At 36.0% G+C, this 144,179-nt stretch overlaps 2 protein-coding genes and 2 long non-coding RNA genes across 13 annotated transcripts; 1 reads left to right on the forward strand and 3 right to left on the reverse strand.

Annotated features, from left to right (window-relative positions):
• Positions 1-6,556: 6,556 nt before the first annotated feature.
• Positions 6,557-8,254, reverse strand: LOC114916785 (uncharacterized). The gene is made up of 2 exons (XR_003805382.2): positions 7,424-8,254; positions 6,557-6,899 (listed from the first exon to the last, which is right to left on the reverse strand). It is a non-coding gene; the product is annotated as an uncharacterized LOC114916785 (long non-coding RNA).
• A 33,475-nt stretch (positions 8,255-41,729) lies between these two features.
• On the reverse strand, positions 41,730-95,827 carry LOC109812492 (uncharacterized). 3 transcript variants are annotated; one of them, XM_020376469.3, is made up of 7 exons: positions 95,181-95,827; positions 93,859-94,008; positions 93,149-93,259; positions 93,018-93,062; positions 80,399-80,750; positions 79,900-80,089; positions 41,730-42,553 (listed from the first exon to the last, which is right to left on the reverse strand). In XM_020376469.3, the coding sequence occupies exons 1-7, from the start codon at positions 95,776-95,778 to the stop codon at positions 41,918-41,920; spliced, it is 2,082 nt and encodes a 693-aa protein (XP_020232058.2). In that variant the 5' UTR covers positions 95,779-95,827; the 3' UTR covers positions 41,730-41,917. The 3 variants fall into 3 exon arrangements, with proteins under 3 accessions (XP_020232058.2, XP_082927024.1, XP_029130049.1); XM_083070898.1 differs by having other exon boundaries at positions 42,328-42,504; positions 95,181-95,826; XM_029274216.2 differs by lacking the exon at positions 41,730-42,553 and adding an exon at positions 43,321-44,949 and having other exon boundaries at positions 95,181-95,826.
• On the forward strand, positions 84,619-98,100 carry LOC145955757 (putative vacuolar protein sorting-associated protein 24 homolog 2). 7 transcript variants are annotated; one of them, XM_083070900.1, is made up of 9 exons: positions 84,619-84,754; positions 84,854-84,963; positions 86,090-86,192; positions 86,433-86,848; positions 86,955-87,146; positions 87,238-87,424; positions 88,638-88,736; positions 89,970-90,059; positions 97,871-98,100. In XM_083070900.1, exons 4-6 carry the CDS (start codon positions 86,771-86,773, stop codon positions 87,316-87,318), a joined length of 351 nt encoding a protein of 116 aa, XP_082927026.1. In that variant the 5' UTR covers positions 84,619-84,754; positions 84,854-84,963; positions 86,090-86,192; positions 86,433-86,770; the 3' UTR covers positions 87,319-87,424; positions 88,638-88,736; positions 89,970-90,059; positions 97,871-98,100. The 7 variants fall into 7 exon arrangements, with proteins under 7 accessions (XP_082927026.1, XP_082927025.1, XP_082927031.1 ...); XM_083070899.1 differs by lacking the exon at positions 97,871-98,100 and adding an exon at positions 92,515-92,706; XM_083070905.1 differs by lacking the exon at positions 97,871-98,100 and adding an exon at positions 92,515-92,706 and having other exon boundaries at positions 88,638-88,721.
• A 398-nt stretch (positions 98,101-98,498) lies between these two features.
• Positions 98,499-99,831, reverse strand: LOC145955758 (uncharacterized). Of its 2 annotated transcripts, none has more exons than XR_014432450.1 (6): positions 99,681-99,831; positions 99,431-99,598; positions 99,249-99,340; positions 99,087-99,162; positions 98,898-98,993; positions 98,499-98,810 (listed from the first exon to the last, which is right to left on the reverse strand). It is a non-coding gene; the product is annotated as an uncharacterized LOC145955758 (long non-coding RNA). The 2 variants fall into 2 exon arrangements; XR_014432449.1 differs by having other exon boundaries at positions 99,249-99,353.
• Positions 99,832-144,179: the final 44,348 nt, after the last annotated feature.

Consider the following 144,179-nt stretch of genomic DNA (forward strand, 5'->3'; position numbering starts at 1 on the left):
AGATGGAGGGTCAATATGACTCTTCTAAAAACTTTAGTAAAGGTCAAGATAAAGAGAAAGAAAAAGAAAAAGATAAAAATATAAATGTTATCACTTCTAGTAGTAAAACTAGTGACATCAAATGTTTTAAATGTCTTGGGAGAGGCCATATAGCTTCTCAATGTCCAACTAAAAAGGTCATGATTTTGAGAGGACAAGACATTTATAGTAGTCTTGAAGAATCTAGTTCCACCACTTCAAGTGATAGTGAAACTAGTGAGGAAGACCATCCAATTGAAAGAGCATATCCTTATGATGGTCAACTTTTAATGATAAGAAGGCTTCTAGGAAGCCAACCTAATGAGTCTCACATTTCACAAAGAGAGAATATTTTTCACACAAGGTGTCAAATTTCTGATAAAGCTTGTTCTCTCATTGTGGATAGTGGGTCTTGTTGCAATTGTTGTTGTAGCACAAGGTTGGTGGAGAAGCTAGATCTTACTCCAATTCCCCATCCAAAATCATATCAACTTCATTGACTAAATGAAGATGGGGATATCATTGTTGATAAGCAAGTTGATAAGAAAACCATGCATAATGGCCTTACCAATGAAATTATTTTCACTCACAAAGAAAAGAAATTTGTACTTCATCCTTTGTTTCCTTCACAAGTGATAGAGGATCAAGTACAAATGAAATTAAAAAGAGAAGAAGAAAAAAAGTTGTTAAAAAAAAGGAGAAGAAGCATAAATCTTCAAAGAAGAAAAAGGAAGAGCAACCTCTTCCTATAGAAGGAATTCAACAAGAAGAAATTCTAAAACAAACTTTACTTGTTGAAAAACCTTCTTACATTCTTCTTTGTAGAGGTATGCTTAGTTGTCATAATTTAAGTCTTGAACCTAGTTCTTTACCCCTTGGTGTTACTCAATTATTAAAAGAATTTGATGATGTATTCCCTAGTGAGGGTCCAAAGGGCCTTGCACCTTTTAGGGGTATAGAACATCAAATTGATTTTGTGCCTGGGGAAAGTCTACCCAATAGACCAGCCTATAGGACAAATCCACAAGAAACCAAGGAGATAGAGAACCAAGTTCAAGAATTGTTGGACAAGGGGTGGGTGCAAAAAAGTTTGAGTCCCTGTGTTGTGCCTGTATTGTTAGTGCCCAAAAAAGATGGAAAATGGAGAATGTGTAGTGATTGTAGGGCCATTAACAATATCATAATCAAGTACAGGCACCCAATCCCTAGACTTGATGATATGCTTGATGAATTACATGGTGCTACTATTTTTTCTAAAATTGATCTTAAAAGTGGTTATCACCAAATAAGAATCAAAGAGGGTGATGAGTGAAAAACTGCTTTTAAGACCAAACTTGGATTGTATGAGTGGCTAGTTATGCCTTTTGGATTAACCAATGCACCAAGTACATTCATGAGGCTTATGAATCATGTCTTGAGAGAGTGTATAGGAAAATTTGTTGTTGTTTATTTTGATGATATTCTAATCTATAGTAGGTCTCAAGATGATCACATAGGACATCTTAGAGAAGTTTTGATGATCCTTAGGCAAAACCACTTGTTTGCAAATGTTGGAAAAATGTACTTTTTGTGTGGATCATGTGGTTTTCCTAGGGTTCATTGTGAGTATAAAAAGGGTTCGTGTGGACCCCGAGAAAATCAAAGCTATTCAAGAGTGGCCCAAACCAAAGAATGTTAGTGAAGTTAGGAGTTTTCATGGACTTGCAAGTTTTTATAGAAGATTTGTTCCTAACTTCTCTAGCATTACATCACCCTTGAATGAGCTTGTCAAAAAAGATGTTGCCTTTGAATGGACTTCAAAGCATGATCATGCATTTCAACTTCTCAAAGATCAACTTACAAATGCACCCATACTAGCTTTACCAAATTTTGAAAAGACTTTTGAGCTAGAATGTGATGCATCTGGAGTTGGAACAAGAGCTGTGTTATTGCAAGGAGGACACCCCATTGCATATTTTAGTGAAAAACTAAAAGGTGCCTCCCTCAATTACCCTACCTATGACAATGAGTTGTATGCATTGGTTAGGGCTTTACAAACTTGGGAACACTATCTAGTGTCCAAAGAGTTTGCCATCCATAGTGACCATGAGTCACTCAAATATTTAAGAGGTCAAGGTAAGTTAAATAAGAGGCATGCCAAATGGCTAGAATTCCTTGAACAATTTCCATATATTATTAAATTCAAGAAAGGAAAAGCAAACATTGTAGCTGATGCTTTATCTAGAAGGCATACATTGCTTATGTCTCTAGGTACTCAAATTCTTGGATTTGATAATATTAGGGAATTGTATGAGAAAGATCTTGACTTTGGTATTAATTATCAAAAATGCCAACAAAAAGCTTTTGATGGTTTCTATATGGCTGAGGGGTATTTGTACAAAGAAGGAAGATTATGTATACCCCAAGGATCCATTAGGAAATTATTAATTAAAGAGAGTCATGAAGGTGGGCTTATGGGGCACTTTGGTGTTGATAAAACCCTTAGTTTGCTTAAAGAAAAGTTTTATTGGCCCCATATGCGAAAGGATGTCCAAAAGCATTGCTTTAGATGTTTGGCTTGTTTACAAGCCAAGTCCAAAGTGATGCCTCATGGTACATACACACCTTTACCTGTTCCCCTTGGATAGATATTAGCATGGACTTTGTGCTAGGTTTACCTAGAACCCAAAGGGAAATGGATTCTATCTTTATGGTTGTGGACTGTTTTAGTAAAATGGCTCATTTCATTCCATGCCACAAAGTAGATGATGCAAGAAATATTGCAAAACTCTTCTTTAGAGATGTGGTTAAACTCCATGGACTTCCTAAGTCTATAGTTTCAGATAGAGATACCAAGTTTCTAAGCCATTTTTGGCGTGTCTTATGGTCAAGACTAGGAACTAAACTCCTCTTTTCAACTACTTGTCATCTTCAAACAAATGGACAAACTGAGGTAGTTAATAGATCTTTGTCTACTATGCTTAGGGCAGTTCTAAAGGGCAATCACAAATCTTGGGATGAGTATTTGCCACACATTGAATTTGCCTATAATAAGGTAGTTCACAAAACTACCAACATTTCTCCTTTTGAAGCTGTGTATGGGTTTAATCCTTTAACTCCTTTGGATTTGATACTCCTTCCTAATGTTGAGCATTTCATTCATAAGGAAGGTGCATCAAGAGCTGAATTTGTTAAGAAAATACATGAAAGGATTAAAACTCATATCCAACTCCAAAATGAGAAGTATGCTAAACAAAACAATAAAGGTACCATGGTTAGCCTTCTTCCACTCAAGCTAACAGGTCTAGTTAGTTTAGGAGGCTTGTGGAGCAAGCTTCTAACTTAGAAGCTTGGGAAGCAAGCTAAGTTAGAAGCTTGTAGCACAAGCTTCCCAAGTGTGTAGAAGAAGCTAGGGTAATTCAACCATGAAGGGAGCTAGGCAGCCAAGGATGTTTTCCCACATTTAGTCTAATCCAAAATTCTTAGAGTTGGTTTAGTTAGGTGATGGAAGAGCATGGACCAAGGATCCAACCACTAGAGCTATGGCTAGTAGATTACTAGAAGACATGACTGCTTCAAAGCTTAGTGGGCCCAATGGGCTTGGTGGGCCTAGGGTGCTCCTCACTTGGGCTTTACTTGATTGACACCATGTTTTTATTGCATATTCATAGAATAGGAATTTACTTTGCTTTTGGTCTTGTATTTGTGAACTTTGGGCTTGTATTTGGGCTTCATGGGCTTTTGGGCTTTTGATACCCAATATTGGGCTCATTCTCTTTCTTGTAATTTTTCCTATTCATTGTATTTCTTTGACCATTGTATTTAGGTCATTAGTTTAGGACTTAAGGAGGATTTCTAGTTTAAGTGAATTAGGCAAAACTAGGTTTAATTTAGTATGCATTTAAGTTGCATTTTGAGTCACATGGATGGCGCCACCTTGGCTGAACATGTGTGACTCAAATTCAACCCTAAATGCACACTAAATCAAATCTAAATGCACCTAGCACTCATGGGTCCGGTCGTACACATGTGTGATGAGATTTGAATTCAAATTCAAAATTTGAATTCAAATCTTGGTGCCAATGTGGAGGCTTCACATGTGGCGCCAAGTGTAACCTAATTCTGGAAACATAAAAGGGTCCCTCCTCACACTTTGTACTCACTTTTGAACTTATGAAATTTCAGAGCATTTTTTGCCAAATTTCCCTCAAGAGTCACCGAGAGAGAGCCATCACTTTTTAGGAACCCTAGTTAGGTTTTTCCTACCTTTTGAAGTGAGCTTTCTTTTGTTCCTTAAACTTGGATCTTCCCTCCATAGTTTAGGTCACCTTTGTCCGAAAACTTTCCTCCATTCAAGTGTTCATACATTCAGATTTCAAGCTCCATTGAAGAGGTCCAAGCCTAGGCGAATCCAAGGAGAAGAACACCTACCACTTCTTCTAGTTTTGCCATCATTAGGTTCACCAAATGATGGTGAAACCTAGCCAAATAAATTCCTTGGAAAAAAAGCCCAATATGTAAAATTTATTCTAGGTCCACTTCTGTCCCAATTACTGTAGACACCCAATTTCGTCCGGGGACACACAAACAAGGAAATGGACCTCCGTTAAGAAGGAAAGGAGCTCCCGAAGCAGGAAAACAACAAGACAGGACATCAGAAGGCCTAAAGGCCAAATAAGGTGGTTTTAGAAGTCCGGAATGGGCTGTTCCAAAATTGGAACGGGCCGTTCCGAAGCCGGAAACAGGCAGTTCTAATATCAGAACAGATCGTTCCAACGTGACTAAAACACCTAAAGAGTCCTAGGCTAGAACAGGTCGTTCCAATACCAGAATGGGTCGTTCCAAACAAGTCAAATTTGGAACGGGCCGTTATGGAAAGGACAACTTTGTGTTAATTTCCACTCTGGAATGGGCCGTTCTGTTTTCAGAATGGGTCATTCCAGGGTGCGTAATTAACACATAACAACTGGCCTAGAACGGACCGTTCCGAATCCGAAACGAGCCGTTCTGGCCCCCTTCTGATTCCTATAAATAGAAGTCTCGGGCACAGTTCTCAGGGCGGCTAGAGAAATTTCGAATAAGACTCTTTTGAGCACGAAAATTCTCTATCTCTCTCCCTTCTATTGTATTTCTTGAGATTTGTGTCGCATCTCTATCTTCTCTCTCCCTCCTATTGTATTTCTTGAGATCTGTGAGGCATACTATAGTGTGAAAGGTCGCCACAAAGCACCTTCTCCATATTTGAAGATTCAATAAAGCTCGTTCAAGAGGTATTTCAGTCAATCTTCTTCTCTTCCTTTTATTTCTCATCTTTATCTTTTTTTTTGTTATAATAAACGTCATAATGTAGATATTTTAGGGTTAATTGCTTAATTTATATTTTAAGCATGTAAATAAAACTCTCAGGAATGTAGTGATGGTGATGATCTTTTCAAAACATTTCACAGAATGTTTTTCTTCTTGATTTCACAAAGAAAACTCCCCGACAAGGTCACAAAGACTCCACAATATCAGTTTTTCTCTTTTGCTTTCAGTTTATCTCATTTTTTCATAAAGTTTCAAAATGTGAAAGCTATTTATAAAATTTCAGATCCAGATAATCAATTATTTTAAAGGATGATCGATTATTTTGTTCTTCATGATTTCTGGAAACCACTCAAGAATAGAATAATCGATTATTTTGCAGGATAATCAATTATTCCAGAGAGTGCTTCCTGGAATAATCTATTATTTCACAAATAATCGATTATTACAGCAAGGCTCTTTTCACCTGTTGCTGGAATAATCGATTACTCTTAATGATAGTCGATTATTTTGAGTTAGCTTTCAGAAACTCAATTTTATACTTCACAAATATTTTTAAGTATTTTAAATCATCATCATACTCACTTTCAGTCAATTTAGATCAAGATTGACTTATGGACAAAGCACACACATTCAAAATAAACTAATCAAAACAATACAACATATAAGAACTTATAAGCTACTTCTATTACACATCATACTTTTCATATTTTTCTTTCTTGGCTAGTTTGTGTCCTTGATCAGCTTCAACTCCTTTGTTATCATCAAAACTCTCATGCTCTCTCATGCTCTAGAGCTGAGTTGATTCACTACTCCATAAATCTCAACACTAATTATAATTAAGACATCTAGATTATCAAGATACAAAAAAAGAACAAAGAGTTTAGATCTTCCCTATGGACATGCAAAAGGGCGATCCTATTGTGTTTGAATTCGATAGTAAATTAAAAAGGCCCAATTGTAAATTGTAGAAAAGAGATCCGCAGAAAGATTTTAGATCAATTTGTAGCTTTAAGAATCTGTTAATAATTTAACCCACCTTTTTACTGCACTAATTTCCTTTAATTATTAGATCTTGAACTTGAACCTCTTTTATCTCTATAGTCCAAATATTTGATGGTAAGAATCCAAATATTTTCTTCGACAACCTTTCTTAGCATTAAATGATACATGCACGAATTCAACAAACAATATATATAGATAATCAATGGTTATGGTTACATGATGGCACTGCTCAAAGCAAAAGGATAATAAATAAAAGAAGCAATATACTTTTTCTATAACATGACACTGTGACATTTGTATAGTACTCTCACAATATTGGAATATAGCTAAATAAATGGAAGGTTTGAAGTCTTTATTGTGTAAATTAATTGATATAAAAATGGACCCTAAGGGAAATCTGGTCTTACAAAAATAGAAAGATAAGTAATTAGAAACAGAAATTATAAGAAACATACTAATATCTCATGTTAAATGAAGGTACGAAGAGCTTCTCCATTCATAGTCGCTCTTTGAGGCCAAAAGTACTTGATAGAACCAACATATGAAATATGTACACAACACTTAATTGGATTGCCTCATTCTGATCCAAACTCCTGGACATACATTACAAAAAAGCATACATTTACTCCTTGAAATTGTTAAAATAGATGGGACTGCTATCAGTTTTGAATATAATGCCAGCGATTTACTCCTCAAGTAATTAAAAAATATATATCTATTCATTGGTTAACCTCTAGGCATACTTTTGATGTGTAAGAAAACCCGGCTAGGTAATTTTCCTCAACAAATATGTCCAAAAATTGTTTCTTCACTTTCAATTACTTCTCGACAAATAGCATTACTTTAAAAGACTTTCTGCTAATACTTATTATGACTCTGTTTATACATTTTTTAGCCATTTCAACCCACACCAGCTGCTCTTCCAACATCACTTCCTAGGTGAGTGGCTAACCCATCTCCTGTTCCACAACTTTTCGACTTGTGATGGACCAAGAAATACGAAAATCCAACATGACAATGTAAAAAGACCTCAACAGCTATAATAACACATTGAAATCAAAGATCCTACTTGTACTAAAAATTAAATAACAAGCACTTGTGAAAGAAAAAAGCTAACCTGAGATGAGAGGTGAAGCACAAACACAGTCTCCGTCACCACAAATTGGTCCAAGGTCAACGATTTCCCCTTCTTTTTCCTCTCCCCATGCACGAGCGACGATAACAGTGTTGTGGCCTCCGAAAAAACCTTTATCCTATCCAACAACAGTGACTCCCCCTTCCTCTCTCCCTCCACAACCTACCACACGAGAATCACACAATCCTTGCCAACACGATAACCATATGGTTGTGGGTTTCGTCGAGGCTGTCGATTTCGTTGCGGTTGTCAATTTCGTTGAAGAGTATCAATTTCATCCAGGCTTCAAGAGTGAGACATGATTTTGAGAGCATGAATTTGATTTAGGGTTGGAGTGATGAGAGGGGAAATGGAATTGGTAGTACCGTTATTATTTTCAAAACAAACAGAAAGTCATTCTCATTTTAAAAAAATAACATTCTTTTATAGATTATATGCATAATAAGGCTTATCACTTTATTATTATAGATTATTAGTGTATAAAATATATTTTATACTTTTGTGAATTATTTTTAAAAATAATAATAAATAATAAAAGTTAGACAATTATAAATAATTATTAAAAATACAAACAGTTACTTATAAAATAGATAATTATTTATGATGTGGAAGAAGTTTGAAAAACAAAATCTATCCGGAAGAGTTATAACTAAGTGATTATAAAAGGATGTAATAGTTCAATATATGTGTAATCGGAAAAAGCATCATATTTGTTATAGTTATAGGTTATAGATAAATTATAAATTATTTTCCTTTAAAATTATTTTTAACCACATGGTTATTTAAAAAAATACATTACACTTAAAAGATTGATCTATTTGAATAAAAATGAATAATAATAATAATAATAATTATTATTATTATTATTATTATTATATTAAATTTAATATAATATATTGAAATTATATATAGTTTTATTTATCTTTTTAAATATTAAACTTGTTGATTTATATAACAAAGTGAATTTTATAAGTTTGTTGAAAGATAAATTCATATTCTATATATTTACATATTCTATTACAATTTTTTTTAAAAAAATAAATTATTACTAATATTAAACTTTAAAATATTAAAAGAAAAAAAATGTATGTATTTCGTTTCTACACTGTATTAAAAGAAATATAATAAAAAATGTGAGAAAACAAAATCTTAAATATTACTTACGGCAAAAATTTCGTAGGTAATATTCTATAGATAACTAAACATTACCTACGAAAAAAATTATGTTAGTAATATTCCGTAAATAACTAAAAATTACCTACGAAAAAAATTCTATAGGTAATATTCCGTAGATAACTAAACATTACCTACGAAAAAAATTTCGTAGATAATATTCCGTAGATAACTAGACATTACCTATGAAAAAAATTATGTAGATAATATTTCATAGATAATAACAGTTTTTCTTGTAGTGAGTCTTTCTACATTAATTTTAGTATCAATTGAAAGTTAAATTTATACTCAATTGATTGAGTTTTACTTTAATCAAATTGGTAAAAGTTAAAATGACCACAAAATGTGCTATTTATTCCTATGTTGTCTTTCAGTGTTAGTTTCCTAATATTTGTATTCCATGTGTATGATAAATTTCCTTAGTGGCCTTGTTTTTATCAATACTGGTATTTACCGAGTACTAACACTACTAAACCTATATCTTTTTTTTGCTCGAGAAGATATAAAGTCTTCGGTAAGTGTAAAATATAATAAATAATAGTACCTTTGCCAAAAAAAATTGATCTAACTTACACAATGAATTTAAAGGAAAAATATATTGTTTATTAACACGTTGGCATTAGCAAAAGCCAATAGTTGGATGGCTTGTAACCAAGCTATGTCTCTTTCTCTTTGGGAAATTTAGGTTGTCAAGTGTTGCTTTATTATGCACTTTGTTGAAAACTCAGTTTTATGGTGTGAATGAATGACTCTATCATGGCAGAACAACACCTTTTTATATATGATTCTAAGGCATTGAGATTTTAAGCATTCTCATTCATTAAACCCTTTAGTCTAAGTTTTTATTTGGAAAAATATTGGTAAAATTAATTTTGATTGAAACTATATAAAGATGCTTTAGCTTTAAAATCAACAAACACACTAAATAGGTGCAGCCTCCGAGAAATGCATGTATTCAATTTTTCAAAGTTGACTTTAAGTCAACAAATGCGGTGACTCTGTGAGTCAATGGGGCAAAGCCTATTTATGCATGTTATAGTCAATCTTGGATTTGAGGATAAACGAGTGATCAACTAAAATGTTAGTCTTAGACATAAATAAAGTTTAGTTTCTCAAACATTTGATAAGCAAAATCTTTCTCTATAAGATACCATTAACTATGGGATGCAACAATTTGTTTTTCACAAAATATTTTGATTTGCAAAGGATGCAAAATTTTTGTGACTGTCTTCATTGTTATTTATGGTATGGTTATTATGCAGATAGTATTGGAGTTAAAAGCCACATCTACAACATCGAAGCTTCGATCAGAGGCAATTGCAATAAGCAATAGTGGATCATGGCAATTATCATGTCATTATATTTTGCTGAGATATTGATTTTAATGTTATGATAGGTTATGGTTGGCATGCAGATACAAAGAAGTTGTGGTTCATAATTCTATAGTTGATACTTTATCAATTTGTCACACTTGATATTTTCAACACAATGTCATCCCTTTTCTTGCACCTACCTTTTTTTTGGAGGTATATTTTATTCACTACCTCTATTTCTAACTAAATGATTTCTTGTATAGTCTTGGATTGTAGCAGATTTATTTCAAAGATAATATTTGTCATGACTAGTTCAAATATGTTGAGTTGTAGAGAAATATTGGCCTCCTAGGTTTCAAATAGCTTACTTTGCTCGGCCAAATAGAACTAGTAGATTATCACAAGTTTTCTTCAATTTGAGTGTTGGACCATAACCACTTACTTTTTCTTACACGCGTGGAACATTATTTGAGGTAGAGATTCTATTACATTACAGGAGTTAGAACCTATATGCAAATTGCACGCTTACTATTTTTTTTTTACTATAACTTGAATATGTCTTGTATCTAGATGTATGGTTTTTTACCATGGTAAGATGAATCACGTTGATGGATACACGTTGAATAACAGAGTTTATATTGGACAATATATTATTAATCAATAATTATCCTTTTCTAGTGAGTTTCCTAATCACAATAGATTATGAGAATATACAATTGATTTCTTGAAACATGAATTTTGGAAGTATTTTTAAAAGCCAATCAATTGCTATGAATCCAAATATTCTGGACTCTAGAAACTAATTGGAAACAAAAAACAGAACATTTAGTGAGCTATCTTTTATGAATGCATTAGAAAACAAACCTACATGAATGGATTTAGCAAATGAGCAAGTGATAAAGAGCTGGTTTGAGTGCTCAAGATAGGCATCATATAACTTAGTACATGGTTCTTCTGCATTAATTACATGTTTACAAGATTAACATAGTTCATGGTTTTTTTTGCATTGATTACATGTTTATAAGATTCCCATTATTCTAAAATAAAAGAATAAAACATCTAAATACTCATACTTGTCCTTTCAACATCTCTTGATTTTATATCTGTTTTACAAAACAAAGTGTAATGGGGAACCCTTTTTGTAATTCACTCAAACCTTCTACCATAACGATAAACAAGAAATGAACTAAAGGGTCTTCCTCTTAACCCTTTTTGTACCTAAAATTATTTTGTTGGGTTACCATTCACAATTATAGATACATAACTTGTTTGTAAGAATTTTGAAATCCAATTTACTCACTTATTGCAAAAACCCAATTGTTGAAGCATATAACTAAGAAATTCCTAACAAACAAAATTGTAGGGCTTTTTATAATCCACCTTGAACATAATGCATTTCTTTTTCTTTCTTTTTGCCTCATCAATTATTTCATTTTTTTTATCAAGACTTCGTGCAATAAATTCGTAGTGCCTAGAAAACATGATTGAGACCAGTCAATTGCATATTGTAGACACTCAATTTGGTCCAGACCCATAAACAAAGAAATGGGCTTCTCTTAGGAAGAAAAAAAGTGTCCCAAAACCTGAGAATGACCTCAGAACCGAAGGGACATGACACCAAAGGGCCCAAGGCCCAGTAAAGGCTAGTCAAGGGTCTAGAACGGGTCATTTCCAATCTGGAACGAGTCATTTCGACAAGGTTTTGATGGCAAACCTAGGTGAGGAGGATGGATGATCTTCACCTTAAGCTTGCTCTGACCACTTGATCTTCTCCTTGAAGGTTGCTGGACGGAATTTCTAGCTAGGAAGAACCTTGATGACGGAAAGAAAAAGGAAGAATGAAGAAGGGAGCACCAAAGCAAGGTGAGTAATGGATTGCTCACAAAGGTGCTAAACCTAGAGAAAGTTCAAAGGAACCTAAGCTAGGTGAGAGTGACTTTGAGGAGAGACTTGGCTGAAATGATTTCAGAAAACTAATTAATACTCAAATTTCTGAATTGTGAAGAGAAAAGTCCAATTTCTAGGCTAAGGAAGCAAGCATAATGGTGCTAACTCATGGAGCAAAATTGGCGCCAAAAAATTTGAATTTCAAATGGGATTTGAAATTCAAATTTCTTGACAGCCCCATGTGCACGTCCAAGACCTGATTCCATGTGCATTAAGGTTGCATTTAGAGTTAATTTGATGTTTATTTGGGTGGTCCATGTGCAGCACCATGTGGGTTAGCCCATGTGCACCAAATGCAACTCAAATTACTCTTAAATGTGACCTTAATTTTAGCTAACTTTGCCTAATTAAACTTTCCCTTCATAATCATATTCTAATGGCCTAAATACAATGGCCAACCAAGTACAGTCAAAAGTAAAAATTACAAGAATCAAAATGAGCCCAATATTGGGTACCAAAAGCCCAAAAGCCCATGAAGCCCTAAACTAGGCCCAACAAGCCTATGGCCCAAAAATGCTACTCTATGTGGTCCAAAATACAAGACCAAATTATATGAAACCTATGCTAATATAATATATACAAAATAGAAGAGAATGGTTATATCAAGGTGTGGCCCATGTGAGGATCAACTTGGGCTTTCCAAGCCCGTCGGGGCCCCATTAGGCTTTGACTGGCCCAAATCTTCATGCCTATCCCATTTCTCTTGGTTCCTTCAAGGTATCTGATGGAACCAACTTCTTCATGAGGGCTAGTGGTTGATTCTTTCTCTTCTCCAAGGTTGAGATGACATGAAGGGTGATCTTTTCAAGGGTGTGGAAGTGGTGGAGATGGTGTTTAGGTAGGTGCAGGTTGACGCACAAAATGGAGGGGAGGAAGGGAAGTTGTTTGGTGGTGTAACTCCTTTAGGCTAGCTCACTTCACTTAGGATGATGAAGGCCAACCAAGGAAGACCCAAGCTCACTCAAGGAAGAGAGGAGAGGATAGGGGGCCATGGAGTTCCTAGGGGACTAAGGAAGGAATAAAGAGGCACAAGGCTCACTCAATATCATTAATTTCCAAAGTGGCTATAAGGTGGGTGACCTAGAGTACTTATAGAGAGAGAAAAGGCATCTAGGGTTTCTTGAGAGCATTTGGCCGAAATTTTGAGGTCCAAATACACCCTAAATGAACCCTAAATTCAACCCAAATGAAATTGCTCTCATCTCTCCTGAATGACCAAAGTGCCCTTAGGTCTAGAAAAAGAAAGAAATGGACTTTGACCTTCTAGATTAAAGTTTAAGTCCTAAAATAAATCCTAAGACTAATTTTTTCCCGTAATACAAAGGCTAAATAGAAATAAAAAATAAAATCCTAATATCTAATGTACCCCACAATACCAAGGAAAAATAGGAAAAGAAAGCAACAAACTAAGGAAGGGGCTCAAAATCTACACACATGATGATCATGGCTCTTGGTGTGGTGTGTTCTTCATCTTCCTCTATTATCCTAGCCATGGACCTTGTGATAGGCCCTATATGATGCTTCAAGGATGATCCTCCATCATCCTCTCCTTCTTGAGAAGGATTTGACCTCAAATTGTCATCCTCATCCATGTCATTAGTCCCTACAAAACGTGTAAGATCGCAAACATTAAAAAAAGAACTAACTCCATAATCTGAGGGAAGGTCTAAAATGTATGAATTTTCATTAATCCTTCTAAGAACTTGGAAAGGGCCATCTCCCCTAGGGCTTAGTTTGGACTTCCTTTAAGTAGGGAATCTATCCTTTCTCAAGTGAAGCCAAACCCAATCCCCAACTTCAAAGGTTACCTTTTTCCTCCCTTTGTTTTTGTACTTAGTATATTTTTCAGTTTGTTTTTCAATTTGGCTCTTGACTTTCTCATGGTATTTTCTTATAAATTCAGCCCTAGATACTCCTTTTTTGTGGTACAAGGAAGTAGTATTAGGAAGTGGGAGCAAGTCAAGAGGGGTAAAGGGATTAAACCCATATACAACCTCAAAAGGTGATAGGTTAGTAGTCTTGTGGACTACTCTATTATAGGCAAACTCTATGTGTGGGAGGTATTCATCCCAAGTTTTCTTGTTCCCTTTTAAAATGACCCTTAATAATGTGGATAAAGACCTCTTCACTACTTCGATTTGCCCATCGGTTTGTGGGTGGAAAGTAGTGGAATAAACAAGCTTTGTTCCTAGTTTTTCCCAAAGAATTTTCCAAAAGTGACTAAGGAACTTAACATCCCTATCGACACAATAGTCTTGGGTAACCCATGCAAACGGACCACCTCTTTGAAGAAAAGTTTAGCAACATAACTAGCATCATCTACTTTGTGGCATGGTATAAAATGATCCATTTTGCTAAAACGATCCACAACCACAAAGATAAAATCAAACCCCCTTTGGGTCCTTGGGAGACCAAGAACAAAATCCATATTAATGTCAACCCAAGGGGAGCTAGCTATAGGAAGAGGGGTGTAGAGTCCATGAGGCATTACTCTTGATTTTGCTTGAAGGCAAGTGATACACTTGGAGCAATGCCTTTGAACGTTCACTCTCATGTGTGGTCAATAAAATTTAGATTTCAAAAGACTTAGGGTTTTATCAACCTGAAAATGGCCCATGAGACCTCCCTCATGACTTTCCTTAACCAAAAGCTTTCTAATGGATCCTTGGGGTATACAAAGTCTTCCTATTTTAAAAAGGTACCCCTCAAGAAGATATAACCCATCAAAAGGCTTTTGGAGGCATTTGGTGAAGGGGGATTGGAAATCTTGATCATCCTCATACAATTCCTTTATATTATCAAAACCAAGAATTTTAGATCCCAAGGAAAAGAGTAATGAGTGCCTTCTAGATAAAGCATCTGCCACTACATTATTCTTTCCTTTCTTATATTTGATAATATAAGGGAATTGCTCAAGATATTCAACCCACTTGGCATGTCTCTTGTTTAACTTCCCTTGCCCTCTAATGTACTTAAGTGACTCATGATCGGTGTGTATGATGAACTCCCTAGTCACTAAGTAATGCTCCCAAACTTGGAGGGTTCTAATAAGGGCATAAAGCTCCTTGTCATAAGTGGGATAATTCAAGGTGGCCCCATGAAGTTTTTCACTAAAGTAAGCAATGAGATGGCCTCCTTAAAGTAACACGACACCTATGCCAAGACCGGATGCATCACATTCTAGCTCAAAGGATTGAACAAAGTTTGGGAGGGCTAAAATGGGTGCATTGGTGAACTTTTCCTTAAGATCATTGAAAGCTTTTTCTTGGGCTTCACCCCAAATGAAAGGAACATCCTTCTTAACAAGCTCATTAAGAGGGGATTCAAGTGTGGAGAAGTTATTGACAAATCTTTTATAGAAGCTTGCTAAACTATGGAAGCTACTCACATCTCCCACACTTTTTGGGGTAAGCCAATCTTGGATGGATTTCATTTTCTCGGGATCAACTTGCACTCCCTCTTTGCCAACTATAAAGCCCAAAAATTTCACATTCTCTTTAGAAAAGGTGCATTTCTCCAAGTTGGCATAGCGGTGGTTGTCCCTAAGAATTATTAAGACTCCTCTTAGATGTCTAAGGTGTTCATCTAAGGATTTGCTAAAAACTAGAATGCCATCAAAATAAACAACTACAAATTTCCTTATGCAATCCCTAAGTACATGATTCATTAGACGCATGAAGGTGCTAGGGGCATTGGTGAGACCAAAAGGCATCACTAACCATTCATACAAACCAAACTTGGTTTTAAAAGCGGTTTTCCATTCATCACCCTCTTTGATTCTAATTTTGTGATAACTACTCTTAAGATCAATTTTGGAGAATATGATGGCCCCATGTAGTTCATCCAACATATCATCTAGCTTAGGGATTGGGTGCCTATATTTTATTATAATGTTATTGATGGCTCTACAATCCGTGCGCATCCTCCATCTGCCATCTTTCTTAGGCACCAAAAGAACGGGGATGGCACAAGGGCTAAGGATCTTTTGAACCCATCCCTTCTTCAACAAGTCCTCAACTTGAGTTTCTATCTCTTTGGTTTCTTGGGGATTAGTTGTAACACCACGGAAATATCAAGCTATTTAGAATATATATATATATATATATATATATATATATATATATATATGTGTGTGTGTGTGTGTGTGTGTGTGTGTGTGTGTTTGTGTGTGTGTCTGCGTGTGTGTGTGTGTGTTTGTATGTCTACATGTATGTATGTATATGTTGCTTATATGGATTTGGATTGGATTCTGGAGGTGTGGATTTGAAATGTACTTACCTTTGTGCATATTGTATATTTAGGTGGTTTTGATTTGTTGTTTGGACATAGAAGGGACTTTGAAGTATGAATGAGATATAGTTGTTTTGAGATGTTTATATAGGCATGTGTATCATGAGGTGGTGAATGATGCATTGTACACCATTATACTGAATTGGTACTAAAAAGGAAGAAGACTGATCACCTTCCTTCTCATCTTAGTTAAGTGAAGTATTGTGGCATGCAACTCATTATTCTAAGAGTATGTATGAGAATGTGATGTTTGTCTATATGTTGATACATGTTGCATTTCATATGGTGGTGAGTTGTGAGTATTGCATAGAAAGGAGTAGGAACGGTAGGATATTGGAGGATAGCAACATAAGGTAAATCTGGCCTTTCTGAGTGAAATTGAGGTTGTTTTAGAGATTAGGGAGTTGAAATACTTCAAGGAATAGGATATTTGAGGTGAGTAGGTGCTAAGGGTGAAATTTGGAAATTTTAGAAAATGACTATATAGAGGGACTTAGGACCGGAGGATTTCATTTGTCAGAAAAAAATAGTTTCTAGAGAGAGAAAGTAGAGAGAGAAGCTCTAGTCTAGAGGAAAGTTGAGGACACATTTGGGAAGCTTATCAAGCCGGGAGCAATCTTCACAACTGGAGTTTCAAAAGATTTGGTCTCTAAAGACTTGAAAAGTGAGATTGAAGTTTGAGTAGAGATTTGAGGATTTTATTCGAATCTTGCATTTTGAGGTTTCTAAGGTAAGGGTAGTACTTATAAGACTTAATCTAATATGTATGGGTTCAAAATGTCACATTGATTCCATGTTTTTCGCATTGATTGAGGATGGATTGAGTGGAGAGGGTTTGGTTGGGTTTCTTCATGATTTTCATGGATTAATGGTTAATACTTGATTTTATCACTTAATATGTTGTTTTTGGATGGTGTTTATACTCTATAATGGTTCAAAATCGTGTAAATTGGTTTGGGATTCATGTTGGGATGGATTTGAGAGTGGAAATCAGAGTTTTCGAACTTTCGACGAACTGTCTAATGCATGCGCACTGAGCGCATGCAACGACGCGTTGAGCGCACTAAAGAACAGAGCTTTCTATCCAGAGTGCGCTAAGTGCATTTAACCATGGGCTAAGTGCATTTCGAAATGGGCTGAGCGCACGGGTCTACGTGCTGAGCGGGCAACTTCTAGTGGCTCTCTATCTAGAGCGCGCTGAGGGCATGAGCCTATGCGCTGAGCTGGAAGCTTCTGGTGGCTCTCTATCTCAAGCGTGTTGAGCGCATTAGTCTATGCGTTAAGCGCATATAACAGTGGGCTGAGTTCACTAGGTGACGCGCTGAGCGGGCAAAGCTTGATGGGCTCCCAATTTTGGCTGCGTTGAGCGCAAATACCACTGCACTAGGCGCGTGGTTTCTTTGAGGAAAACCTTTTATTGAGTTTTATAAAACTTTTAAATGTTGAATTATACCATCTTTTGATGTTATATATATTTGGTATGGAATGTGACATGATTATGGAAAAGATTGCATGTAATTATGGAATATGCTTATGTGTGTTTTGTTTGGAAAGATAATAGGACTTAGAGGAGTAAGGTTATGATATGGATTGAGAGATCTCTTGGTGAGATCAGGATATAGTCTTTGGAAAAATATGGAATTTAGGGGTCCCATGGTGAGGATCCCAATATGGAACTTTTCCAAAGATTATATAATAAACCACTTTAGATGTTAGGTGAATTCTGAAGTACTCCTCTAAGCATTCTATTTGCTACCGGTATGAGGGCAAGGTTGAGTCATACCGATGGATGAAGTGGTCAGGATCACCAGGGTTACATGACGATGTAATCCAACTGTATATTTTCCATAAGAGGTTAGATGTGTGACATGGGCAGGTGACATGTTCACAAATTCAACACTTGGTTTGGATGTGTTGAAGCCAACATTTGGTTTGGATGTGTTGGCTACTTCATGGAATTATACAGTGGTGTGACGTTGGTTTGGATATGGAATATGTATGCATTTGGTATGGATTGTATACATTGGTTATGGATTCTTTATTATTATAAATTATGTATGCATTGGTATGGATGTGTATACATTGGATTTTGGATTTGGTTTATATTGGCATGGAGATAGACATGTAATAATGTTGTCATTCCCTTGGTATGGGTAAATGTTGTTGATGAATATCTACTTTGATGATATTTCATTATATTGTATTATGGTTGGTTTTATATGTGCTAACCCTTATATTTCCATGATGTGGACTGTGATGATCTCACTATGTAGGGGAGTAGATCAGGTGTGAGGCTTTGGGATAGCAAGTAGTTTTTGGTAGTTTCTTTGAGGAGTGGCTAGACTTAGAGCTTGACCATCACCTAGGGTGTCTTATTTTGATGTTTTCATGATGTAGTAATATATTATCTTTTTGGATGACTGTATAACCTTACTGGTGATGACTCTCTTATAAAGTTGTTTTATATGATGAAAACAATTTACACGTTTTTGAATATTTTCACTCTAGTGTAGCTGGCATTTGCTCTCTTTTCTTTATTTTATATTATCTCATTTTAGTTGTCCTATTGGTTGTTAACGTGATGACCTAAGTCGGGTCATTACACTTGTTGGTATCAGAACTGATCAAGTCTCTTTAGGGTTTGTGGGAAATGGTCTTGTTGTGTTTCTGTTGTGAGGAAATTAATTTTGAAAAGGAAATTCTTATGTGTTTTAGTGTAAACTCATGGATTCCTTGATCTTTTATCTTAATTAGGATGGTTGGTAGGGGAAACCATTCTAATCCTTCTTCAGGCATGGATGAGCGACAGATTGCTCAAACTTCAAGAGAACCATGGCTCTTGATACCACATGATGGAACCAACTTCTCCATGAGGGCTAGTGGTTGATTCTTTATCTTTTCCAAGGTTGAGATGACATGAAGGGTGATCTCTTCAAGGGTATGGAAGTGGTGGAGATGGTTTTTAGGTAGGTGAAGGTTGATGCACAAAATGGAGGGGAGGAAGGGAAGGTGTTTGGTGGTGTAACTCCTTTAGGCTAGCTCACTTCACTTAGGATGATGAAGGCCAACCAAGGAAGACCCAAGATCACTCAAGGAAGAGAGGAGAGGATAGGGGGCCATGGAGTTCCTAGGGGGCTAAGGAAGGAATAAAAAGGCACAAGGCTCACTCAATATCATTAATTTCCAAAGTGGCTACAAGGTGGGTGGCCTAGAGTACTTATAGAGAGAGAAAAGGCATCTACGGTTTCTTGGGAACATTTGGCCAAAATTTTGAGGTCCAAATACAACCTAAATGAACCCTAAATTAAGCCCAAATGAAATGGCTCTCATCTCTCCTAAAAGACCAAAGTGCCCTTAGGTCTAGAAAAAGAAAGAAATGAACTTTGACCTTCTAAATTAAAGTTTAAGTCCTAAAATAAATCCTAAGACTAATTTTGCCCCATAGTACAAAGGCTAAAAAGAAATACAAAATAAAATCCTAATTTCTAATGTTTCCCAAAATACAAGGGCAAAATTAGAAAAGAAAGCAACAAACTAAGGAGAGGGCTCAAAAACTACACACATGATGATCATGGCTCTTGGTGTGGTGTGTTCCTCATCTTCCTCTACTCTCCTAGCCATGGACCTTGTGATAGGCCCTATATGATGCTTCAAGGATGGTCCTCCATGAGTATCACCTCTTGCTCTCCTAGGCATGATTCTATCAGGTTTATTAGGCGCAAAATTCAAATCTAGAACGAGTCATTTCAATTTCAGAATGGGCCATTCCAAATTCAAAGTTTGGCCTTAATGAACTAGTCTAGAATGGGCCGTTCCGAAACCAAAACAGGTCATTCTGGTCAGATCTGATGTTTATAAATAGTAGAGTCAAGCACTACTCCCAGGGAGAAAAATTCACTATGAGAGTCCTAGATAATTCCAATACTCTCTCTTTCCCTCTTCTTGTATTTCTTGAGAGTTGTGAGCCGCATTGTAGTGTTAAAAGGTAGCCAAAAAGCGTCTAAATATCTCCACACTTGAAGATTCAATAAAGCTCGATTAAGAGGTATTTCAATCAGTTTTCTTCTCCCTTCCTTACTTCCTTTATTTTAATAAATATTGTTCTAAATAAAAAATAGTCATGTAGATGCCTTAGGGTAAATTGTGTAATTTAAGTTTCACGCATGTAAATAACTATCAATAAAGGGGATCTAATATTTAAACCATTAATTTCTATTGCACTAGATTCATCATAGAGTACCGATTTCAAGCATTGTAGGGGTGGCTGATACCTTCCCTATGCATAATTGACCCCTGAACCCAATTTTGGTTATTAAGACCATTATTTAGTTTTCAAAAATATTTTCTTTTTTCAATGTTTTGAATAAAATATTGATGGAGACACCATGAACCTGCCTTTTTTTTAAAACCATTATTTGAGGATTAGTCTCGCGTCCGGGAATTCCTTAATTAATGTGATTTTTCAAAATGATAGTCTAAATCATTAGTCGTAAGATAAAAATTTTATGGATTATGATACATATGACAACAATCTCTTTATTCTTTTTGACAGAGGTTTTGCAGGAGTTTTTTATAGGCACCCAACTAAATAGATTTTCCATAAATTCCTTAAATTTTGTGCATTGTGTGTTTTCAGAATTAGTGCAATAAATGAAGAGTTGCTACTGTTGGGAGCCTCCCGTTGGCATGAAATTCCTCTAAAATTCATAGTACATCATATTTTAGAATATTTCATAATTCTTTCATGAATTTGAAATTCAAACCGTTAGGTCTTGGGCTCTTCATACCATCACACTTGATGGAGGACCATCCATAGGAAGCTCACACTTGAAGGCCATTGGACCTTTAACTAGGTGCATGGTTAAAAGGCTTGATGAGGTTTCTAAAGAGGAGGTGCTTCTTAGATCTATGCTCTATATTAACATTTAGTATGTTTCCTCTACTTAGTGTCATAGTCTCTATGACATATACTTTGTATAGTTTGAGTTATTTCCTTGTACATAGTAGATATATGTATATGCTTATTTTGCCTTTGTATCTCAGGCATTTTTATCTTTCTTTATAAGTCATACCCTTAGGATTTTAGGGTATGTTGCTTAGGAACTTTTACTCCATTTGACCTTATATTAAGGGTTATAGATTTTCATATTTTTGGTTTTAGTAGTAGGGGTGCAAGTAGTAATTGTGTAGGTGAAGCTAATCAATTGGGCCTTTAGTGGATCTAGGCCAAATTTTACATATCAGGCTTGTTTTCCTCCATTTAATCCAAGGAATTGAATTTAGCTAGGTCTCACCATCATTTGGTGAACTTAACTAAACCAATTACCTTATTTTTGGATTGGATTATGTGAAGAAATACAAGCTAGGCCACCTACCTATCTTTCGAAAATTGCTCTAGCTTCTCCGACACATTTTGCCACTTGGCTTCCCAAGGGGATAAGGTGGCACTGGGCACTCTAGGAGTAGCTCTTATAGATCTAAATGTGTACTCCTTGTCTCCTAGAAAACAAGGTGACACTTGGCACTCTATCATTGACTCTTGTAGATCAAAGTGTCTCTTGTCTAGCTTGCACTACAAGTTTCTCCACCACTATATATTTGTTTCTCCACATGTTAAACTCACTTTTGAATCATTAGCGAAGATTTCCAATCTTTTTCTCTCATTTTCTCTCTTTCAAAAGCTTAAAATCTTTCTTTGATTTGCTTCCAATTCTTTCATCGTCTTCCATAGAGTGTGATGAGTTTTGAAGTGATTTATCTTCTCCAAGAAGTGGCATCACTTGAAGAGAGTTCTACACTATTGAAGGTGAATCAAAAGTTCTTCAACTATATTGGAGAACTCATTGAAGCTTAAGAAGTTCCATGAAGCCAAAGGTCTAGGAAGAAGCTTGAAAGAGAAGTTACATCAATCAAGTCTCTCCTTAAGGTTTCCATCAACATTCCCACTCTACTTCTTTTATCTCTGCATTTTCAAACTTTAAGATTAACCCTACATTATGATATGTTTTTAGCTGGTTGAACAACACCTCATCTAATTTAGGTCTTTTCCATTTCACCTCACTTAATCTATTTTGAAAATAAAGATTTACCTCTTGTTTAACCTGACAAGGCCCCTCGACCCAAACTCCAACAATCATTAAACCTTTGAAGGTACCTAATAGGGCCCCTCGACCCCTCTTGTGTTATTGTCCCCTTCTTACAATCACCTTACCCTTGATTTTTGTCTAAGAATTGACTAATTAAAAATCACTACTTTCCCAAATCTTTCTTGTATTTCATTTTCCCCTAAAACCACCAACTCCTCCTTCTTTTCGAGCCCATTCAAACTGATCTACACTCTTTTAACCATATTTTGTAAATTACTAAAGTGTTTGTTGTTCCATATCTTCAACTCCTTCTTTAAGACCTTAAATTTTTCTTTAGCCATGTATGGCCCCTACCCTTGAATATTAGTCTCACTCTATATTTTCTTGAAAATCCCTTGAATTCTTTATCTCTAAACCAATGGTCAAGAGTCTTAAAAGGATTTGGTCCCTAATCTTAAAGGCCATTTTTTTTAATAGTATTAGAAAATGATTTGATATATTTTGATCTAGAATGAATTGATAACTATCAAGCCATTGTAGTGCTCAATTCTTTCATAAAAAAAACCTAACAATGTTGCTTTTTGCTGAACCATTACCTCTATACCATGTGAATTTTCTATCTACTACCAGGACATTATCCAACTCAATATCTTGAATGAATTTATTGAATTTATTATTGTCCCTTACTCTATAATCCCTTATGCTTTCCCCTTGCCTCTCACACCACTTCTTAACATTATTAAAATTTCCCGCAACACACCATAAACTACTAAGGTTATTTAATTTTTTGAGTCTCATATCTTCCTAGAGAGCCTTTTTCTATGATTTGTCACATGGAGCATACACATTCACTATAGTGATGTGCACTCCCTCCATCTTCTAACCCTTCCAACCCTAAGTACCCCATACCAAAAAAGTATAATTTTTCATTCACAAAATTATTAAAAATTCTAATATTAGAATCTAACAAGGAATTGTTGAAAAAGTGCATTGCAAATCTTACCTCTTTGCTTCTCATGGATGCTCCTAGTCTTTGTATCACTTGAGTTGTTGAGCCATGGAAATCTTCAAGAAGCTTTGTAGGATTCTTCCTCAAAACCACCATGTGAGCCACCAAAGCCCTATTTGTTAGGGATTTGTTTTTTCTATCTTTATGCTCCATTCCACTTTTTTGGCTTGTATGAATAACCCCTTGTAGACACCAATTTTCATTTGGGCCATCCCTACTAAGGCCGAAAGACCTCTAGAACAAAAAGATCGGCCCTTGAGGGCTTAGTAAAGCATGGAAACAGACCAAGACAAAGCGCAAAAGGTCTAGGAGACATTACAACATGAAAAACCCTAATTTGTGGCGTAGAATGGCCGTTCCCAACAAGAAATTTGAACTTAACCCTAGTTTGGGAACGACCATTCCCAATAGGTGTTTTATGTGCTATTATGAGGCATAGAACAATTGTTCTAGTGTTGGGAACAATCGTTCCCCTTCCCTGGGTACCTATATAAAGCATGCCCAAGGTTAATTCTTCAACACTTCTCACACATAAAGCAAATACTTGTCACACTTAACTCTCTCTCTCTTCTTCCCTTTTCTTTTTTACTTGTTTTTACAACCCTATTCTCATGCAATGAGCTAAAAATCATGTAGATAACAAGTGTTTAAATGACTAAGGTTTAGGATTTATCCACAACCCTATTTGCATGCAATGAACAATTACTATGTAGATCACGTTCTATAAACTAATGTAAATTATTGTATGATTAATAAAATAAAAGGGGTAAAGATTTTATTGTAATTGTTATTATGCTAAATTTATCATAGGATATCGAGTTAGAGTGTCATGAGGTGCCTAATACCTTTCCTACATGTAATCGACACCCAAACTTGATTTTGGCTATGAAGGATATAATTATTTTTGAAAAAACGTTTTTTTTTCTTTTTTTCGATGTTTTGAGTGTAGGCACCCAATTTTGTCTGAGGTACCCAAACCAAGGATAAAGGTCTACTAGAGCGAGACAAACAACCCTCGAGGGAACCAACGCGTTGGGCAACAATTTTGTTATCATAACATCTCTCGTTATAGAACTAATTTTGACGATCCAACCATTGTGATTAAAGATCAATGTATTGAAAAGATATTATCAAAATTATAGAATGATCCAATGGTTAATGCATTCTCTAGAAGCCTCGAACTACAACTGGAAAAAAGTAGTACATATGGCCCCTAAGGGCCCAATAGAGCACCAAAATAAGCCAAGATGGCTCCGAAAGGCCCAGAAAAACTCAAGAAAAATGATATAGGGTGTGGAACGGCCATTCCCAAATTGGAATAAGCCATTCCTAATGTTGGAACAACCCGTTCCAAAATCGGAATGACCGGTTATGCTTTCCAGAAAATCTTGCGTCGGGAAGCATTTTTGTTTTGATAATATCTCCCTCTAAAGACCTAATGTTCACGATCCGACCGTTGAAGTTAAAGATAAATGTCTTAAGAATATATCATCATCTTATTAGCATGATCCAACGGTTAATGATTTTTCTAGAGGCCTCCCTTTGCAACTAGAAAATATGAATGTTGCACTAGACAACATTTTTGTTATGATAGTATCTCTCACTACAAACCTAATTTAAACGATCCAACTGTTGAAATTGAAGATCCATATATAGTGAAGATACCATAAAAGAACCAGCACGATTTGACAGTTAACGGGTTCTCTAGGAGTCCTACATGGTGCCTAGGAAAAGATTGTATTATTATAAAATTTAGTCCCACATCGGATATCTCTCTTATGCTTTTGTCTCCTAGTAGGCTATGTAAGAAACCCTTTGGCCAAGGGATGGGGGAAAAAGGGAGCTGCATAGCTTCCCCCTTCTTTATGTAAACTTTTGAGTGATAGTGAGGTTTTTGTAGAACAAAGGGTTGCCAAAATGCGTCCCGCACGCATTTGGGAAGATTCCTTTATAAAAAGCTTGCTTCATATGTTCTAAATTCTTCTCTTTTATTCATTCTATTTATTATTTTTATTTTATTTATTATTTCTTATTTTATTTGTTTTTATTTATTTTATTTATAATTCTTATATACAATAAATAATCATGTAGATAATAGGTATTTTTTGTCATGTAAATAATATTAAATAATAAAAGGGGATAAAATATTTAAAATGTTATTTATTATTATGTTAATTTCATCATAAGGGTATCAATTTAGGGCGTTGTAGGGGTGCTAATACCTTCCCTACATGTAACCGACCCCCGAACCTAATTTTGGTTGTTAAGGTCATTATTGGATTTGTTTTGAAAACCTTTTCTTTTTCCAATGTTTTGAGTAAAACATTGGTGGCGACTCCATTAACTCAATTTTTAAAACCATTAATTAAGGATTAGTCTGGTCTTCAGTCATTCCCTAATTGATGAGATTTTTTAAAAAGGTAGTCTAAACCATTGGTCGTGAGATTGGAATTTTTTGGGTTACGACAATGAGTAAAATATCAGTGGCCACTCCTTCGAACCTTTTCAAAAACCATCGGTGAATAGTTAGTCCAGTTTTCGGGCATTCTAAAGTCGATGAGATTTTCAAAATGAAGTCTAAACCATCTATAGATAAGATCAAAATTTTTCAGGTTCCAACACCCCTAAAGCATTCTAAGTCAAAACTCCATTAGACCTTTCGAGATTTTCCCCTAAATTGAGTAATAGGAGCCACTTTAGGTTGTCATCTTGAACCTGATCTATGACTTTATATGTATTTGATGGGCCGTTCTCACTACAAAAGACCACTACTTTTCTTTCTTACCAGAATATGTTATCAAACTTTCCATTTGCTATTAATAAATCATCATTCCTCTTTTGAAAAAAATCATAATTTTGTTGTGTTGTTGGTTCACCATTGGGTTTCTCATGGCCTATATCTACGACTATTGTACTCTCTATATTCTCCTTTTTCCTCTTTTCCTTTTCCAACTAGTGAAAATTTCTCGTACATATTATCATAGTCCAATGTGAAATGATTTAAATCTTCTTTAGTTAACCTCTCCTAAAAGTACGTGTAATGAGCCAAAAGTTGGGTCAATTCTTGTAACTTCGCATTTGCCTCCACCTTTGTGTCACCTGAATAGTCTAAGTTAGATAAGAGCAAATCCCTCCCTATACCACTCTCCATTGACAGTTCCCCACTTGAAGATACTTAACACTTCCACATCCAACGATTACAATGTGTTATCTTTGCCATAGATTCCTTAACCACCCTAACTTGATGAATTAGCCCATTGGTTATGATGTTATTATAATATCAAATTAGTTGTATGGAAACAATTTTAATAAGTAAATGATGGCATCCTTACTTGCATGAACTTGAGATGATGAGCAAGGAGGAGGACGCCTTCTCCAAGGATCAAGTTCTTCAAAGGTGGACCAAGGTTTTAGGGTGGATGATGATGGAATGGACGAAAATGAAGGTTGGGTAGAAGGTGTTTGAGGAAATGCTTGAGAATGGTACTCTAGGGTTGGCTCACTTCATGATGATGAAGGCCACTTCTAGGGTTGTTTATCTCAAGGTGGAGATGGTAGGGTTTGGCCGAAAATAGCCAAGGGTGACTAAGGAAAGATATAAAGGCACTAAAGGCTCTCTTTATATTCAATATCCAAAGTATTTACAAGGTGTGGGGTGTTGGGTATTTATAGGAGGGGAGACATCTAGGGTTGCATTTGGAGTAGGCAAATGCATTCCAAATGAAATGCAAATGAACCCTAGATGCAACTTGGTGGCCAAGGATGGAATCTTTGGGTTTAGATTGGCTATATCTAGGTGCATGATAAGACCATGCAACCTTTGCCCTCCACTTGGGCCTAAGCCTTTCTAACACCAAAAATAGATCCAATGAATACCAAAAAATGTGTCACCCTTCTAGTTAACACCCTAGCCCAAAATTAAAAACCCTAATCATCTAGAGCACCCCATAATACAAGGGTAAAAAGGGAAATACAAGGGAAAATAAATTCTAAGTCCTAAACACCCCAAAATACAAGGGTAAAATTGGAAATACAAGTAAAATAAATTCTATGATTAAAAAGAACTTAGGAGCTAAGGTCCAAAAGTGGTCTCACTAACCCATTCCTCTTGCTTCCTTTAATATATCACCTCTTGGTCTTCTCGGCCTTAGTGTTATTCCATCAGTAAATATCCTCATTCCACTTTATTAAAATCAGAAGTTTCTTTGTCTATAAATACTAGTGTATCCTAAGAGGAGTTCTACTAAAAATGCTAAAAAGATTGTCTAAATTAAAAGGACTAGACTTTCTAATGTTAAGGATAGGATCCTCCCCACGGTGAAGTCTAGGTGTATAACTAAAACCTAAAAAGGTAAAAAGACTAAAACTATAGCACACTAATGTATTAGTCCTAAAAACTAAAATATCTTGTTGGAAGTGCCCAATGTAATGACCTAGGTATGTATTGGAAAATAAAGAAAACTTAACTAAAAAATTACCTAAACAACTTTGTATTGCATAATTTGTTAGATACATATGAGAAAAAGGTGCTAAGAGGAGTCTAGGAAACTCATATAATCTAAGTTTGTCTTGTAGGAAAGTATTCAAGTTAAGTTCAAATAAGTTTGAACTTCCTTCAAGATCAAAAATAGAAGATACAACACCATGAGATGTATCCAACAAACCATACAAACCAAAAGTTGGGTGCTTTATGAAGAAAACTAAAGTAGAAAGAGTCTTAAAGAAAGAAGGCTTATCTTCCTTGGGCACCACCAAGGAAGTAGCACAAGAAGTGGGACTAAGTGAAGTCCACTTCTTCTTCACTAAATCTTGAAGTTGAGATTCTTTTTCTTTAAAAAGGATTTGTTTTTGAATCTCCACTTCATGACTAGTGGCAACGTGAGAGAAAGAGTTAAGGTCTTGATGAATGAAGAAAGTCTTTTTAAAATCATTTTCAATGGGAAAGTGACTCTCTTCAAGCATAAGCCCTTTGGAAGAAACATTATCCTCCTTACTCTTCTCTAAGAGTGTTGGTTGTTGTTTTTCATTTTCTAGCCACTCTTTAACCTTCTCTATACTTTTCTTTATTTTTTCTTTCTTTTCTATTTTCTTTTCTTTTTCTTTCCTTCTAAGTTCCTCCTCTCTTGTTGTATTTTCTTGCTCATGCAAACTCCTAGGAACTCTAACTTCTTTGCCTTTTTGAGATCTAGTTGGAACAATCCTAGGTTGGGATCCACTAGTTTCTCTCCTCTCAACTAATTTTGCAAGTAGTTGTTTTATTTCCTCATTATTTTTTTCAAACTCTTTTTCTTTTCTTCTCAATTCTTCCTCTCTTTTTATATTTTCCGCTTCTTTTTTTCTTAGGTACTCTTTGAGTTGCCTAATTTCTTCCCTAACACTAGACCTAGTACTACAAGAGTTATGACCATGGACACTAGAATGATCACTCATCTTTGATCCAAAAAGGTTTTCACAAAGTGTTTTCAAAAAGGTTTGAAAAAGTTTTCACAAAGAGTGAGTGATAAAAGGGTTTTCACAAAAAAGGATTTTCAAGGTGCAAGATAGGTATGAAAAGGCCTAAGTGTACAAAGTGAACTATCAAGGGAGGTGGACTACTAAGAATCACTTAAAAACCAAGCCTTTTCAAGTAAAAATCACTAAGCCTTTTCACACTTTTCTCACAAAAACAATTTTTACAATACTAAGGTGTGTGATGTGCACGCCCCCCTAGTAGGCAAATGAAGCCTTCTAAACGAAACAAATAAACAATGTAAAGTCCTAGGCAAATATACTACCAAAGCTTTAAAGCATGCAAAGGAAAGCACTTAAAGCATATGCTAGTCGGTTTCCTAGGTGAAGGTTTTCAAATCACCTTCAAACTACACGAAATTACTACCCAAAAAAAAATGAAGAGGTTTAAAATGGCCAATTACAACCCAAAATGGAAGAAAGCAAAGGCCAAATACAAGAAGGCCAAAAATAAAACAAGAACGAAACAAGTAAGAAAAAGAAATTGTTGAATCTCCAAGTCTTCAAATCTCCACCCCTTCACAATGAACACCCAAGGTTAGCCTTTCAATGGTGTTTGCACTCTTTGATTTGGTGTGATCCTCCAAAGTTCCTTGAACTTAAATCGGACAGCCCCTCCACTCAATCCACCAAGAAAGTGTGTGGTGTTTAAAAGCTTTCCTCACCTAGGTCAAGAAGAAAACACAACCCAAGAGTACAAGAGGCCAAGGAAGAAAACTAAAAAGGCACAATTAAAAAGGCTAAACTCAAGTGGATTTGTTGAGACAAACTTAAGAGTAGAGAGAAAGACTCAAAAACTAAAATTAAGGCACATTAACAAAAGGCAAGCACACAAAAGAGTAAGTCCTAGAATGGCACTAGAATAGAATTTATCAAATAGGCTTAAAAGAAAGTAATGCACTTAATGTGTTTGATTAAATGTCTCATAAAGTCAATAAGCATTGTCCAAAAGTCCAAGAATAACTCCAAGTGCCAAGGTATGAAAATTTGGTCCAAAACTCCACAAGTCTAGCAAAGGTTCCCTTTTTCTTTTGTCTTTGATTCTTTTGATTTTGTTTCTTTTGTTTCTTTTGACACTTGACTAGGTCACGGTTTTGAGGTCCAAAAGTCCAGCCAATACTCTTTTTTTTTTTGAATTTTATAGTTCTCCTTTGCTTGGGTTTTACACTTGTGTTTGTTAGTTTGATGAGTAAGTCCTTGGAGTATCCTTTTAGCAACTTACAATGGCTTAAAGAGACAAGTTTTGAGTGTCTTCTTAAGGTTTTTAATGTGCAATGTCCAGCAACAAGAACTTGCACATAAAAGGAATTTTCATACTCAAAACATCAAACAATACATAGGCATGTTAAGTGCACCAAGGAATATACAAAGTGGCCGAAAATTTTAAAGCAAGTATGTGCAAAGAAATTAATCACACATGATATTTTATGAATGTAGAACATGCTAGAACTAATTAGCATGCATGATTGACTCTCTAAAGCACATTAAGGACTCACGGCCATTTTATCAAACAAGTGGCGTGCATGTCATTTTTTGTTCATTTCAAAGGCTAAACATAAAAACTTGGAATTTCTTTCAAGGTAGTTCAAAGGAAACAAGCTTATGACAAATCCATATGGATTATAAAATGAAAAACATCATTATATCATGCAGCCCAAAAATTTCCAGCAACTCAATTTTAAAGAAAAAAATGGTAGGAACCCTAGCAAGGAAGCCTAAAGCACCAAGATGATTCACAAGAATGATGAGGCATGAATCAATACATGAAAAGGAGGAATAAGAATCATGACATATGACAAGATGATGACTCAATCATGCACAACAATTTAGACATTCAAGGAGACACAAATGACATGACCGAAAATACCAAAGATGGAAAAGTTACCCTTGAAGAACCAAGGCTCTAGATACCACATGATGGCATCCTTACTTGCATGAACTTGAGATGATGAGCAAGGAGGAGGACGCCTTCTCCAAGGATCAAGTTCTTCAAAGGTGGACCAAGGTTTTAGGGTGGATGATGATGGAATGGACGAAAATGAAGGTTGGGTAGAAGGTGTTTGAGGAAATGCTTGAGAATGGTACTCTAGGGTTGGCTCACTTCATGATGATGAAGGCCACTTCTAGGGTTGTTTATCTCAAGGTGGAGATGGTAGGGTTTGGCCGAAAATAGCCAAGGGTGACTAAGGAAAGATATAAAGGCACTAAAGGCTCTCTTTATATTCAATATCCAAAGTATTTACAAGGTGTGGGGTGTTGGGTATTTATAGGAGGGGAGACATCTAGGGTTGCATTTGGAGTAGGCAAATGCATTCCAAATGAAATGCAAATGAACCCTAGATGCAACTTGGTGGCCAAGGATGGAATCTTTGGGTTTAGATTGGCTATATCTAGGTGCATGATAAGACCATGCAACCTTTGCCCTCCACTTGGGCCTAAGCCTTTCTAACACCAAAAATAGATCCAATGAATACCAAAAAATGTGTCACCCTTCTAGTTAACACCCTAGCCCAAAATTAAAAACCCTAATCATCTAGAGCACCCCATAATACAAGGGTAAAAAGGGAAATACAAGGGAAAATAAATTCTAAGTCCTAAACACCCCAAAATACAAGGGTAAAATTGGAAATACAAGTAAAATAAATTCTATGATTAAAAAGAACTTAGGAGCTAAGGTCCAAAAGTGGTCTCACTAACCCATTCCTCTTGCTTCCTTTAATATATCACCTCTTGGTCTTCTCGGCCTTAGTGTTATTCCATCAGTAAATATCCTCATTCCACTTTATTAAAATCAGAAGTTTCTTTGTCTATAAATACTAGTGTCCGAAATATACTAACAACCTTGAGAAACAATCTTGGCCCCAAGCTTAGAGCGAAATTCCATAATAGCCAACCCATACTAATTTGTTTCCTATTGTGATGTATGGGCTCCACTTTTGTATAAATTGGAACAATGACCAATCTTTATCCTCATGAACAACTAACTTCTCTTTAATCATTTCCTCATGAACTCCTATTATTAACACTTTATCCTCCCCGACATATCTTACCTTTGTTAGAAAAGAATGGCTCAATCCAAGAGGGGGGGGGGGGGTAAATTGGATTTATCAACACTTAAAAATTTATCATAGTTAACGATCTTAATTTCTAAAAATTTTCTAAAAAATAATTTCCAGTGAAGTATATTGAAATTGTATATGGGATAGACTTTTATATTCTTGTCTCACTAATCTTTAATTACTGAGTTTATAACCATGTTATCATGTAGTACTTATATTTCAATTTAAACCATTTTAATCATACAAGAATATTATTCCTAAGTAGCCATTTTAACATTCAATTAAAGATTGTTTCATGTAAAAGATATGAATGAGAGAAGAATGCAAAGTTATTTATCCTAGTTTAGCCACTCCACTTGTGACCTACATCTAGTCCTCAATCATAACCTAATCAAGATTTATCTCAATATCTCAATGAAGAAGTTTTACAAACATACCACACATGCAAACACTCACTAGTGCAGATAGGGTCTTTCACGTCAGACTTTTTAAGCCTTTTACGTCGAAAAAGTCATCGACGTTAATACGGGAGACGTAAATTTACGTTGCCTTTAAGAGACGACGTAAATTTACGTCGGTTCTCTTTACCTGACGACGTAAAAAGGGCTTCAAAAGGGCAAAAAATAGCCATTAATTTACCCAAAATTAACCTGCATATATATATAGTCCACAGTATAAATTCTAAACCAGGCAGTCCATAATAGAAATTCAAAATTATATTTCAAAATTAAATGATAAAGAAAATAATATATAAATGTTAAAAAGCACAAATTATGACAATGTAAATCCTATTATCCAAAAAAAGCTATAAAACAGATGTTAGCCAATATATATAATTACAGTTTTAAAACATAATGAAAAAATTTAGTTACCCTTGTAATTGGCATTTAATTTCGTGGCTTGGTTTTCGATGTAGTGAACAAAACCACACCACGGTGTATTCCTTAGGAATGATTACCATTAACTGCCAATGGGACCTACATTGTATGAAAAATAAATTAGGTATAAAATTACCATAATTAAAAAACCAATTAAAAAATTAACCCGTCAATGTATGGAGCCATGTATATATCTCTTTGTGAGTCACTCATCCATGTTTGCATATATTGCTGGATCTGGACCTGAGTGTTTCCTGATTTTTGGATGGGTTGAGACTCAATAAATCCATATACTTGTGCTTGATCCACACTCAATTTGTCCATGTACCTAACACAAATAATTATTATAAGTTAAATGTAATTATTGTAAATTTAGACTCATAAAAGAAAATATGACTTAAATGGCCCACAGCTATATGATAAAAATATTTAACATGGAGTTTCCCCCAACAATCTCTAATGCATGAGGCAAAGATATGTATAGTGGAACATCAAAGCTATCAACTCCAAAAACTCTAATGTCCCACTGCAATTGAATTGGCTTCTTCTTTAATCGTGGTAATATGATTAGAAGCTTAGATATGGGATCATCCTCAGCTTCTGCGATATTAGCATCATCAACATGAGGTTCTCTCATGACCTCCTTACCACGATTGATAAAATCCTAAAGAAATAATCAAAATTAGTTAAACAATAATAGAATTATAACAATATAAAAGAGCAATAATATAATTACTTTTGCCCGTGCTGAAAGCTGCATGACCAAACATTTTGGCCAAGCTAAGAATGTGCCGGTTGCCTGCCCCACTAGTTGAATTTCTGAATTGGGCAAAGGCACTGGAGCAGCAGCATCTTGAACTTGGTCAACCACATCCCTTGTCCAGTCTGGCTGTAGAGGGACACCATGGATGGTTGACCCACCCCCAAATACTCGGCCAATAGCCACTAACCGTGGGGGTCATCCTCAACATATAACTCACACTGCTTTGGTACACCAGTGTGAGTCTGTTCCGGTGATGGATCTGGAACAGCACAACTCCCTTTAATGCTGACTCAAACACCATCATGAGCAACTACAGTCTGTTACTGAGAACGAGCCAAAAGTTCAAACTTTTGTTCAAACTCTTCTCGAATATTCTTCAATTTCTCTTCAAACTGCATCTCCATTCTCTACATAGCCTCTTGACTGCAAGAGTCAACAGTGCTCCTCAATGATCGTGCACCAAAGAAATCCTAGTGGCTCCAAGAACCACCAACACCACGCACACGGCCTGCGTGCTCTGGCCTTCCTATGGCCGTTGTGAGGATATCATCCCGACCATGGGAAACAAATGAGCCCTGGGTGCTCTGTTCAACTAAACCCTCCTACAACATATTAACAATAAGTATACCCTAAACTACACTTATGAATTAAATGAGTTGAAATGAAGAGTCTTAGTTTCTATATTTTTACTTACTATTTTATCAGCAACGACCCTTGCAAACTCAGAAGTTATTTGCCCATCTGATTTTGTCCGGGCTGCTATCCACATCTCATGGCGGGGAGGTGACTCCACACGGTCAGCAGACTTAACCCCTGCTGCCTCTACCCTAGCCTTCTTCATTTCCTTTTTTTCTCTTTCATATCCCCCTCTTGACAATAGATGGGGTGCATCGTTCTTGGCCTGTCGTTCTTGGGCAGCTATTCTTTTAGCCTACAATAATACAAAAAAGAAAATGAGATTAATTAAAATATACCTTAAGTATTTGTGTCAATGTAAGAGTTATCAATAACTAACCTGCCACGAAGGGTTCAATCGAGTGGCACAAAATTGCATCCACTCCTCATCAGTGATCTAGTACTTTAGACAGGGAGTCTCATTTTGTCGGTCTCCAAATACATACTCCCGTGTCAAGAGAGTCTTGAAGTCTCTCCACCTAGTGGCAAGGGCAGATAACATCTTCCTCCTCATGACCTCAGTGTTGGGGATGTCAAAATTTTTCTATGAAAATAACAACAAATAATAAATAATGTATTTAAGTTATATAATATTGAAGGGATGTGAAAGTATATACCTGAATATCCTGCCACATGAGGTTCTTGTCAACCTCCTGAACGTCATCCCATGATGGAATGATAATAGAAACATGTCGTCGAGCTAGGACTCCCAAATAGCTCTTAAACTTGGCAGCATTTGGGCCTGATGCCTTGCTAGAACGAGGATCCACCTCAACTGGTGTCCTCTCCTTCGCAATGCCTCCAGCTATCAACCCAAACAATCAGGTGACAGATCTGCCTTCCCTCCTTCCACTACCAGACCCAGAATCCTCCATAATCCTGAAAAAATTAAATTCTCATTATTAAAATAATGAATTAACTGAATAGACAAATAAAGTAAACTAAAGGTCAATGCCTAAAAAAGTCAATCTTTAATGCATCTGGAACAGCCCGTACTGAAATCAGAACGGGCCGTTCCAGATCAACAATTTACAAAACCAAACATTTAAGCAGAACGGCCCGTACTTCTTGCAGAACGGCCCGTACTTCTTGCAGAACGGCCCGTTCTCCTTGCAGAACGGGCCGTTCCAGATGAACAAATAGTAGAAAATAACAAAACAATTTGCATAGAGAAGAAACTAACCTCAAACGTGTAATGTGCAGACTATTAGACACTTAGAAACGTCCAATGTGGAAACAAAGCTATTTCGAGACTTAGAGAATAAGAGAGAAGAAGTAATATTTTCGTAAGTGGGACGCGCGGGAATGAAAAACAGAGACGTTGTGGCATTTTGGTGGAACATTTACGTTGGTGGTGGTGGTCCGACGTAAATTTACGTCGTAGCATGGGTGGTCTGACATAAATTTACGTCGGACAGTGTGGCATGCGATGTAGATGGACTAATTTACGTCGGACTCCCCTATGTCTGACGTAAATTAGTCTCCCAATATTTACAAAACTGCCACCGCGTTTTTACAACATCGGGGTTACTGGTTTTCGACGTAAATTGGGTGACGTAGAAGCCCTATTTTGCACTAGTGACTTCAATAAACAAGATAAACCCTTTCTTGCACCCAATAAAGTTCTCCTTGTAGAAACCCACTACAAGAACACTTACCACTTGAGAAACTTACTCAAGATTCTTATGACATAACACAAAAAAAATGAAGGAACGAATTCACCTAAAAGTTGAACATCTGAGATTGTGAATTCTTGAAAATCTTAGTCATTCTCTCCAAGAATGTAGTGATGATGATGAATTTTATCAAAATATTTCACAAAATGTTTTTACTTCTTGGTTTTACAAAGAAAACGCTCCAAGAAGATCATAAAGATAAAAGAAATTTCACAAAGTTTGCATAATATCACTTTCTTACTTTTTTTTCCTGAAAGAGAAAACCATTTTATAAAGTTTTCAGACCTAGATAATCGATTATTTTTAAGGATAATCAATTATTTTGTTCTTCATGATTCTGGAAATCACTTAAGAACAAAATAATCGATTATTTTGCAGGATAATTGATTATTCCAGAGAGTACATTTTGGGATAATTGATTTTTTCACAGATAATCAATTATTATAGCAATTTAGAGTAGAAATTATTGATTATACTTAGTATAATAATTGATTATTTTGAGTTAGTTCTCAAAATTCGATTTCACACATCTAGAAACTTTTCAAGTTGTTCTCAATTATCATCATACTCACTCTTAGACAATTAGGATTAAGATTTGACTCATGCACAAAGCATAACCAAACATAAACATGCATTGGATTACATAATTGAATAACTAAGCAACAAAACACATAAACTACTTCTATTATCATCAAAACACTTTAGAAACTTGATTCAGCATCCATGAATCTAAACAACCTTTGTCTTTTTGGCCTTATATGGGATGAGAGCCTCTTGCAAATTTTAAAAATTACTTCTATTTCTTAATATTTCTATCCGACTCTCTTTTAACCATTTTATGTTTTCTTCTTTAATATCAATGCCTTTCCACTCTTCAATGCATTAATTTGGGATGATTTGACATTTAATACTATTTATAATTGATATATTATAATATATGATCTAATGGAGAACCATCCACAAAGAGCTTACACTTGAAGACCATTAGACCTTTAACTAGGTCCATGGTTAGTAGGGTAGAGGAGGCTTCTACATAGGGGGTGCTTCTTAGACCTACACTCTATATGAGCATTCAGTATGATTCCTCTTTTTAGTCTCATAGTCTTTATTGTACATACCTTATATAGTTTGAGTTCTTTTACCACATATATAGTTGATACCTGTATAGGCTTATTTTTGTCTTCGTATTTGTAAGACACCTTTATCTTTCTTTAAAGGTCAACCCTTAAGATTTTATGGCATGTTGCTTGGAGACTTTTATTTCATTTGACCTTGTATTAAGGGTCATATATTTTCATAATTTTAGTTTTAGTAGTGGGGTAGCAAGTAGCAAATGTGTAGGTGAAGGTAGAAATTGAGCCTTTAGTGAGCTTAGGCCAAATTTTACATATTAGGCTTATTTTTCTCCATTTAATCCAAGGAATTGATTTATCTAGGTCTCACCATCATTTAGTGAACCTAACTAAATCGATTCCAATTTCTTGGATTGGATTAAATGAAGGAAAACCAAGCATTGCCACCTATCCCTTTTCTTGGATTTTTTATTAGCTTCTCCAACACACCTTGTCATTTGGCTTGCCAAGGGGACAAGGTGACACTTGACACTCTATGATTGAATCTTCTGGATCTAAGTTCCCTTCCTTGTCTCTTAAGAGACAAGGTGACACTTGGCACTCTATGATTAGCTAATTTAGATCTAAGTGTCCCTACCTTGTCTATACCTTGTCTAGCTTGCACTACAAGCTTCTCCACCACTATATATAGGTTCCTTCAATTATAAAACTCACTTTTGATCATATATGATATTTGACCGAGTTTGTCTACTTTGAATTCTTTCTTTCAAAAGGTCTAAATTTTCTCCTTGATTTGCTTCCAATTCTCTTATCCTCTTCCTAAGAGTATGCTAAGAGTTGAAGTAGTTTATCTTCTACCTTGAAGTGGCACCACTTGAAGAGAGTTCCTCACCTTTTTTAAAGGTGAAACTAAAGGTCTCTTCCTCTATTAGAGATCTTGAAGAATCTTGAGGAGTGTTAAGAAACAAAAAATATAGGAAGAAACTTGATGGATAAGCAACATCAATATGGTTCCTCCATAAGGTTTCCATCATGATTTGTATTAGTGTGTTTAGTTGGTAATGATTATAAATTCTTATTATTTTTTTAAATTTCACCTATTTTTACACTTTTTTCTTGCATAAGCCATAACTAGAGCTCTTGACATCGAATTTAGACGTTATTGATGTTCCTATAAAGATAAGAGAGAATGCTACAACTTCTCTATTGGGAGCAAAGGCTAGTCCAAACATTAAGTGACTCAAAAATGGATTACAATTTTTAGACTAATCCATTCATTTGATTCGAGTTTTCATGATTTATGGTAAACTTTGAGTTCTCGATCTACTTTTATCATACAAATTCTCTTTGCCTTCTTCTTTATTCTAGATCTATTTTCCATTCATCATTATTATGAATTTTTCCTTAATAGATCTAAATCATATTTGAAGATTAATATTGGATCTAGATTTAGATATAGACCTAAAATAATCTAACTCACCTAAATCAACCATTCGCGGTTCTTGAATTTCACAAAAAATATGAGATTGCTATTGTGTTTTACGTTTTTATGAAATTCAATAGATCTAGATTTTTAGATCTACTTTTAGATTATGTTCATTTTTATTTAGGTGAATTGAATTATGATTATAATTTGAACCATGAAGATTTTACCATGGTGATTGAAATATTGAATAAATGTAATCTCTGATTGAAATTTCCATTTAATTTTTTGTTTGCATTTTAATTGTTGATTACTATTCACTATCCAGAAAATCCCCTTGATAATCCCATGATAATTTTGGATCATATTAGATTGTATCTTCGAGAAGAATGACCTAGGTTGTTCCCTATATTATCAATATATGGGGAAAATCTAGTAATTTTTTTATAGTGATTCGACAATGCTATCACACTTTGTTTCCCTCTATAGACACCCAATTTCGTGCAGACTCGTATGAAATGGATTTCTACTATGAAAAGAAGGATCTCCTTAAGCTTGGAGACAACACCATATGACAAAAAGGGGGGACTTGAAGCCCAACAAACTTGGTTTAGTAGCCTAGAATGGGTTGTTCCAAAATCAGAATGGGTCATTTTCAAGCTAGAACGGGCTGTTCTAAATTACTAAAAAGTCCAAAAATCCTTATTGAGAACGGGCCAAAACGGGTCATTTCAGTGCAGTTTGTTATGAGACACGTTCAAATTTGGAATAGGCAATTCTATCATCAGAATGAGCCATTCCAGGTTCAAATTTAACTCATAACTGATTGACCCAAAACAGGTCGTTCCGAACCTAGAACGGGCCGTTTTGGTCAGGTCTGACGTCTATAAATAGTAAACTCAGGCACTGCTCCTAGGGTTGGAAAAATTGGTCTAAAACTCTAGATAGCTCGAAATCTCTTCTTTTCTCTCTTATTTTGTATTTCTTGAGATCTTGTGAGGCGAATTATACTGTGATAGGTAGTCAAAAAGCACCTATGAAGTCTCAAGTTTGAAGATCAAATAAGAGCTCAATTACGAGGTATTTCAATTAATATTCTTCTCTCCTTTATACATCTCACTTTGATAAATATCACCCTAAACCAACAATCATCATGTAGACGCTTCAAAAATGACTGTGTAAATTTAAATTTTGCGCATGTAAGTAACTTTTAGCAAAGGGAATCTAATATTTAATCAATAAATTCTTATCATGTTAATTTCATCATAAGGGTACCGATTTAGGGCATTGTGGGGGTGCTTAATACCTTCTCTACATGTAATCGATCCCCGAACCTGATTTTGGTTGTCAAGGCCATTATTGGATTTTTGAAAACCTTTTCTTTTTCCAATGTTTTGAGTAAAACATTGGTGGCGACTCCATAAACTCATTTTCAAACCATTAATTAGGGATTAGTCTAGTCTCCGGGCATTCCCAAATTGATGAGATTTTTAAAAGGTAATCTAAACCATTGGTCGTGAGATCGAAAATTTTCAGGTTACGACACCCTCATTCCCATTTTTCTTTAATTGTATTTGTATTAGATTTCTTCTTTCTTTTATCTAATGGATCCTCACGATTCACATTTTGATAATGAGCTCAAATGGAAATTTATTGAATATGAATCAAGTGTCATTCGAGCACAACATAAGAACATTCAAAAATTAATTGATCAACAAGTGGAAAAAGAAGGTAGCAACTCCAACCAATGTGTTCGTAAAAGAACTTGTATTTCAAGAAATCGTGAAGATGGTCATCTTCACTTATTTAATGATTACTTCTACACAAGTCTAGTATATAGCAATAATCAATTTTGATGAAGGTTTCAAATACGAAGGAATGTATTTCTAATTGCGAAATGATGCAACTAGCTAGAAGAATAAGTCTTTCACCATTGCAAAAATGCACTACTACAATTCATATTGTGGCTTTATGGATCACTGACAAATAACGTGGATGAGTATGTGCACATTGGTGAAACCACTATAGTGGAATGCTTACAAAAGTTTGTCTAACAAGTGAATGCAATATTTGGGACTAAGTACCTGGGAAGATCCAATAATAATGACATTGACTGTCTATTAAAAATTGGAGATGCACGTAACTTTCCTAGTATCTTAGGTAGCATTGATTGTATGCAATGGGAATAAAAAATTGTCCTACACTGCATGACAAAGGTCAATATCAAAAAGAAGATCATGGCAAACCAACTATTATGTTAGAAGTAGTGACGTCACATGACTTGTGGATTTGGCATGCATACTTTGGTGTTGTTGGTTCTAATAATGACATTAATGTCCTTAGCCAATTTGACGTCTTTAATGAAGTTTTGCAGGGGAAACCTCCTAAGGTAAAATTTACAATAAATGGAACCTATATAGCATGGGCTATTATTTAGAAGATGGTATTTAGTTAGAATAAGCTACATTTGTAAAAAAAACCATCCCAAAGCCACTAGGAGAAAGAAAATTGTTTACCAATGTCAAGAAGCAACTAATAAAAAGGATATGTCGAAAGACCTTTTGGAGTTTCAATCACGTTTTGCAATTATACATTGGCCGACTCGATTTTGAAGCATGGATACATTAAAATTGATAATGGATGCATACATAATGTTGCATAATATGATTTTGGAAGATGAATAAGAAGAATATTATGTCTATTTTTGATTGTTCATACAATGGTCGAAGTAATGTCTCAACACTTGAAGCTTTTAATGAACATCATGAAGCTTTTAGAAGATATTTAGAAAGAAGAGCACATATGCATCAAAAGGAGATACACATCTCCTTGAAGCAGACTTGGTGGAGCATATTAGAAAATATTTTAGACACAAAAAATAACAAAAATTGAACTTTATTTTATGTATTTTAATAGATTACTTGTGTTTTTTTTTTTTTTACGTATTTTAAAAATTATTATTATTAATTTTAATTTGCATTATATTTTATATATTTTAATTTTGCAAAGTTAAATTTTATTTAATTAAAATGTATGTATATGTATTTGTTATTTAACAAATGTTATTTAAATACATACTTAAAATTAACATGAATAAGCAAATATAAAAAAATAGATAAAAACCTTAGCAAGTTTCTTGATTGGAGTAAAAGGTTGATTAAATTGTTTAAAATAAAGACTATGATGTGATATTATATAAAAGTATAAAATATTATTAAAAAAAATAAAAGACAAACTTAGTAGAATTGGAACGTTGCTATGTTCTCTATCTCTCTCGTACATTTTGTCCATGAGTTTTTTTGAGAGTGTATCTCTCAACCTCGAACAACACGTGAGTGTGATAGGATATTATTTCATTCCCCATTATTGTCACCACCCTAAAATGATGTTTAATAATAAATTGTTTATAAACTCATTTATTCGTCATGTACTTTTTTTGTTACATTTATTCCTCATGTATAATTCATCATAACTTTTAAAACATTATATAACATCAAATATTATATAAAAATTACATAATCCAAATCCATCATAAGTCAACGTACGTACAATCTTAGAATAAAATTTTCTTCACCTGTTTTTTCGTACTCAATAATAAGAGCATCAATTGATATTTTTGAAACATTTAACTAATCTTATTGGAAGGACCTTCTTAAGTTTCTTCCAAAGTTGTTTGACAATGAGTCTTGCCATCACATAAACAGGAAATTGAATCATTGCAAATATAGTGACAGGGAAGAATGCAGCACTGTATATCAAGCTTGAAGTCCAATTCTTCCATTCCAATCGAATAGTCAGCAACATGGTTGCACTAAATGCTAGCATTGTTGTCAATAATGATATGAGTAACAATGCAAATCCCAAATTTAGTTTTCGTGGGAGAGACTTGTGAAAATCCCACAACTCACATGGGGAAGTGAGGATGGAAAGAAACACTACCACTGAAGCTAGTGAGGTAGCAAGAGCCACAACATCCATGATGGTGAAAAAGAGAAAAACTTGAGAATGGAGAAATACAGGAGTACCATTTTCAGTTCCACCAGGAACAGTGTAGGCTGCAGCAAATACAACTGTAGCAACTAGAACAGAAACAGTGGAGCATGATTGAGCTGTTTCCTTTAACCATTTTTGTGCCTCTCTAAGCATTTCAACATGCTCATTTTCTAAAATATCTTCTGCTGTTCTTCCATCTATGTCACAATGCATGTTATAGTGTTCAGGCACCATTTTTCTCACTTTCTGGACATGCAATACAATAGTTATTTCATTTTCATTGCAATATATATGCATAATAAATCAATTTATTTTTAAGGTTTTAGGATTGTGCTAGTGTTGAAGTAATGAAATATCTATGTTTCAATCTTATTCTCATCATTTGTACAAATAAAACAATTTATTTTACACGTATATTATATGTGTATGGATTGTTGTATTTATATTCATTGACTCGCCTTCAACAAAAGAGAAAAATATATAAATAATCATAATACAAACTTTTTATATATTTATACTCTATATTATATATAAAGAAAATTCCTCTTTTTGTAACTGCTTTTTGATTTTCATTTTTATATAGATTTTTTGGTCCTAATTTATATATTCGTTTCATTTTTCTTTAAAACTGAAAAGTATACTACTCACAAAATAATAATTTTTATTTTTTAATGGATGAAATAATACGATAATATAATAACTATTTATTTATTTTATTTTTTATTAGTTATATATAAAAGATGTACTTTGAGAGTATATTTTGTGTTTAGTCTCTCAGTACGTGAGAAGGAGCATTATTAAATTTGAAAAGATCTAAATTTATTTGTTATACACGTAATTATGAAAAGCAGAGTCAAAAGTAGTGACAAAAAATATCATTTACACGTTATTTTACTTATATCACTTTTTATAATAAAAAAAGAATAAATAACTATCTTGTTTCTAACAAGGAAAATTGTAAACTATAGTAAGATTATTTTATCTTTATTTTTCCAATAAAAATGTGTTAAGAGATGTAGAATATTGGTTTACGAACAAGAATCACCCAATAAAAATATAATATGTTTCTAATTTATATTATTTTGAACATTTTAACTTATCTTTTATTATTATGTCCCATGTGATAATTTTAGAATTTCTCTAATTATTATTAAATAACAGCGAGACATATTCTACACTATCAAAATTATTTAGAGAAATATATTGATAATATTTTTCAAACAGAGAAATTACGAAGAAAAAATTGAGGGCAAGCAATGAGATATATTTTCATGGTATTGAATAAAAATGGTCTTATTGTTTTGAGACACATCTTTAATTTTCATTGAGATATTCTTTAGAGGCACAATGCAAGCCTAACTTAGCTACACTCGTATGGAGTAAAAGTCATAAAGTAAAAGTATTATTTAAAGCATCTTTAATAGTGTAATTATGGCGGAGTTGTTTAAGCAAATTTTTATGGGTCTTGTAATATATTTCACGTCTTACATTTTTTAAAAAATGTTCATAGAAGTTGCTTATAGAATAATTGCTACATCAATTTCTATAGTTACAAAATTAGTTCCCGAGTTTAAAATTTTCATAAACAACTTCCATATTCACTACAAAAATCAAAGAATTAGTGACTAAATGCACTGATCAAAGACAATAAGAGACTAAAATGGAAGAAGAGTTAAGCTTTGTCTTATGAGCAATCCTTTTGGAAGGAGAAGGCTAAGCTGAACTAGTTTGCTGGGGGATTGTAATACAACTTTTCAAAAGCTGGTCATAGACATACTATGAAGCAAATGAGCTATTTAAAGGACATCAAAACTCATATGTTGCAATTTTATTCATTGTTATATACGACAGACAATAGTTGCAGGCACAATGATCTGATTGAGGCGAGGGAGGTGATAATTTCAATGACCAGATGGTTTTGGTGTGAATTTTTATCATTGCTTTTGGGATATTATTGATGAAGATGTTTCCAAGTTTGCATTGCAGTTCTTACGACAAAATTGAATTTTGTCTAGTCTCAATTCAATTTAGTGGCTCTTATTCCCAATGTAGCCGTTCTTTTTTCCTTTAAAGAAGTGCTTGCATGTTCAGCCATGGAGGCAACAACTTGCATGGATGAAACTAATCTAGTGTAAATTTATCCCTCCATCAAGCTCTTTTCTTTTTTGGCATCTTTTGCATAACAAGCTTCCTAATCTCATAAATGGGATTTGGACCTAACTCAACAATATAAAAAGTGAGTTTAGGTCTAACTCAACATTATAAAATCGATTTGTAAAGTGAAAATTATCTTTTACTTATATTTTTTTTTAATTATCTTATCTCTAATTTATGTTGGACTTAGGTTTCCAACACACCTCCTTACATCAAACACTATTGCATTTAGTACATAAATAAATGGTAGATTTTCCTTTTTAATAATATAAGATAGGTGAGACTTAGGTTTTTCCTAATATCTACTATAGATAAGAATCTATGTGCTTGTGGAGTAATTAATAGTTGTTTCCTTTTGTAGTTTGTGTGGACAAGTGGAAGAATCAACTCATCATCTTTTCCTCCAATGCTCGGTTGCCATGGAGTTGTGGTCCTAGATGAAGCACATTATTCATTAGCCAATTAATTTGTCTTCACCACTTTCCTTGCTGCAAATATTGGAGAAAAATTGGAGCATTCAAGTAAAAAAACTCTAATGTTTCTACAATAGTGCATATAATTTGGGTAGTGTGGTTCAATAAAACAATATGCATGCGTTTTAGGAATTGCTCCATCTCTATTCCGAGAGTTGTTGCTTTGGTCATGCATCTCAGCTACATCTTTGTCGAGTAGTTTATCTTCGGGGCATGTACTTCACTCTTTGAAAGAAGTGAGAATCCTTAAAAGATTGCATGCCACTATTCACCTTCCCAAAAATATGCTTATTAACTAGTGGGTTTGCACCCAGGACATCCTGATTTGTTAAGTGTGACACATGGACGGTGGGGTTAGAGGTTCTTTTGATCACGCAACATGTGAGGCATTTTCAGAGATTCTAGCTAGTGGCTTCTTTCTTGGTAGATTTACTTCATAGATTTGTGTTAACTTTATCTTGTATGTTGAACTAGTAGTTGTGATGTTGGCAATAAAAGATTTTGGGGGTGGTTAGGTGGTAAAAGGACAAGTGGTTTTGGGTTTGGAGTCATTAAACATGGATTCAAATAGTTTAGCCAGATCAATGGCTTGAGAAATTGAATAAGGGTGTAGGATTAGCAACTTGTGACGAAGTTTAGCCTTTTAGCCCTAGATAATAGATTGTCACTGGTCAAAGCATAAACTCTATTAAAAGTTTTTCAAATTGAGTCTAGTAATCAAAAATTGACCTATATTGGCAAAGTTTGTATAGTTCTTGTTGATGCTTCTCGTAGGACAACAAACCAAAACGAAGCTCAAGTGCAGGAGCAAAGGAATTCCAATTTGTTAACTATTGGTTGTGGTAATCCACTTGTACCAACAAAGGGTTTCCCCTTTCCTATAAAAAGCAGCAACATGGAGTCCATATTCCTAAGGGATTTGATATATTATGAAAAATATTCTACTTGAAACAACCAATCTAAAGGATTTGATCCCTCAAAAGTGGTGAGTTGGAGTTTAGGAGAGTGAATGAGAGGTATGTTTGGTTGTATAGGGTTTGGAAATAGGGTTCCACTAGCTGAAACCACAAGGAGTTGTGAAAAAGGTAAATTCATGATTGGGAAGGTAGTGATGTGGTGGTTAAGAGGAATGGATGAGCCAAGGGTAGGAGGGTTTGTTGGAAAACAAAAGTGGAGGTAGGGATGAGAACAATATTTTGTGAAAATGAAAAGGGCATACAATAAGGGAAGCTAGGTTGAAGGGAAAAAGGTATTGAAACTTTGAGTGGTGGAGGTGGTGGGGGTAAGCACATATGGGTGGAGAAAGGTGGGGTACCTTGGGAAATAGACAAAGTAAAAGGGGAGGTTGAGATGGAAGGGGAAAAACAAGGGGGAATAGGTGGATTTAGTGCAACTCTAGGACTTAGAAGCGAAGATGTGTGGGGTTTGGTCACCAAGGTTGTTAATTTCACCATTATAACATCCAAGGAGGGAAATAATGTGGGTTGGCTTAGATTACTTAGTGTTGCACGCCTAGAAGGGAGCACACTTTGGGACGCAAAAGAGCAAAGCAACTCGAACGAATAAATGTGAAAGGAGCAAAAATAGCCCAACTCATTAAACTAATGTGGCACCAAGTTCAAACCATAGGGAACCATAGCATGGGAGGATGTCTAATCATTTTGCAGCCCCGAGGATGGTTAATTATATGCAACTAGCTTGAATATCGTTTGTTTTGAAAGGCACATGAGTTTGAACACAATGTTAAATGTGCAATTGACACTATAGTACATAGGTACTTGCATAGTCACTTGGCGAGTACCGTGCAATTTCTATTGAGTTTCAAAATAATGTTGCATGGTCTTGTTTAATACCTTTGAAATGAATATTTTGAGTTATAGTGATACTAGAACAATCTAAAGACTTTCTAGCCATTTTAAAAATTGATAAAGAAGAGACAAGAGTTCTAAAAGACATAAATCTTCTTAATGTAATAAATTCTACTTCCACTATCCCATATTTATATTCAATTATGTCGTTTATTACGACAGGTTCAAAGGGTTCATAGTTTAAAAGATCTTCAAGTTTCCATTTTAAATCACTAATTATTTTATTATGTCTTAAAATTTTAGGAACCACAATTTACCTTTTTTTGGATTTTCCAGAAGTAAAGTGGTTTCATCTTTTGAAGACATTAACAATGTTCCAAGGGCTAATTGAGTTTTCATCACCTAATAATATATTATATAGACTATAGTAATGGGAAATGAATTTTGATTCATTGAGCTTTTATTAGGATAGAGGCTAATGTCGTTGTGCTATGGGCATTTCTTGTGGATGATGGGTTCTTTGCACCTAGGGGGTTGGGGTAGATGTTTTGATAAAAACCATTTTCTCAAGCTCTTCATAATTCTCGTGATATTCTTATAAGTCAATTACCTATGCCTTGCATGTAGGAGGATGTCGGAATCTAAAAAATTCCAATCTTGCCCATAGATGGTTGAGACTTTTATTTAAAAAACCTCATTGGTTAGGGAATGCCCGGAGACCTAACTAATCCCTAACCAACAATTTTTAAAAAATGTTCGAAGAAGTCGCCACCAATATTTTACTGAAAATATCAAAAAAAAGAAAAGATTTTGAAATTATAATAAAGGCTTTCATAGCTAGAATTAACTTAGAGAGTTGGTTACGTGTAGAAAAGGTGCTAGGCACCCTACAATGTCCTAAATCCTATGATGATATTAGCATATTAATAAATAATATTTTAAATATCTTATCTCCTTTTATTATTTAATATTATTTAAATGACAGAAAATACTTATTATCTACATGATTATTTATTGGCATATAAAAATTATAAATAAAATGATAAATAAAGAAATAAAATAATAAATAAAACCATAAAAATAATAATAAATAAAATAAATAAAAACAATAAATAAAAGAGACAAATTTAGAACCTCTAAAGCAAACCTTTTATAAGGGAATCTTCCCAAATGTGTGCAGGACACGTTTTGGCAGTCCTTCACTCTACAAAAACCTCACTATCACTTAGATATTTATATAGAGAGGGGGGAAGCTAAGCAACGTTTTTGGTCCCCTAATACCTTGGCCAAAGGGTTTCTTATATAGCCAACTAGGAGGCAGAAACATAAAAGTGTTATCTGACGTGGAACTATATTTTATAAAAATACAATCTTTTTCTAAGTACTATGCAGGACCTGTAGAGAACTCATTAACCGTTAGATACTTCTGGTTATTTTATGGCATCCTCACAATATACTGATCTTCAATTTCAATGATTAGATCTTTAAAATCAGGTATGTAGTGAGAGATACTATCATAACAAAAACTCCATTTGGTATAAGACTTTTTTTTTTCAACTGCAATGAAAGGCCTCTAAAGAATTCATTAACCGTTTGATCATGCTGAAAACTTGATGATATCTTCTTAATACATTGATATTTAACTTCAATTGTCAGGTCATCAAAACTAGGTCTTTAGCGAGAGATATTATCAGAACAAAAATGTTGCCCAACGCAAAATTTTCTAGAAAGGGGAACGGGCCATTCTGATTTTAAAACAGGTCATTCCAACATTGAGAACGACCATTCCACACCCTAAATCAAAATTTTTGAGTTTTATGTGCCTTTCGGAGCCATCTTGGCCTGCTTAGGTGCTTTATTGGGCCCTTAGGGGACATGCGTGCTACTCTTTCCTGTTGTAGTGTGAGGCCTCAGAGAATTCGTTAACCATTGGATCATGCTAAAATTTTGATGATATCTTCTCAATACATTGATCTTTAACTTCAATGGTTGGATCGTCAAAATTAGGTCTATAACAAGAGATGTTATCATAACAAAAATTCTACCCAATGCATTGGGACCTCAAGGCTCGTTGTCTCGCTCTAGTAGACCTTTATCCTAGGTTTGGGTACCCCGAACAAAATTGGGTATCTACAACTACCCCTCTTTACTTGTCCTTTGGATGGATAGATGATGCTTTTCCAAAGGAAAGTAAGGATGTAGACGTTTCGTCTAGGTTTTCTCTTTGCTTCTTTGTGTATGTGCTTCCACATTACTTCCTTCAAATAGATGGGTTTTCCCATATCCTTGCTCTTTGGAGTAGTTGAATGTTGGGTTGCATATTCCATTGGGTAACAAGGATGGAAAATTGTACTACCTAATATTTTGTCTTCATGTAGATGCTCCACACCATTTCCTGTAGTTGCTTCTCTATGGTAATGAGGTGAAGATCTTTTTGCGCTCACTACGGAGTGAGTATTATCTAAGCTCAACCAATCCAGGTTAGACTGATATTAAAGACTTCAACTAATCTCTAGTGGATACTCAATTGTGATCCTTGTTTTGACTTTAAGAACTCTGTGGTGTCCTCAATGCTGTTCACTAATTTAAGGAACTCGACGGTGTCTTCAAATTGAAATGAATAGATGTTAACGCCCTTGGCGAAGGTGGGCGTAAGGACCTTTGGCGGATACTTGGTGATGATCCTAGTTTTGACTTGAGGAACTCGACGGTGCCCTCAATGTCGTTCACTAATTTAAGTAACTCAACGATGTCTTCAAATCGAGATGAATAGATGTTAACACCCTTTGTGAAGGTGGGAATAGGAACCTTGGGTGAATACTCGACGGTGATCCTGGTTTTGACTTGAGAAACCCAGCGGTGCCCTCAATGTCATTCACTAATTTGAGGAACTCGACAAGGTCTTCGAAATAAGATGAATAGATGTTGATGCCCTTTGTGAAGGTGGATGTAAAAACCTTTGGTGGATACTGAGCGGTGATCCTAGTTTTGACTTGAGGAGCTTGGTGGTATCCTCGATGTCACTTTCTGATTTGAGGAACTCGGTGGTGTCTTCTAATCGAGATGAGGGGTGAGTGTTCCTTGATCCAACCTCTCCAAGCTGGATTGGTATTAGGCTCCAACTGACCTTTTGAGTATTTCTATGCGGCCTCTCCAAGCCTACAAAGTTTGGTATTTCTATGTGACTTCTCCAGGCCTATAGGGTTAAATATTTCTACGTAGTCTCTCCAGGCCTACAAAGTTTGAATGAGATGTGTGGCATAGATTTTGGTGTTGTTTCTACCGTGTAAGTATTGTGATGCCTCTCCAGGTGTCTCCGTTGGGGAATAACATGTATGGTAGGGACTTTGGTGTTGTTCTTATCGTGTGAGAATTGTGATGCCTTTTCAGGTGTCTTGTATTAGGGTGAATTAAGTTTACTAAATTTCCTCTTATAAAAACTTTTCCAATTACTTCTTAATCAATTTATTTCCTTAGACAAATTTGTATGTAAAAAATGAATGATGATGCAAACTACACAATTATAATTAATAACAAGAAATTAAATGTGTAAGGAAAGAAGAATTGCAAACTTGATTTTATACTGGTTCGGCCAATCCTGCCTACATCCAGTCCTCAAGTCTCCCACTTGAGATTTCCACTACTCTTGTAAACCTTACAAGAAAATGAATCCTCCAACACCTCGGAACTCCCTTTCCTTGTGTTGAGATTCAAACACCAACAAGGAGAAAAACTCTTTCTCCTTTACAGATCCAATGATCTATTAAGTTTTACAGAATAACTCTCTTGAAGAGTGGATATTACACTTTCATGATCTTTGACGAACTCTTTAGAGATTTTGCAAATGATTTTGGCCAAGTGATTTGTAAAGATTATTTTCACAAATAGAGTTCGTCACTTTTCTCTGAAAAATTATAGGTATTTATAGACAATTATTTCTTAGGTTATGTCTTTTCATGAAGAGTTGTAACTCTCTATAATTTTTCAGAAAATAGGCTCTGGTAATCGATTACAAGACTTGGTAATCGATTACAACGGTTAAAGTTCAAAATGATTGAAACGTTGTATAATTCAAATTGAAGTTTTGAAATTTTCTCTTCTGGTAATCGATTACAATGACTGGTAATCGATTACCAGAGACCATTTAACATTTCAATTTTGAACATAGAAGTTTCCATCCTCTGGTAATCGATTACATGCCCTGGTAATCGATTACCAGACTGATAATACTAAAATTAGCTTTATGAAAACTTAAGATATAAAAAGCTTTTATTTTCCAGTTAAGAATATTTTTGTTTAATCTTTTGAATACTCTTTTGCTTTCTTTTCAAACCACTTATTCTTATATTCAAAAAGATTAAGTTTAGGTTTTCTTGAAATCCTTATTTTAATGGCCAAGTGAAATTTGCAAATTCTAAAAGTTCATTTTACATACTAAGCGAAGCAGTCAAGACTTATCTAGTTATTACTTGAGATCTTGCTTCTTGATCAGCTTGCTTTAACTTGACCTTTGTTTTCTTCAATGCTTTGGCATCATCAAAACTTTGTGCATATTTTCTTCCACACCATCTTAGCTTAGGGAATCATCTTCTTATTAACCTCAAGTTCTTCTTCAATTCAGAATCCATGATCAAGGAGGAAGATCTGTGTGCTTGGGGTAGGAAAAGGAAGAAACACCTTTCACTTCACTTGCCAACTCCATCATTTTTGGTATCAAGAGCAAGCAGTTATCTTCCTTGAGTTAAGTGTCTCTTTTCTACCGATTGGATTCTGGATTTTTGTGTTTACATTTGTAACATTTTGAGTTTCCTTTGTGGATCTAAATTTTTTTGAAAACAATTCGTGATAGATCCAAAGGTTTGATTGCTTTTCATTTCAATTCGCAATCACCTTGAGTATAGGAATCAACTTGTGCTAAATTTTGTTTGATTTGAGTCTCTTCAATTTGTGTTGTTTGATTCGGTCATATTAATTCAAATTTATGTGTTTCTTTTGAGTTTTTGAATCCAAATTTTGTCTGAGGTCATGTGTAGTTCTTATTTTGTCATAAATTCAAGATGTGCTTGTGATCTTGTGCTGAAAATTTTGAGTCACTTTTAGTTTGGCTGAGACTTGTTTACCATATGTGCCTTTGTTTGTGTGCTTTTCTTTTGCTAATTTCATTATTTATTTGGGCCTGACCTTCTCTAAGCTTCCCCAATGGAGTCGCCATCTGTTGGAACCCGAAAAATTTCGATCTTTCTTATAGATGGTTTAGATTTCCTTTTTGAAAATCCCATCGATTAGGGAATGCCCAAAGACCAAACTAATTCCTAACCAATGGTTTTTGAAAAAAGTTCGAAAGAGTCGCCAAAATTTTTTAATCAAAATATCAAAAAAAGAAAAGATTTTAAAATAACAATAAAGGCCTTCAAACTCAGAACTGGGTTCAGGAGATGGTTACGTATAGGGAAGGTGTTAGACACCCTACAACACCCTAAATCGGTATCCTATGATGATATTAGTATAATAATAAATAATATTTTAAATATCTTATCCTTTTTTATTATTTAATATTATTTATATCACAAAAAATATTTATTATCTACAGGATTATTTATTGGTATATAAGAATTATAAATAAAATAAAGAAAATAATAAATAAAGAAATAAAATAATAAATGAAATAATAAATAAAACAATAAACAAAATAATAAATAAAATAAATAAAAACAATAAATAAAAGAGAGGAATTTAGAACCTCTGAAGCAAGCCTTTTATAAAGGAATCTTTTCAAATGCGTGCGGGGCATGTTTTGGCAGCCCTTCGCTCTACAAAAACCCCACTATCACTCAAAGATTTATATAGAGAGGGGGAAGCTATGCAGATTTTTCGATCCCCTAATCCCTTGGCCAGAAGGTTTCTTATATAGTCAACTAGGAGACAGTAACATAAGAGAGCTATCTGATATGAGACTAAATTTTATAAAAATACAATCTTTTTTTAGGCACCATGCAAGACCTCTAGAGAATTCGTTAACCGTCGAATCGTACTGGTTTTTTTATGGTATCCTTAAAATATACTGATATTTAATTTCAACGCTTGGATCATTGAAATCGGCTCTGTAGTGAAAGATACTATCATAAAAAAACTCTATCTGGTATAAGACTCCTGTTTTCCAGTTGCAATGTGAGGCCTTTAGAGAATTCATTAACAGTTGGATCATGCAGAAAATTTGATGACATCTTACTAATACATTGGTCTTTAACTTCAATGGTCGGATTTTCAAAATTAGGTCTTTAGAGAGAGATATGATCATAACAAAAATACTACCCAACGCAAAATTTTAAGGAAAGGGGAACGAGTTATTCTAGTTTCACAACAGGTCGTTCCAACATTGGGAACGACTTGTTCCAATTTGGAAATTTCCATTCCATGCTGCAAATCAGTGTTTTTGAGTTTTATGGGCCTTCCGGAGCCATCTTGTCCCGTTTAGGTGCTCTATTGGGCCCTTAGGGGCCATTTGTGCTGCTCTTTCCAATTGTAGTGTGAGGCCTCTATAGAATTTGTTAATCGTTGGATCATGCTGAAATTTGATGATATCTTCTCAATACATTGATTTTTAACTTAATGGATGGATTGTCAAAATTAGGTCTATAATGAGAGATATTATCATAATAAAAATGTTGCCCCATGCATTGGGACCTCAAGGGTTTTTGTCTCGCTTTAGTAGACCTTTGTCCTTGGTTTAGGTACCTTAGACGAAATTAGGTGTCTACAGAGGACACCCTTGCTCTATCTATTCTGGAGGATGAGGATCGGGCTGGGTTAGAAGGTTGTAAAAATAAGTTGCATGGGCGATTGGTTTTACCTAAAGGTTCCACTCTGCCAAAATTTCAAAAATTGCACTCAAGATTATGTAGTTTGTGGAAACCATTGTCACAATGAAGGATGATCTCTATTGGGAAAGGGTATTTTGAGTTTTCCTTCTCGTTGATGGAATATTTGAGAAAGGTTTTTGTTGGGGGGACTTGGGATTTGAAGCTAGGGATATTGTAGCTTTTTTCTTGGTCTCCGGATTTTAATCCAAATAATGTGTGTAATTCGAATACCCAATGTTGGGTTCAAATTTATGGTCTTCCTCAAGATTACTAGCAACCTCAAATTTTGTTTGCCATTGCTAGAGGAATAGGTTCTCCATTATCTTTTGATGATGCCATAGTTAATAGATCCTATGGTCACTTTGCTCGAGTGTTGGTGGATGTGGATTTAAAAATGGAACTTAGGGAACAAATATTAGTAGAAAGGATTGGATTCACATTCTTTGTGAACATTGTATATGAGAATTTACCTATTTTTTTGTAGGACCTGTCAAATTGGCCCATTCATTGGTGAATTGTAGACATCTTATCTATGGAGGACAAAACTGGGATGCAACATCTAAAATTAGGGCCAAAGGTTGTGCCCCTGTATTGGCTTGGGTGTGGGTGGTGCAACTGATCATGACATAGGGATGGACAATGAAGATGTTTTTCTTGGTTTAGGTTTAGGGTTTAGCAAAACTAACATAACTAATTCGTATTTGATTCTAAACAACTCATTAACCAACTAATAGATTTTGATCAACCAAGCTTCTAACATATGGTAGCCTAATATTTCCTAACAAATCCTTTTCCTTAAAAGAATCCTTGTCCTTAAGGATGGAAAGATGGATACTTTTTTCTCAAGTCATAGTAGTATTCCTAAGTTGCATCCTCTGGAAGATGGTGTTTCCATTTCACAAACACTTTAGTAACTAGCATCCCTTTTCTTCTTACTACCATACGATCTAGAATAGCTTCAAGGTCTTTTTCAACAAAAACATCTTCCTGTTGGTAAGGAAGATCAATAACAGTGATCAAGTTTCCCACATGTTTCTTAAGTTGAGACACATGGAATACATTGTGAACCTTATTGTGAGCTGGGAGGTCAAGCTTATAAGATTTAGTGCCAATGCAGTCCATGACCCAAAAAGGACCAAAATACTTAAGACTTAGCTTAGCATTGCCGCTAAATGCCACAGACAATTGTCTATATGGGTGAAACTTCACATAGACAAAGTCTTCTATCTTGAATTGTCTATCACTCATATGCTTGTCAGTAACCTATTTCATCCTTTCTTTGGCTATTTTTAAGTGGAATTTGATTAACTTCATCATCTATTATCTTTTTGATCAAACTCCTATCCACCAAATCCACTTTTGATTCTCCTGTAAGGTAAGGAAGATTGATGGAAACTGGCTATCAATACATTATTTCATAAGGAGTAGCTTTAGTAGAAGTGTGGTAAGAGGTATTGTACCACCATTTAGCTAAGGTTAGCTACTTTGACCAATTGTGAGGAACATCCGTACACATACACCTCAAGATAAGTTTCTAAACATTTATTTGTCGTCTCTGTTTGACCATCAATCTGAGGATGGTAATTGGATGAAAGTTGAACCTGGAGCCCTTATAAGGACATGAAATCTTGCCAGAACTGACTAACAAAAATGGAGTTTCTATCAATAGTGATGGTACTAGGAAAGCCATGTAATTTAAACACATTATCCATATCAAACTGGGCCACATCACTAGCTGTATAAGGATGAGACAACCCCATAAAATGTGCAGCTTTGCTCAACCCATGTACCACTACAAATATCACTTGCCTTCCAAATGAACTAGGAAAACCCTCAATGAAATCCATATGCTGCCAAATTCGTTCAGGAATAGGAAGAGGTTAAAGTAATCTAGAAGATGTTGCAGTGTCATATTTACATTGCTGACAAATTGAACATTGCTGGATGAACTTCTTGAAATCATTGATCAACCCTTCCTAATACAAAAACCCTGTTCATGGTAGCATTGATTCCTAATTTTCCTCCTCCAACAAAAGCATGCAGCCACTATAATATATCATCCCTTAATACTGAATCGTTACCAATTAATAATTTTCCCTTTGTCCTCGATTCGCCATGCTTCCATTTACAATGTTTGTGAGCAACCAATCCCTCTTATACTTCCTTGATCAACTTTTAAGTTAATATCATTCACCCATGACAGGTAAATTTTATCTATCAATTCAGATTGTAACTAATGAGTAAATAGACTATTGCACTCATCCATATCTCTTATTGAAAGAGCATCAACAACTACATTTTCTTTCCCCTTTCTATATTTAATTGAGAAGTCTAACTCCATGAGTTTAACTAGCCACTTATGTTGGAAATCAATTGATAACCTTTGACCAAATATGTATTTAAGGTTGTAATTATCAGTTCTAACAATAAAATGTCTATTAAAAAGGTAATGTCTCAATCTCTGAACAGCAAAGTCAATAGTTAACAACTTCTTCACATATGTAAATAGTGATTGTTGTTATAGATTAAGGGTTCTATTGATATAAGCTACAGGGTACTACTCTTGCATAAGAATTGCCCCTATCCCACAACCCGATGCATAAACTTCCACCACAAATACTTTAGAAAAATCAGGAGGAGCCAAAACTAGGGTACGATTGAGCAATTCTTTCAGTCTCTGAAATGCCAATTTAGCATCTTGAGTCCAACTAAATCCATATTTTTTCAACATGTTAGTCAAGGGTTTCGCAACTACTCTATACCCTTTCACAAACCTCCTATAATAGCCAACAAGACCAAGAAACCCTCTTAGTTGCTTAATAGTCTGTGGGAGAGGCCAATTGAGCATAGCTTCTAGTTTATTCAGATCCATAGATACACCTGAACTAGAGATCAAATGACCAAGGTATTCTACTTTGTGGATAGCAAAATAATATTTACTCCTCCTAGCAAACAAGTAATTGCTTCTAAGAGTAATTAACACTTGCTTAAGATGATCTAAGTGCTCTTCCAAGCTCTTTTTATACACCAAAATATCATTAAAGAAGACCAATAAGAACTGCCTTAAGAACTTTTGAAATACAGCATTCATTAACCCTTGAATGGTTGTTAGGGCATTAGTGAGGCCAAATGGCATTACTACATACTCATAGTGACCTCCATGAGTTCTAAAAGTTTTCTTGTGCACATCAAGTGGATCCATCCTCGCTTGATTATAACTGGATCTAAAGTTAATTTTGGAGAAGATTGAAGATCCATGAAGCTCATCTAAAAAATCATCCACAAAAGGAACCATCTATGCACCATAGTCTATTCACAATCTCCATAAACCATCTTTTATCCTTACCAACACCACAGGACTGGCAAATAGACTGCTACTATATTGAATGACCCAGATTTAAAAAATTCCTGTACCAGTTTATCAATGGTATCTTTTTGGGTTTTAGCATACTTATAAGGTCTTTTATTAACCGGATTAGCTTTTAGAATAAGTGATATTTTTTATCATGACCTTCCCTAAATGGTGGCAATTAAGTTGGCTCTTGAAAAATGTCCTCAAACTGTTGGAGAAGCTGCTCAATTACAAGTGGTACTACTAACTAATCTGCATGAGTGGTGAGTGACTATAACAGACCTCCCTCTTCCTCACAAAGATTTAGTACTAAAATGTATACTCTTGTAGCTAAAGCTTGGTCTAATTGTTTACTCTAGGAAAACTTGATACCACTAGTAAATGCTCCTCTCAAAACATGTCATTTTCCTTTGATTCTGAATTCCATAGTCAACTTGTCAAAATTCCAAACTATGTCACCTAGTGTAATCAACCACTCTATCCCTAATACCATATCACAATAGCCAAGTGGAATAAAAAACATATATGAAGTAAATGTTTTCTGCTGGATAGTCCATGTAAATCTTTTAACCATTGAGGAAATTGTCAGCTTAGAACCATCAAGTACCACCACGTGTATTAGTGTTTGTTCCTCTATTCTAGACACCAATTTCTGAGCCATGTCAACATCCAAAAAATTGTTTGTAGATCCACTGTCAATCAGAATGTGTAAAGGTTTCTTTTACTGGTACCCTATAACTCTCATGGTCCTAAAATGTGCTACATCAGTCAAGTTATTAACTAATATCTGAGGTGACCCCTAATCAAAATCAATAATAGAGCTAATAACAGGATCTACAAGTTCAACTAATTTCTCTTCCTCCTTAACCTCCAAAACATGCACTTAAAGCTTTTTATGTGTTAAACTATGCTATTGAGAATATGGCTCATCACAAAAATAACATAACCCCTTAGCCCTTCTTTCACCCATATATGTAGGTGTCAAACTCATATTAGGTTTGACTTTAGTACCACTTCTAGCATTAGAACCTGAACTAGAACTCACAGTGGATGCCATAGGTTTAATAGCGAATGCAGGTTTGGATCCTAAACTTCCTTTCTGAGGCTTAGCCACCAAAGCAGTTTGAGTAGAAGGGGAATTGGCAGCATCATATATTCTCGCCAAAGTAAAGGCTCTTCTAACAATGGAAGGCTGAAACATACGCACTAACATTTGGATTTCATTCTTTAAGCCCCCTAAGAAACAACACAACATATATTCTTAACTAGGATTCAGTCTATTAATAATGGAATCAAACTCCTCATGATATTCACAAACAAATTTCTTTTTCCTCAACCTTATCAATTCGACAATTGGATCATCACACACCTCCCTAAACCGCTCAATCAAGAACTTAGTATATTCTTTCCATGAAATCAAGGGAGAATAAGTTGCAGATCTAGGTAAAGTCGTGTGCCATTGCAATGCCCAACCCTCCAAGCGAACAATTGCCACTCTTACTCTAACATCATAATGTGTATTATCAATTAAAAAATAATTTTCACATCCACTGATTGATAGCCTCACTGAAAAAATGAGGAAAGTTTATTCTTGCTAATCTTGTTCTGCAAGAATAAGATAAAATAGAAGGAGAAGCACCATCAGAGATAATAACTGCGGAAGGGCCATGAACATCTTCGGAATTTTGTTTTAACAATTCCTGAATTTGATCTTTGAGGGAATCACCAAGGGTTTTCTGCATCACCCCAACAAGCTCCATTAAACAAGACTCTAATCTTGAACACATGTGTTCTTCCAAATCCTTGATTGTTGCCGCATTACGAGTGGCTTCCGCCATTGTTGAGAACTTTGAATGGATCGTGAAGGTTGATACCAATTGTTATAAATTTTTTCTATTTCTAGGAATACAACTAACTCGAAGAACTCGAGGAAGAATAGGGAACCATACAAGAAAGGTTTTGAAATGATTGTATTAAGATGAGAGTAGATTACAAGAATTTCATGAATGAATTACAATACAATCCAAGCTAAGATCAGATTTGCCATATATAGCAAAATTGACACAACTAACACATAACAAATTCTGAACAGCATGTTAACCAACTAATAGATTTTGATCAACCAAGCTTCTGACACGTGGTAGCCTAATATTTCTTAACAGTAATTCAAATAACTGATCATGTTGGTGTGGCTGCTCTTGATAATAATGATGGTTGTACAGATAAGGTAGTTGATAATTATAGGGGCATTATGAATCAGGTTGTTGTTGTGGATAATACTCAACCAAGTATTTCCTTAGTGGATACGGTTGGTGCGGATGTGGATAACACTTGACCAGGTGTCTCCCTAGTGGTTGCAGTTGGTGCTGATGTGGATAATGTAGTTGTAGATAATGTTGATGGTGCAGAAGGAAGATGTGATACGAGCACCGAGTAGTTTCATATGGAAAATATTGTTGAGGGTGCCTATGATTTAGACTCAAGATAAAAGAGTTTTACTCCAACACATGTGTCTAATTCGGTCTCTCAGATTGGTTCATCCTTGGCTAATTCGGCAGCTGATAGAAACATGGTGATAAATGATCTTGTAGTAATATCTCCTCTTTGGAGTGATAAGGAGGAGAAGGATTTTCCAACATTTTAACCAATGTTGTCTAAGTCTCATAAGAGAAAGCTTTTCCATAAGAATAAGTGTTTCATGATTTAGCTCCTAACATCTCGGGGTGTGTAGACACCCAATTTTGTCTGGGGGCACACAAACAAGGAAATGGACCTCCGTTATGAAGGAAAGGAGCTTCCGAAGCAGGAAAACAAGAAAGGACATCAGAAGGCCTAAAGGCCAAATAGGGTGGTTTTAGTAGCCCGGAATGGGCTGTTCCAAAATCAGAATGGGTCGTTCCAATATCAGAACAGGCCGTTCCAACGTGACTAAAACACCTAAAGAGTGCTAGGCTGGAACGGGTCGTTCCAATACCAGAACGGGCCATTCCAAACAAGTCAAATTTGGAACGGGCCGTTCTGGAAAGGGTAACTTTGTGTTAATTTCCACTCTGGAACGGGCCGTTCCATTTTTAGAATGGGCCGTTCTAGGGTGCGTAATTTGCACATAATGATTGACCTAGAACGGGTCATTTCGAATCTAGAACGGGCCGTTTTGGCCCCCTTTCTGATTCTTATAAAGAGAAGCCTCGGCCACAGTTCTCTGGGAGAACAGAGAAATTTTGAATAAGACTCCTTTGAGCACGAAAATTCTCTATCTCTCCCTTCTATTGTATTTCTTGAGATTTGTGTCGCATCTCTATCTTCTCTCTCCCTCCTATTGTATTTCTTGAGATCTGTGAGACATACTGTAGTGTGAAAGGTTGCCACAAAGCACTTTCTCCATATTTGAAGATTCAATAAAGCTCGTTCAAGAGGTATTTCAGTCAATCTTCTTCTCTTCCTTTTATTTCTTATCTTTATCTCTTTTTTTGTTATAATAAACGTCATAATGTAGATATTTTAGGGTTAATCGCTTAATTTATATTTTAAGCATGTAAATAAACATTGATAAAGGGGATTCAATATTTAATTTATTAATTCTTATCGTGTTAATTTCATCATAGGGTACCGATTTAGGGCGTTGTAGGGGTGCTTAATACCTTCTCTATATGTAATCGACCCGCGAATGAAATTCTAGTTATCAAGACCATTACTGGACCTTAAAAAAAACCTTTTCTTTTTCCAATGTTTTGAGTAAAACATTGGTGGCGACCATTGATTAAAGATTAGTTTGGTGTCCATGCATTCTTTAATTGATGAGATCTTTAAAAGGATGTCTAAACCATAAGCGAGATCAAAAATTTTCGGGTTGCGACAGATGGCGACTCCGTTGTGGACATTTTAAGAGGGTCAGACCCAAATAAATGATGAAGTTAATAAAATAAGAATAATAATTTAAATATCTTTTCCCTTTACCTTGTTTGTTTTCTTTGTTTGGCTTTGATATCTGTTTGTTTATTTAAATTCCACACATGTTTGGAATAAAAAATTATACACAAACCTTTGCACATAATAGTTCCCCCTACACCCGGGGGCATGAGGGTATTAAACATAGGGAGTGATTGACGTACGACCGGCCCAAGTTTGGCCTTGGAGCCTGCGAGCCTTGTCGGAAATCACACTCAAGGTGATAACCGGTTACTCTAGCCCGAAATACTGCGACAGACCTTAGAGTTTGCCAGGTGACGGCGATAGAGATACTGGGTCCCTATAATGGGGGCACCTTGGGGACCTAAAGACCAAAGTGAGGATAATTAGAACCGTCTTATACAATGCACTTTTCTCGACAGGGACCACATACTAAGGATTTGAACATGATCGTTCGTGGGTGTACGTTGATTGAGCATGTGTGTATGCATTTCTTTGCATTATTTGTTCTAATAAGAGTAGATTGAAATTTTAAAACAAGCAAACTGATAATAAAAATATAAAAAAACTAGAGAAATTTATACCCCTTTTATACATTCTTAGGCCATCATATCATAGCATCATATAAGTAGTTTCCTTTCAAAAAAAAAAATGTATAATAGCTTTAAAAAATATATATATTCGTATCATGCATCATATCCCATAGTTAATCAAAACATGATAAATTTTAGGCAAAAGAAAATGGCATGCATTCTAGGTTAAGATTAGGTAGTAGCAACATGTAGAGAAAGTTAAGAAAAGTGGATGCTCTAATATACGAAAATATTTTCACTCTAAAGGAAAAAACCAAATAAATTTTTAAAAAAGAAGCCCTTGCTTTGATATGTTTATTGAAGTAAGTCTTCTTAGAATCCAATATAGATTCTCGCTTAATATTGTCAAAATCTATTTGTAATCATAGATAAACAAATCAATGAGACTGATATTTATCAATTCTCAACTTTCTTTACATTCTGCATTACATTCATTTAGAGCGTATCCTTCCTTGTAAAAGAATAAATGAGAATAAAAAGGGAAATTAACCTATGTGTGTTAGTCGGAAGTAACGGAAACTAAGTCGCTGGTAGCCAAGTCCACACGATGGAACGAGGCACGCGCAATGGTGAAACTAGTTATTATCCAAGGGGCAAAGGGAAAGGAATGCCAAAATTAACTATCAAGACGTCTGGCCTTTTCCCATACAACAAGGATGAAGCTGTGTTGGGGGTCCGTGAGAATCCAAGCATCATCATCAAAGGACCCATCCAGCATTACTAAGGAGGAGGACAAATCTCAAACGTGTAGGGCAAGTGGATAGAATTTTCTTATCAAGATAATTACAATATGGAAAAGGAGTATCATGTTTGAAGACATTGTTTGTCAAAAGCCCGCTATGACGAAAACCCGCAAAGGGCGTCCTAGGCAAAAAATTAGGGTTCAAAAAAAAATAAAGAAAGAAAGAAAGTCAAAAGTCCTGATAGGATACGTCCTATGAAAAAGTTAGGGATAAAAAAAAGTAATGTCTTCTAGAGTTGAAAGTCGAAAGGCAGCTCAAGTATGCTTTTCAAAAAAAAAAAAAAAAAAGAAACAAGACTCCATGAAAATTCTATGCCAAAACTCTATTGTCGCTCCTACCTACAATCACCTCCTATGAAAGGCTATAGATACATCAAGAAGTGGAGGACTAGCTCTATAGTCAAATCACCCAGGCCTCTCTAAGGGGAAACCTCCTTCTACTTCTTTGTGTATGAATCACGCACTCAGGGCATGCCCGGGCCTTTGAGCTACATTAAAAGGGCACGTGTAAATCAAAAATATTATCTTTAATGCCATACATCTTTCTACTTCAATTCTTTTCCTCCTTCAACATTCTAAGCCTTGTCAACAAACCTTAAATGAACACGCATATTTGAAATAGGGACGTCATTAAAAAAAATGGCTTAATACGCGATAAGGAACACATAAAGATCAATCAAATTTGACATGACTTGTGGATAGAAGTTCAAACAAAATGAGTGTAAAGGGCATCCCCCTTTAATGAAGGAATGAAGAATGATCACAAATGTTACAAAAAAAAAAATAAAAGCCCGGTAGGAAACCTACTAAGGGGGCTGCGCAAAAGTTAGGGCAAGGTCCGCTAGGAGACTCACAAACAAAAAGGGTAACCTAGGCAAAAGAAAGGATCGAAAAGGAAATGTCTGCTAGGAAACACATCTCAAGTTACCTAGGCAAAAGTTAGGACAAATCAGCATCCCGAACTGAAAGCCGAGGGGCAGTTCAGGGAGATCATTTAATCAATAAGCAACCTCAAGTCATCATTTAACTTTGAAAGGAATACTAAGCTAATGCGAAAAATGGTTTCCTTACTTTGAATGTGCTTGTTCATTAGCCTAAACACTAGCCAACCTCGGCCAGCCGTTCTTCTAAAATCAACAAAAAAAAATCCTTTTAAAACAAATCTTTTGAAAAATAAAAAATATCCTTTTCTTTCTCTTTTCTTGACCGATATGGAATAGTATTGAGAGATACACAGAATATGCATAGTGAACACTCACATGGAAAAGTTGGAGGTGTCCTAGAACAGAGTCTAGGTACACCTGATCTAAGAGCTAACATATCTTATCCAGTACAGACGAGAGGGCTGAACTACACATACCTCAAATTCAAGAAGCAACACTTGGAATGAATTCGGCAGGACTAAAGGTTGACAATCCACACCATCGATTAATGCACATAGATCAATTTCTTGAAAGCCAAAAAAACAAATTTTCATTTTAAACATTAGCGTAGAGACATCATTGCATAGCATGCATATGGCACAAGGATGCACAAAAAGGGTATATATATAATAAAAAATCAAAAAATTTAATCCATTCCTGCCTTGCATTTTCATGTGCATCCATGCATCCATGCTTTATAGTTGCCATGGGGCATCCACAACCATCCATCAACAATCAAACAATCGGTCATCAACAAATCGAAAAGACTCTACATCACGCCTGGAGAGGCATCACAATACTCACACGACAAGGGCAGCCCCATAATTCCTATCACCCATCTACTTCTTTGCCCACCAACACAGAGGCACATCAAACATCTCCTGCCCATCCACCTAGGGGCAGTCTTTCATCCCACAACACAAACAAGAAAACCCAAAAAGGAAACACAAATTCCAATTGACAACATTTGAACAAAAGACAAAAGCAGCCCAAATTAGAGGCATCATGACACATCTCCTGCCCAACATCCTTGGGGCAATATCTACCACAAGTCAAGCAAACCAATGAGGGCACCGATAGCTTCCTCAAAATACAACAAAGGTCTGGAGAGACTGTACTCACCTCCCAATCCAGTATACAACAAAGCCGTGAGGGAAAGGTCTGGAGAGACTGTACTCACATCCCAATCCGGTATACGACAAAGCCGTGAGGAAAAGGTCTAGAGAGACTATACTCACCTCCCAATCCGGTATACGAAAAAGCTGTGAGGGAAAAGGTCTGGAGAGACTGTACTCACCTCCTAATCCGGTATACGACAAAGCCGTGAGGGAAAGGTCTGGAAAGACTGTACTCACCTCCTAATTCGGTATACGACAAAGCCGTGAATGAAAGGTCTGGAGAGACTGTACTCACCTCCCAATCTGGTATACAACAAAGATGTGAGGGAAATCCCAATCTGGTATACGACAAAGCCATGAGGGAAAGGTCTGGAGAGACTGTACTCACCTCCCAATCCGGTATACGACAAAGCCATAACGAAAAGGTCTGAAGAGCCTATACTCATATCCCAATCTGGTATACGACAAAGCCGTGAGGGAAAGGTCTGGAGAGACTGTACTCACATCCCAATCCGGTATACGACAAAGCCATGAGGGAAAGGTCTGGAGAGACTGTACTCACCTCCCAATCCAGTATACTACAAAGCCGTGAGGGAAAGGTTTGGAGAGACTATAGTCATCTCCCAATCTGGTATACGACAAAGTAGTGAGGGAAGTTGAGCTACGAAAATACTCCATCTTCAACAAGCAACAAATAAAAGAACGCATTATCACAAGAGAAACAATGGAGCATTTACTTGACGATCGAAGATCAGGTGTACAGTTCGTCAGCCTTGTTACCCAATAGAGTATGCAACCAACACTCAACTGCTCTAAAGGGCAAGGACACGAGCAAATACACCTATCCAAGAGAAGGAACGTAGAAGCGCCAACACCAAAGAGACGAGGAGGAGACCCGGATGAAATGTCTACGCCTTTACTTTCCTTTGGAAAAGCAGCACATAGCTACTCCAAAGGACAAGTAAAGAGGGGCAGCTGTAGACACCCAATTTCGTCCGGGGGCACACAAACATGGAAATAGACCTCCATTATGAAGGGAAGGAGCTTCCGAAGCAGGCAAACAATAAGACAGGACATCAGAAAGCCTAAAGGCTAAATAAGGTGGTTTTAGTAGCCTGGAACGGGTTGTTCCAAAATTGGAACAGGTCGTTCCGAACCCCGGAACGGGCCGTTCCGAACCCCAGAACGGGCCATTCCGAACGGGCCGTTCCAACGTGACTAAAACACCTAAAGAGTGATAGGCTGGAACGGGTCGTTCCAATACCAGAATGGGCCGTTCCAAACAAGTCAAATTTGGGGCCGTTCTAGAAAGGGCAACTTTGTGTTAATTTCCACTCTGGAACGGGCCGTTCTGTTTTTAGAACGGGTCATTCTAGGGTGCATAATTTGCACATAACGATTGGCCCAGAACGGGCCGTTCTTGCCCCTTTCTGATTCTTATAAATAGAAGTCTCAGGCATAGTTCTCAGGGCGGCCAAAGAAAATTTGAATAAGACTTCTTTGAGCACAAAAGTTCTCTATCTCTCTCCTTTCTATTATATTTCTTGAGATTTGTGTCACATCTCTATCTTCGTTCTCCCTCTTATTGTATTTCTCGAGATCTGTGAGGCATACTGTAGTGTGAAAGGTCACCACAAAGCACCTTCTCCATATTTGAAGTTTCAATAAAGCTCGCTCAAGAGGTATTTCAATCAATCTTCTTCTCTTCCTTTTATTTATCATCTTTATCTCTTTTTTTGTTATAATAAACGTCATAATGTAGATATTTTAGGGTTAATCGCTTAATTTATATTTAAAGCATGTAAATACACATTAATAAGGGTGATTCAATATTTAATTTATTAATTCTTATCGTGTTAATTTCATCATAGGGTACCGGTTTAGGGCGTTATAGGGGTGCTTAATACCTTCTCTACATGTAATCGACCCCCGAATCCAATTCTGGTTATCAAGACCATTAAAAAAAAACCTTTTTTTTTTCCAATGTTTTGAGTAAAACATTGGTGGTGACTCCATGAACCTATTTTCAAAACCATTGATTAAGGATTAGTCTGGTGTCCGGGCATTCTTTAATTGATGAGATCTTTAAAAGGATGTCTAAACCATAGGTCGCGAGATCAGAAATTTTCAGGTTGTGACAAGGTGGCCTTCATAACCTAGCATAATGAAGGAATTTTTTTGGAATGCTAGCGGCCTAGCTAATGTAGAGATTACATGCATTTTGAGGCACTTGTGTTTTACTCATAAACCAAATTTGGTTTTTATTGTTGAACCTTGGACCACTTAGGAGCAATTTCCTAATTCCTTCTTGAAGGATATGGGCCTTAAGTTATTTTTGGTTAATTCTAGGGACCAACTTTCTTTAAACTTATGGGTCTTCTATTCGTTAAATTTGGATTCTTCTCTATTGTTTTCATCTATCTTTCTTTATTAATATTAATAATATGCCCTATTTTTTTTGCTGCAATATATAGAGTGACTTCATATGTTAAAAGACGCCAACTTTGGGCTGATTTATCTATGCTACAATCTTCTCATGCAGGACTGTGGTTGTTAATGGGAGATTTTAATGTTGTTTTAGGAGCTCAAGAGAAAAAGGGTGGGAATGTGCCAGGTTCTTTATCCTGTGTGGACTTTTTAGATTGGACTAATAGTCATCAACTTATTCGATCATATCCCTACAAAAGGTGTTGAGTTTACTTGGTCGAATGGGAGGATTGGTTCTAGTCGTATTGACATCAGGTTGGATAGATCAATTTGCAACTCTACTTACGTGGATCCTTGGATCATTTTCCTTTACTAGTGTCTCTAAATAAACAAGTTAGTCATTTTAGATCACATTTTAAGTTCTTGGATATGTGGTTGCTACATTTAGATTGTTTTCATCTTATTGTAAAATCTTGGGATGTTTAAGTGGTTGGCTGCCCTATGATGGTTCTAAAGCAAAAATTCAAGTTGTTAAAACAAGAGCTTAGAAGATCGAATAAAGGAGTATTTGGCAATGTTCATTTGCGAGTGCAAGCAACTAGTGCTGCTTTGGAAGCTAGTCAAGGATGTGAGAGTGCTTCTATTGATGTTGAATCCTGAGCGTAAATTGAATTACAACAGGCACTTTCTTTTGAAGAAGCTTTCTGGAAGGATAAAGCTCATCTTGTAACACCCCAATTTTCATACTTTTTATTGAGGGTGATTTAGTAATTTTCATAAAATTTATTTAGGGTGTTTTAGTATCCTAGAACGAGTCATTTCCAAATTGGAACAGGCCGTTCCAAGGTATTAAAAGTTTGATATTTAGTAGTCTAGAATGGACCGTTCCCAAACTGGAACAGGCCGTTCCAAACTACTAAAATGGCCTATAACCCTAGTTGGGAACGGGTCATTTCAAATATGGTCGTTGTGTGTTAAATTGGAAACTCAGAACAGGTCGTTCTAGTTTTAGAACAGGCCGTTCCAGATGCCAAGTTTACACATGCTGCAAGGATCCAGAATGAGCCGTTCTGGCCACTCTTAAAATCTATAAATAGAGCACTCTGGCACTATTTCTGGTCACGCTCTCTAGAGACCAAAGAAAACCAAGAGAAAGAGATTTTCCAGATTCTGCTCTAGCTTCATCTTTTGCTTATTCAGGTAAGGGGGAGTGAGAAACATCTCTTGGGGGTGTGGGAATAATTGTTAGGTGGTAGGATTGGCCCCAAATCCCTTACCTGATGCATGCTTCTAGGAACAGGCAAAATATGAATGTTTTCTGTTTTTCTTTCTGATTTTTTTGTTGTGCTCCTTGTTGGATGTGATGTATGAATATGTGACTGATTTTGAAAATGAATATGTTTTGATATGAAGAGAACCCTATGAGAAACAGGCAAAATATGAATTTTTTATATTTTTCTTTCTGAATGTTCTATTGCGTTCCTTGTGTGATGTAGAGTGTGAATATGTATTTGATTTCAAAATTAGATAAGTTTTGATATGAGTTAGAGTGCTCTATGTGTTCCTGTGTGAAACCCTATGAGAACAATTATGAGTATGACTATGTGAAATATGAACAAATGACATGAGGCATGATGTGAATGAGAATGTGCTAATGTGAACATTATGACTATGAGAATGTGAAATGTGATGAAATGATTTATTCCAGGTGTGCCGCTTAGGCCGCATACTAGTGATGTAACAAGCTATGTAATGAAATGATTTATTCCAAGTGTTCCGCTTAGGCCGCATACCAGTGATGTAACAAGTTACGTGATTAAATAACTTATTCCAAGTGTGCTGCTTAGGCCACATACCAGTGATGTAACAAGCTATGTGATGAAATGACTTATTTCAGGTGTGCTGCTTAGGCCACATACCAGTGATGTAACAAGCTATGTGATGAAATGATTTATTCCAAGTGTGCCGCTTAGGCCGCATACTAGTGCTGTAACAAGCTATTCTAGGTGTACCTTGGGTCACTAGTGATGAAATTATGAGAAATGTGAAACTTCCATATGGCGCAACATGCATCCATTTCTGAGTTGAGTCCATGACATCATTACATGATAAATGAGTGTGCAAGTGATATTGATTGTGTATGTGTATTGTGTACATGTGATTTGTGCTTGTGACTTATGTTTGCTTTGTGTATGTGCTATCTAACCTTTATTTCTGCACTTGAACCTGAATGAGATGTTTCTCGCTCCCTTGTTATTCTTTGTATGTGTTTAAATTGTGTTGTAGGTGATCATCAGCATGAGGATGTTGGTGATGAGGCTTAAGCTTCAGTTGGTCATGCTCTAATAGGATATGTGACATCCGGGCATAACTAGGCTTAGTTTAGGATGTTATTTCCATTAAACTATTTGAAAACTTAGTTTTATTTCTTTGTAATTTTACTGACATGTTATTTGGATTAAGTTTATGAATGTGAACTCTTTACCTTATGTGGTTGGAGATTTGGTTTTTAATGATGAATAATTTTATTTTTATAATTACTGTATATGTATGTTGGGGTAGAGGGTGCCACATTTAGTGGTATCAGAGCCTAGTTGGTCCAATCGGCTATGAGTTATGTACTTATCATGATTCTGTTCTGTAGTCTGACAATGTTTTTTTGTTGTGTACTTTGATGATGTTTTTCTTTGATAATGATGATGATGATGTTCTCCTTGTGTTGATATTATTGAGTTTTATACTGTTAGATTATATTGTAATTAGAGGAATGATAGATAGTGTTAGCTAATATCATTATGATTGCTCTTCTTCATTCTTATGAGTGCTTAGTTGTTTGATAATTCTTGCTTACGTAAGAATTAGTGGATGAGTGATACCGCTTGTGTTGCAAACATATGTGCGAGTAGTAGTAGACAAGATATTGTCCTAATCAACTAGAAACTATTGAAACCTTAGATTTGGGTGAGACATTGATTTGTCGAGTGTATTGAGATTTAATGGTTGATGGATTTTCTGGAATCTATAGTTGTAGTGATTGAATCCAACGAGGTTGTATCTTGAGAATTGGAGTTTTGGTATTCTTGATGAGAGATTGAAATGTTGGTATTTTCCTTGAGTGTTGGTGCTTACATGTTAACCTTTTATGGTTTAGGTAGCATGTGAGTTTTATTTTCTAAGTCTGTTGTGCTAAATATGTGAGTTGTTTTGGTTTAGGATTGTAGTGGGAAGCTTGAATATGAATTTGAGGTGTGAGTTTGGAAGGATTGAGGTATTTTCATGACCTTAGATGTTGATACACTATTGCTCTCTGGTGTAGGGGATATTTTGAACTATATTTTTGTTCTGCCAGTACAAGTGCTATATTGACAGAATTAGATTTTGCGATCTTCATAAAAGTTGTAGCCTTAGATGTTATCTTTTCAATGGAACTGAAATCAGGTAAATTGGAGGTCTACAACTCTAGTTATAGCTGCTTTGGTTATCAGAGGTCTAGCTATAAGCGCTGAATATATCTGTTGTGATTTTTGAATTTTTAGCTAAGAAGATGATCTTTTTAGAATCTCATGTCTTCATAAGAGTTGTAGCTTATTATCTTAGCTTTTGTTGGAGATAGAATTGAGATCAGTTGGATGAGTATAACTCTCTAGGTATCATTTTCTTTGATAGTTGTTGAATGGATATGTACGATGTCATGATGTTTTGAGTTGTTAGGCATGCAAGGATAAAAACTGATTTGGTTATGATGTTCTAAGACGTTGTCATTGAAAGGTAGTTTAAGGTTGTATGATGCTATGTGGTAAATTTGGTTCATGTACATGCTATATGGAGTAAATGGTGATTGATTCATACATTCTTAGGGATGGTATATATCAAATGTTTAAAGTAGGTATTCTAATATGTTTTGATATGTGTGTATGTTGATATAAGGATAGATAACCTTATGGATTAATTAGTGGATGTTTGTGTGTTTAGTAAGGTTGACCTTTAAGATGTGATATCATCATATTAGAGTTGAGGATGAGGATATATTCAAGACAACTTTAGACTAAGTTTTCTAAGTATGATTTTTGATTGTATGAGACGAGTTTCCTAGGTTCTATAATTTTAGTGGAGGTATAATGTAGATCTATCTATGGTAGAAGTTGTACTTAAGTGGGAGATACCAAAGTCAGCTAGTGAGGTTAAGAGTTTTCTTAGATTAACTTATTATTATAGGAGAGTTATTGAGAAAATTTCTAGGATAACATTACCTTTGATTAGATTGACTAGGAAGGAGTTGCCTTTGTGTGGGATGGCAAGTATGGGAGTAGTTTCCAAACTCTTAAGGAAATGTTGGCTAGTGCTAATATTACCATATTTTAGTAAGCCTTTTATGGTAATAGTAGTGCTTCTAAGATAGGTTTGGGCGGAGTGTTGATGCAAGAAGGAACGATAGTAGCTTATGCTTCTAGGAAATTGAGAATTCATGAGAGGAATTACCTTACCCATGACTTTAAGTTAGCGGTTGTAATATTTATACTAATATTTGGTGACACTACCCGTATGATTCTAAGCTTGATATATTTAGTGATCATAAGAACCTTAAATATCTATTTGACCTGAAATAGTTGAAATTTCTTAAGGACTAGGATTTTAATCTTAGTTGTTATTTAGGTAAAGCCAATGTAGTGGTCGATGCTTTGAGTAGGAAACCTCTACATTTATCTTCCTTTATGATTAGAGAGTTGTATCTTCTGGCTCAAATTTGAGATTTAAGTTTGACTTGTGAGATTACCCCTAGTAGTGTGAAACTAGGTATGACTCGAGTAACAAGTGGTTTGTTAAAACAAATTAGAGCAGCATAATTAGTTGATTCGTTTTGGTGACAAGACTTGGAGACCAAGTATGTGTACCTAGTGAACTTACGCTTAGGTGTTTGATCTTTTGAGAAGGCCATAGAAGTAAAGATGATATTGTAGCACATGCCTTGAGTAGAATGATCATTCATCTATCACTTTTGATGATTTAAGGGTTAGATTTGATTGAAGAGTTTAGAGACTTAAGCTTGGTGTGTGAGGTTACCCTTAAGAGCATCGGATTGAGTATGTTGGAAAGGACTAATAGATTAATGGAGCTCTTCTAGCTTCTCCTGCACACTTGGTTAGCATGTTACAAGCTTCTAGCTTGGCTTGCTCCACAAGCTTCAAAGATAAAGCTTGTTCCACAAGCTTCCAAGTTACTAGACCGATTATCTTGAGTGAAAGAAGGCTAACCATGGTTCTCCTTGAACCATAGTTAGCCTAGCTAGCACCACAAGCCACTTCCCCACTATATAAGTCTTTTCCTTCACTTTGTAAACACTTTTGATGCATTATATGAGAGAATTCTGAATTTTCATGAATTTTCTCTCTTCCAAAAGTCTCAACCTCTTTGATTTCAATCTATTTCTCTTATCCTTTTCATACAAGAGTGTGGTGAGATTTGAAGTGGTTAATCTTCCTCCAAGGAGTGGCGCCACTTGAGAGTGTTTCTCACCATTGATGGTGAATTCTAAAGCTTCATCCACCATTGGAGGCTTTGGAGAAGCTTAAGGAGAACCAAGGAGCCAAAGGTCTAGGGAGAAGCTTGAAGAGGAATCAACTCTAATCTGGTTCTAAGTCAAGTTTCAATCAGGTACAAGAAAAACCACTTCAAGTCTCACCACACTCATAGGAAGAGGATAAAGAAATTGGAAGCAAATCAAAGAAAGAATTTAGGACTTTTGAGAGAAAGAAATCAGAGAGAATTCTTGGCTAACTCATAAAATGCATCAAAAGTAATACAAAATAGGTCAAAACTACAATATGTAGAGTTTAATTGGCTTATGGTGCAAGCTAGACTAGCCATGATTAAGTGTAACCATGATTATTTATCTTGTACTTTAGCTAAATAACTCTAGTTAAATGTCTACAAGTCTAATTAGTTGTCTAGAAGCTTATGGAGTAAGCTAAGCTAATACTAGTTTAAGAATAACCTAGGTTAGTTTAAGTTAACTCCAACTACCTAACATAATCATTACCACTTACTAGACTAATGATTACTTTTAACAAGTTTGTTTAGATGTCACGATTAAAGCATGTGACTTAATTTATAGCTTAGATGACAAGCTTCACATGGTTTAGACGTCTAAACCACTTGTATAAGCAACTAGATGCCTAAATTTGTGGGCCATAAAATGATTTGGTTCATCCAAGCCTAAATAAGTTTAACAAGACTTTGTTAGTGACGTTTCCCCTAATCTACTAATTATACTCTCAAGTAATACAAGAACAAAATTACCTATACTACTTGACCCAAAATACAAGGCCAAAAATATCCTAATATAATCACTACTAAAATGAATGACAAGTAAAAAAATGTATAACAATAATAGGAGTCCTTTAAGGTAGGACAGCCCTCCAAATGTAGGGTACCTTACAAAATAAGGGTAAATACCCTACAATTCTTCAAATCAACTTTATCAACCTTCACCCTTCTTGGACTTATCTCTTCCAAAGGGATTCTTAGGAAATAGGTTTCCATCACTTCTTCCACCATATGGTGAAAAATAGAAGATTTATGAATTCTGTGTTATTTAAAGGATAAGGATATCATTATTGACTCTTTTGCAGGTATTGAGGCTCACGTTTTGAATTATTACACCTCTTTATACTCATCAGACAATAGGAGTCAGCCAAATGATTTAATTGCTCGTTTTATTCCCAAGTTAGTTATGGAGGCAGACATCATTACATTGACAAATATTCCATCTATAGAGGAAGTGAATAGAGTTATGTTTTCTTTGACTAAATCAAGTGCACCGAATCTGGACGACTTTGGAGGTAATTTTTATCATGCATTTTGGGACATAATCCAATATGATGTTTTTGCCTTCATGCTACAATTCTTCAAACAAAATTAGATACTCCCTAGTTTAAATTGTAATTTCGTGGCCCTTATACCAAAATTTAAATGTATTGGACAATTATCATATTATGGGCTTATTGCTTTAGCAAACTTCTAGTTAAAGTTATTACCAAAATAATAGCGAATAGGTTGGCAATTTTGGCCCCAAGAATTTTTTCATGCTAATAAAGGGGATTTATGAAAGGTCGTCATATTTCTTATAACATTTGCATAACATCTAAGGATTTTAACATGTTGAATAATAAAGTCTTTGGTGGAAAATTGGCAACCAAATTGGATATTGAAGGCCTTTTATTTTAATGATGTTTTTTTGTGGATGGATTAAAACTATTTTGTAATTATGATTCATAAAATGGTGCATGTTTTCATAAGATAAATGTAATAAAATTGAAACTAAATTAGCCTTAGAAATGGTTGATAAAATAACAAATGAAAAAGAAAAATTAGAATATTTAACTAAATTAAAAATATACTTTTAGAAGAAAAAGAAATAGAAAATTACACAAATAATGAGGATAAACTTAAAGGATATGATTTCTCTAATATACCAAAGAAAGCTATAGTACAAGATGTTAAATCAAAAATCCTATTTTAAGACAATAGACAATTCTTTAAGTTTTAATGATGACAATCAAAAGATTTTCTTTAAGCAAGAGTTAGCATTCTTCAAAGATAAAACATATTAGACAAAATGTGAAGAAAATACATGTCATCTGTAAAATGAAAAAATTCAGATGAAGCATACAATCTGTCTGACAATATTAAATGAACACTCTTATATAAGACCAACGTTGAACTTCACTTAATGTGTTGTTCCTTAGTAGATTGAACAAAAAAGGAACTTCAAAACTCTCAAAGCGCATTAAAGGGGAAAAATAACAAATATCTGTGTAAAACCAAAAAGCAAAATCCTAGATATCACAAAAAAAAAGTAATGAAAAAGATTACTCTACACTAGCCCTAATTGCTCTTTGTTGACACTACTTTACTATACTCAAAATAGAAGGAAATAATGATAAGTAGCTACTTGGATCAGATAAGAGATACACGCTTTAGTGATAAGCATTTAATGCTCGCATTTAATATATCAATTGATGGAGGACCATTCTTGGAGCTTCATATGGGACCCATCACTAGGCATGGCAATCTAAATCGCCCCATGAGTACCCGCTCAAACTCACCTCGATTTGGACAGGGAAAATCTATGTTTATCAGGTTCAGGTTTTCCCTGATTGATAAAATCAAGGGCGGGGCAGGGACGGGGATGTTAATACCCGCCCCGCCCTCGCCCCTCTACATGCCCTCGTCCCGCTTAATAATATAATTAAAAAATTATTTATATATATATAAATCAAAATTAGAAATATTTATATGTAAAAATTTGTATTATTTTACTTTTCTTGTATTTTTAAATTTTTTCCTATTTATTAAAAAGAAAAAAGAAAAAAAGAAGAAAAATAAGGTAGGAATGGGGGGGGCAGGGCGGGGAAACCCAAACCCCGTTGGGGACGGGGATGGGTACCCTGATTTTACCCCCAGCAGGTATCGGGAGTGGGGGCAGGGGCGGTTTAACTTAGGATTGAATACCTTAGTGAGTGTAGAAATTATCCTATCCTCTTTGTGAGAGTTATACGCACTCAAAAACATTCATCTATTGTAAAGCCTAAAGTGGCTATTTGAAAGAATACTTGGTGAACCAGAAGTGGTTTAAGAATACTAGCGTCGATGAGTGAATGTTGACGAACCAGAAGTGGTTAAGAATACTTGGTGAACCAGAAATGGTTTAAGAATACTAGCGTCGACGAGTGAAGTTGACGAGTTAGAAGTGGTTGAGAATACTTGTAATCTATTGTGATTAGTGGAACCCTTCATTTGAAGGAGACTAGACGTAGCTCAAGTTGAGCAAACCAGTATAAAAACTCTTTGCACTCCTTATCTTTTCTTAGATGCAGTTTTACTTATCTATTATACCATACTTAAGTTTTCATTCACTAAATCATTTTTACCATATCTATCTTCAGATGAAAAATATTTTTTCTTGACTTATTACCTTAAAGAAAATTTTCCTTTAAAGAAATGTTTTTAGGTGCAGACGATAAATTCTTTAGACGAAAAATCTTTTACCGAGCCAACCTAACACAATTTTTGAATATCCAAGATAATACTACTTTTAGCCAAAGAAAAAGGAGGATTTATTTGTGACAAAGATTTTAAATTTCCTTCATTCTCACACACACACATTCAACCCCTCCTTCTGTGTGTTTTCCGCTAACTTGAGCTTCAACAGTTGACATAACTTGAGGGGCTACCTCAAGTATCATTTGCGTTAATGGGCCTTATTATGGGTCTAGGACAAGTACGATTTGTATAAATAATGATGATTAGAGACAGAAAAAGGTACTTTTGCATTATTACTAGAATTAACTACCATTGATTTTTCTAATCCTAAAGATTGACTTAAGCGTTGAAGTGTCTTTTGCAAGTACCCCTTTATCCCACTCGGGCAGGTATAACAAAAAACTATCAAGTGTATTGCAAATGACAGGTTAATACTACTAGGATGAGGATAAAGAATAAGAAAGATAAGAGTTACAAAATTATCGATGTATCATCATGCAGGTACACATTCTAAATCTTTGTAATAAGTTTCTCTAAATTTAGCAAGTTCTTCTTGGGAAAATGTTTTAAAAAACCGACTATGCTTTGCTTTATTCTTTTCACCAAGAAATTTTTTCCTTGGAGTCTTTATCAATTTTGAAATTTTTATCATATTCAATTAAATAAGGTATGAAAAGGTTGAAGAGTTCTGATTTTCAAAAATTTTTTATTTCATATTTAGGTGTGTTGAGCTTAGGAGAGCTTGAATCTTAAAGGAGTTTTGATGATCACAACAAGTATACAACAACAACTTGGAGCACAAAAACAAAGTCAAAGAAGAGTCAAGAAAATGCTATGAAATGGAGCTATGTAATAGAGCTTAGGAAATAAATTGTTTTGAATGTGTTTTTATATTTTGTGTGCTTAGTATGCTTTGTGCATAATCAAATCTTATCTAAACTAAGTAGAGAGTATATGATGATGAGTTAAAAACATTGGAAAGTTATTTTGAGTCTTAAAATGAAGTTTTAAGAACTAACTCAAAATAATCGATTATTGTTAAATATAATCGATTATTCCAGCTAATAGGCTAAGTGGAATGCCTTGCTGTAATAATCGATTATTTGCCAAAATAATCGATTATCCCAGGAACAACTCTCTGGAATAATCGATTATCCAGCTAAATAATCGATTATATTGTTCTTGGTTGGTTTCCAGAAAACCTGAAGAACAAAATAATCGATTATTCTTTAAAATAATCGATTATCTGTGTCTGAAACTTTTATAAATAGTTTGAACTTTGAGAAACTTCAGACAAGAGTTAGAACTGATAATCAATTTGTGAAAAACGTTTTTGTGAGTCTTTGTGACATCTTGGAGAGTTTTCTTTGTGAAATCCAAGAGTGAAAACGTTTGTGAAAAGCTTTGTTAGAAGATCATCATCATCATATTCTTGAAAGGGGAAGATAAAGATTTGTTCAAGAATTCCAGGTGAATTCGTTCCTTTTATTCTTTGTGAATCTTTGTGAAAAATCTTGAGAAGGGTTTCTCAAGTGGTAAGGTTTCTTGTAGTGGGTTCTACAAGGGGTGCTTTCTTGGGGTCAAGAAAGTGGTTATCTTTTAGTGTTGAAGTATATGCATGTGTGTGTGCTTGTAAACCTTCTTGCTTAAAGATAGTGGAACAAATCTTAATCAGGTGTTGATTAAGGACTGGATGTAGGTCACATGTGGAGTGGCTGAACCAGTATAAAAGACTTGTGCAATCTTCTTCTACCTTATCTTTTACTTTGTGTAATTTCTTGGTTAAAATTTAAAGAAGATAAAACTTGATTAACAAGTGTATGTGAATCTTGATGGTTTAAATTTGTAATTGAACATTATTGTTGAACCTCATTATGTTGTAATCAAGTGAGCATATTGCATTCATATTTTTGTAACAAGTCTTTAGAAGAGCTTCATTTGGAAATTCTGTCATAGAAAAGTTTTGATTGAAATTAAGATCCAAAATACTCTGATAAATTTTTAAAAGGGTCATTGAATCCAATTCACCCCCCCTCTTGGATTGTGCCATTCTTTTCTAACAAGGTGTTGGTATTATTGGGTCTGGGTTCATACCTTTCAAGGATAAACCTCTACTAATAGAAACACTAGATCTAGGTCTTTTTAAAGAGGATCTAGCACTATGGAAATTAGAAAGTCTAATAGAGTTAGTTTTTCTAAGGGGTGTAAAAAAAAACTTCTACTACTCCTTTAATATCCAAGCAACTAATAGCCGAGTATATTAAAAATATATAAATATGCACACATAGGATCTATCCAAATTGTAATAAGAACCCCTTTTTAGAATAGGAATAGACTCCCCTGTCTTTGTCTCTTTACAAGATAACATACCTAAGAATTTACAAGATCGAATTTTAGCCTTGTTTAAAACCAACCTTTATCAAGGCCCTTTTTACATTAATAATTACGAAAATTAATTTATAGCTTTGTTAAGTTTCCACAAATACTAATTACAATATTCTTATAGATGTTAAAATGATAGATGAATACTAGAACCCTAGAGCAATTCCAATTACTATAATTACCATTTTTACTATACAGTTATGAAAACCCATTTGTCCCTATTCTGAAAAATACTCTATTTCAAAATATTATGAATAATATTCTAAATCCTTATTCTGAAATACATATATTTATATACACACATACATATACATATACATGTGTATGTGTGTACATTTATACATATTCACACATATACATATATACACACACACACACACACACACATATATATATATATGTGTGTGTGTGTGTGTGTGTGTGTGTGTGTCTATATATATATATATATATATATATATATATACACACACACACGCACACATATAAATAAATTTAAAAACTTCTATAACACTTCTAATAATATTATGTTAGACATGAAAATGATGGAAGATGAATGAAATCAAAATTAATTTCTAATTCCTATAGTCTATAGAATAAATTATAAGGTAATGAAAACTCAATTAGCCCTTGGAGCATTGTTAATGTCTCCAAAAGATGAAACCACTTTACTTCTAGTAAATCTAGAAAAGGTAAATGTAGTTGCTCCTAAAAATTTTAAGACATAATGAAATACTAGTAGTTTAAAATGAAAATTTTAAAATGATTATGTGTATAAGAGATGGCATTGATCAATGAAGAAATATCAGGATGCATGATATGATAATCATTATGAAGGATTATTGTGATGTTGAGGATAAGTCCAGGGCTACAATTTGGCAAGTTACATTTAATAGTTGTGATATGTGTGTGATGTTATAGTTTTAGAGTCCATGCATACATGTTTTCTTGTAGGATAGTGAGTCTATGCAAGTAGGTCTCAAAATTCATCTATCTAAACCTTGAGTGGTATTATAGTTGGGAGCCTCTAACAAGAATGGGTGGTAACCATGACCGGCTGTAACACTATGACATGACCTTGATAGGAATCCCTTGGTTGAGGATGGAGCAGGGGGGATCACCATAGATGAGGTGGTCCCAACACCATAGATAGGTCACGTTCCATGGCTTCTAGACTATCTTGAGTTGAGGATGAGGAGATTGTTATCAGATACATGTAGAATTAGGTTCATGCATTTACGCAAGTATATATTGTAACTGCAATTGATTGAGTGGCCTGAATTGATATAATTGAGATGAGTATTGTCTTTGATGATTGAGGATGAATACCAATGAATGTATGAAGTTTAAATGTGATATTTGTTTGCTTAGTGCTTTTCTTATGCTTCATATGTACTATACATGGATGATATGTATTCCTATTTATTATTTTGTGTGTTTGGGTTGATTGTCAATTGCAAGCTTAGATCATATACTAGAGGGGGAATTTGATAGAGGCAAAACTTGATGCTTCATTGGTTGTTCCAAGATCTTACTCTTATAACGTGACATTAGGGTTAGAGAGTTCGTGTTTCCTTTAGTTTAATAGAGATTACCAATTTTATGTTTCTTTTTTGTATTGTTGGAATTTTATGCAGCTAGGCATTATGTGACCAAAAATTATTTCTATTAAATTTTTTTCAATAAAAATTACTTATTTAAGATTTGAGGTAGAAAAGTATCACATATGGTATTTAACAAATTTATGATTTTTATCTAACCCAAATAAGATTTCAAATAAAGTGAACCATAAAGATATAATTAGCTACTCACATCATACCAACGCAACTCGTCTTGTAATTGAAATGCCACACCAGCTAAGCGTCCAGGTTTGTAATAGTCCATCCTTGCAACTTCGTGCAAGATTGTGCGACCTTTGTCTGTGATTTGAGGAAACAAGGATTCAAGTGCACCTTTTTTTCTAATGATTCGAATAACCTTTTTCTGACGATATTGGATAGCCCTAGCCCATTGACAATAAAAAAACAAAAAGATAAGCATGAAAGTAAAAAAAAAAGAAAAAATTAATTAATTTAATACACACTATCAAAAGTTTCAATTAATTACTAAGAAAAATAAAAAATTAAAAACTAGACATTGAATTTACCTTTATTGATACAATATTTGTCTAGTAAAATTAGAGGAGTTTTACTAACAAACTATTTACTATTAGTTAAAATTTATTAGAAATTACAAAAACATGAAAAAAAAATTTATGAATAAAAAGTAAGACTTCCATAATTTATTATTTCTCTATATGGGTTAAACTTACATGTTCAATATGTTCTGCCCATGTTTAGTAACATGAAAGATAGCTGAAGGATTCGCTTCAAGGATTTTTTCAACAATTTCTATGATTCCCGTTTTAGCTGCCATGAGTAATGGTATTCGCTCATGAAGAGATTCTTTATCAACCTTATGTCTCTCTTGCCTCTTACTTTCACTTAACCTTCTCCTTTTGGCCACATTGAAAGGAAGATGTGGCATTGTAATCAATGTTATCCATTTATGGTCATTATGAGATATTTGCCAGGATAAATCATATTGCACTAAAATATTTGCTAGACTTTCAGCTAACTTATGTTTTTTCTTTTGCTTCCACATATGATCAAGCCCTTCAAACTCTGCAATATCAATCAATCATAAAGAAAAAAATAGGACATATGTTTAAAACTTCAATAAACAATTGTGGTTTAGAAATAAAGCATACATTTAGAAAACTTTTATAACTTATCCTTTAGATGAAGGTTTCAAAATCCAATTGACAAAATATTTGTATGAGACTAATGGTTATCATTATGAATCTCCTAATTAGTGGCACAAGCTGACTTATCTCAAAAACTCGAAGGATTATATCCTCTTAATTAGGTAACCCTTAGCTTATCAATTTCTAGCTCATCAATTCAAGATGTTGACATCACACAAATATAAAAAGAACCAAACAAGGAAGGTCTATTACTATAGCAACTATTGTATACACACAAATGTAACATGTAACCTTTGCACACAAACAATTAAAAAATAACACTCATTAAAATAAAATAAAAAATAAATAAAAAAGACACAACAATAAAATTTGATTTGAGTCACTTGAACTCTTCCCATTTCACTCCACTATTACCAAACCCTTTAACCCATACATCTTTCATGAAAATTTCCACCTTGTTAACATACTCCTCCGTCTTAATCAAATATTTTACTTCCTCGGTCTTCCATCTTTTTTACATTGCATATTGTAATATCTATGCATGCATGTCACAAAAATACACAAAATAATATTAGACAAAACCTCAAGGATAAACTAATTGCTATAGTTAGTAAGATCACAAAATCTAAGGGTATGTCCAACAGGCAAGGTGAAAAAATCAAAATGAAAATGATGTTAGTTGGAAGACTTGAGGCCATTTGATTTTAGAAAATGGTTTTTCGTCATATTATTTGTTTTCACACATGTTTTTTGTCATCTTGTATTCTTGTTTGTTTTAGGAGAAAACAACTTTTCATTAATTTTTGTTTTCATTTTCTATTCTCACTACTTCTTACTTAAACTTCTAAAATTAAGAAACAAAGTAAAGACAAAGTGACATTTTTTAATTTAAAGTGAAAACAAATATTCACTAGTTATTGTTGGATAGAGGGAGGAAATAGGTGAACAATTGAAAATCTACTTCAAGCTCAATTTCTTTTCACAAAGGAGGGCAAAAAATAGTGAGGGAGACGAAAACATGTGTTGCACTCCAATTTTTACTATGCAATAATTTGACTTTAACCAACATTGTGTAATTTTTTTCCTTCAAACTTTTCACTAACCTAGCTAAACTAAGCATGCCCATCCAACCTATTCTAGGAACAAAGTTTCATTTGGGACACCAATTTATTTGGGTCCATGTTGACTTAGTTTGTTAAAAACAAAAGTTATGTTTTGGTGAATGGGCCAAAAGCCCATTATTTTCAATATGCTAAGTTTTATTAGCATTAAATGTGGTGACTCTTGTAGATGAACCCTAGAGAAAGAAAAAAAATCAAATAGTAGTACGTGGATTTTTGTGCATTGTGCAACAAAGAGAAAAAGAAGAATTTTCTGAGAAAGAGTTGCAAGTAGCTTGGAGAAAAGTGGTTGGTACCATTTTTGTGTGTTTTGGTTTTCCCTATTGTCTTTTTAAATACCCATTTGAGGGTTTTCTTGTATGGTTATCCACCCTAATGGTCAGGAGTGTTTTTATAATGATCCAAGATGGTTCCAAGAGGATTTGTGGTTTATCCATTACTTATTATTAGTGAAGTTTTTAAAAGACTAGGTCTTGTGGGCTTTTACCTCACATTAAGGGTTTTTCTACATTAACATTTGGTGTTTATTAATTTCTTTTTTTTTGTACGTCCTATTATAAGTCTTAAATTATCAGATTGCTTCTAAAGCTTATTATTATTTTCACGAGAGAAAAGAAGATCCAATTTTGTTTCCACTTAATTGTCATTATTTGTTATCTTTCCCCAAACAACTAGTATCAGAGCTTCAATTGGTGGCTCAAGTTTATTTTTTGAAGATTGGTGAAGGTGATGTCCCTAGTATAGTGATTAAATTTGATTCCACTAGTTACTCTATTTAGAAGTCTCAAATGGAAGATTTTTTATTCTCTAGAGACTTGCATGATCCCATTGAGGCTAATGGCACCAAACCAGTTGATAAATCTAAAGAAAAATGGAAGAAAACCATTAGAAAGACCATTGGTATGATCCGACAATGGATACATTAGAGCATCTATCACCATGTGTTAAGTGAGACTATTGCTTTTAACATGGGGAAGAAATTGAGTGAGTTGTTTGAGTCCAAAAATGCAAAGAATATGGTGTTTTTGATTAGAAATATGGTAAACTTGAAATATAAAGTTGGTTCCTCGATGAAGCATCACTTACGAAATTTTCAAAATTTGATGAATGATTTGAATACTATGAATATTGTATTAGATGATTACTTGTTGGCATCATTGTTACTTAGCTCATCACCAAAAAATTAGGAGACATTGGTGGTGTCTCTGAGTAACTATTCTCTTAATGGAAAGCTAACCTTTGATATGGTCAAAGATAGTCTCCTGAATAAAGAAACTCAAAGTAAGGGACAAGGCATAGCTAGATCTTTGACTTATAATGAAGCTTTGGTTGTGGAGTCAATTAAAGATTACTCTACAAATTTATGGCATAAATGTCTTGGTTACTTGAGTGAGAAGAGTCTTGATACTCTTGGAAGACAAGGGTTGTTTCCCATTGAAGGTACATCTCTTGAAACTTGTTATGATTACCTTGTTGGTAAGCAACATTGGATTTTTTTTCGCACTTATTCTCCCTGTAGAATGCCACATATCTTGAATTTAGTTGACATTGATGTTTGTACCATGGATGCTAAAACCCTTAGTGTTTACTCTTGTTTGTCACTTTTATATGTTGATGACCATTCTACAAATGTGTGGGCTTTTCTTTTGAAATCCAAAGATCAAGTACTTAATATGTTCAAACACTTTCATGCATGTGTTGAAAGAGAAATAGAGAAATTATTGAAGTGTGTTAGAGCAGATAATGGTGGTGAAACAAGGGTTCATTTGAGCACTATTGCAAGGCCCATGACACTAAGCTTGAGAAGATAGTTCCAAAGACTCCTCAACATAATGGGGTTAAAAAGGGAATGAACCACACTATTGATGATAGAATCGTATGCATGCTCTCTCATGCTGAATTACCTAAAGCCTTTTGAGGTGAAGCGTTGAGAATTATAGTACACTTGATCAATTGTTTTCCCTCTATTCCTCTTGATAGTGATGTTCTAGAGAGGGTGTGGAAAGGGAAAAATGTCTCCTATATAGAGTCACTTGACAGTGTTTGGCTACAAGGTATTTGTCCATATCCCTAGAGATGAGATATATAAGCTTGATGGTAAGTCTAAATAGTGTATTTTCTTGGGTTATGGTTTAGATAATTTTGGTTAAAGTTTTTGGATTTAGTTGCTAAGAAGATTGTCAAAAGCAAAGATGTTATTTTTCTTGAAGACCAAACCATTGAAGATATTGACAAAAAGGGGAAGCTAAAATAGGTTATTTGTCGGGACGTTGAGTTGATCCATAACCTCCTACAAGGGTCACTAATAATAGGGGAGTACGTGAATGCAGATGTGGAGAATATAGTTGATGTGCCTTAGTTGAGAAGATTTGCTAAAGAGTCTTATTTTTCACAAAAATATTCCCTTGATGAGAATATCACTACTACAAAAAGGATAATCTAAGTCGCTCAATCTAAGTCGGTTTATTAAAAACCGATGTAAAATAAGACGCGGTGACATTTTTATAAATAAAAGGAATGTAATCTAAGACGGTTTAGACAATACCCGTTGTAGAATAGCCTACACAAATATATCTACGACGGTTTATAGTAAAACCGACTTAGATGTTAAGTGATCTACGTCACTATTTATATCAAAATGACTTAGATGGAGAGCCAAAAATAACCTGGCGCGTTCTCTCTCAATTCATGCGCGCCCTTCGGTCTCCCATCCACGTTCTCTCTGGCCTCCACCTCCTCCGTCCTCCGCTCCTGCGCCCGCCACATACTCTCCTTCCCCCCTCTTTCCACATTCTCTCACGTAACTATAACTGCCCCTTCCGCTCACTAAACCCTAAACCCTCTATTCTCTATTTCCCTAACTCATTGACTAACTCTCCTCCGCTCACTTCCTCCGCAGGACGTTGCCCCTTCCGCTCGATTGCGGTTGCCTCGATGATTCCGCCATCGTCTCTGTGCAGTCGTCGGAGAAACAACTGCAAAGAGAACCTTGCGTTTCGTCTTGTGGAGGTGTTCCCATGACTTTGCTTTGTTATGTTCTTTGTTTGAGACTGTTCTGGCCTTTCTTCTTCTTTGTTCTCTGTTCTCTTTTGAATTATGAACAATTTTTTATTTTCAGTTTGGATTTTTAGCATATATACATGAACAATATTAAATAGGTTAACCAGGGAATGGAAACATATACTTGCTTTTATCACATGGCCAACTCTTTGTAGACTCGAGGATCCCTTCCACCAAATTCCATGCTCAAACTCCAATTAAAACATATTCCACATTCAATTTATATTTCCTAACATTTCCATATGTTAATAATATAATACATAGACAAAACATTGTTAGATCATGTGCCCTTGCCTAGCTGCACCTCTTAATTCTTAATATTTATCTTGATTTTCTTTGGTACTCAAATATTCTCTAATGTCTCCTTGAAAGAAATAAATATATTCTCTGTATGTTATCTTAATCCTATAGATTCTCTCTGTTTTTTACCCTCCTCCGCAAGATAGAATTTCTTATTATTTTTAGTACAGTAGCACTTTTTTTCCTTCAAGTAAAACAAGTAAATAAAGACAACCTTTCTTCTGATCTGTCATATATTTATTCAGCAAATTTGAACCTTTTAAAACTACATTATATTTCATGGGGGGGGGGGGGGTAAATTGGTTCATTTTTTTCACCCCTCGTTTTCATTGTCTTGAAATTTTCTGACAGTGGTCCTAATAGTGCAGCAAAAGTTACCATCCTTCATATTTGTCTTTTTTAAAATTTGAATGAGGTGGCGTCAAATAGTGTATTCTTAAGAATGGATGCAGGAGAGTGAATGGGAGAAAAATTTGGAATATGGACTGTTAATGCATTGTATATTATTTGTGCTGAATCCAAGGAAAATTGTTGGATTGACATGCCAAACATTTATTTTTTGTGCTAAAAGTTTATGGGGACTATGTTGGTTGGTGGGATTGTTAGGACTAGTCCCAATATTCAATAAACTAAGAATGAAACTATTTTTGGTTTGTGCTTGTGTATGGCCTTTTTGGCAGTGGTTTGTTCATCTATTGACATTTCAAGGTTCAAAGGATAAGGTCAGTATTTTGAGAAACATTTATCCTTATTATGATATTTTTGCAATTTGCAGGCACTTGCCATGGAACTTGTGAGATCTAGGAAAACAGTGAACCGTCTTTATGAAAATAAAGCACAAATGAATTCAATATCGATGCACCTTGGAGAGAGTGTTGGTAGGTTTTTCCATGTTTTATTAGCCTTAACTTTATGTTGCCATATAACAAATTAGGACCATCTAAGTTAGTTACTTGTGCTTGATACCAGGTTTAACTGAAGAGATTTAATCTTCTTTAATCCCTCTTATTAACTGAATAGTATGGGTAAATTTGTTTAACGTAAGTGAATTTGTTGATTGATTTGTTGTGAGGAAAATAATCACCTGACTATCGGTTGCTTCTGTCTTTACGTTTTAGTTTTTTAGGTAGAGAGGAGAAGATGGCTGGGATATTATTCTGGTGTGCAACATGTATATCAGTTTGAACATTGAAGATTTGTTGTGTGAGTCACTTAGAACAACCTGCTGGCGGTCAAAATTACAATTTGATTGTGGGAGCACAATCTTAATAGTAAGATTGTGTGGTTTTTCAATTTTTTCTGGCTCAAGTGATCCTAATCCAAGTCGGACACAATTTTGTGTGATCAGTGAGTGACTTGTGAAATCTTTTTTGAAGTTGACTGACTGATCTTACCAAGTTTGCTGAAACTGACCCATTATTGTTGAAGACCTGACTGATCAAAGAGCGCCGAGGTTATGAAGATTGTCAATAACCTCATGAAGGCCCCTGAGATGGCTGTTACAATGCAAGAATTTAGCAAAGAAATGACAAAGGTATGCCTGCAACCCTTTTTAATGCAGAAGAATACCACTGTTTCAATTCCATCTGGGTTAGAAAACATAGTTGCATTGGTAGTTACAAGGAATGTTGTTCTTTCAGGCAGGAGTTATTGAAGAGATAGTAAATGATGCCGTGGACACTGCACTAGATTCCGAGGACATAGAAGATGAGATAGAAGAAGAAGTTGAGAAAGTGTTGACCGCAATAGCTGGTGAGACAGCTGCGCAACTTCCTGAAGCCGTGAGGAAAGAAAGGGTTAAACAACCCGCTCAAAGTGTTGGAGCCGCCGAGGTATGTGCAGTTAGTTCATTTTTCTCATAAACAAGGCTCTGTTTCTTGCCTCACACGTAACACCAATCATGGAATACATTATTATTTGTAGGAAGATGCTATAGCTGAGGGTGTTGATGATGAGGAAGAAATGGAAGAAATTAGGGCCAGACTTGCTAAAGTTAGGTCATAAACAAGTTTATTGTCTCGCAGCCTCTACCGTTAACCCTTATATCTTGTTATAAGAGAGAGATGTTTGACAACAAAAGTGATGAATGCAATTACCGTGTCTTGAAAAGGTATGTTGAAGTGGTTCTGGATACTCAACTGTTAATAACAATTCACTAAGTGAATCAACCTCCCAAGTGCTGAATGCAATTACCGTGTGTTAATTATGACTGTACTGGATTGTTTGAACTAGATGTATGTTGACCTTTCTTTCTAGATGCCTCTTAATGAAGTAGTGCTTCTGATTGGCAGGTTGAGTGTATACCTTGTCTTTGACCTGGAGAGCCTTAAAATTAGATGGAACTTGCATTGTCTTTATGGACTTGCTGTTCAAAAATTAGGCTGTGATGACTCTAAAATCTCTTCTGACATTCAAAATCATCACCAGAGCCACTCAAACTGTTCTTGGTGCATGGTTGCATCTTATTTGGAGTTTTGAATTTTTCATTGGAATCTAATGCCTCTCATATTTAATGATTTGTTTTTTGTTGCTTGTATTCTTGGTAGGGGTGGGTATACAGACCGGTCCGGCCCGTTTAAGGCCCGGTCCGTAAAACCCGTGTTTTATACGGGCCGGATAAGCCCGGTCCGTAAAATAAATGGACTTATTTTTTAAGTCCGTATCCGGCCCGCCAAAATCCGCGGATAACGGACCGGTCCGCGGGCCTAAATAATGGTTCAAAAAAATAAATTTAAAAAAAATAAAAATACATAAAATTAGAAGAAAAAAATATTTTTTATTTATAAGCTAAATTTTATCATACTAAAATTTATCAATAGTTAAAATGGTTTAAAATACTAAATATTAAAATATTAAAATAAAAATAATTACAAATACTTAAATAATAGTACCAAACTTTCAATAATAAAAGCATCAAAATGTCATAAAAGTAATTCAAATGACAAATACCTACCAACTAAACATAATTTTAATGTCATAATAATTTAAAAAATTAAATACACAACTTAATATTAAAATCATAATATTTAAAAATATTAATTAGTGAAGTCCGCGGACTAGCCCGCGAGCCCGCGGATTAAATCCGCTAAGTCCGCGGACTTCAGGGGCCGGGCTCAAAAATTAGACATAGTCATACGGATTTGAAAAAAACGGGTCCGTTATTTGCGAAATCCGCGGACTTACGGACCGGTCCGCGGACCTGGGTCCGTCTACCCACCCCTAATTCTTGGTTTGTTTGTTATTTTGGCTCAGTCAACTGGGTTTCTTATATACTATTCTTTAATTCATTTGTCTTGGCTTGTTTTTCACGTTCTTGGTTCCAGAATCTAAAGGGAAGTCCTTGGAGGAGTTGAGTGGGGAGAACGAAGATGAAGAAGGTGATAATGATCATGAGCAGCAACAGCAAGGTGCATCCTCTTCTGGTAGGACAGTTCCAGTTTAAGTTGATGCTATATATATATATATATATATATATATATATATAATAGTACAATGTCATTAGTGATGTTCAAGGAGATGTAGATGAAATTATAGTATGTATGGATCCAATAATAGAAATGTTTTTAAAAATATTTCTGATTCGTATCCAAACATTTTCTAAATCTTAAATTGTTATATATCAAAATTGCACACCCATAGTGTGCAGATATATATATAAATACATGGTTACACGTGCATGCAGCAGAAGATATAGTTTAGTTTGGGATGGTTTATCATAATAGATTTCCAGATTCCATGCTTTCATTTATCCAGATCAACTGAGCTTGTCAATTCAACTTGCCTTCTGCAGCTCACAAAAGTTCTCTCACATGCATGTTATGTTCTTTTTCTGTTTGTAGAAAAATCTTTACTTGTGTAAATAAAGTTAAGTAATTAAACAACACTGGTGGTTGTTTAGATGAGATTCTGTGCGATTTTATTCAACTCTGATTTTGCCTGAATTAACTTATCATTTGAGAACGTTTAAAATAAGGGAATATATATAATTGATGAAATTGAAACAATTATAGGAAAAAAAAATACCAGGTATATTTTTATTACACATCTTGTTTTTATATATACTTCCCCTCATGATGAATATCTCCCTGTACTTGGTAAACACCAAAACACAATTATGATTATGTATAACAATACCTTCTTAAGAAACTAATGGGGCAGTGTCACAAACTTCAACTAGTTATTTCTAATAAACTCAACCCTTAACAATAAGTAGTGTTTTAAATAATAAGTCAAAGTAAATATAACGATTTAGTTCTTTTAATTATAATTATAGTTCTAAACTTAAATTTAAAGACACCAACATATGAACCTTATAATTAGATTTCAGAAGTTAGCCAGATTATCTTATGTGCCTTATTTGGTTCTAATTTTAAATCACCTAGTACTGTCTAAAATATTGGTCATCATGGACATATATACCATTACCAAACACTGACCCCAAGTTGAGTCAGTTAAGCTGATGGAAAATTTCATGATAAAGAATCATAGTTTGTGTGTGTGATCTTCTCTGAGCACCATATACTTGTTTGTTATATAAGTGTGTTGCATTGTATCTGTTGCGTTATTGTATCTACAGTTTATTTTAGGAAGAATTTGAGTTTTGAAATTACTTATGTTGGTTATTTTCTTGGTATTTTTTTTATTAATACATGCAGGTTTTCTTGTGATTGTGTAATCTGGGCATTTCTCCATTTCTACAGTTGTCACGTATTAATGAGACTACTATTAAGAAGGTGACCCAAAAGGTATGTCTAAATTATACATGTCTTTATCATCTAATTGGGGAAATTTGTTTTTAGAAAAATTTAGAAATAGATCATGTTGAAAGGTCTAATATTACATGTAAAATTTAGAAATAGGTGAATGTGGTTTCAGTATTAGGCTGCCCAGTGCATGTCTAATGTAGTGTGACCTAATTTTTTTTATCTTCTCTTCTCCTTGTAAGAGAAAAACTCTTCTTTATGGATACTAGATTAGCCTCTCTTGATTTTCAAGTATATTGTTTCTTTAGTATTATATATATTATATAATGATGTAATTGAGCCATTTCTATAATGATAACGATCCCAAATTGGTCTCTGTTGGTTTCTCTTACATTGGATAATTGAATCAGTTTTTTCAGGTTATTTATAATTGAATCAGTTTTATTTTAAAAATTAACCTGGTTTAAAAAAATACAATTTATAGCGGTTCTAAGCAAAAATTGACTTAGATGTATATATGCACATCTAAGTCGGTTTTGAATAAAACCGTCTTAGATGTGCATATATACATCTAAGTCGGTTTTGAATAAAAACCGTCTTAGATGTGCATATGTACATTTAAGTCAGTTTTGATAAAAATCGACTTAGATGTATGTGCACATCTAAGACAATTTTGTAAAAACCAACTTAAATGTATAAATACATCTAAGTCGGTTTTAAAAACCGACTTAGATGTATTTATACATCTAAGTCGGTTTTTACGTAACCGACTTAGATATGATCATTCATCTACGACGGCCTTATCTAAGTCGGTTTTAAAACCGATGTAGATATGACAAAATAACTGACTTAGAATACAATCCTTCTGGTAGTGTATGTTGCTAACTGGTGGGGGAGAATTAAAGAGATATGAAAAAGCTATGTCACATGAAGACAAAGATAAGTGGTATAAAGCCATGTAAGAGGAGACGAAGTCCTTACATTAGAAGCATAAAACTGAGTTGGTGAAGTTTCCCTAAGGTAAGAGGTAACTTAGAAATAAATAGGTGTTCAAGTTGAAATTAGAGAGAATGGCCATAACTAAGGAACAAGGCAAGGTTGGTTGTAAAGGATTTTAGTTGAAAGAAAGGAGTTGATATTGAAGAAATATTTTCACCTGTGGTCAAGATGTCTTCAATTAAAGTTCTACTTGGCCTAGTAGCTAATTTAAACTTGGAGGTTGAGCAACCTAAAGGTTTTGCAGTCAAAGGAAAAGAGAAGCTCATCTACAAATTAAAGAAGAGTTTGTATGGGCTCAAACAAACTCCAAGGCAATGGTATAAGAAATGTGATTCCTACATGATGAATCATAAGTATGACAAAACCTCTTTTGATCACTATGTGTTTGTGAAGAAATTTCCTAATGGAAGATTTATTATTCTCTTGCTTTATGTGGATGACATGTTAATTATTGGTCATGACATGGCACAGATTCAAAGTCTTAAAAAAGAGTCAAATAAGTTGTTTGCAATGAAGGTTTTTAGGTCCTACAAGGAAAATTTTTAGCATGAAGATTATCGGTGATAGCAAAAATGATAAATTGTGGCTATCACAACAAATTAAAGTACATTGAGAAGGTATTGGAGAGATTTAATATGGGCAATTCTAAGTCTGTTAGTACTCTACTTATTGGTCACTTCAACTTAAGCATCAATCAATATCCTACAAGTGAGAAAGATAAATAAGAAATGCAAAAGATTTTGATGCATTTGTTGTTGGTAGTTTAATGTATGAAATGGTGTGTACAAGACTAGATATTGCTTATGATATTGGTGTAGTTAGTTATTTTCTCTCTATTCTCGGTAAAGAGCATTGACAAGTTATGAGGTGGACTTAGGTATCACAAAGGCACTTATTGAGTGTTTTTTTTTTTTTGTGTTTGGAAGTGTTGACTCTGTGTTGAATGCTTACTTAGATGTAAATATAACTAGTTATGTGGATTCCAATAAGTATACTTTTGGTTATATAATGACTTTTAGAAGGGGAGTAGTGTCTTGGTAGTCTATATAGCATAAATATGTTGCTTTATATTCTACAAATGTAAAATGTATTGTCATTATAGAAGCTGCTAATGTGCTCTTGTGGATGCAGAAATTCCTATAGGAGTTGAGACTTTCACAAGAAAAATATGTTTTATACTATGATAGTCAAAGTGTAATCCATCTAAAAAAAAACTCGATTTTTCATTCAATATCAAAACATATTGAGGTTCGGTATCATTGATATATAATGCATTCTAGATGAAGCAATTATCATTGGAGAAAATTCATACTAATGACAATGGCTCAGTGGTTGAAAGATGGCACAAGAAAATTCATACTAATGACAATGGCTCAAGAAGATCGTCCATAATGAAATTAGACTAGTATTTAGTATATGATACATACTTCATTGAGTGAAATTAAATTATAATAGTTGACAAGTATTGAGATGTTTTCATTTTTAATTGTTTTGGCAGGCTTTGGTGGGCTAGCCTGCCAACTTGCAATTTTATACTTTGATAGTGAAGCTTCTCAACTCTGCTCCAAACTTGCAATTTTATCTTTCTCTTCATTTTTATCACAATATAATCAAATCTATTACATTTCAGGAGATGTAAAAAATCCTTGTATAAAAAATTTACGATCTTAATAAATACCAAACTTTCTAATTTTTCCTCCACCAGTAATAAGTTATGGTGATAGAAAGTTATATATTAATATAAACTCAATCTTTGTCGTCATTTCATGTATCACGTTTATTGCTTTTTCCTAAATTTTATGTTGGATAAAATTTTATGATACATATTTTTTATATGAATTTAGCGTATTTAAAGTAAAATTTCTAACTTACATGGAAAAATTAGGTATATAAATCACATAATGGGAAATAGGACATGGAAAAACAATGTATTAACAATGATATGAGCAAAATAATTTTAAATATTAACAAAGCTAGTACAAAAAATTATGTAGTTCGTACCTGTTGCTAAGCGTTTCCAGAATTTGTAGTTGATCTTCGAAATAACTGCAATTTGTGGAAATTTCATCTAACATTATATGTATATAACTATGTCATTTAAAAAATAGAAAAAAATAAATTTACATGAGTACCTGATTTAGGGAGTTTCCTTTCATCTATTTTACCATTTTCTAAATCTGTTTTATGTTTAAACAAGCAAAGAGTTTCACCGTCTTCAATTTCATATCCATCATCAGGAAGCACTATTGCCAAATCATAACCAATCAACATTAATTACAAATATAAAGAGTGATATAGTTGTGAGATAATAATGCAAATAAGGGGAAAAAAGAGTAATTCTTATTATTATATTGGATTTTAATTACTCAATTCAATTATTATTATAAAATATTTTTAATTGAATCACATGAATCAATATAAATAGTTGTTTGTTGATTTTATTAAATTTATAAAATAAATCATGATATACCAATTTTATCTTTATTATTTCATTAAAATTTCATGAGATGCACCAATATCAACCAATTTGATAAATAACACTTGGGCAGTTTAATAGACAAGAAAAAGAATATTTATTTCTCATTTTTTTCTCATTATCCAACAATGAGAAGCACATATTCTAATAACTATATATATTTAATACTAATAAAAGATGAAAAATAAAATTAATGTTTTATAAAAATTTTAAAGTGCTTTTAAAAAATGATTATAATTTTTCTTCTAAATTCTGCTTTAAAATAAAGACCAGAGTGAGTAGAATTTTAAGTAAAAGTTAAGGTTTGAGTAACTATATTATCATACCATCTACTATAAATGTTAATGACAGATATAGAAAAAGTACATGTATATATGAGGCTCTTTATTAGTCCCATGTGAGCATGGCTTCGAAAAACCTGTGGCATTTTGGAAAGTAATTGAAGACATGTTGATCCTTTCTCATCCTTTTCAAGTGCAAGTTCTTTATCCATTCTTACTAACCAAATTGCAACATCTGTCAAAGAAGGTTATGCAATGTATTAGAAGTTACATAAGTAACAACCCTTTCTATTATGATAATTTCTTACAGAGGCAATATACCACCTATGTTATTGTCATTCTTTTAATATAAAATCAATGTATTTGTTTCCTAATGCAACAAATGAAATCAATGTTTAACTTTTATGCATCAATTTGAATATGGTATATTGGTATCAAATTAATTATTTGGGCTTTTGCCCTTTTTTTTATCTTCTCCCTCATGGAAGGACCTTCTCCAAACCATGTCCATGGTGTTTAATGCAACTTTGTCCCACGTCAAAATCTTATTAGCTTCTATTATCTTTACCATGCGAGAATACTGGCATTCTTATTTATCCTCCTTTTGAATGGTAACAATTGTCAATATTGGAACAAGGCAATGATGACCTATGCTTTTTGCTATCTAAGAAAAATCCATCTTGTTAATGGCATTGCCTTTATAGTATTGAATGGTAATTCTTGCAAGATACCCAATAATATTTACTTTTTATATATACCTTCTTTGCAAGATACCCTTCAAAAAAGATGTTTTCTTTTCTCTCAAATTAGAGAATTAAATAAGAGAAATATTCCTTTTTCTTTCCTTGCTTTTTTATTTCTTCAATTTTCAATTATACAAAAAACAAAGGTTAGTGACATGTTATGAATAATTTAAGCCATAAGAAAGGGTGAAAAGTGAATCTTCCTTAAGCAGGCTTTTTATATTCACATCTTATTCTTAATATCTTGCAATCATCTTTCTCATAAATTGATATTGTTTGTTCAACACATGATTGTATTTTATCTTTTTTATCGCATGATTGCGTACCAATACATTTTCCAACATAACTTTTTTTTTTATATATAGAAAAAGTATATTTAGACAACTTAATGTTAGGAGACAACTTATTGCCACAAAGTGAGAAAAGTAAGAAAATATAGCTATAATAGATAATACGATGTGATATAGGGGAAAAAAAGTGAGAGACATTGATGAGATGCTTAAACATATTACGATATCAAAAAATTATTGCTTAAACTGACATATGTATTATTGGTTAAAAATTTAATGAATGATAAAGTAAAATTCGTGATAGATCCATAAATAGAAAGAGATAAATAGATAAATAGAAATAAATGGATAGAGAGATAGAGAGAGAGATATACCGAAATATTGACCAATGACACTAGCGTGAAGAGCAGAACAATATTCAGATCTATGTAGATGTTTTCGAAAATTTCCCATATTATGTGTGGCTATACGATTTGCCATGTGCTTTAGCATCTTTAGCTTTCCGTACATGGCAGCCATGAAAAAAGGGGTTTCACCTCGTCGGTTTTTGTGCTCAATTAGTGATGCCCTTTTTTCTACACCATCTTCTACTTCTTCTTCTTGTTGCAACAACTCATCTTCCTTCTCAAACACAACATCAGCCATTTGCACCTTTTTACAAAACACAATCTCATGCAAAATCGTGTTCCCTTGACGATTTTCCATGTACATGGCTTGCCACCTATCTTCTATAGGCACCATTTCTATTAGTTCTTTGAGGAGTTTAGGGTTGTTAGAGCGAGTTGCAACGTGGATGGCGTTGTTCCCAAATAGGTCAAACCACTTGAGCAAGTTTTCCTTGTCTTCCTTCATTATTTTCTTAAACTCTTCCCATCGATTAGCCATGGCTGATTTTTGAGCCAATTTTGTTTTCTCACTAAACAGTGGAATTTCTTCTCTTCTCTCTATTTCTCTCTCCTCCATTTCACTCATTCTTTAGGATTCAACATATATCCAAGATAAGTTACTAGTACTTATAAAGAGAGATCGATCTAGTAATTGTATCAACTACAACACACTAATATACAATCATATACATATAAATGAATAATCTCTTTATCTTTTTCTATCTATTTATAAAGAGAGGACAAAATACGTGTTATTCAAGTGAAAATATTTAATTACTAGTATTTTAGTGTGTTATTATATAATTAAAAGTTATAATAAATTATATATAAATAAATGTTATGTTTAAATATATAAATTATATTTAAAATTTAAATAAATAGATATTTTTAAATATATAAATTATATTTTAAATTTATAATAAATAATTTATATTGTAGTACAAGGTTATTTTTATTTATTGATAATTTATTTTTAAAATATTAAAATTTAGTTTATAAATATTTATTATAAATAAAAATTGAATGAAATATGTAGTTAAAAATTCTTAAAATCATTATCGTCAAAGAAAAATTCTTTAAAATATTCTAACATAAAATAATCATGTGTGTTTAATTTGTGTTTAATATATAAGAGTTGACTATTAAAAATATAAATAATAAATATATACTATTCAATTGTATTTGAATGATAAATATTAAAAATAAATGCATACAAGAGAAGTGACTTAACCAACAAATGTTTTTTTAGGAAATTATGATATTCAAAGTAACTGAACATAGTAACTCTTTGTATACTTCATTCAAAAAAAAAGTATCTCTTTGTAATTAGTTTTAACATACAAACTGTTAAATAAAAAATTTTATTGAGTAAATGTAGTTAATTTATAAGTTTTAGCAAAAACAAATTGAATTCTGTCATTTTTTTTAAATATTTTTTATATTTTATTAATAAATTTATCTTATCATATTACTACTACAGGAACGCAAATCTACATCGATTCTGGAAGGTGATTTACATCGGTTTTATAACCGATGTAGAATAGAGCGACGTAGTAATAAAAAAATTTCTACATCGATTTTTTAAATCGATGTAGATTTTCGCAAAATCTACATCGATTGTGAGGAAACCGATGTAGATTTGAACGAAAATCTACATCAGTTTTAAATAGAACCGATGTAGATTTGCGTTCAAATCTACATCGGTTTTCCTCACAACCGATGTAGATGTGGACTCAAATCTACATCGGTTCTAATTAAAATCGATGTAGACTTTATTGTAAAAAAAAATTCTGTTATTTTTTTACATTCTTTGTGGGTTACCTGTATAAACATATTTTATTTATAACACCAAACCAAAACCCAGAAATGCAATCAATTGGATAGGACCATTCTATTGCTGCAGCCATTGTGTATTGAATTTTGATGTTTATGTTCAAATTCTAGCCAGTAGCCACTAATGCAATGAATTCTATCCCTTAAACAATTTTGGAACCTTCCTCCATAAACAGAAATCTCCTATACTAACTAACATAACCAAATTCCATGAATCAAAAACCGGAAGAAATAGAAAAACAAATCAATACACACATGTAGATTATACCCACTTAAATAACTTATATTTGTTATGAAGGATGATTCAGATAGTTTCTCTCAAGGTTTACTTAGTAGTTTTAGAAAAAATTTCTGTTTCCATCAACAAAAAATATCTGTCTATTTTTTCCATTTCAAGAACAAATTCTCTTCAGCAATTACAGTATCATTAGTTAAATATTTGTGACATAAAATTCAATATATCTTGAATTATGAATAACATTTACTTTAATACAGTTCAATATTCCGCACATAAAATGTTTCTAGTGTAGGTTGAAGATCATAAGTAGTTTATCTGTTAGAAGTCAGAACAACCCATGAGAAAACAATTGAGTCAACTTCATTTCTGATATAAGCTCGTGATTAAAACTTTCTAACCTGCGTTTAAAATTTTCAGCTTCTTTCATGCATTGGGGTAATCCTTACCAAAACTACAAAGCAAAGTTATTGAAAATCATAAATGAAATATACCCATTTGACCATATTGTGACTTTTAAGCTTTGTAGTTTGTGGCAATCTTTATGGCTTATGAGAAGTCTACCCTTAAATCCAATGTTGAAATATTGCTAATGATTTTGTTTTTGCAGGACTAGTATAGATGCACGTGATATGGGTGATGAGAAGGATCAACAAGAGAGAAGGATGAAGGCAGATTTTATTCAACAGTTGGTGTTCTCAACCATATCCGAGTAAATGTGTTGGTAGAATTTATAGTTACACTAGTCATGGATTGGTAGCAGCTCCTTGCATATTCAGATAGGCTCTGATGCTGATTCAACAGGCACCGAGTTTTATTGTGCTCTATGGGTTTAGGGGATGTTTAATAGTCTAAGCAATAGTTATATTCAGCCAATGTGTATTTAACTATATTTCTTATCTTTCGATTAAAGTTTGGCTTATGGTACACTATATAAAACTACGTAAATCTGCTTTACCATATTTGATTTCATTATACACCAAACAATAACTACACTCCACTGAAACTAAACAATAACTGCCACGTACACAACTAGACTAAATGCAGTTCCTAAAATAAAATTCAACTTTAGCACTCAGCATTTAAATATAATTATAAAAATGAATGAGGATATAAACATAAAGCCCTCAACCTGCCAAGCAAATGAAAAAAAAAGTAATAAGCATGAGCTATTGTGAAGAACCTGCCAACAAAAGAAAAAAATAACAATAAAATGAATAAAAAAAACTAGCTAAATATAAAGATCATAACCTGAGTGTATATATACTTCAAGCCTCGAAGAAGCTGATAGAGAAAAAACTGGTAATGCTCTGGAGTTAAATCATCATTTGCTTAATCACAATCAAATTAGAAATAGATCCTCTTGACCAAAACATGATAACCAAATTAAAAAATAAAGGCAGAAAATTGTTTTGGAGTTATATTATAAACAATCCTAATTAAACTAAAAATCATGCTCTATTTCTAAATTTTTCTAAAAAGAAGGTTGCCCATTGACTCTGAATGTCTTCCAATTTGGTTTCCGGCAATGGTGCAACATCATCAAAAAGCTGTAACATACAGTATAATATATTAGTTACATAAAAATCATGTAAATAAATAAATTAATGATAGTAAAAGTAAAAAAATTACATTACCTCAATCCAATCATTTGTTACTTCCCCTTCAATTATGTCTAACATCCAATTCATCACATAATATCCACATTCGTAATCTCCTTGTTGTTGATTACTCTAAAATGAAAATTAGATTGAGTTGTATAAGTAATTTTTAATTTAAGTTATTAAAAAAATATTTTAGGCATATTGAGGTTACAAATCAATTACCATGGGATAAATCCAATCTAGGTTCTTTGGTTGTGCTGTAGATCTACCTCCCATGACATTATAGACAACCATAACACTAAGAAAATAAATGAATGTACGTTAGATGGTTAAAATTTATAACAGAGAGCATAAAATAAATACCTGTTAGAAACTAAATTTTACCTTTTAATTAAATTTTTGATTTGAACATTTGGCTTACGATGGAAAGAACAAAACCAAACAGCAACATTCTTTGTCGGACAGAGAACCAATAACTGCCAATGATTTCTACATTTAGGCACAATTAGTTATACAATAGATACATAAATAGACAAATTAAATGGAGTTGACAAAGATGCACTTACTAATCAACGTAAGGAGCAAAGTAAATTTGCTTGGGTGAATTTTGTAACCTTTCAATGATATAATTTTGAGACTCCGCTTTTTTATTCCCAGATTTTTGAATTGATTGGGGCTCAAGAAATCCATACAAGTCACCATGATTGAGTTCTTCAATTTTACGATTCAAATATCTAAAATACATACAAAAGAAAAAATTAATAGTGAAGGAAATCATAATTAAATAGATAATGACACTAACAATTGTGTACTTACAACATCCATAATTGTATAATTGAGATGTTAAGCATTGCTTGACGTTGTAATAATTCATATATATCTTGAAATGAAATATACAACGTAAAATCATCATCGCTGATCCCAAATAGACTTGCAGGACATATCACCTGAAATTGGAAACTTGGGTAAGTAGCAAACTTAAAATATAAATATGTTAAATAGTCTTAATATTAGTTAGTCAAGTCACCTGAAATGGTTGTCCAAAAAGTAAGGACTTTGTTGCCTCACGTAACCCAGTGATAGGATCACCATTAGGTTCTGACCTATCAATAGAAGGAACTCGTTTATTTGCTCGATGAATATCCTATACAATAAATCAAACATCAAACATTAATATGAATAAACAATTTGTATTTGTAATTAAAGTTAGTAATAATGAAAAAATAGGAAAAAATATATACCGTGGTTGATTGTAAGAATAATGGACTTTAAATATTCATTTTTATCTAATATTTGATATATAATTATTAAGAATATATTAAAATATTTTGTGGTAGTTGAATTATTAAAAGTTAATATAAGAAAAATTATTAAACAAAGTAACTCTAGAGTAACTTAATGATGCAGTGTATACTTGCTTTTATATAAAAGTAATTTTCAAAGAATTAATTTTATCTAATTATAAAGTATTTTTAAGATATAAATATTGTACGATTTGTGACTCTTATATTAATTTCTTAAGGTTTAAATACATTTTTACCTTAAATATTACACATGTGCGATTTTAATTTTATAAATTTTAATTAAAATTTGAATTTTTAATTTTTTTAAGTATAACAGTTATGTAATTTTAATCGCTAAAATATTATAATTATATAATTTTTAACTTATTTAAGTTCAAAATATATATATATATATATATATATATATATATATATATATATAACATCTAATTTTAATGAAAATTGCTCAATTAAAATATTTGAAAGATAAAAAATAATTAAGCCATTTTTTTATTAAAACTAATTCAAATTTTCACATTTTAAAAATTAATTTTAATAGTTAAATAATTCTACATTTTTTAAAATCATGGGAAGGTGGACTATTTGTATCATTCTTTCTTTTGATTGCTTTCACTTTTTTTTTATACTTTTTTTTCTTTAATTTCCAAGGTTTTTGAATGAGATGGATACATGTATTTATTGTAACATCATATGTTTTAGCAATTAGATTAATAATATTTTTTTATAAAATTTAAAGAGTTTATGTTATAGAGTATTTTAAGGTTGAAATTATATTTTATATATTTGTTTTAATTAAGTTATCTGAGGATTATATTTTAAATATAATATTTATTATCGTTTATTATTATTATTATTATTATATGAGGGAAAAATATTTGTAATCAAAATTAAGGTAGAGTAACTACGGATGAGTTAGAGGGAGATTAAGTTAGGTTTAATATTAAAAAGAAAGACATGTTAGTTTTCTACTCACGCTCTCACTTTTCTCTTACGCTCTAAAGAATCAGGAGGAGATCATCTTGGAAACCCACGTTCTTCGTTGTTTGTTGATAAAGATAAGGGTGGAGTGAGAATTCTCACCCTAAGACGAATAATTTATGGGTAGTCAAGTTTGTCCCCAACCTTTGTATGTTGTATGTGTTATATAAAAGGGAAAATCCCAATTATTTTCTGTACTATCCGTACTCCGAAGCCGAGCTCTGAGCTCGGTACCACAGCACGAGTTGACCTCGGATACGCGCTACGCGGCGTCAGCTTGGCACTTAAATAGATTGTAACCGATCTCGGGAAATCTCGGTCTAGGCGAGATTCTCTATCTAATCAAATCACAACTAATCTCAGGTCCAAGGCCCAACGCAACCCTAATATACATCAAGGTACGTGCATCATATATAGGAGATTCATACTCATACAAACCCTAACTTTAGCATCGGAGTCTCTTTTGTAGGTACCACCCCCACCTTGGAGCATCAACGTACTAGTGAAGGAGGCTCATCGACCTTATTCGGAGGATCACCTCTATAGCAAATCCCCGGTAAGAACATTTGGCGCCCATCATGGGGCCGATCAAGACAGCTCTTATCGACCACGCTTATGGTTTGCACCGGGAGCCATAGCAGACGCGCAACAGACGACCCAGATCATCCATCTACCATGGATAACGAAGCAGCATTGAGGAGGCTGATTGATCAGGTCGAACAGATGCGGCAACAACACGACGCCGATCTGCAGAACATGCGTGCCAAGCACGAGACCGACCTAGCCGCAATGCGGACCGCTAATGAGGCTGACCTAGCGGCTCTGCGCGCGGAAAACGAGAGGATTCGCGCTCAACTCCCGCGGCGACACTCTGATCACCCCCCTCATACGAACAACCACAATGAGGAAGAGGAGCACTCAGTCTCTCAACCCCGAACCGCGACTAGGATACCGACTCAACGGCCTACCACGCATCGGTCTCATGCACCAACGCACAAGTTGGCCCACGAAGTCAGCAAGGCCCCTACCCATGTCGTAGGAGACCAGGCAACCTTCTGCCGCTACCCTTTTGTGGATGGCATCATGGAGACACCACTCCCTCACGGGTGGAAACCTCTCCACCTCGATCGCTACGATGGCACGACGGACCCGGATGAGCACATCGACCTGTATACGACGCAGGTAAACCTCTACACTAACAATGACGCTATCTTGTGTAGGGTTTTTCCAACCTCGCTCAAGGGGGCCGCGCTCAACTGGTATACCCAACTGCCTTCCGAGTCCATTGATAGTTTCGGCACTCTAGTCAGAAGGTTCACAGCGCAGTATGCGACGAGCCGACCTCACCATGTCACTTCAGCCGCCTGGCCAGTCTCAGACAAAACGACGACGAACCACTCCGGCGTTCATGGAGCGATTTGCCGCCACCTCGGTTAAGATCAGAAACCTGAATCCCGAGGTCGCCCTACATGCCATGCTTATGGCACTCAAGCCCGAGCGATTCGTCGACAGCCTATGTCGTGAGTCTCCCCGCGACATGAACGAGCTCCGCACCCGCGCTGCAAGCTACATCCAGATGGAGGAACACTCCACTTTCCGTGACCAGGTTCGCGAAAAAGGACCAGCAAAGCCAGAACAGGGGCACAAGGATAAAATCAAAGTCAACAACGATATCCAGTTCAAGAAGTCGACTAGGGCAAACAGAGGGGGGAGATATGACTTCTACACTCCCCTGAACGCACCTAGAGTCCACATCCTGGAAGAAGCCAGCAACAACAACCTACTCGCCCTTCCACCACCAGGTCACACTCCCAACAGCGCCGACAAGTCCAAGCACTGTCGGTACCACAGGAACCACGGTCACACCATGGAGGAGTGCCGCACGCTCTGGGACTGTATCGAAGAGCTCATCCAGGCAGGTCACCTCAGCCAGTACGTCCAGCGACAGTAGGGTCACCGAGGTGGCTATGGTGGTCGGGGATGGGGTAGAGGCCGTGGTTCGGGAGCTCACACGGACCAACCCTCTGGCTCCCAACAAAATGTCGGCGTCGTAGTGCAAGCCGAGATAAGCCAAGAGATAGGGACAGCCCCCTTATGGGGAGTGATTAACACAATCGCAGGTGGTTTCGCTGGGGGAGGTGCCAACAGCTCGGCCCGGAAGAGACACCTACGGAATATCAATTACATCCACTCTACCACCTCGGCCTCGCACCAAAGCTCACCGTCGATCTCTTTCTCTGACGAGGACTACGCTGGTGTCAGCCCTAACCAAGATGATCCCATGGTTGTCGTCGTGGAAGTCGCCAACTGGGAGGTACAGAAGACACTCATTGACCAAGGGAGTTCGGCCGACGTCCTGTACTGGCCGACGTTCCTCAGGCTAGACATCCCCCATTCTCTCATCCAACCTCACACGGAGCCCCTAGTCGGTTTCGCAGGAGAGCGAGTTCACACTCGGGGGTACGTAGACCTACTGACAACTTTCAGAGTACCTCCAGACACAAGACAGGTCATGGTTCGGTACCTCCTCGTGGAAGCCAACACTTCCTACAACATAATCATCGGGAGGCCAACCTTGAATCAGCTCGAAGCGGTGGTATCCACTCCACACCTCACCATGAAGTTCCCAGGAAATGACGGTAAAATCATCTCCGTCAAAGCAAATCAGAAGACAGCTCGGCAATGCTACGTTGAGAGTCTGAGGATCTCCTCATCCATCAAGAAAAGCAAGAAGGACTCCCCTACGAACTTGGAGCGCCGCACATCTTAAACCCTATTTCAATTAGTCTTGTACGAACGAGTCATGCACTCTTTTCCCGCCTCAGTCCTTCATCCCGAAAGAACAGAGAAACGAATTTTGGATGAGAGGGTTTTTAACGAGGCACACTCACATAATAAATAAAATGACTCATTCACTTATTCATTCTCCTTTCGCATTATTTTACGCTTTATGTCAACTCAAGGTCGAGTGCGAACCTTTACAAAAGTTAAATAATGAAAATTCGAGGTCGAGTTCGAACCTCGTAATGAGTAATGATCAACTCGAGGTCGAGTACGAACCTTTGCAAGAGTTAAACAATGAAAATCCGAGGTCGAGTTCGAACCTCGTAATGATCAACTCGAGGTCGAGTACGAACCTTTGCAAGAGTTAAATAATGAAAATCCGAGGTCGAGTTTGAACCTCGTAATGAGTAATGATCAACTCGAGGTCGAGTACGAACCTTTGCAAGAGTTATATAATGAAAATCTGAGGTCGAGTTCGAACTCATACGAGACATACCCAAAATCCGAATCAAGACGTCAAAACACATGTCTCACAGTGCAAACGGCAAAAACCAAAAAGCTCAAAAGGCAAAAGAAAGCGAGAACGAAAAAAGACAAAGAAAAACATATATATATACTCAAGCAATAATCCAAAGTTCTATACTTGAATTCCAAACAAAAAGTAAAACAGAAAAACATTAACTAAGCTACAACAAAAATGGCCTACAAAGAGGCGTTCTCGCTGGAGCTGCCCTCGAGGTCGTCCTCCTTTACCAGCTTCCCAAAGCGGACTACCTTCTCCACGTGCATGGCAGAGAAGTCGAACCCCGGGGCGAGAAGCCTTGCCTAGCGAGCTGCCTTGAGGAAACCCCGCTTGTGTTTAACCACGATAGATCGTTCGGCTTCCTCTAGCTTCTTCTCCAGCACCTCCCTCGCCGCCTCTTGCCTCGCCAGCTCAGCTTTCAAGGTGGCGACCTCCTCCTCTTTGCCGCCAATCACGACCTCGTCGCAGAGGCGCTTCTCGGCCGCCGTCGCCAGCTCACTCTTCAGGGAAGTTACTTCATCTTCCAAAGAGCGAACCTGACCACGGGAAGACGTCACCTCATCTTCGAGGAAGCGCACCCGACTTCGGGACGAGGAGGCCAACCCCCGCAGCTCGCCCACCTGAGAAGCATAGTTCTTGTTCGAGCGTAGAGCAATCTCTAGGGACTTCTGCACCCTCGCAAGATCCCCCCTCGCATCTCGGAGCTCGGCATTTAGGACCTTGTGCTCCTCCTTAAGAACCTTATTCTCCCCCTTCAGGACCTTGTTCTCGTCCCTCAGGGGTTGAACTTGGCCCCTCAGTCTGGCTAGGTCCTCCTGCTGCTCGGACCCCTGAGGCTTCCAGTGGCCCATAATGGCCATAGCCCTCTGCAGAAGGACTTGGGCGGCGTCAAAGCTATCCACAGGCCCGACCTCATCTATCAGCCCCTAGTCTTCAGAGCTTAGCGAGCCTGGAGGGAAGAACTTCTCAGTGGTCACCCTCGCGCTCCATAACGAGTCCATGTCAGCCGAGGCGTTCACATGGTCCAATCGCACCTTGGAGAGGCCCTACCCAAAGTGGTGGGCTATGTATCAGCTCCGGGAAGCCCCCTACGACGAACCAGACGGCGGCGCCGAAGCTGCAAGGGTGGACACGGGGACCTCAAGACTCGGCCCTTTGCCACGAGCCTCGACAGAGGCGAAAGCCAGCGTCCCCTGCTCGGCAACTGGAAAGTCCACGATAGGAACCTCCAACCTCACCTGCGAAAACCAGCGCCATGTCAAAAAAGAGAAAAGACAACATACAAGAAATCACAAAAATTAGGGAACACTACTTACCTCAGCAGCATGGGCAGCCTGCTTGGTGGCTGGAGCCGCCACCTCGGCAGCCTGGGCGGCCTGCCCAGTAGCCTGGGTCGCCGCCTCGGCAGCCTGCGAAAGACGGCCCTAGGTTAGAACACAAAAAAGCACAATAAAAGACATCAAAAAGCTGAAGAGACAAGGTACTCACCACCTCGGCAGATTGAGCAACCTGCTCGGCAGTCTGAGCCATCCCCTCAGAGGCCACCTGAGGAGCCCCCTTGGGCGGTGGACTCTCGGTAAGGTCCACCGCACCAACGTCGGCAGCCTTAGAGGTCACCTCCTCGGCCTCCGGAGGGGCAGAGGTCCCCCCGACCTCCTTCGCTCCCCTCTTTATTTTTCGGTTAAATTTCAGGGGGGAAGCATCTTTCTCTCGAGGCTCGGGGACCTCGAGCTCGGTAACATTGTAGCGATGCTTTAGCTCACGCCACAAGTTCTTCCCCATGATACCTACAGACAGGAAATAAAACACATCAGCAAAGGGAATTTACACAAACTCCAACAAACCACCAAAAAACAAAATACTCACTCTCCAAGCCCCTCTCCCTGTACGCTGAGTTCGCAAGTGACAAAACGAGCTTGCAATCCAGCAGACGAGGAAGCGCGGCGAGGTTCTCGATGGCGACCGCCTCCGAAGCCGTCAGCTTCACTTGGCCCACCCCATGAAACCTAGACGGTCGGGGGCACCAATAGAAGGGAAATCTCGGCAGCCCGCCGAAGTAGAACGCCGCATCTTCCAATGGGTTGACATTCACAAGAGCGACTCGGAAAAACTCTTGTTTGAAATTTTTGTACGACTGGGAGTAGAGAGTAAACAAACCCCCATCCCTACTCCCACTCAGAGATAGTATGCCGTATGGCGGAACGCCTAACTTCAACTGGTAAAAATGAAGGAAGATGGGAAGAGACACCTCTATCCCTAAAACTGTACACAGGACTTGAAAAACCCTCAAAAAACCCCAACTATTGGGGTGCAACTGGCAAGGAGCCGAGTTGACAAAGTTCAAAAATCACACTCGAACTGAGTGAAAGGAAGACAGACACCTAAATCCCTAAAAAAATAGTGATACATATAGAAATGGGGAGGGTCGGTAGACTTTCCCATGTACACGCCCTCACCGGCCTGACATGGTTCAAGCCGGATCATCCGGGAAATGGAAGGGTCATAATCCCTACACGATCTCGGGATCCCATTAACCTCAAGAAAGGACCGAAAAACGCTCTGGACCCCCGCCATCTCACGCTTAACCCAGTCGTAGCCAGGGATGCCTGGCTCCGGGCCTTGGGGTAGAGGCGGATCTTTCTTCTCGACGACGGCTTTCCCGGTAGCCACCGCCTTGCCGCGCGCCTTGCCCCGGGCAGGCGCAGAAGAACCGGCACCACTTCCACCAGCCATTAAAGAAAAAGAAGATCTGGGGAAAAGAAAAAAGAAAACTGTAGAAAGGAAGTACCTGGTACTCTTTGATGGAGGACCATCCTTGAAGACACATGTGAGCCCCATCACTAGGTCCATGGCTAGGAGGGTCGAAGAGGAGGAGGGTGTTCACACACCTAGGGATACTCTCCTCATGATCATAGAGTATTAGTACTCTCCTAAGCCTCATTAGTATAGGGTTTATTTTATTTGCCAATTTTACCCTTGTATTTTGGGGTATTTTAGTCATAGGATTTATTTTCTTTGTATTTCCTATTTTACCCTTGTATTATGGGGTGCTTTAGATGATTAGGGTTTTTAATTTGGGCTAGGGTATTACATAGGAGGTGACACCTAGTTTGGTGAGTTTGGACCTATTTTTTGGTGATTAGAAAGGCTTAGGCCCAATGGAGGGCAAAGGTTGCATGGACTTATCATGCACCTAGAAATAGCCAATCTAATCCCATAGATTCCAAACTTGGCCACCAAGTTGCATCTAGGATTAATTTGGCATTACATTTGGAGTGCATTTGCCTTGGCATTTTCGGCCATGCACACCCTAAATGCAACCCTAAATGCAACTTCTCCTATAAATACCCCACCCCCCACCACTTGTAAATACTTTTGGATATATATGAATTTGAGTGAGCATTCTTATGCCTCAAGTCCCTATCCTTAGTCCCTAGCTAAATTCGGCTAGCCTACCTCCATTCTCCACCCTTGGAGAGTGAGACCTAGAGTGGCCTCCACCTACCTTGGAGTGAGCCAACCTAAATCACCAAACACCATCCCCAAAAGCTTACGCCCAACACCTCCTTTTTTTCGGCCATCTTCATTCTTCCCACCATAAAGCCTCCATTTTGTCTCCCTTGTTGAACCTAGATCAAGGGCAAGGCTTCCTCTCCTTCATCTCTACGTCATTTCATGGAGAAGGAACCCATCACTCTTCGTCACAAAACAACCCTAATAATGATGGGGTTACCGGAAACGGCGGCGGAAAATGTGAAAATAGCGACAGAGACTGGACGGAAGCGAAGGTGCACAAAGCAGCTTGCGCAAGAAGACAAGGAAGAAAGAAAACGAAAATAGTAAAGTGAAAGGTGAAGAGGCGTGAGCGAGAGAAAAGAAGGTTTTCCCCCAAATTCAAAACGGCCACACCACGTGTCAGCCAAGAGGCACGTCTGACGAAACATTAATGGAGAACCATCATTACATAACCGTCACTTCCATTAATGCGCCACTTGCACATTTTCGGAAGTGACCAATTTGACACATGGCACCTCAGCGAGCAGACGTACACGAAAGGTCGCACCCACTTGACGAGCTCGGTCTTAACTCCTCGACCTACGGTCTTTGGAGCTCGGGGGGCTAATGTACTATCCGTACTCCGAAGCCGAGCTCCGAGCTCGGTACCACAGCACGAGTTGACCTTGGACACGCGCTACGCGGCGTCAGCTCGGCACTTAAAGAGATCATAACCGATCTCAGGAAATCGCGGTCTAGGCGAGATTCTCTATCTAATCAAATCACAACTAATCTCAGGCCCAAGGCCCAACGCAACCCTAATATACATCAAGGTACGTGCATCATATATAGGAGATTCATACTCATACAAACCCTAACTTTAGCATCGGAGTCTCTTTTGCAGGTACCACCCCCACCTTGGAGCATCAACGTACCAGTGAATGAGGCTCATCGACCTTATTCGGAGGATCACCTCTATAGAAAATCCCCGGTAAGAACATTTTCTATTCTTGTTTTTTGTTTTCCCATGTGATTCTATTGCTCTTGGATTGATATGAATTGTGATCATATATGATTAATTTCGTACATTGTTCCATTTTTAGCATGAATTGAGTTGTCTGAGGGCTTCTATGGAACCCTAAGAATAAGTGAGTGAATGGTCAATGTGTGAATAATTAATGGAATTCGTAATTGCATGAAATCTATATCTTATGATGTATTGTATGAGTAAAATAGAGTGTTTTACCAATTGAAATTATAAATATATGTGTTAGGTTCATTTCTCGCAAATTGTGATTTTATAGGTTTTTTATTTTTGATATGGTGTCAGGCGCCACTTGCATGTCATTGCTGAGAGAAAAGTTCACCCTCTGTTTTATCTACATCGAGCATGGGGCCTCTAGGGGAGTCCCTATTTCTATCCCGCTGAACTTGACACAGGTCACACCGAGCATGAGTCATCTTGATTGCTATAAGTGTTCTTTGGATGAGTTGTGTTGCGCACGGATGGATTTCTGTCGGGCATTGACTATATATAAAATGATGGTTCCTTATGAGAGTTAAGAGATGTGGGGAGTAATTTGAATGTTGATGAGTGTGTAATGAATATGCATGCTTGATAGATTACTTGAATGAGATACTTGATTCTTGTTAGGAAATTGTGTTTATGGTAAAGTGTATGTATCATTGACAACAACACAAATCGTTTGTGTGACAAATCATTCAATATATATTGGCAAATCATTTTATATGAACTATGCATATCTTGAGATTGGTACCACATGCATGCAAATCGAGACTCTATATCCATTGCATTCCATATTAGAATATAAATTATTTATGATTGATGTGTTATAAATGAGTGATTGTGTAATAGTGTTATATGAGTTATTGATAATGATAAATATTTTTATTGTCATGCTATTGTTTTAATAATGTATGGGTTGTGTTTGGCTATTTATCTTTTATTTCATGCCATGAGCTAGAGTGAGAAGTTTTCTCACTCCCCTTTGTTTTCATGTCTTGGCTATATGTATGTTGTTGTAGGTAATGCTCATTAGGATCTTGATGATGTTGGTGATGACACTTAATCCTTGTTTTGGGAGTGCTCTAATAAGACATGTGACATAGTGGATTAGATTAAGAATAATATTTTTATTAATTCTTGTGGTAGGATTCAAGTTTAGTTTTCTATTTTCACTTAGTATGAAGTTTGTTTTAATGTTTGTTATGCGAGAATCTTTACCCCAAGTTGGAGGTTTCAATTGACTATTTGAGCATGAATTTAATGTGTTTTTATATGTGTTAAGAATTTTTCAATTATCCATGTGTGCGAGATAGAAGATGTCACATTTAGTGGTATTATAGTAGGTTGATTCATTCGGTCGTTGTGCTATCTAGTTGTTTGTTGTAGTTTCAACATAACCATCCACCATCTTTCAATGAGGGATATGATTTGGAAGATGTTATGATCTGGTTGACAGAGATAAAGAAAATATTTAAGTTATCTAGTTGTACAAAAGGTGAATTTGGCTACCTTTAAGTTATCTAGTGATACATATTTTTGGCGGGAGGGTACTTTATAACGAATGATGGTTGAGGGTATGTTAGTTGTTCTTCTTCCGCCATTCTTTTCATGTCCATCTCATATTCTCTAAGTTACCAAATAACTCAACACTTGTCATTTGAGCCAGATTCTTATATTCAGTGATTGTTGTCATAGTAGGTTGCCATCTCCTATTTAGTGACTTTAGGACTTTTACATTTACTTCTTCCTCATCAAAGATTTTTCCTAGGCCTTTCAAGTGGTTGATAATGTGTGTGAACCTTTTTTTCATATCCATGATAGTTTCTCCTTGTTTCATTCTGAACATCTCATATTCTTGGATGAAAGTGTTCTTTCTAACACGTCTAACTTCAGGAGTTCCTTCATGTGTCACTTGAATTAAGTCCCACGCTTCTTTTGTTGTTGTACAAGCTAAAATTCTAAAAATTTCTTTAGTGTTTAATGCAGAATATATAATGTTTAGTGCCTTTGCATCATTCTCAACTCTTTTAATCTCACATTGATCCCAACTATCAAATGGTTTCTCTATTTCTTTTCCATTTTCTGTTTTAGTAGGGATATTCAGTAACCATAGCCTGCCATATGCTTTTATGAACAAATTCCATAAAGATTTTCATTCTCACTTTCCAAAAGGGCTAATTATCCCCATAAAAGAGAGGAGGTTTATTTATAGAGTCACCTTCAACAAATGGTAATTGCTTACCAATCATCTTAGGAGTTAGTGGATCTAATTTGACTAACTTTCAAATTTTAAGCTCTTGATAGTAATTGTTGGTCCTAGTATACTAGAATCTAGAAGGGGGGTTAAATAGATTCTATCCTAAGATAACACTCTTTTTCGCAATTCTTGAAAAATAACCTATCAAGAAAACTAAAATACAACCTTTAAGCTATTGAGTAACAATTGCAGTAGATTACAAGGTCTATTAGTGACGTAGCAGAGTATCAAAGTATATGCAGCGAATCAATCACTTGTAATCAAGGATGATTTTATATTACCTTCTTTTTAATCAGATTCAATTACAAGAATAAAGATCAGAGTTGGTACTTTAATTGAAATTTCATTTTTCCAAATCTTTAAAATCTTTAAAACAAGAATTCAACAAGATTCTTAAAGATAAAGGTAAGAAGATAAAGAACACAAAAATTTATACTAGTTCACCCATCCACTTGACCTACATCCAGTTTTCCTTGATTTAGCACCCCACCATATCAAAGATCATTCACTATAATATTGTTTACAAACACCTTGTACACACAATATTACAAGAATTTCAAACAACCATCAATCTTGACACCCCAAGATTGAATACAATCAAAATTTTTGTATCCCATAGAAATTACTTGAGAAACCCTTCTCAAGATTTCACCATCTCTTGTTAAGATACCCTATCTCAAGAGATACACCAGTAAAACCAAAAATACAGATTCAAAGATTAGAGTAATATCACCTAGTTTTGTAAAGATGTTAATTTTTCACTCTTAAGTCCAGTTCTTGAATTTCTTCTTTCAAGAATCCATGTTCTTTCTTTGCACTTCTTGAATTTTTTTTAGAAAGTTTTTTTTGTAACACTTTTTAATCTTGTTTATGATAATATCACTTTTCTTAAGATTTCAAAAGTTCTCTTGGGTCTCTTTTTAAATTTCAAAAAAATTGATTTTATAGAGTGCAAGACGTGATTCAGTTATAAAGAGTAATAACAATAGTAATCTACTACCTATGTAGATACTCTGTTACCAACTCTTTTAATTGAACCAGAAACATGAAAAATATCTAGGTAATCGATTATCCCATGTGGTAATCGATTAACCCGAGCTTGAAACGTCCCAGATTTGCATATCACTTTGTTGTAATCGATTATCTACATTGGTAATCGATTAACACGATGATAACTTCATTTTTTCAGCCTGATTCTACGCAAGAGACTCTATTTTAATCTATCACTAACTTTAGTAATCTGTTACCTCAGAGAGTTCTTTAAAAATATGTTCAGTAACAGACTTGGTAATCTATTAACATAGAGGACATTTGAATATCCTTTTCTAGTAATAGGTTTGGTAATCTATTACCCTGAATGCTAATTTGATTAACAACATTACCTTGAAAACTCTTGTTTTGAAACAAGTAATATTTCTATGTTTAAACACTTGGTAGTAAATTACCTTTTTCAACATAATCTATTACTTCATGTTTACTCATGGAAATACTTAAAAAAACAAATTCTTGGTTTCTTTAAAAGCTCAACAGATTCTTGAATTAAGCAATCATCATCAAATATAAACAAGCACACATACACAAGCCTATAACTATAACAGTCAATACAATATCCTTTTACATAGGCTTAAACATCATTTATACAATATCATCAAAACTAAAACTTCTTGAGGAGTCTTCTTGTCATCTTAATGATCTTCATCATTTCAATAATCTCTAACAAGCCTTAATTTGCACCTAGGAAGTTTCAAGATAGTCGAGTTGGTGCAAGTGGAAGAAAATATTTTGCCAAGTCTTTAGTAGGGAAGGAAACCACTAGTGTTAGGGAATCGATTTCTACGCTAGTACTCGGATGCAAGAGGTGTCATAGTGTGGAGCACGACGTCTTTATATGTCCTGATCAAGAGATAAATTGTTTCAACTATCATCAAAAGGGTCGCATCAGTACTTAATATCAATATCCAAAGAGAGTAAGGATTGTTGGAGCTAGTTCATAGGTTGAACGACCCAAGGCTACTAGGAGAGTATTTGCCCTCAGTGGTGTTTGTTAAGACAGACGAAGACGAAAGCAATTCCCAGCAAGGTTTTGAATGAGACAAATATAATACATATTATTATTTCTAACAAGTGTGTTAGTGTTTCAGATATAAGTACAGGCAAGTTGACATGCATCTATGCCAGGAACAAGAGACATGAGCCAAGCACTGGGTAAAGACTGAACAAACGAAGGGAACACATCAAACGAACACAATCACAATCACAGACACAAAAGAAATAAAGGAAAAGGACATGCAGAACTAAGATGATAGACAAAAGACAGTCACAAACACACCAGATGAAGACTCGGATACACAGACAAAGATCAAGAAAAATGGATTGCATCTGAAGACACAGTGAGACGAACTACCTAGCACATATATTCTTAGAAGAACACATACAGACATCAAAACAAAAGAAGAAAGATAAAAAAAATGGGCGAGCACCTATCCACAAATCAAAACTGCGTGTGTTAGAGCAAGTACACCTACCAGTCAGCAAAGGACAACACCTTCATTGCTGCAATATCAAGAAAGTACGGAGATATCTTAATACCAGTCATAAAAGCAAACATATGGTACAAAAGATCTCGTGAAGCGCAAATTCAACAAGTAAACATTTAATGCAAGATTAAAGGCATTAAATGCAACAATCCATGAAGATTGAGCAAACTAGATAAAAGAATCAGATAATGGCTAGCCAAGCATAAAGACAAAGTCTGCTCATGGACGGAAGGGGACTACCACCAGAATGAGACACTAAAGTATCAGACAAAGCCTATAAGGAATAGTTAAGGCAAGACACGAACCAGACAAGTTGAGATAGATGAAGCAAGTGGCATAGGAAACTGAGCATCAAAGATGAATAGTTAGAGCACGAATATGCACCAAATGATCATCAAATATCCAGAAAAAGTTGTGTCAAGTGTAATTGCTCTAAAGCACAAATCAGACGAGGCATATGTCCTAGGTTAGAAGAAAGTCAATCGGGCATCAAGATCAAGAGTAGCACGGACTAAAAGATATTCTAGACGAAGACAAGTCTATCTGTAATACTGACCAGACCATATAAGACGCCAAAGCATCAACGACAAATACTCAGATAAAGGGCAAGACGTGAGACGCAGACAAAGACTACTGCGCAAGCACTTATCTAGTCTCAAAATATTACTCAAAGCATCATCTACGATCACATAAGTGTTTTCAACGTAATAGTAGAAGAAATGAAGAAGAATAGAAGCACGTAAAAGCATAACATGCATGTGTCAAAAAAAGTGCACTACTTTTTCAGAAAAAGGACAACGGATATATTGCTGCATGACCAGAAAAAGACAAATAATTTCTAGGTCTTAGATAAAGTCAAACACTACTGGCAACAAGACCGAGAAGGATACACGTAATGTCTAAGAATAGGAAGCAACATTTAATGCAAGACCACATGCATTAAATGAAAGGATCAAACTAGTCATGAACGACTATATTAGCTTCAACAGACATATGCAACGGGCAAATTTCACAAGCCAATAAACATGCAATAAAATTAAACCGAAAAATGTTGGCAAGAAGCAACGAAGGAATAACTTTATTAGGCTTTGCCCTGGGCTTTTTATTTAAAGGAAAATGATGATATCAAGCCCACAAGACAGAGAGTTTATAGATGAGCGTTGATAGTCATATGTACAATGTAATATTGTATTTGTATCTCTATAGACTAAGGTTTTTGAAATGAAAATTATGGACAAACCTTAGTGAGTGTTGTAGACCTATGTATCTTCTCCATGAGATTAACCCAAACACTCAAACAAAAGTCTCTATAAGACTAAGGTAACAAACCATAGTGAGTGTAGATCATATAGGTATCCTCTCTAAGAGAGTAACCCAAACACTCAAACCTGATCATACACATCTATCAGTTGTAAAGCCTGAAGAGGCTAGGAAAAGAATACTTGTAAAGCCCGGAGGGGCTTGTCAAACAATACTCACTACTAGCCAGAAGTGGCTGATAAGAAAATACTAGCGTTGATGAGTGAAGTCGGCGGGTTAGGAGTGGTCGAGAATACTTGGAGAACCAGAAGTGGTTTAAGAATACTAGCGTTGGTGAGTGAAACCAACGGGCCAGGAGTGGTTGAGAATACTTAGAGAACCAGAAGTGGTTTAAGAATACTAGCGTTGGTGAGTGAAGCCGACGGGCAAGGAGTGGTCAAGAATACTCAAGGCCAGGAGTGATCGAGAATACTCAGGTCCAGGAGTGAATGATAATGCTCAATGTTCTTCATTTTGATATCTAGTGGAACTCTTCAGTTGAAGGAGACTGGACGTAGCTCAGTTAAAAGAACCAGTATAAAATGATTGCATTACTTTTCTTGTTTAACTAGGAACAAATCTCCTTTGTTGATTAAATCTATGTGAAAGACTTCATCCAATATTTACGTAACGTTAAAACCACTTTTCAGACGAAGACAAAATTTTGTTTAACAAGTATATTACACTGAAAAGGTTTTATCTACTGCCCGTCTTTGAACAAAACTATCTTGAAAAGGAAAATGTAAGAACTTCAATAAGTATTATTGTAAATCATTTTCCTCAACAGACGATAAACCCTTTAGACGCAATGAACATGTGTTAACCTAATTCTGCCTAACCCTCTAATATTCGAAAGTGCATTGGACGAAGTATATTACGCTTGCGAAAAATGTTTTCAAAATTCCTTCTTATGCAGACACATATTCAACCTCCCTTCTATGTGTTTTTCTGCTAACTTCAATTGGTATTAGAGCTTGACCCCTTGGGTTGAGCATCTAACAATGTAGGGGAATATGACGATCCATAGAAGAACGAGGAACAACAAGAAGTCAAAAAAGCAAGGGGAACTTGATAGTCAGAACAGGTAAAGCGAGTATCATTCTCTCAAAGGTATGAACCAGTTACTATAAAAGCAGAAGATGTTGAACTTGCTAGTATATCAGTATATATGTACTATCTAACCCCCAAGCTTAGGAAAATTTATTTTCAAATACTCCTTAGAATGCAGTAAGAAACTACTGCATCTGGAAATTTTAGTCTGATACTACACCAAAGTAATTTTCATATATTCATATGATTCTTGTATTTTTTTTAAAACAAATTATTGATTGCACTCCAAATGGATAACATTCATCATAGGAAGACGTGCCTGTCATGCGTAATCAAATGTCTCCCTTTGGTAATAGATATGCTCTCCAATCAATAGGTAGCATGATCGTCACTTCCACATCTGTTCGAAAAGATGACTCCCTTATCTATAATTAAATGCAGCCGCACGTCACTTTGCACGAGGTAGATAAATAAGTTCCACGTAATGCAAGTATTTAAAAATAACCATAAAACTCAAAACCTTCTATGGCTATAAAAACCCATAGGGCTCTTAGAAATCACAACACAACTCATACTCCCTATACTCCACTCTCTTCCAAATGATCATCATTCACTACAACGGATGGACGTAGCAACCTTGCTGAAATGCACAAAGCCATAACCTACGCCTATATCTTCACCTCGAAGGTAAAATCAGAAAAGTATCCAGAGTATCACTCCAATATCAACCAGATGAAGGAAAGTGGTACATTCTGGCGTATCCGAACTAGAGGTGTCATCTACACTAATTTGGTGTTGATGCACTATGTCCTCTCGAATGCTCCTTAAAGATTCCTGGAAGGAAGGGTGTTCAATGCACACCAACCTTCTCAAAGCAAGTGTTCTACGTCAGAACAGGTAGAGGAAGACGCAACCCAGAATGGTCAGATAAGTGAAAATAATTGTTCCGGAGCCAATGCTGAAGAAGCATAAGAAGAATAAGGAGTGGGCTTTGGCAAAAGAAAGGAGAGGCAAGTTCATCTGCAGGAAAAACTCACTGAACGTGCTTCTTCCATGAAAATGACCTTCTGCTAGAAATCAAGCAAAAGTTCCCTCATTCTCATCCTTCAAAAAAGGCTTCCCTGCTCCAATAGACCCCCACAAGAATATGGGCCATGTCTATCAGCCCTGGGGTCTTGGGATCACCGTAGGAAAATAGGGATAAACGAGCTAAAAACCTCCATGAGTAGATTTCTCATGATGTAACTCTAAGTCTAGTCAATAATACATTTACTTCTTTTTACCTAGAATTATTGGCTGATATAAGAAATATTCTGCTCAATGCTATTATCCTTTCTTGCTGAATATGATAACTCTTTAGATATCAAACGGTTCTATTTCAACTATTTAATCATAATAGAAAAGGTATTTTTATTTGATTTATACAGAATCTTCATGTGATACATATTTACAATCCAGATTAATGCGTTCTTCTCTGTGCATAAATTATTCTGCTCATGACTACAGAATTCTCCTTAAGCATCTCGCTTACTATATAAATCCATCTAATGCCGAATTACTTTAAAAAAAACTCATCTATCTTGATGACTACTATTGAGAAAAATAATAATAAGTTTTACTGTATACTTGTCTTTCCTCCCATGTGTGTCTGATAAGTCAAACTTAATCTAGTTTAACTAAGTTCGCTTAATTCATGCATGGTTATCATCCTGATAGACTGAATGCTTTGATAAAAAGTTTTAATTTTTATGATCCGATCAAAATATCATTCTCTGGCATATATTTCTTTTTGATGATTACAAAGGGGAGAAATACAAAAGAATTGATCAGTATCAGTTTATCAGACTCGGCTAAGAGACAATCTAGTAAGGGGGAGTGCATAAACGAAGGGGGAGAAATGAAATGAACTTGCAAATACTTATGATGTAGTGTGTATCTGAAACCATTTGATCAATTATATTTGTCATCATCAAAAAGGGGGAGATTCTTAAGACAGACAAAGATGAAAGCAATTCCCAGCAAGGTTTTTAATGAGACAAATATAATACGTATTGTTATTTCTAACAAGTGTGTTAGTGTTTCAGATATAAGTACAGGCAAGTTGATATGCATCTATACCAAGAACAAGAGACATGAGCCAAGCACTGGGTAAAGACTGAGCAAACAAAGGGAACACATCAGACGAAGACACTCACAATCACAGAGACAAAAGAAATAAAGTAAAAGAACATGAAGAACCAAGATGATAGACAAAAGACAGTCACAAACACACCAGACGAAGACTCGGATACACAGACAAAGATCGAGAAAAATGGATTGCATCTGAAGACACAACGAGACGAACTACCTAGCACATATATTCTCAGAAGTACATATACAAACATCAAAACAAAAGAAAGAAGATAAAAAAATGGGTGAGTACCTATCCACAAATCAAAATTGCGTGTGTCAGAGCAAGTACACCTACCAGTCAGGAAAGGACAACACCTCCATCGCTGCAATATCAAGAAAGTATGGAGATATCTTAATACTAGTCATAAAAGCAAACATATGGTACAAAAGATCTCGTGAAGCGTAGATTTAGCATGCAAACATTTAATGCAAGATTAAAGGCATTAAATGCAATAATCCATGAAGATTGTGCAAACTAGATAAAAGAATAAGATGATGGCTAGCCAAGCATAAAGACAAAGTCTGCTCATGGACGGAAGAGGACTACCACCAAAATGAGACACTGAAGTATCAGACGAAGCCTATAAGGAATAGTTAAGGCAAGACACGAACTAGACAACTTGAGACAGATGAAGCAAGTGACATAGGAAATCGAGCATCAAGAGATGAATAGTTAGAGCACGAATATGCGCCAAATGATCACAAAATATCCAGACAATGTTATGTCAAGTGCAATTGCTCTAAAGCATAGATCAGACGAGGCATATGTCCTAGGTCAGAAGAAAGTCAATCAGGCATCAAGATCAAGAGCAGCACAGACTAAAAGATATTCTAGACGAAGACAAGTCTGTCTGTAATACTGACCAGACCATATAAGATGCCAAAGCATCAACGACAAATACTCAGATAAAGGGCAAGACGTGAGACACAGACGAAGACTAATGTGCAATAACTTATCTAGTCCCAAAAGATTACTCAAACCATCATCTACGATCACATAAGTGTTTTCAACGTAATAGTAGAAGAAACGAAGAAGAATAGAAGCACGTAAAAGTAGAGCATGCATGTGTTAGAAAATGTGCACTACTTTTTCAGAAAAAGGACAACGACTATATTGCTGCATGACCAGAAAAAGACAAATAATGTCTAGGTCTCAGATAAAGTCAAACACTGCTAGCAACAAGACAGAGAAGAATACACGCAATGCCTAAGAACAGGAAGCAACATTTAATGCAAGACCAGATGCATTAAATGAAAGGATCAAACTAGTCATGAACGACTATATTAGCTTCAACGGACATATGCAACGGGAAAATTTCACAGGCCTATAAATATGCAATAACATCAAATCGAAAAAGGTTGGCAATAAGCAACAAAGGAATAACTTTAGGCTTTGCCCTAGGCGTTTGATTAAAAGGAAAATGATGATGTCAAGCCCACAAGACAGAGAGTTTACAGATGAGCGTTGATAGTCATAGGTACAATGTAATATTGTATTTGTATCTCTATAGACTAAGGTTTTTGAAATGTCAATTATGGACAAACCTTAGTGAGTGTTGTAGACCTATGTATCCTTTCCATGAGAGTAACCCAAACACTTGAACACAAGTCTCTGTAAGACTAAGGTAACAAACCTTAGTGAGTGTCGATCATATAGGTATCCTCTCTGAAAGAGTAACCTAAACTCTCAAACCTGATCATACACATCTATCAGTTGTAAAGCCTGAAGAGGCTATGAAAATAATACTTGTAAAGCCTAGAGGGGCTTGTCAAAGAATACTCACTGCTAGCCAGAAGTGGCTGATAAGAAAATACTAGCGTTGGTGAGTGAAGCCAATGGGCCAGGAGTGGTCGAGAATACTTGGAGAACTAGAAGTGGTTTAAGAATACTAGCGTTGGTGAGTGAAACCAACGGGCCAGGAGTGGTTGAGAATACTTGGAGAACCAGAAGTGGTTTAAGAATACTAGCGTTGGTGAATGAAGCTGACTGGCCAAGAGTGGTCGAGAATACTTGGAGAACCAGAAATGGTTTAAGAATACTAGCATTGGTGAGTGAAATCGATGGGCCAGGAGTGGTCGAGAATACTCAGGGCCAGGAGTGGTCAAGAATAATCAGGTCCAGGAGTGGACGATAATACTCAATGTTCTTTATTTTGATATCTAGTGGAACCCTTCAGTTGAAGGAGACTGGACGTAGCTCATTTGAGCAAACCAATATAAAATGATTGCATTGCTTTTCTTATTGAACCAAGAATAAATGTCCTATAATGATTAAATTTGTGTGAAAGACTTCGTCCAATATTTACGTAACGTTAAAACCACTTTTCAAACAAAGACACAATTTCGTTTAATAAGTATATCACACTGAAAAGGTTTTATCTACTACTCGTCCTTGAACAAAACTATCTTGAAAAGGAAAATGTAAGAACTTTAGACGATAAACCCTTCAGACGCAATGACCATGTGTTAACCTAATTCTGCCTAACCGTCTGATATTCGAAAGTGCATTGGACGAAGTATATTACGCTTGCAAAAAATGTTTTCAAAATTCCTTCTTATGCACACATATATTCAACCCCCCCTTCTATGTGTTTTTCCGCTAACTTCAGTGTTAAAGTTGCTAAATTTGAAAATCTTATTCAAGGTACATTTTTATAAATGAGAAACCCTTTGTTGTGCTTTTTGATTCTAGTTTAAATCATTCCTTCATTTTTGTTGCCTGTGCTAAGACATTGAACTTGCATTTGTCTTGTTTGATGTATGACTTGGTTGTGGAGACCCCCACTAATAGTCCCAAAACTGCGTCTAATATTAGTTTGGCCTGTGAGTTGACCCCTAGGAGTATTAGGTTGGGAACCTTAAGAGTGACTAATAGCCTAATAGATGAGATTAAAGAGGGCCAAAATATAGATCTTTTTCAATTAGGACTAGTGGAGAAGTTAAATCAAGTGAATGAGGGTGAGTTTAGAGTTGGAGTTGATTGAGTTTTAAGACTTAAGGATAGATTGTGTGTACCTTGTATGCCTGAGCTTAAGAAGATGATCCTTGAGAAATATCATAAGAGTAGCCTTAGTATTCACTTAGGAGCCACTAAGATGTACCAAGACCATAAGAAGATGTTTTGGTGGCCTAGGATGAAGAGGGAGATAAAAGAGTTTGTCTATGTGTGTCTAGTGTGCCAAAAGTCTAAGGTAGAACACCAAAGGCCTTCAAGAAGTTGCAACCTTTAGATATACCTATGCAGAAGTGGGATAACATCTCTATGGACTTTATGGTTGAATTACCAAGAAAAAAAAGTATGCTCATTTTATCCCTATCAATATTAGATACCTTTTAGAGAGGTTAACCAAGTTGTACATAAAGAAGATTGTGAGGTTGCATGGGGTTCCTTCTAGCATAGTTTCTGATAAAGACCCTAAATTTACCTCTATATTTTGGGAGAGTTTTCATAAGACTTTAGGTACCAAGCTTATACTAAGTTTAGGCTATCATCCTCAAACATACGATCAAACTAAGAGAACCATCCAATCTTTAAAAGACATATTTAAAGCTTATGCCCCTGAGCAAGTGGGTGGTTGGGATAGTTTTCTACCTTTGATAGAATTCACCTACAAAAATAGATACCATTCCAATATTGGGATAACACCTTATGAAGCCTTCTATGGTAGGAGATGTAGGACACCTTTATGTTGGGTAGAATTGGGAGAGAGTTCTATGTTAAGGCTTGAGGTAGTTCAACAAACCATTGAGAAAGTGAGAGTGATTCAAGATAGAATGAGGACATCCCCGAGAAGGTAGAAGAGCTGCCATGATAAGAGAATTAAAGATCTTAAGTTTAATGAAGGGGATCATTTATTTCTCAAAGTAACTCCTTGAACTAGAGTTGGTAGAACATTAAAATCCCGCAAGCTTACTTTGTATTTCATCAATCCCTACCAAATCCTTAAAAGAATTGGTGATGTAGCCTACCAAATAGCCTTACTCTCATTTCTTTAAAATTTTCATAGTGTGTTCCATTTTTCCCAACAGAAAATATGTTCATGATCTTTTTTGAATCCGACAACATTCAGTTGAAGGATAATCTCACTTATGAAATAGTTTCTTTGAGGATTGATGACAAGAAAGTGAAACATCTGAAAGGTACATAAATTCCTCTTTGGTAAAGGTTGCTTGAGGAGGAAATGTTAAGGAAAGTGCTATAAAGGAATTAGAGAGTTAAGTGAGAGAGTCGTATCTATTTCTGTTTGCTAAAGTAATTTCGGGGACAAAATTCTAAAAACGGGGAGGGGGGAGGGGGGAGTTGTAACACCCTATGTTTCGCAATTATATTAGTAATATACTTTTTTATATATAATTTAAAGGTTGATGTTATAGAGCATTTTAAGGTTGAAATTATATTTTATATATTTATTTTGATTAAATTATGAGAATTATATTTTAATATAATATTTATTATTATTATTATTATTAAGTGAGGAAAAAAGATCTGTAATCCAAAATTAAATTTGACTAATCGTAGATGGGTTAGAGAGAGGTTAAATTAAGTTTAATATTAAAAAGAAAGACACATCGATTTTCTACTCACACTCTCACTTTTTTTTACACTATGAACAACCAGGAGGAGATCATCTTGGAGACCCACGTGTTTCATTGTTTGTTGATAGAGATAAGGAGAAGTGAGAATTCTCGCTCTAGGTTGTGGGGTAGTTGATGGGTAGTAAGGTTGACTCCCAACCTCTGTATATTGTATGAATTGTGTGAAGGGGAAATTCCAATTGTTTTCTGTTCTCGCTTTTTTGTTTTCCCATATTACCCTTGATTTATATGAATTGTTATCATATATGATTAATTTCATGCATTGAGCCTTTTCGGTATTGTCGTAAGCCAAAAATTTTGATCTTACGACCAATGGTTTAGACTGTCTTTCGAAAAATCTCATCAATTAGGGAATGCCTGGAAACCAGTCTAATACTTAATTAATGGTTTTGAAAAATGGTTCATGAAGTCGCCACTAATGTTTTGCTCAAAACATTGGAAAAAGAAAAGATTTTTAAAAGTCCAATAATGACCTTAATAACCAAAATTAGGTTCGGGGGTCAGTTACGTGCAGGTAAAGTATTAAACACCCCTACAACGCCCTAGATGATGAAGCTAACATGATAAGAATTAATGGATTAAATATTAGATCCCTGATCGAAGCCATATCCGGTCAAATAAAATAATTAAATGTAGTACTAGGAAGCTGTCCTAGGTCGTCTCCCAAGGACTACTCTTTTCTGTCAAAGGATCAAACACGAAGGGGGGTTTGGTTCAGAATCAAGGTTAAAACACAATAAAATGCAAGTAAAATAGTAAGTAAAGTAGGTTTGACTCCTTGTTCGGATTGTAACTCTCTTATCCCTGGTTCTTAAGAGATTTCTCTGTCAACTTCCTTGTTCCATCCGAGTTAATCAACTAAGCGAAGTTTAACCCGAGACTTCCCTACACGAATTAAGCAAACGTGTACAACATTAAACCTCCCACAGAATTAAGAAAACTGTGACTTTATCCCAGCAACCCACATTCATTAAGCATGAATAGGTGTTGAAAACGTTTAACACAGAGGTTCAATGAAGAAGAAAACGTAATAGAGATGCGCAATATAAATAAAACCTAAAACAGATATTACAATCCCCTTAAGGAGCCAACCCCAAGGGTTTTAGCTTTCCATTCAAACAGAAATGTAGAAGCAATAAGGTAGAAGAGAAGGAAACGTGAAATCTATATTTATTCAAGCAAAATGTAGTCTTAAATTACAACCAGTAAAACCAAACGAAAATGGAGAACCAAATGAAAATGGAAAACCAAACGAAAATGGAGAACCAAAACAGAGAGAAAAAAACATAAAGGAAGGGAAGGAATGATACAATACATGGTCACATCAGTTTTCTTAATGTTGGTGGCTGCTAGGTCCCTACTCTAGGTCCTAAAAACCCTAGAAAAGTCAAAACGGGCCCCCAATCCAAGTTTGACCCGAATTTACAATGAAATAAATGAAAAAATAAAATAAAACAAAATAATGATGTGCCGCTGATGTGGTGAAGTGGTGCTGATGTGGCATTTATCTCTTGAAGTCCAAAAATAATATCCAAGCCCAAAAATGCTCCACAATTAACCTGAAAATAATTGATAAACAAAAATTAGACCAAGTGAATCAGAATTAATTAAAATTCAAATTACTGGCCCAAACAGTAAAACTCTACAATTAATAAGCGATTAAGCCCAAATCAACAATTAAAATAAGTACAGAAAGATAAATAAATAAGGGAAAATAATGACTCATCAATCCCCTTTTATTAATAGTTATTTACGTGTTTAAAATTTAAATTATACAATTTATCCAAAGACGTCTACATGATGATTATTTATTTAGAACAATATTTATTAAAGTAAAGGAGGCTAGAGAATAATATTAGCTAAAATACCTCTTAATTGAGCTCTATTAGATCTTTAAATTTGGGGATCTCTAGGCGATTTTCGGCTGCCTTTCACACTACAATATGCCTCACAAAATCTTAAGAAATATAGTAGGGAGGAGAGAGAGAAATTTCAAATTATATGAGACTTTCTAGACAAATTTTTCTAACCCCGACAGTAGTGCCTGAGTCTACTATTTATAGACGTCAGAACTGACCAGAACGTCCCATTCCAATTTTGGAATGACCCATTCTGGATCAGTTTGTTATGAGTTAAATTTGAATATGAAACAACTCGTTCTAGTGTCAGAATGACCCGTTCCAGATTTGAACTTTAGTCGTAACAACCTATGTTGGAATGACACTTTCTGGCTCATTCTCAACTAGGGTTTTCAGGCTTTTTTAGTAGTTTAGGACGACCCGTTCCAAACTAGCAATGGGCTGTTTCAACTTTAGAACAACCCGTTCTGGACTACTAAATCAAACCTATTGGGATGTAGGCCTTCTGATGTCATATCATGTCATTTCTATGCTTCGGGAGCTCCTTTCCCTCATAATAGAAGTTCATTTCTTTGTTTACAGGTTCAGATGAAATTAGGTGTCTACAGGTATGAATTGTGTTGCTTAAGGGATTTTGTGGGAACCCTAAGAATATACGAGTGAATGGTCATTGTGTGAATAATTAATGGAAGTTTTAATTTCATGAAATTTGTATCTTATGATGTATTGTATGAGAAAAATAAAGTGTTTTACCGATTTAAATTATAAATGTATGTGTTGGGTTTACTACTCGTAAATTGTGATCCTATAGGTTTCTAGTTTCTGATATGGAGTCGAGCGCCACTGGTGTCTCACCAAGCACTAGGGTGCCTAATAGCAGAGTTCACCCTTTGTTCTATCTACACTAAGCATGGGACATGCCTGGTTAAGAACTTTTGAGGCTGTGAGTCTTTATGATACTCATATTGGTTGTGGGGACTCCAGGGGAGTCCTTGCTACTATCTCATCAAACGTGACATTGGTCACACCGAGTGTGAGTCATCCCGAGAGCTATGAGTGCTCTTTGGACGACTTGGGTCAGGCACTGACTGTAAATAAAATGATGGTTCCTTATGATAGTTAAGAGATGCGAGGAGTAATTTGAATGTTGATGAGTGTGGAATGAATATGTATGCTTGATAGATTGCTTGAATGAGATACTTGGCTCTTGTTGGCAAATTGTGTATATGGTAAAGTGTATGTATTTTATATATATATATACGCCCGCGTACACACACACACACACACACACACACACACACACACACACACACACATATATATATATATATATATAATGATTTCATGATATAAAGAGTCTATGTGACATGTATTCGAAAAATTGACATATCATTTTAAAAATACTAAATATATCTTGAGATTGATATCACATTCATGTAAATCAAGAATTCATGTCCATTGTGTAACGACCCGGCATGGTTTTTACACCTAGTGGAATCGCACTACTGCTAGTGAACTAAGAGAAATATTAAGCTGGATAACTCATACATACAGGTATAAATAAGAATGAAAATAACTAAGTTTCTGGTTATAAAATAGAACGTCATATATGTACAGTCATCCCAAAAATAATATGATTCTAGTGCCGGTCAAGCACAGACAAAACTGTTACCCAAAATGGTAACTCTAACACGAGGATCAAACTCCCTGTCTCGCAGCGGTCAACTCCAAGCTAGCCCTGACCTGCTCCCATACCAAGTATGATCATCGCAGTCCCACCACATGGAAACAAAAGGGTAAGCTAGAGTTCAAAACCAATCATACAAGTACAGAATAAAATCTATACTACACATCATCCAACTATCAATCATGTTCATAGAGTCACACCATACACTCTATCCAATACTACTTATGCATAAAATACAATCCACCAATCACGAAGTCAAACATCACACTTCATCATATTAATAATCATGCAATAAATGCATCTCATGACAGATATCAATGCATATCAATCATCTAATGCATCGTCACGCACACACCTAGGAGATCTCCCTAACAATAGATCTGTATAAGTGACATTCCATTCCTACCGAAACCACCCCAACCGTTTTCACGCCCAATGCGCCTGCTCGATCACAACTAAACATGATATAATCCTCACTCGGGTTTACTCGGATGATGTCACTTACATAATTGGATGTCTAGATCCACCATCAGGTATAGCACAACTGGTTACGGGCTTACCACAACCTTGGCATGCATAACCAAGTCAATTATGGAGTTCACCCACCGACTATCCGCAAGGATCCACGCACCTTCCCGAGTACTTGGTTAAGGGAATAACCCTCGACCTCATACCCCGCTCCAACACTAGCTAAGGACTTAGAGGAGACTCACCTAACCCAGTGGCCTACCTGAGCACCACTCTCCCAAATCCAGTGGCCTACCTGAGCATCACTCTCATATATCCACTACAAGGAAAATGATAAATTGCGACGGTTACCTAGAAATCGTCATCGCTTTGATATTGCGATCCTTCATACGACAGTTTTTCAAAACCATCGCAAAATTGTTCAACATTGCGACGGTTTCTCGTAAACCGTCGCAAAATTTGTTTAACATTGCGACGGTTTATCATAAACCGTCGCAAAATTGTTCAACATTGCGACGGTTTACGATAAACCGTCAAAAAATTGTTCAACATTGCGACGGTTTACAATAAACCGTCGCAAAATTTGTTTAACATTGCGAGAGTTAATCATAAACCGTCGCAAATTTTTTTTTAACATTGCGACAGTTAGTCATAAATGTTGAGCTTAGGAGAGCTTGAAGCCTAAAGGAGTTTTGATGATCACAACATAAGTGTACAACAACAACTTGGAAGCACATTGTCGCCACCCGCCGAAACGGACATTGGCATTCGCGACGATGGTTGGACTCTTTTTTAGTTTTGAAAAATGATGGATTGTTAGAACGACTTATTCTCAAACTGAGACCTCATCGAACTAACAATTTTGTTAAATGATTCTCACCAATCCGTGTTAATCCCAAACGGGACCCTCCATGGATTAGTGGTTTTCGCAAAAAGGGGTTCTTGGAGTCGCCACCAATGTTTTACTCAAAACATTGGAAAAAGACATAAGGCAATTGATTTTCGCAAATCAACTTTGGCCATTACAACCAGAGTTGGGTAAGGGAGTCGATTACGTGTGGGGAAGGTGTTAGCACCCCACAACGCCCCTTTCGGGTTCCCTATGACGAATTATTTCATAAATAATAGCGTAAAATTACTAAACTACCCCTATTTATTAGAACGATTATAAGTAAACTATCTACATGATGAAAGCTTTAAACGTGCAATGCAACAATCAAAAAGCGATAAATGAAAGCGGTAAAAGAAAGGATTTGGAAAGAAACCTTCGGAGCGGGCTTTTATATATTCAAAAAGGAGTTAGGAGGCTTTTTGGCGCTCCTTCCCACTACACGTTCGCTTGCTCCTTTCCCTAAAAATAAATATTAACTATGGAAATCAAAGAGATTTCCCTTCGACTTGTTCGAGTCTCAAGCTAAAGGCTCGTGAACTCAAGAACTTAGTCGGATTAGCTCTCGGAGAGATTTCTAGGGCAGAGAATAGCTAAAAAACCCAAAAATACTCAGCCAGAGGGTGGAGAAATGCTCCAAATGTGTGGAAGGACGAGCCAATGACGTCCTATTTATAGGATTGAGGCGCAGTACGACCTAAGGAGTCAATACGGCCCGTACTGAGTTTTTGAACTACAGTACGGCCATACTGAATTCAGTACGGCCGTATTGATTTCATTATGGCCGTATTGTAGTTCAAATGGCTCAGTACGGCCGTACTGAACCTCTAGGAGGGCGTATTGAGCTCCAATCCTCACACACCCTTATTCTAAGCTACTCTAAGACTTCTAGACCTACAAAGAATCATCCTAGGGTCTTCCAGGAGTCCTTCCGGCTGACTTTCCTTCGGTCTTCGAGAGTCTTTGAGTCTTATTTCCGACCCGGACAATTTTAGGGGTCTACAGCTGCCCCCCCCCTTTACTTAGTCGAACGGCTTTTTTGGTGTACCGGTTGAAAAGTAAAGGAGTTGACCCAATTGTCCGGGGAGTAAGCCATCCTTCCGACTTGTAGTGTCTTCAGGTGGGAAAATTGTTGAGTAGCCTCTCCAGGTTGAGTTTGCCCTCTCCAGGGTGAGTATTAGTCGTCGCCTCTCCAGGCTCGTGCATACCTCGGTGTTTCTGATGACCTCGGTAGCGTGAGTTTTCCCTCTCCAGGGTCTGCATGCCTCCGTGTTTCTGACGACGTTGGCAGCTGCGTACCTCCGTGTTTCTGACGACGTCGGTAGCTGAGTATTAGTCGTCGCCTCTCCAGGGTCGTGCATACCTCGGTGTTTCTGACGACCTCGGTAGCGTGAGTTTGCCCTCTCCAGGGTCTGCATGCCTCCGTGTTTCTGACGACGTTGGCAGCTGCATACCTCCGTGTTTCTGACGACGTCGGTAGCTGAGTATTAGTCGTCGCCTCTCCAGGCTCGTGCATACCTCGGTGTTTCTAACGACCTCGGTAACGTGAGTTTGCCCTCTCCAGGGATTTGTGATGATTTTGTCTCCACAGTCCACGATGCTGCTTCGACGGTTGTTTTTGATTTTGGTGCCGCTGAGGGCTGGATAACGCAGGGATCCGTCTAGGGGATGTGCAGTTACTCATAGGTTCTTGTGTCCCAACTTTCCATTGCGTAGTTGGTGTCCACTGGGGAAATTCTGATTCCTTGGGGATGCAGACACAAAGATGCTCTTTCTGAGGTGAGCGATGCCTTATGATTGGCTGACGTCCTTTCGACGTTGGTGGAGTATCCCGGTTATCCTTATTCGGGTGACTTTTTTGATTTTCTGGTTTTGTTGCCTCTGCGTAGGCTGTTATCCGCTGGGGGATTCTGTCGTATTGATCTTGATTGGCCTCTTCTGTTAGGCGGATTATCTTGACGTTCGGTGTTTAGCTGAATACCGAATTTCGCTTGGGGAATGGTTATTGATCTTTTCGAATTTTCTCTTTTTGAAGGAGTGCCTCTGAGTAGGCGAATGGGGATTGAGGATCTTATGTATCCCAGAGTATTATTTAGAAAGCCTCTTCAGGCTTAGCTTCACTCGTCGCTCGAGTTGGAAAGCTATCTTCCACTGAGGAAGTCTAAGTCCTTTAACTCGGATATTTTGTTTGGATGATCATGCTTCCATTGGGGAATCTTGCTGATCTTGCTCTGATAGCTTTCACTGGGAATTCGGCCCAAGAGTGCAAGCTGAGATGTCTCTGGGGAGTATTATTTCGGCAAGCCTCTCCAGGCTCAGTTATTTTGTACGATTGTTGGATTTTCTGAATTTTTGCCTTTTTTGTCGATTTTTTGGCTTTTTCTGTTGGCTGCTGTCATACACAAGAAATTTTTCCTATTTTTCTATTTTATGCGACTGCCTCATGATAAGGTCTTTGAATGTGCAACTAATGTGTGTGTGATGCACAAAATGCAAGTTTAATCATTTTGTTAATGTTTTTAGAAAAATGAATGGCTCTCCCTATCCTCCTCTTCTTGGAGGAATTTCTGTCGTCGACGTGAGGGAGGATTTCTGTGAGCCTCTTACACAGGAGATTACAGATTTTATAGGAACCCCTCCAACTTTCTTTATTGTTATTAAAGGAATTTCGTACAATTTTTGAAGAAACACCAATTTATAGGCATAATCACATGGTCAAGAGAAGAGAAATGAATAGATATTTTATTGATATTCACAAATGTCTTTACAGAAAGATACACAAAAGGAATTTCTGAAGAATGGCTGGCCAGGGTAGGCTATATACATTAGGCTTAACAATTATATCTGTAATTGTTGCTCTTACGTTCCCCTAATTGCTTCGGGTGAGATGTCTGAGCCAGGAGTGTAGACACTGCAAGACGCTTGCTTCTAGAAGATAATCACTTGAACCGCCTTTCGGTTTTCGATTTAAGTGATCGTTGCTTGCTTTGTTTTTGTGTCTTATTCTTTTGCCCCTAATTTTTGCCTAGGACGTATCCTAGCGGGGATAAATTCGCCTTTATTTTGCCTAATACCCTTGTACTGGCGGGCTTTTTATTTTGCCCTAACTTTTGCCTAGGACGCCCTTTTCGGGTTTTCATCCTAGCGGGCCTATGCAAGCAACGTCTTCAAGCATAGTACTTCTTTACCACGTCAGCGTTGACTGGGTATCGAAGTTCTTCTCCATCCATGTCCGTGAGGATCAATGCTCCTCTTGAGAAGGCTCGCTTCACCACGTATGGTCCTTCGTAATTCGGGGCCCACTTTCCGATTTTGTCCTTTTGAGCTGGTAGCAACTTCTTCATTACCAGCTCTCCCTCATGGTAGACTCGAGGGTGGACTTTCTTATCAAAAGCCTTTTTGATCTTCCTCTGATAGGCTTGACCATGGCATATGGCGTTCAGCCGTTTCTCTTCGATAAGATTCAACTGGTCGTATCGGCTTTGAACCTATTCTGCTTTGGAAAGTTTTGCTTCCATGATTACCCTTAGAGAAGGTATCTCGACTTCGACAGGTAGAACTGCCTCCATCCCATAGACGAGGGAGAATGGAGTAGCTCCTGTAGATGTGCGTACTGAAGTCCTATAACCATGAAGAGCGAAGGGTAACATCTCATGCCAGTCTTTAAATGAGACAACCATCTTTTGCACTATTTTCTTGATGTTTTTATTGGCTGCCTCGACTGCCCCATTCATCTTTGGCCGATATGGGGAAGAGTTGTGGTGTTAGATCTTGAATTCTTGGCACAGTTCTTCCACCATTTTGTTATTCAAATTAGATCCATTATCAGTGATGATTTTATCGGGAATACCGTATCTGCATATAATGTTCTTCTTGATGAAGGATGTTACCACCTTTCGTGTCACATGAGCATACGATGCCGCTTCTACCCATTTGGTGAAGTAGTCAATGGCCACAAGGATGAATCTATGTCCATTGGATGCTTTCGGCTCGATGGGTCCAATAACATCCATGCCCCACATTGCGAATGGCCAAGGTGAAGCCAATACGTTGAGTGGAGTCGGTGGGACATGAATGTTGTCGGTGTATGCTTGACACTTATGGCATTTTCGCACGTACTGGTAACAATCCCTTTCCATGGTCGACCAATAGTATCCCGCCCTGAGGATCTTTTTAGCCATTGCAGGCCCGGGGATATGGGTACCGAAAACCCCCTCATGTACTTCTTTGATCATATTTTGAGCTTCGACTCGGTCTATACATCTCAACAAGACCGAGTCATAATTTTTCTTGTAGAGGGTTTCACCGACTAGCAGAAATCCCATGGCCCTTCTTCGGATATGCTTCTTGTCATTATCGTTGGCCGCATCAGGATATTCCTCTTTTGTTAAATATTGCTTGATGTCATGGAACCATGGATGATCATCGACAACTTTATCTATCAGAAGGCAGAACGCTTGCTTATCGTGCCGCCGGATATTGATGATGGGCATTTCATGCTCACTATCCAAGGCGAACATCGATGAGAGCGTAGCAAGAGCGTCGGCAAACTGATTCTCCTCCCTTGGAATGTATTCAAAGACGACACTTTGGAAGAGATGTGTTAAATCTTTGATGTGCTCAACATATGGTATCAGTTTAGGATTTCGGACTTCCCAATCACCTCGTAGTTGGTAGATGACTAGGGCCGAATCACCAAACACTTTGAGCTTTAGGATACCATTGTTGATGGCTGCTTGGATTCCCAACGCGCAAGCCTCGTATTCAGCCATGTTGTTTGTACAATCGAAGTTGAGTCTTGCCGTTATGGGAATGTATTTTCCTTGTGGAGATATTAGCACTGTGCCAATCCCTCGTCCAAGCATGTTGGAGGCTCCATCAAAATACATGGTCCACGCATCATCTTTAGGCTCTTCATGTTGTAGATTCATTATATCCTCATCGGGGAAATTATCCTGAAGGGATTGGTAGTCGTTGGTCGGCCCGTGTGCTAGGTAATCAGCTAAGGTACTGCCCTTGATGGCCTTTTGTGTGACATGTATGATGTCAAATTCTGATAACTGTACTTGCCATCGGGCAATCTTCCCAGTGATTATTGGTTTGTCGAACACGTACTTAATTGGATCCATTTTGGAAACCAACCAAGTAGTATGCCTAATCATATACTGCCTGAGCCGTTGTGTTGCCCACGCTAACGCACAACACGTCTTTTCTAACGGCGTGTAGCGGGTTTCATAGTCGAGAAATTTCTTGCTCAGGTAGTAGATGGCTCGTTCTTTCTTTCCCGTTTCATCTTGTTGTCCTAGCACACCTCCCATGGACTCATCAAGCACGGTTAAGTAGAGGATTAATGGTCTTCCCTCGACAGGTGGCACCAATACTGGTGGATTGGCCAAGCACTGTTTGATCTTATCAAAAGCTTGTTGACAATCTTCATCCCAAGATTCGGAATGATTCTTGCGCAACAGCCTGAATATTGGTTTGCACGTGTCAGTCAACTGTGTGATGAACCTTGCGACATAGTTCACCCTGCCGAGGAATCCTCTTATCTCTTTCTCGGTCTTAGGAGGAGGCATTTCCATTATTGCCTTCACTTTATCGGGGTCCACCTCTATGCCTTTTTTACTGACGATGAACCCGAGAAGCTTACCCGACCGAACTCCGAAAGTACACTTAGCCGGATTTAGCTTAAGCTGATACTTGCGAAGCCGGTTGAATAATTTTCTCAAATATTGGATATGGTCCATTTCGTCCTTTGACTTTGCGATCATGTCGTCCACGTATACTTCGATTTCTTTGTGGATCATGTCGTGGAATAACATCACCATCGCTCGTTGGTAGGTGGCACCCGCATTTTTGAGTCCAAAAGGCATCACCCTGTAGCAGAAAGTGCCCCAGGGTGTAATGAAGGAAGTTTTCTCGCGGTCTTCCACATTCATCTTGATTTGGTTGTACCCAGAGTACCCATCCATAAAGGAATAGAGTGTGTTCGTGGCTGTATGATCCACTAGTGTATCGATGTGCGGTAAGGGAAAATCGTCCTTTGGACTGGCACGATTCAAATCCCTGTAGTCAACACAAACTCTAACCTTTCCATTCTTTTTAATGACTGGCACGATGTTAGCCAGCCATTCGGGATACTGAGATACAACCAAGAATGCCGCGTCTAATTGCTTTTCTACCTCCTCCTTGATCTTTAAAGACCACTCGGGCTTGATTCGTCGGAGCTTTTGTTTGACGGGTCGAAACCCTTCTTTCAACGGTAACTTGTGCTCCACGATGTTAGAGTCCAAACCAGGCATATCATGATACGACCATGCAAATACGTCCTTATATTCCCTTAACAATTGGATCAATTGCGCCCTTATTTCATCACTGATATGGGTCCCAATGTTGACCTCTTTTATCTCTTGGCCCTGCCCCAAATTCACGGTCTCCAATTTCTCTTGATACGGTTGGAGTAGACGAGCTTCTTGATCTAGCAGTCTTTGCAGATCCGGAGAGATGGTCTCCTCATCACTGTCCAACTCAACCCATTCATCCTCAACTTTCGGATCCCGGTCGGAGCGAACAATCACAGACATAATTGTTTTATCGGTTCTGTTTTTGGTTTAGAATTATTAATGTTAATGAGAGAAAGAGAGAAAAGAATAAATGAGAGAATGATGTGTGAAAAATGCCTCTTTATTGATATGTATAAAAAACTGTACAAAAAAAAACCCTTATTTACATGAAAAGGATCTCATGATCTCGGGTACTGATCATGAGTCCCAAAAAGAAAAGAAAAATGTGGAGGGGCCCTATCGTGGCTTGCTCTTCTCTCTACTCCTGCTTCGGCAGAGGATTCTTGCTCACGTCGGGCGTTGTCGAATCAAAAGTGATCCACCCAGCATCGATAAGGTCTTGGACCTTATATTTGAGAGCTCTACAGTTCTCCGTTGAATGCCCTGGTGCCCCCGAATGGTATAGACATTTGTCTTGCAGATTGTACCAATCGGGGTAAGGTGGATCAATTTTCCTTGGTGTAATGTAAGCTAGAAGATGAGCTTGCACTAGCTTCGGCAGGAGGTCGCTATATGTGGTCGGAAGTTTATCAAACTTCTTAACAGGGTTGTACTGCGACTTTCCCGACTTCGAAGCAGAGGAAGATGAAGAAATAGTTACGGTGTTGACTCCTCCCTCCTTATTCTTCCCATAGGTCTTCTTAGCTTCAAATGATTGGGAAGGCTTAGCTAGCTTCCCACTTTTCAGCCCTTGTTCCACTCTTTCTCCAATGGTGATGATGTCTGAAAAGAGCGTTGTCGTGTTCCCTATCATCTTGTCATAATAGGGACCGGTCAACGAGTTTATAAACAGGGACACCGTCTCCTTATCCGACAGCGGGGGCTCTATTTGTGCCGCCAACTCCCTCCATCGTTGGGCGTATGCCTTAAAGGATTCATCACTTTTCTTACTCAAGGCTTGAAGATCGGACCTATCGGGTGTTAGGTCGATGTTATACTTGTAGCGCTTGAGAAATACGTCGGCCAACTGCTTCCATGTACGCACCTGATTCCCATCCAGCTGCATATACCAGTTGAGTGCGGTGTCAGCCAAGCTCTCTTGGAAGCAATGGATTAAGAGCTTTTCATTAGTGGCATATGCAACCATCTTTCGGCAATACATGGTGAGATGACTTTTGGGGCAAGTCGATCCCACATACTTTGGGAGATCGGGCACTTTAAATTTGGGAGGGAATTGGATGTCCCTCACTAAGCACATGTCGGCGGCATCTTTGATATCAAAATCATGCCCCTCCATAGCCCTCAGCCGGTCCTCGAGAGCGTGGAATTGCTCCTTTGAAATCTCGGGCTCTCTAATTGTAATCCCCGCCCCAAGGGGTACAGCTTGCGGAGGCTCTTGCTCTTGCTCCTCCTCATGATGGGACTCATGGTCACTGTGTTGAGCCCCGTGTATGTTTTGGTGACGCATGAGTTCCATCATTTGCGCCATTTGCTCCTTGAGCTGTGAGAGCTCGGCTGTAAGCTTCCTATTTTGTTCCTCCAACGCGTGCATTTTCTTGAGTTTCTGCGCGCGCGTGAGGACAGAGAGATGACCAGCCACTTTCTAAAATGAATGCTTAATCTAATTAGTTTATTTATGGAATGAATACACTCTTGACATGAGCTTGATAACCTTCCATCTTTAAGGTGCTACCTTTTTAAGACGGAGGTTTACCACCCTCCTTGACTTATGATCTCTCCCCTAACAGAGAATCTCAATAGTCATGGGTCTCTTTCACTCATGTCAAGGGGTATTGGTGAGCCTAAAATGAATGGTTATGAGGATGCATGATGTCTTATTGGTAATGATGCACATGCTCCTCACTTTTATTATATTTTCACACATGGTCTTTCCTCTCATGTCATGACATTTTTCATGCATGGGGGTTATTCTTAGACCTCATCACGAGGTTTATTATTAATGCATAAACAATGTCACATAGACCTATACACAAACAATTCACTCATCCACGAACAGTCACGAGCGAATCACGAGGTAGGGGTATCCTGCAGACAAGTGCATATTCAAGGAGGTTCTAACTGTTCTCACCGGTCTAAGGCCCCCAAGGTGCCCCCATTATAGGGACCCAATCCCTCTCGTCGTAAGTCGATGGAAAGCTCCAACGCACTGTCGGACTTGAGTTCATGGTTTTCACCTTGAGTGATGCTTTCCGACAACGGTCTACGGGCACCTATAGACCCATTCGACAACCGGCCGTACTAACATCCACTCCCTATGGCTTTCCACTCATGCCCCCGGGTATAGAGGGAACTGTTGTGTGCAAAGGTTCATGTGCAGTTTATATTTCAAACAATTGCGAAAATTTAAACATCCAACAGTTATTAATGCCAATTAGGTAAAACATATTATCATACAAGCGAGGGGTAATGAAGTAATTTTAAACTATCATTTTAGAAATAATCCATCACTAAATGGGACTGACTCTCGAGGCTTCCCTAGTGGAGTCGCCATCTGTCGCCACCCGCCGAAACGGACATTGGCATTCGCGACGATGGTCAGACTCTTTTTAGTTTTGAAAAATGATGGATTGTTAGAACGACTTATTCTCAAACTGATACCTCATCGAACTAACAATTTTGTTAGATGATTCTCACCAATCCGTGTTAATCCCAAACGGGACCCTCCATGGATTAGTGGTTTTCGCAAAAAGGGGTTCTTGGAGTCGCCACCAATGTTTTACTCAAAACATTGGAAAAAGACATAAGGCAATTGATTTTCGCAAATCAACTTTGGCCATTACAACCAGAGTTGGGTAAGGGAGTCGATTACGTGTGGGGAAGGTGTTAGCACCCCACAACGCCCCTTTCGGGTTCCCTATGACGGATTATTTCATAAATAATAGCGTAAAATTACTAAACTACCCCTATTTATTAGAACGATTATAAGTAAACTATCTACATGATGAAAGCTTTAAACGTGCAATGCAACAATCAAAAAGCGATAAATGAAAGCGGTAAAAGAAAGGATTTGGAAAGAAACCTTCGAAGCGGGCTTTTATATATTCAAAAAGGAGTTAGGAGGCTTTTTGGCGCTCCTTCCCACTACACGTTCGCTCGCTCCTTTCCCTAAAAATAAATATTAACTATGGAAATCAAAGAGATTTCCCTTCGACTTGTTCGAGTCTCAAGCTAAAGGCTCGTGAACTCAAGAACTTAGTCGGATCAGCTCTCGGAGAGATTTCTAGGGCAGAGAATAGCTCAAAAACCCAAAAATACTCAGCCAGAGGGTGGAGAAATGCTCCAAATGTGTGGAAGAACGAGCCAATGACGTCCTATTTATAGAATTGAGGCGCAGTACGGCCTAAGGAGTCAATACGGCCCGTACTGAGTTTTTGAACTACAGTACGGCCGTACTGAATTCAGTACGGCCGTACTGAAGTTCAAAAACTTCAGTACGGCCGTATTGATTTCATTATGGCCGTATTGTAGTTCAAATGGCTCAGTACGGCCGTACTGAACCTCTAGGAGGGCGTATTGAGCTCCAATCCTCACACACCCTTATTCTAAGCTACTCTAAGACTTCTAGACCTACAAAGAATCATCCTAGGGTCTTCCAGGAGTCCTTCCGGCTGACTTTCCTTCGGTCTTCGAGAGTCTTTGAGTCTTATTTCCGACCCGGACAATTTTAGGGGTCTACACACATGTACAACAACAACTTACAACTTGGAAGCACAAAAACAAAGTCAGACGAAGTCAAGAAAATATTATGTGATAAGAGCTATGTAATAGAGTTTAGAAAATAAAGTGTTTTGAATGAGTTTTTATGTTGTGTGTGCTTAGTATGCTTTGTGCATAAGCAAATCTATATCTAAAGCTAAGTAGAGAGTATATGATGATGAGTGAAAAGGTTGGAAAGTTATTTTGAGACTTAAAACGAAGTTTTAAAAACTAACTCAAAATAATCGATTATCGTTAAATATAATCGATTATTCCAGCAACAGGCAAAATGGGATGCCTTGCTGCAATAATCGATTATTTGCCAACATAATCGATTATCCCAGAAACAACTCTCTAGAATAATCGATTAGCCAGCAAAATAATCGATTATATTGTTCTTGGTTGGTTTCCAGAAAACCTGAAGAACAAAATAATCGATTATTCTTTAAAATAATCAATTATCTGCGTCTGAGACTTTTATAAATAGTTTGAGCTTTGAGAAACTTCAGACATGAGTTAGAACTGATAATCAAATTGAGAAAAACATTTTGGTGGAGTCTTTGTGACATCTTGGAGAGTTTTCTTTGTGAATCCAAGAAGAGAAACGTTTATGAAAAACATTGAAAGGAGATCATCATCATCATATCATTCTTGAAAGGGGAAGATTAAGATTTGTGTCAAAGAATTCCAGGTGAATTCGTTCCTTTATTCTGTGTGAATACTTGTAAAATCTTGAGAAGGGTTTCTCAAGTGGTAAGGTTTCTTGTAGTGGGTTTCTACAAGGGGTGCTTTCTTGGGGTCAAGAAAGTGGTTATCTTTTGTGTTGAAGTATATGCATGTGTGTGTGCTTGTAAACCTTCTTCCTTGAGATAGTGGAACAAATCTTAATCATGTGTTGATTAAGGACTGGATGTAGGTCACATGTGGAGTGGCTGAACCAGTATAAAAGACTTGTGCAATCTTCTTCTACCTTTATCTTTTACTTTGGATAATTGCTTGATTGAATATTAAAGAAGATAATTCTTGATTAACTTGTGTGTGTGAATATTGATGGTTTAATTTGAAATAGAGCATTACATTTGAACCTCACTATTTTGTAATCAAGAAAGCATATATCATTCACACATCCATAACAAGTCTTTAAAGGAGCTTCATTTGAAAATTCAGTCTTAGAAAAGTTTTAGTGAAATAAAGATCCTAAATACTCTGATAATTTTTTAAAAGGGTCATAGAATCCAATTCATCCCCCTCTTGGATTGTGCCATTCTTTTCTAACAATTGGTATCTAGAGCAAGGTTCTTGAGAGTTATTCAAGATTTCAAAAATGGCCAATAACAACCTACCCTATATTGAGGGTGTGTCTATTCATAGACCTCCTGTTTTCAATGGTGAAAACTATGTCTACTGGAAAATTAGGATGAGAATTTTCATTGAAGCTATTGATATTGCTGTATGGGATGCTATAGAAAATGGACCCTATATCCCTATGAAAAAAGATGGTGATGAGTTAAAGGAAAAACATTGGAGTGAATGGAGTGATGAGAAAAAGAAAAGAGCCCAACATGATAAGAGAGCCAAAAACATCATAACATCTGCATTGTCTATTGATGAATTTTTTAGAATTTCACAATGCATATCTACTAAAGAAATGTGGGATACTTTGCAAGTCACTCATGAAGGAACAAGTGATGTAAAGAGATCAAGAAAGCATACTCTCATTAGAGAATATGAGCTGTTTAGAATGCAAAACGGTGAATTTATTTATGATTTTCAAAAGAGATTTACACACTTGATAAATCACCTTGTTGACCTTGGCAGGAAATTTGAGAAAGAAGAGCTGAATTTAAAAGTGTTGCAATGCTTGGACAGATCATGGCAAGCAAAGGTGACAGCCATTGAAGAATCAAAGGATTTGACCTCCTTGTCATTAGCTACTCTCTTTGGGAAGCTGAGAGAGCATGAGCAAAAGCTGCACATATTTGATGAACAGCAAGATAAGAAAGGGAAGAGAACCTACATTGCTTGGGAAGATAATGACTCAAGCACATCAAGTGATGAATCCGAATGTGAGGAGAACAACTTGTGTTTGATGGCTGGAACTGACCAAGACACAATTGTAAGTGACTCTGACCTTGAATCAAATCCGGATTATGATCAACTCTAAGAAGCTTTTATACAAATCCATGAAGAAGCTGTCAAATTAGGAGCATTAAATTCAAAGCTGAAAAACAAGCTGAAATGGTATGAAAATGCCTTAATTAAAGATGAACAAGAGCTTGAGGATTTAAAGCGTGAGCATGAAAATCTTCAAACTATGTTTAACTTTAATGAAGCTCATTGTGAAAACTCCACTTCCTCAAAAGATGCTTGTGAACATTGCAAAATTTTTGAAAAAGAAAATGATGATTTGAGATCCACTCTTGCAAAGTTCACAAATGGAAATTCAAACTTAAACATTCTTTTGGGAAAACAAAGAAACACTTTTGATAGGAGTGGACTTGGTTTTAATCAAAGCATGAGCATGCCATTTAAGTCAAAGAAAGAAGCTTTTGTGAAAAACCAAAACTTTAGAAAATTTAAAAGCAATTTCTCTAGACAAACAACTTGTTTTTATTGCTGTAAAAGAGGCCATACAATTAGGAACTGCTATTCTAGAAAATATGGAGTTCCAAATGGAGAGATGATTTGGGTTGAAAAGAGTCAAAGGCAGAGAACTAACCTACAAGGACCCTTCACATGGGTACCTAAATTTTTCCTCTAAATCTTTGTTGTAGGAATGCTTGAGGGCCAAAAATCTACTTTGGTATCTTGATAGTGGCTGCTCAAGGCATATGACTGGGGATCCTTCAAAATTCTCAAGTCTGAAATTGAAGAATGAAGGGTATGTTACCTATGGTGACAACAACAAAGGGAAAATTCTTGGCCATGGCAATGTTGGTAATTCCTCCTCTCAAACATTGATTGAGAATGTATTGCTTGTTGATGGTTTGAAACATAATTTGCTGAGTATAAGTCAACTAAGTGATAAAGGTTTTAAAATTGAATTTGATAATACATGTTGCTTGATATGTGATAAAAAGAGTAAAGAAATCAGATTCATAGGAAAAAGAATTGACAATATATACATGCTTGACTTAGAACACTCAATAGCAATTTCAAGTACTAAATGTCTAATAACTCAAGAAGAAAACATATGGCTTTGGCATAGGAGAGCTGCACATATTCATATGGATCATTTGAATAAGCTGAGTACGAAAGAATTAGTGATTGGTCTACCTAAACTCAAGTTTGGTAAGGACAAACTATGTGATGCTTATCAAAAGGGCAAGCAAGTGAAGGCTAGCTTTAAAAGCAAAAATCAGATTTCCACAACTAGACCTTTGCAATTAATTCACATGGATTTGTTTGGTCCTTCAAGAACCATGAGCTTAGGCGGAAACTACTATGGCTTAGTGATTGTTGATGACTACTCAAGATACACATGGGTTATGTTTCTTGCAAACAAAAATGATGATTTTAATGCCTTTAGAAAATTTGCCAAGCTTGTTCAAAATGAGAAGTGTTCAAGCATTACCTCTATAAGAAGTGACCATGGAGGTGAGTTTCAAAACATAATGTTTCAAAAATTCTGTGAGGAACATGGTATAAACCATAATTTCTCAGCACCTAGGACACCTCAACAAAATGGGGTTGTTGAGAGGAAAAATAGGTCCTTAGAAGAAATTGCTAGGACAATGTTAAATGAAACAAACTTGCCAAAATATTTTTGGGCTGATGCTATTAACATAGCTTGTCATGTGTTAAACAAAGTTCTGATTCGGCCTATATTAAAGAAAACACCCTATGAAATTTACAAAGGAAAGAAGCCTAACATTTCATATTTTAGAGTGTTTGGGTGTAAATGCAATGTGTTGAACAATGGGAAAGAACAACTTGGAAAGTTTGATGCAAAGGCTGATGAGGCAATCTTTCTAGGATACTCTACAAATAGTAAAGCCTATAGGATCTATAACAAGAGAACTCTAGTAGTAGAAGAATCTGTTCATGTGGTATTTGATGAGTCAAATAAACAAGAGAAAAGACAAACTGAAATTGAGGATTTAACTGAGTTTCTTGATCAACCTCTATTGGAGAATGAACCAAGTGAAGTGCCTAAAGTGAGTGAATCACATGAGAAAGCAAAGGAAACATGTGAACAATTTCCCAAGGAATGGAGAACTTCTAGAGACTTATCAATGGATAACATAATTGGAAATATTGGTAAGGGAGTTTCAACTAGGAGTGCTATTAAAAATATTTGCAACACTATGGCATTTGTGTCACAAGTTGAACCTAAGAGCATTAATGAAGCACTAAAGGATGAACATTGGTTAATGGCAATGCAAGAGGAACTAAATCAGTTTGAAAGGAATGAAGTTTGGGATTTAGTGCCATTACCAAAAGATTATCCAATTATTGGAACCAAATAGGTTTTTAGAAATAAGCTTGATGAATCTGGGATAATTCTAAGAAATAAGGCAAGACTAGTGGCTAAGGGGTATAATCAAGAAGAGGGGATTGACTATGATGAGACTTTTGCCCCTGTAGCAAGGATTGAAGCCATTAGATTACTTCTTGCTTATTCCCCTATAAAGAATTTCAAGCTGTATCAAATGGATGTGAAAAGTGCTTTCCTCAATGGGTTGATACATGAGGAAGTGTATGTTGAACAACCACCAGGTTTTGTGGACTTTAAGAATCCTAATCATGTGTACAAGCTCAAAAAGGCACTTTATGGCTTGAAGCAAGCTCCTAGATCATGGTATGACAGGTTGAGAAATTTTTTGATTGAGAATGACTATGAAAGAGGAAAGGTGGATAATACATTGTTTGTCAATAAATTTAAAAATGATACAATGTATGTACAAATATATGTGGATGATATTGTGTTTGGATCCACAAATACCTCTCTTTGTAAAGAATTTGCTAAAACCATGCAAGGAGAATTTGAAATGTCAATGATGGGAGAGCTTACATTCTTTTTGGGATTGCAAATCAAACAAATGCATGATGGAATTTTTATAAGTCAAAGAAAGTATTGCAATGAACTTCTGAAAAAGTTTGGTATGGAAGGGTGCAAGGAGGCTGCCACACCTATATCAAACAATTTCAATCTAGACTTAGATGAGAAAGGAATTGCTGTTGATAGTTCAAAGTATAGAGGCATTATTGGATCACTTTTGTACTTGATAGCAAGTAGGCCTGATATAATGTTTGTTGTGTGCCTATGTGCAAGATTTCAGGCAAATCCTAAAGAATCTCATATGAATAGTGTGAAGAGAATCCTTAAGTATTTGAAAGGTACAACCAATGTGGGGTTGTGGTATCCAAAGGGAGTCTCACTAAGTCTGATAGGCTACTCAGATTCAGACTATGCTGGGTGTAGACTAGATAGGAAGAGCACAAGTGGAACTTGTCACTTACTAGGTAGTGCACATGTTTCATGGCATAGCAAAAAGCAAGCTTGTGTTGCTTTGAGTACAGCTAAGGCTGAGTATATAGCTGCTGGAAGTTGTTGTGCTCAAATTCTTTGGATGAAACAACAATTAAGAGATTATGGAGTTGAGCTAAACAAAATTCCCTTGAGGTGTGACAATACTAGTGCAATAAATTTGACCAAGAATCCAATTTTGCACTCTAGGACAAAACATATTGAGATAAGACACCACTTTCTAAGAGATCATGTTCAAAGGAATGATTGTGTTGTAGAGTTTGTAGAAACTAGCAAACAATTAGCTGATATTTTTACAAAACCTCTACCAAGGGAAAGATTCAACCAATTAAGAATTGAATTAGGGATAATCAATGAATCATGTTTGAATTGATTATGCTTTGAGAGTGAAAGTAAGAGATTTTTAGTATTTAAGTGGAAAATTAGACTTGGTGTAATTTGAAGTGTTAAAATTTTTTAGAAACAAAAGTTCTCTGGAATAATCGATTATCTTAAAATATAATCGATTATCTTAAGTAAACCCATGAAAATAATAGATTATTTGGGTAATAATCGATTATCTGGAACATGAAGAATTCAAAGAGCCACTGGAATAATCGATTATTCTGTACAAATCGATTATCTGGTAAGAAGAATCTAAAGAGTCACTATTATAATCGATTATCTTGGGAAATAATCG

This window comes from Cajanus cajan, chromosome 3 (genome assembly GCF_000230855.2).
Source record: "Cajanus cajan strain Asha chromosome 3, NIPB_CcT2T_4, whole genome shotgun sequence".
NCBI classification, from domain to species: Eukaryota; Viridiplantae; Streptophyta; class Magnoliopsida; order Fabales; family Fabaceae; genus Cajanus; species Cajanus cajan.

What these genes read in the sequence shown, in the direction of transcription:
- LOC109812492 (XM_020376469.3), bottom strand. Translation starts at nt 95,778, where the DNA reads ATGAGTGAAATGGAGGAGAGAGAAATAGAGAGAAGAGAAGAAATTCCA. An exon ending in AAAGAGCCTCATATATACAT is followed by an intron (nt 93,260 to 93,858) that starts GTACTTTTTCTA and finishes ATTTGGCAATAG; the next exon opens with TGCTTCCTGATGATGGATAT. An exon ending in GGGCAGAACATATTGAACAT is followed by an intron (nt 80,090 to 80,398) that starts GTAAGTTTAACC and finishes TCAATGGGCTAG; the next exon opens with GGCTATCCAATATCGTCAGA.
- LOC145955757 (XM_083070900.1), top strand. Translation starts at nt 86,771, where the DNA reads ATGAAGATTGTCAATAACCTCATGAAGGCCCCTGAGATGGCTGTTACA. An exon ending in TTAGCAAAGAAATGACAAAG is followed by an intron (nt 86,849 to 86,954) that starts GTATGCCTGCAA and finishes TTGTTCTTTCAG; the next exon opens with GCAGGAGTTATTGAAGAGAT. An exon ending in AAAGTGTTGGAGCCGCCGAG is followed by an intron (nt 87,147 to 87,237) that starts GTATGTGCAGTT and finishes TATTATTTGTAG; the next exon opens with GAAGATGCTATAGCTGAGGG.